The sequence below is a fragment of the Notolabrus celidotus genome, chromosome 21, assembly GCF_009762535.1.
Source record: "Notolabrus celidotus isolate fNotCel1 chromosome 21, fNotCel1.pri, whole genome shotgun sequence".
NCBI classification, from domain to species: domain Eukaryota; kingdom Metazoa; phylum Chordata; class Actinopteri; order Labriformes; family Labridae; genus Notolabrus; species Notolabrus celidotus.
This window is the reverse complement of record NC_048292.1, coordinates 4,820,927-4,952,973: the sequence shown is the minus strand read 5'-3', so window position 1 is coordinate 4,952,973 and position 132,047 is coordinate 4,820,927. Positions and strand designations below refer to the sequence as shown.

The following is a 132,047-nucleotide window of genomic DNA, read 5'->3' as shown; positions in this document are numbered from 1 at the left end:
CAGACATGGAAACAGAGGAAGTAAAACCCAGATTGGTTGGTGTACAGCTTGGCAGACCGGGCTTCATTTCAAGTAGCTGTAAGATCAGCAGCCTCCTGCATCATGTTAAGAGAGCACCAGTACAAGTATAAAAAGGAACCTTGCATTATTAGACACAAAGGCCTTATTGGATTGTTATATTTTTATATGCATTTTGTACAAAAACTCAACGGATTTCTACATTTTAAGAAAATTCAACTAATAAATTCACTCATGGACCGCCATTGTTCAAAATGTGACGTCAGGTACGCTATGGTTGCAATTCTTTCCCTGCATGAGTGAAGAGGACACTGATGAAGAAGTTACTCTCATGGGGATCAAAGTGAAAACATCATCGAGGTGAGGATGAGTGGAGTTAAAGCAACGGCATCTGTGCTGCTCCTCATGTCAGCTCAGAGAAAGAGGGACATTGAGAGTCGAGTACCTGGGTGATCTAATCACAAGTGGACAGCTCTAAGCACATCTGGATGATCATGCTTCTGCATACTCCTCACCTGTCACCTATCCATGTGTCCTCCTCAGCATAATATCTATAAGTAACCTCATTCATGAACATAGGTGTTTCATATCCATCTGTCCATCTGTTTTTCAAGCTCTGTCCCTGCACTGTCTCTGCGTAAACGCCCCCCTCCCTCCTCTCTCTGAGTTTGCATTGAGGAGCAGTACACATGCTGCATTCATGTGCTGTTGGACATGTTGGAAAAATGCATTTCCAAGTTGGAAAATGCACGTGAAGACCTGCTTAAGTCGGAACAACAACTCTGAAACTTGGGAAACAATTTGATGCCCAAAGTGACGTCACATTCATCATCAACATGCCGGAAAGACATTTCAGTCAGACAACTCACGTTTACTTAAGATAAAGTTTTATGCAGCATACCGTATTGTGTTTGGCGTATGGGCTCCGAACCTCATTGCTCCTTGTAGATTATTTAAATGCAGACATTAGGAGTAATGAGATAGGACTAACCCCCCTTGGAGCCCACAGGTGGATGCCGGGGAGGAGGTGGGTACGAAGTTTGCACACAGCACTGAGTAGGACAGCAGGAGCACTTGCAAAGCAGAGGCAGAGACAGGGAGACTTGCAGCTTAAATAGACCACCAATGAGAGGATGTTGAGATCAGCTGATAGGGAGGATGACGACGTGTCAGTATGAATGAGCGCAGCTCGAGTTGTCTGCCTGAACTAGCTTGCAGGCGACGCTCCATATTTTGAAATCATCCAAATTGAAAGCAAGTGAACACACCAACAGTCAGAAGAATGACTTCTCAACTGGGAAACTGGGACCATCCAAGGAGCACATGAATGCAGCAAGATACCAGCGTTTTAGCTCCACTTTCCTCCTCTCAGATTGTCTTCGTTTTGATCCAAACTGAGAGTAACTTCCTCAGTAGTGTCCTTGTTTTAAAAAAAAATCAACAGACATCAAACACAGGGAAAGATTTGGAAAGATGCATGAAGCAGCCATAGCGGAGGAACTACTTGACGTCACAGGGTGACTCACAAGTTAATTTTCTTGTCAAGTTTTCTCCAAATATAGAAATCTATTGTGAGGTTTTTTGGGGACAACATCTGATGTTGTCCTACAATGTCCTATAATGTGGGCTCCCTTCCAATATGTGTATCTGTAAATAACAGGACATGCCATGCAAAGCAGTTTAGGCTAACAGGCTAACCCCTCAAGCTTGTTAGCACGGTACAGCAAGTGATAGTAGTTTGTCCTTGACGTACAGTTCCTCTAAATGTACTTGGGACGAACGTTCAGATGTGTAATTGATCGCACAAGATTACAGACATGTGTGTAAGGGAATGATCACCGTTCGAGCAACACGGCAAACCCAGGAGGAGCTCTAATGGGATTGCGTGGCTGATCACGGATAAGGGTTGCCCCTATTCTCACCCAACTCAGCGGAGATTATCCCGCTGCATTCAAACCTTTGCCGTCATCACGAGAAATGAGCCCAATCCCATGCTGGCATGCTGAAAGGTCAAGAAGCGTGACACGGGCCAGCGTCCACAAAAACAGTGTGCCGAGACAGCGTGCAGACAAAATCCCCTCAGATTAAGCCTGACCCCCATAACGCTAATACCTGTTTGGTGTGCAGACAGTGTGTTGCTGTGAGTGTCATATTTGTCCTGAGGGCTTTAGTGGAAGACCCCAAACAACACGGCTTCCCTCCCTAAAAACTGAGATACATGATGGATCTAAGGGCCAAAGTTTCCACAAAGACTACCTTGACTACTCTTAGCTGACTTTGTAACATCTTGCAGTTTCTATTGATCAATCTAGCAGCAAGTATGAATGATGCTTCAGTCTTTTTTTTACTCCAACCATGACCAAACCCGAGTGCCTTGACAAATTACCAAGACTCAGACCAGTAAGCCTGTAGGCAAAAACATATGCATCACTACATGATTCCTCCACCTCCACTGGTCTGCATGTTGCACACATGCTGGATAGTCCATTAACACCCAAACCAGCCTAAGATTGATCAAAGCAGGGCTCCTTCAGACCACATTGGAAGAGTCCATTGGTGGTCAGTCATGAAGATGGACCTGAACTGTAACTGTAGGTCTTTCTAAGTGTTACAGAATGGGTTGCAGCATAGACAGCAACACAAAGGTGGGGAAGGACTCCTTGGTCCTTGTGAATGGACTGAACAACAGGTCAACCAGGTCGACCAAAGGAGGACGGGTTGTACATTTAGAAGTCAGCACACAAGGACCTTAGCCTGTTTTTAAGTGGGCCATGTCTGAAGCACTGTAAAGGCTTAGCACACCATGGGGTAATGACCTTAGGGAGATCCTGATTGGCCAAGAGAGGCTTAGGTGTCATCATGAGTGACAGGTTGGCACGCGGTGAATGAAAACTCTGGTCGTACAAATACGGGGTAGCGTGAGGTGGAGCCTCGTCATTCGGAGCTACGCTTGGTCACCAGTAGAGGAAAGACGTAGACGAGAGGGAACACACAGAGTTTAAGGTAAGCTGGAGAGACAGGGATAGTGTTAGTGTGAGATGTTTGTGCTCCAACTTTAATGACTGGGATTCATCATATGGAAGCACGGGTTGTATTTTGTTGTATTTGTCATATTTGTGCCGTACGCTGTTCCTCACAGCGGGGTCATGGAGCTTTGACCTCTGTACACTAAGAAAGCCGAGGCACATCTTTGAAAACAGGTGTTGCCGGCTTTGTCTTTGAAGCGCTCCGAGCTTGGCCTTCTCTGAATGAGTTCCAGACAAACTTGGAGTGCATCAAGAATTTAAATGAGCACCAGATGGCAGCTGAAAGGCATCAAGCAGAAACTTAAAGGATGGGCGGACAGAACAGAGCCTTGAACTGCTTTGAGCGTTTGTACTTGTCTTGTTTTTGTTTGGCTTACAATGTATGAGCTGCACGTGGCAAAGGGGGATGCACTCATTGACATGCTTGCAATGATGGTTAAGTAGCTGCCATGCAATGCAATAGCTTTCTATCAAGAGGAACTTAAGAGCACCGAGGCATGTGGACAGGATGTGTCCAACCTGTTGCACATGTAGGTACATGGTAACCCCACAGCTGCTCCAAGAAGAGGAGAGAATCCATTCTCCAAGTTAGTGTCAGTGCAAAGCTGGGTTGAAATGTTGCATGCTCACTGTTTACCTGCATGCTGGATTGTTTCAGCGGTACAAACCAAAGAGATGCAGCAGGCTAAGCCATGCATGTTGCAATCAAAGCCGGATGAGCAGTCTGCCATGCTAAGTCCTCAAGTCTAAGCTCGATGTTTGCACTAAGGCAATTAAAGTTGACCCAGCTCTGCATCCTGTTGTTGGAATTCTACCTGTTATTGGCAACCGGAAATAGCTGGTTCATTAGTGCAGGAGTCGGTAAAAAAAAAGACTTATGGGGGTCAGTTGGGCCTTACCAAGTCTTTTGTAAATCTACTGTCTGGGAGGAAATGACACAGGTCTCCTGAAAGGTAAGCTATTATTTGGGTCATCACTTCCAGTGTGGTCCTAATTCCCCTAAGTCCCCAATCCGTTGCAAATTCCAGCATCTTCACTGATCCTCTTTACTTTGGATGTCTGGAGCATTAGGATGTCTGTTTGCCCTATCCTTGTCTTATCCGTCTAACACTGTCTTTGTCTCTCTTTCCACCATAGGTTGGGCAGTAAGATGGAACTTCTCCTGAGCCTTCTCTGCATCCTGTGCCTGGTTAGTCCAGTTCTAGGCCAGGACATGCCTTATGAGGAATATATGGCCCAGATCCAAGCCTGCCCTAAAGAGTGCCGCTGCCCCCCAAACTTCCCTCGTGCTGTCTACTGTGACAACAAAGGCCTGAAGAGCATGCCCAAAATCCCCCCTCACACCTGGTACCTCTACCTGCAGAACAATCTTATTGAAGTGCTGTCAGCAGACTCACTGAGTAATGCCACACAGCTGCGTTGGTTGAACATAAACCGCAACAACATCACCGATGCTGGAGTGGAAAAAGGTGCTCTCAGTGCCATGCCTCACCTGGTGCATCTCTACATGGATGACAACCTCTTGTCCTCTGTGCCATCCCCCCTGCCAGCCAGCCTTGAGCATCTACGCCTCTCACGCAATCGTATCTCCAAGATCCCCGCTGGTGTCTTCAACGGTCTGGATAAGCTGCACCTCTTGGACCTCCAGGGGAACAAGCTGATGGATGATGATGTAACGGAGGTGAGCCTGAAGGGTCTAAACAACCTAGTACAGATCAACCTTGCCAAGAACCAGCTGAGCAGCATGCCTCTTGGCTTACCTTCCACCACCACCCAGCTTTTTCTTGATGGCAACAACATCGAGAAGATCCCAGCGGGGTACTTCAAGGGTTTGCCGAAAGTGGCGTTTCTGAGGCTCAACCACAACAAGCTGGGCAGCGGTGGGGTCCCAAAGAATGTGTTCAACGTCTCCAGTATTTTGGACTTGCAGCTGTCACACAACCAGCTGACTGAGGTCCCCCTCATTCCAACAGGCCTTGAGCACCTTCACCTTGACCACAACAGGATTGAAAGTAAGTCTGGGACACTTTCCTCATCACTGTGATTCATCTGAGCCGTAGATACAGACAGTACCCACATAGCAAAATTAGTCTGATAAGTCTGGGTCAGATCTGGCGTCAAGCCGGCACTACTGGCTGACTGCTGGCATGGCAAGTGGTATGTCAACCGGATGTGGACCAGGTCTGGCAATGATGGCATTGTATATATGATGGCTTGCCACACCTGGCCCGATTGGGGCTTGGTTTATGTGGCCCAGATCTGTCCATGCCGCATCTGGGCCGATTAAGATTGAGGTTGTGATTAAGCTGGCCCATGTGTGGGCCGTCTCTGGCGAACTATATCTGGGCCACTTGAGGGTCGTCATTCTTGGGGTATGTTGGCCGAGTCTAAGTGTATTCTGGGCCAGAACCGGGCCAGACCAATTTTGCTATGTGGGTACAGTGTTCTTCACCAAGTGGCATCAACATATCTTGTAACATCATCCCTCTTTGTGCATTTCCAGGTGTCAGTGGCTCCAACGTCTGTCCTGTGGATGTGGAAGCTGTGGACGACTCAGTCAACGAAAGCATGCCTCGATTGCGCTACCTCAGACTGGATGGCAACGCAATCAAGCCACCAATCCCCCGGGACGTCATCCTGTGCTTCCGCCTCCTGAGGTCCATCGTCATCTAAAAAGGACTCATCCGCATATTTCTGCCTCATCGTAGTTTCCGTCACACTTGTGAATTAATGCAACAAAACTGGTTTTTGCATGTTCAGCCAATATTTGAAAGCTGTTGGCATCAACTTGTTTACTGTTACGCTCTCGGGAAAAGTAAACATCCAAATCTGCAGTTAAACTTTCAGTGGATTTCTGAAAAAAAATCTGAAGGAAAGTGGTTGAATTAGCTTCATTTAGGCGGCAATCTGTTGACCGCTAGTTGTGCCTTAAGTTGGTGTAAGCATCTGCATGACAATGACAATGTGAGTCTAAGTTAGCATGGTAATGGTTTGATGTATAAGAGGACAGCATGTGTTAATGGCGTGTGGAGCTCTCTGCACTCACTGTGAGAAGGAGGGGAAGCTTATGAATGTACATGCAAAGTTACTAACTTTTTTTATTGTTCTGGGGGAAGATTTGCTTTATATTTGTAGACTTGAAGCCAAATCATTGGTCTTATATTCGGGGTTGGGATTCTTATTTACTTTATTACAGGTAAACATAAATATATATACTGTAGGTAATTTATTTTATTTAATATTTGAGAAATTTAGGTAATAACTTGGGAGTCCTGTCAAACTTCATGGCCAATATCACTTAATCTTTTGTGCACAAAAAGACATGCAACAATTATTTTTTAACTATTCCAGCAGACTTTTTGATCCTGGTCTTTACTTTTCTGAATAAACTGAGCAAGAGATTTCATTTTTACTGTCTTCAATTTTAATAAAATGTCTGAAATGTTTTAAACATGAGCTCTCCTGTGTCATTTTTATATCTTCATTGTGCTTACATCTGTGGCTTCCATGATCCCAATCATTTGTTTGTACCTTTAAAGGTGCAATGTGTAGTATTTAAAGGTGCAGAGTGAAATATTTAAAGGTACAGTGTGTAGTATTTAAAGGTACAGTGTGTAGTATTTAAAGGTGCAGTATGCAGTATTTAAAGGTACAGTGTGTAGTATTTAAAGGTACAGTATGCAGTATTTAAAGGTAGTGTGTAGTATTTAAAGGTAGTATGTAGTATTTAAAGGTAGTGTGTAGTATTTAAAGGTAGTATGTAGTATTTAAAGGTGCAGTGTGTTGCATTTAAAGGTGCAGTATGCAGTATTTAAAGGTACAGTGTGTAGTATTTAAAGGTGCAGCATGTAGTATTTAAAGGTAGTGTGTAGTATTTAAAGGTAGTATGTAGTATTTAAAGGTGCAGTGTGTTGCATTTAAAAAGACAGCATATTATATTGAAATGTGCACTGTCGTATTTAAAGAGACAGTGTGTAGAATTTAAAGGTGAAGTGTGTATTTTTTAAAGGAACGGTGTGTAGTAATTCAATATACATTGCATAGTTTTTAAAGGTACAGTATGCAGTATTTAAAGGTACAGTGTGAAGTATTCAAAAGTAAAATGTGTATTTAATGGTACAGTGTTTATTATTTAAAGATACAGTGTAGTATTTAAAGGTAGTGTGAAGTATTTAAAGTAACAGTGTGTAATATTTAAAGGTACAGTGCACAATATTTAAAGATACAGTGTGTAGTATTTAGAGATACAGTGTGAAGTATTTAAAGGTACAGTGTAAAATATTTAAAGGTACAGTGTGTAGTTTTTAAAGGTACAGTTCACAATATTTAAAGCTGCAGTATGTAGTAATTAAAGTTACAGTGTTTAATATTTAATGGTACAGTGTGTAGAATTTAAAGGTGCAGAGTGTAGTATTTAAAGGTCGATGTGAAATATTTAAAGGTACAGTGTGTAGTATTTAAAGGTACAGTGTGAAGTATTTAAAGGTACAGTGTAAAATATTTAAAGGTACAGTGTGTAGTATTTAAAGGTACAGTGTGTAGTATTTAAAGGTACAGTGTGTAGTATTTAAAGGTACAGTGGGAAGTATTTAAAGTTACAGTGTGTAGTATTTAAAGGTACAGTGTAAAATATTTAAAGGTACAGTGTGTAGTATTTAAAGGTACAGTGTGTAGTATTTAAAGGTACAGTGTGTAGTATTTAAAGGAACAGTGTGTAGTATTTAAAGGTACAGTGTGAAGTATTTAAAGGTACAGTGTAAAATATTTAAAGGTACAGTGTGTAGTTTTTAAAGGTACAGTGTGTAGTAATTAAAGTTACAGTGTGTAATATTTAAAGGTACAGTGTGTAGAATGTAAATGTGCAGAGTGTAGTATTTAAAGGTACAGTGTGTAGTATTTAAAGGTACAGTGTGAAGTATTTAAAGGTACAGTGTGAAGTATTTAAAGGTACAGTGTGTAGTATTTAAAGTTACAGTGTGTAATATTTAAAGGTACAGTGTGTAGAATGTAAATGTGCAGAGTGTAGTATTTAAAGGTACAGTGTGAAATATTTAAAGGTACAGTGTGTAGAATTTAAAGGTAGAATTTGTGGGATGATTCTGATTCAGCTGTGGGATTTTATGTGAACAGGTGGTTTCTTCACATTGTAATGCCTTCAGGTGAAACAAGATCCCTCCACCTGAGGGCACCTGGAGTCACAAAACTCCTGTAAACCATCAGATAAGTAGTTCTGCTACACATGCACCTGTTGCTCTTTACAGCTCTGTTGTGACTTCAGACAGCTGATGTAGCAAGTTAGCATCTGTGTTGCTTTGTGGCTTTAAATAAATATTCATACAGGATTGACATAATGCAAATGATTTCAAATCAATGAAGATTCTTTGCTTTATGCACGCCTTAAACTTCAGACTACATTTCAAACACAATCTGTGTTAACAGCTTGCATGAAATGTCCCCCTCACTGCCAAAGACGCATCAACAGAGTGCTCCTTTTGTGACTTACTGCACACCCTCTCATATACTGTGGGCATCAATTTGATGGCGAGATATTTGGGGAAACTTTTCATTCAATTCTTTCCCTTTTGAGAATTTCTGGCTGCAGAAAAGCTCCGAATATGAATACCAGCTTATACAGCAGGTGCAGAGGGATGTCTGGCAATCCCAAAATGTCCTTTTCCCCTCACTCATCAGAAGGTCTAGAGTTACCGTGGGAGTGAGAGCAGAAGAGGTGGGTGGTTGAGTCTAAATCATGGCCAAATAAAGCTGACAGAGGAAGATTTGCTAATGACATCCTGTATGTGTGTGTGCGTGTGTGTGTGTGTGCATGTACCTAGATCAGCTCATGCTCTATAGGCAGACTGTTAAGGTATTGCACGAGTGAACTGAGATCTGCAGGTACGGCAGAATGTGTAGCGAGCGAAGCTGCAGAGAAAAAGCAGCTTAACCAAAAGTGAGGCAGAGGCCTTCCTCCGTGCAGGGACTTCCTCTCAGCACCATGCTAACAGGGGCTCCTCACAGAGCTCCCATTGTGTACGAGGGCCCCGTGAATCCCCCCCATACATGAAAGCAACACATGCCAGAGTTTCACCTCAGGAAAAGGGAGACAAATATTTCAGTCTGATTGAGCTTAGAAAAATAAAGGAAACTCTTGTAAGGGATAAAAAAGGTATTTTGCCATTGGGGGGCCTTTGCTCTCTCTTTCTCTCTGTGTGTCTGACTTGTGTGTGTGTGTGTGTGTGTGTGTGTGTGTGTGTGTGTGTGTGTGTGTGTGTGTGTGTGTCAGTGTGTGCAATGTTTGAGATGGTCGTGCATGTGGGTGCGGGGTGGGTGCACACAGAGTGACCAAAAGCAATCTGCTCGGGTCCAATCAGTCTCAGTGCCTAGCTTCACACATAAGCGGCAGGGCACTCAGGTCTGCCAGACCTACACATACACACACATTCACACTTTGTCACATCCACACACACCTTTAGCACACGCACACACACAAACACACACACACACACACTGACACATACATACCCTCCCTCTTCAAGGCACCCTGCGCGACCTCTCACCATTGGCCAAGTCCCGGAGCCCTCAGCATCTCCATCACGGCTGAAGGGACCATTCGGGAAAGCAGGAGACAGAGGTAAGCGTTCTTGGTTCTGTCTTTCATGCCGGCTCAGCGGCTCTCAGGTGCGGGGGGGATTAGACAGGCATGGTGGCACAGTGTGCCCCTCCAGAAACACTGCTATTCAGGGTTTCAACAACAGCCACTTAGCTAATTGGATGCAGGTGAAGCTGTTTTGGTTTTTTTACTCTTGGGTTTGATTTGGGAGACTGAGATGAGGGTGTCTTTGTTGTCTTTGGCAGAGTTAGCAGTTGTGATATGATGGCTGGCAGGTTTTAAGACCGAGGCGCTCTGATTCAGGTGTGAATGTTCAACAGGTTGAGTTTTTTTGATGATGGATTTGATGGAAGTTTGGACTTTAAATCTTTGGAACTGTTTGTTTTCATGCAAAACTTCACTTTCTGTCATAATTTGTGCATTTCATGAATAATCTACGCCCCAAATTTCAGAGAATGTCATTAAATTCTTATTTGTTTTGATATTTTATGCACAAATGTAAGTGCATAGGAGTTTTTGGTACTTGTGTGAAGTGTTTAGTCAAGATTGTAATGCATGTTTTGAGATTTAAAAGTTTGAGTGAACAGTAAAGGGACGTTTGTAAAGTTTGTTCATTGCGTGAGTGAAAAAATGAGAATCACTGAATATCAGGAATGCCCAACGCTGACCCAAGCACAACAGAGGCTACACTTATACATGCTTACACAGTTTCCACACACTGTCCACTGTGACGGCCTGCATAAAAGCAGACCTCTGTCTTCAGTGAAGTCCTTCTTTCAGTGAACCTGTGCCGGATTTCACATCTGCATGGCAGTGAGTGTTTTTTTCTACGTGGACGTTGATCAGTCCGCTCACCTTTTCTTAGTAAGTTGGACTCAATTCATGTTGGACACAAAGTTAAAGGGACTGATTTGCACGAAAGCGCCATCCCTCTGATATCAACAAAGATTTGATTCATGGCTTGTTTTTGTTTTATATCTGTCCTCATCCCAAAAATAGCAGCAGAGGTTTGGCAGCTCTCTCTCCCTGAAAGATAGGTGTGTTAAGACAGAGCGTGCATCTGTGGGAGGTTGTGTCCTTCCGAGTGTGTGTGTGTGTGAATGTGTACCTGTGTACGTGCGCGCTCAATGAAGCTTTTCCTTGCAGTCGTAACTCACTGCCATGCTGTCCACAAACCTCGGAGGAATTTAGAGTTTGAGTGCTGAGACAGGCAGCGACGGGCCTCATAAAGGCGCTCTGTAAAAGGGCGAGGGGTCGAGTTAGCTCAGAAACCTGTCTCTCTCTCTCTCTCTCTCTCTCTCTCTCTCTCTCTCTCTCTCTCTCTCTCTCTCTCTCTCTCTCTCCCACTCACTCTCTCCGTCTAACCCTGGGGGCCAACATCTTGTCCACGTCTCTTCCCGTCTCGCTCTTTTTCTTCTCCTCTTCCCTCCCCTCGCTCTCCGTTTCTCTGCCCCGGCCTGGAGGACTCTCTTCACAGTCGTCTGCCTTTTGCTCAGGCTTGACATCATCCATCTCAGGCCTGCTGAGGTGCAGCTACACCTGCTCACGCTTGTGCTTGAAAATTCCCCTCAGACGGATGATTGATTCTTCAGCCGACTGTCTGTTGTGCCGGCTAATTAAGCAGTGATTAACATATGCTAATCGTATCAGCACTTCCCTTCAGAGAGACTCGCCCATATGAACTTTTTCAACCTTGTTGAGCTTGATCTGTTCCTCCGAGGATATCAGACAGATTATAAAAAGCACTATGTGGGTCAGAAGGCTTGCACTCAATGAACATGATGCAAGCTAATTTCACATTCAGGTAGAGAAGGACTCATTTCAAGCTCATCACTGAGAGTTTCACTTCATTCTTGCCTTTTTGGTCCAAACTTCAGCTCAAACTGTCCCACACAAATCCTGCTTTAAGTAGATTTCTAAGAATTTCTAAACCCCGCAGATTGATTTTTAAAAAAGAAAGAACTTCCCATACTTCCTTATCAGATCAACTCTGACTTCTGACTTCTGACCTCTGGCACGGCACAGGCGAGCACCGACAAGAGCCAAGATGGCTGCTCCCTGAAGCAGTGACACTCTGGCTTTAAGAAGGCGAAAAAGAGGCCCTGGTATCTGGATCCCTGGAGCTGTCTGCACCTCAGTAATTAATATACTGACCTCAACATTTCGAACCCAAAGTCAAGACCTGTTTCTGTTCTGTACTCAGGACGACATGTGCAGCCTATATCATGACACGCTTACTGAAGTGTGCCAACGTGGAACTGATAGATAACTTCACTGACACAAGTTTGTCTTAACATTTGTATTTCAAAAAGGTCAGTTTAGTCTTTTGACGGTCACAGGGCACAAGTGGTTCCAAATTAGGCTGCAGGCATACATGCATATACTGTCAACTACGCGTACACGAAAGCATGATGGCGGCCATGCATCCCCAGTGTGGGTTTGGTGCATCAGCTGTGCACGTCTTCAGGAATCAATGTGATATGGACGCAAGGTGCAGTATTTATATAACCAGCAGGGGCAGTGTCGAGGCAGAGAGGAAAACACAAAGCTTTGAAGACAAGCCTATATGTACTCTTTCTGTTTGGCTTGATTTAGTGGCCTTACGTACCTCCTACGTTGTCGGCCACTTGCGCCTTGATCTTGAGAGTCGCCATGTCTGCTGTGTACATCCCACACATCCAATAGGTGCATACAGCTTGAGCTCAATGGTGTGCCCTCTGGATGCATCCTCCAATGACAGCAGTAGTGCATAGTCATGTGTATTTACACTTCACTTATGACACGGCTGGATTTGCACACGAATGTAATGCAACACAGCAGGTATATCTCAGGCCTTTAACATCTTGTGAGCATTTTCCATTGAAAAAAACATTTAAAAAAAAGGTTTAATGCCGCTGATTTAATGTCCATGTATAGACAAGATTTGACCAGGAAATCACAAGATTTTGAAGTTGCATCTCGTTTATTAAGGCTAAAATGGTGTACTGCAAGGCATCCCACTCACCTGCAAAATATACTAAAGACCAGAGCTTGACTGGATCTCACAACGTGAGACATAAAAAGCTAAATGACTCACCACTGTCACACTCCCGCCAGGAATCAGTCCACTGTGTCGGCATCCAGGAGTCTGTCTTCCTTCGTGTTTGGAGCTTCACAGTCTCAGGGCGTGAGAAAGTAAAAAATATATGTATATAAAAAAAAGTAATACACGTTGAAATTACGTCGTCAAACAGACCAGATCTCAACTACTGCTTGAAATGACTTTGTAGTACTGCCGTCAAATTGATCATCTCTGTCCTCCTTTCTCTCCTTCAAATCAACAAATCAACAATATTAAAAGTCAAAGATGTGTTTTCAGACGCTCTGATGTCGTATCCTCCTTGTAGCTGGTTGAACTAAAGTCTCTTGGGTTAAAGTTAGGTGTGGTTATGTCATACGAGAAATCACTTTGCAGCTACTTCACTGTCATGTAACTCATGTTAGCATAATCTCTTGCAAAGTTGGACAACATGTGATTTCATATGATTGCAGTGGATATCAGTGGCAGTTGTTTAGTTTTGTTTGCAGGTGTTCGTACGCATCGCTCTGTATTTGGTTGTTGTGTGAGGACAGTTTGGGAAGTGAAGCTTTGTGACAATATAGCACTGCTAGCTAACGCCACACAGCCATCATTTATCACTGTAATCTCATTATAAAGAGCAAACAGAGGCATCTAAGCTAACTTTGCATTTGTATTCAAACTGCTAACAATGATACCATTAGGAAATAAGTTTTGATACTAAGTTTGATTGTCATTGGTGCTGTTGTTGTTGTTAGGCAATATGTAATTTGCCATAATTACTGCCTTGGGTATCAGTTTTATGAAGCTAGGTTGGCAGATTTTCAAGCAGATTTTCATTGCAGCTAAGACCTTTGTGTTTGATATTAAATATGCATGTTAACTATTCTGTCCATATCTCTAGAGGCTTAAATGTTCATGCAATGTTCTGTGCTGCATTTTCAATCGTTAAAGCTCCTGTGAGTAACTTTGGCTCTGTGTTGATTTTGGCGCCCCCTGTGGACAAAGCAGCAGGTGGTTCCAGACATTAAAATTAACTTCATATAAACAGCATTTCTACGTGTTAACGGTCTTGTTTGCTTTTTAAGACACATCAGTGTTAATCTCAGTCTGTTTAACTCCTAACAGGAGCTTTAACCTTGTTGAACCGTCTTCCCTCTTTGACTTTACGTCTCTCTGCTCACGTCAAGGTGGACTATGAGGATGCTCGCGCGGCTTGTCTTTGGACTCTTTGTCCTCAAAGCGGTGGTGGCCGGCCCCAGATTCTCCAGACAAGCTGACACGGACTCATACGACAGCGCCAACTATGATGTGGAAATAGATCTCTTAGAGAACCAGGAGAACTACGACTACGAAGAAGGGCTGACCGAAGATCCTCCGGTAAGAAACTGTATCAGTAAATCCAGTTCCCATGCTTTTGATTTCTCTCCTTTGAAAACTTGTGGAGACAGAAGAGTTACATAATCCTCTTTTTTAAAATGTGCAGCTTTCTTGGCTGCAGAGCGGCGATGGTGTAATATTGGTGATACTGACTGGTTTTGAGCTGAGGTCAGCAGGTTCACTGAGCAGACAGGCTTCCCACTGATACAAACTGCAGCCATTTGGAAAGTACACAAACAGCTCTATGTACCGGTGAGAGCCAAAATATTCAAACTTTTATACCTCGGCATGCTTCCACATGCGCTCCACGAAGAAGAATCTCACCAGGCTGAAGTCTTCTGCATCTGGAGCAGCTTTTATGCGTGTAATCGAGCAATATTTATGCAGAAATGTATTGGAAAAGCTGATAAAAGAGTAACTTTTAACAGCTATCATTTTCCACACTGGAGGGAATAATCCTGAAGCATTGATGGTATAACTCTCAGTGTAACTTGCTCTTACTTGTCACAGGAAATGTGTGCAACCAAACAAAGCACCTGCTGCAATGCATAAAAGGGTAGCTTAAATAAAAAAAAAACTCAATTCAAGGTTAAAATTTCTTAAAACTAGTGAAATGATCTGTCCATGCAGTGAGTTAATTTTACTTGATAAGAAATCATAACCCTTCTGTTATGTTGTGGGTCGAATTGACCCTTTTTAAAGTCTATTTTAGGCAATATTTGCCTTCCAAACCAGCTAAATGTAGCATAAAAATCTGGGCAGCATGTGACAGAAGAGGTGTCGTGTTCATTTATCAACATCACTTCGTAAAAAAATGTTTTTCCAAAATAGAAAAATAAAATAAACACAAATCTAAGTCATGTAAAACTATTGCATTTATATTTAGGGCTTTCCAATGTACATTAAAAAAAGTTTTAACATACATTTTAATGTAAAATGAGTGAGTTATAATAATAATAATAATAACACATTTTATTTATATAGCGCTTTTCAAAAACTCAAAGACACTGTACAATTGTTAAAACCAATACAAGCAAAAAAAACAAATAACACAGATCAAACAAAACAACACAACAGTACAATCACAAATGAAAAGCTAACTTAAAAAGGTGAGTTTTTAAAAGAGATTTGAAAGCTGGCGGGTCAGAGCAGTTTTGTATATGGGAGGGGAGTGAGTTCCAGAGGGTGGGGGCGGCTACTGAGAAGGCTCTGTCCCCCCAGGTTTGGTGCTTGGTTCTGTGAGGTGGGGACAGGAGGTTGGCGTGTGAGGAACGCAGGTTATGGGAAGGAGTGTGATGGTGGAGGACGTCAGTGAGGTAGGAAGGGGCCTGGTGGTGGAGGGCTTTGTGGGTGAGGAGGAGGATATCCTCATTATCCTCGTTGAACCATGATCTGTGAGAGTTAAAGAACACCAATGGACTAAATATTGATTTAAATGGTTAGTAATGGAGTTAAAAAAGTAGATTTGAAGAAATGTTTTGAGGATTTTTCAGGGTTCTGACACTTTTGGATAATTGAATATGCCCCGGGTCAAATTGACCCTGGAACATTATTGCTGTTCCAGAGAAACGAACATAACAGGAGTGTTAAATCAAGAAATAAGCACGCACTTAAAAGTGTTAAAAAGGGGTCGAAATAAGCTCCCGCAGTCACATGCCGAAGTGTCCTTGAGCAAGACACTGAACCCTGAATTGCTCCCTCTGTTCTTCAGAGGTGTGTGAATGTGAACGAATGAGATTAGCTAACACTGATGGTCCTTCACTACATAGCAGCCTCTACCATCAGTGAGTGAATGGGTGTGAATGGGTGAATGTGACAAGTAGTGTAAAAGTGCTTTGAGTGGTCAGACAGACTAGAAAAGCGCTATATAAGTACAAGTCCATTTACCATTTACCAATTAAGTAGACTGTTTTTTAGCTCAAGCTACTTGAAAACAAACTTGTGTGAATTTTTTCTAACATGCCGGTCCAGAAGATATTAAGATTACGAGTTTTTGCCCAAATAAGGACATGACTTACTTGACTCCCGGTCGGGAACGCATAGCTGTTGGCTAAGAGGCTCAAACTCCTCCCCTTTACGTCACACTCTGCCTGGTTGAGTTCTGCATTTCCAATATGGCTGCCTCCATTGATTGGCTTCAAGACAGCGCTCAGGAACAGATGGGTGACGACACAGACACTACGTCCATATTTTATACAGTCTATGGTTATTCTTAAATCAAGCAACTTGAAGTTGTTACTCAATCTTAAAGCAAGTTTTAGCTTATTTTAACAGTCTTTCACTCAATTTAAAGCTGCTGTGAGGAACTTTTGGTTTGTATCGATTCTGGCGCCCCCTTGTGGACAACATGATACCTCTTATCTCTTATCATGTACATGCAAAATTAGTATCTCCAGACAATAATCTCATCCTGTTGTGTTTGACATACAAATGTATCACATGGTGTGATTATTTGCCATGAAAATAGACATAACAGGGTGTTTCAAAAGCAAGATGTCAATCATCTGATCTGACATCTTCCCCCTCATAGCGGTGTCAGGCATTAAAAATGACAACAGAGAAGCTATCAGTGTTGTTGTGAATGGTCTTGTTTGCTTTTGAGGGTCCTAAAGAGGCATCAGTATCAGTTTCAGTCTGTTTCTCAACCACTTAAAAACTCCTCATAGTGCCTTTAAGACTCCCTGACTAATTGGGACAAAAAAGACATGTTCATAATCAATTAAGATTCAACCACACAAAGATTAAAAACAAGTAAAGAACTCTAAAAACAAGGTCATTCATTTAACATGTCTCAATCTAAGAATTTAAATCTTGGCAAGTGTTGAATTATCTGCAGTGTGAGACCTTGTGCTTTTATTTTTGACCCATATTCTCTCAGATTTTAAAGATGATAGGAGAACAGAGGCAGGAAAGGTTTTAAAACCGGATGATGGATCCCAGAAGTTCCCTTTGGATCCGCTCGAGTTGAGTGTGATGTGGCAAGCCCACTGGGCATGCTGGGATTGCGAGCTTTAGCCACATTTCATGTTCCTGTTTATACCGCTTTGTTACTCGGAAATTGGGCCGAGCAATGTCAAGATGGCACGAGGCGAGGAGTCCACATCGGGTTTACAGCCGGCCTCTCTGAGCCAGCGACTGAACTCAAACCTGATGTGGACTGAACTCGCACCGCTGCTCTCAGAATCAGCTGCAGGTTCTGCAGATCAGACGAGATGTAGTGGAAGAAAGTAAATTAATTCTGTCATGGTGAAAAGTAACACCACAGCTTTCTGCTGGAGTTTGAAACGACTGGAGTACAACACATGCATAACACATGGCATTGCTCAGTGTGGGAAGATTGTAATGTGTTGCAGGGGAAAGGCTTTGATGAAGTCTCTCTGTTAACATGCCTGGATGTGACGCAGCACATTGCATAAGAAGAGGAGAAACAGCACAATAAGAGCCCCTCCAATCTTCCTCATCCTTATAAAAACACAAAGCCTCGCCTCATTAACACGTTCTGAGTCGAGACACAGCATTTTGTTCCGTTGACGGCACATTCAGAGGTGTCAGGCAGACCGGTTGCTTTGGATTAAATGGGTTCTACTCACACACACACACACACATCAGATGTCAGGAGAGAAATGAAGCGGTGATGAAGTACAGGCCTCGAAAAAAAAATGCTGACTCTTCACTTTCCACATCCATCTGTTTATGTTTCTCCTCGTTCTCCTCGGGGCTTGTTTCTTTTGAGTGAAGTCGAGTTATTCAAGAAAATAGAAGACAGTGTGTTGCATCAGAAAGTCTGCTTTAATCAGAGATTCATTTAGTATCCTCAGAGCGGCTGAACGATCAGTCTCCTGTCATTTTGAATGGAATAACATCTTTAATGACGGCTGGTTGCTTTAAATAACTGCAGATTGAGATTTGCATTTTAACTCTTTTTGTATGAAGTATTAAAAAGTATTTACAGATGTTATCCAGCTGTTGAGACTCTGTTAAAGGTTTTGAACTCTTACAGAGAAGCTTAATCCAACAACTAGCATCACAGTGGTGTCTGTTTGTATTGAATTGTTAAAGTTAAAGGCACAGTAAGGAGTTTTTATGTTGTGTTGAATCTGCTGACACCTTTGGACAAAATTGTTTGGGTTTCTCTAGGATGAAGACTACATTTCCCATGAGCACTATCACCCGATGTCACAGCATTAGCTTAGTCAACGAAGATGTATTGGTTGAACGTTACCCGGCATGGCCGAAGTGTCAAGATGTGAGCTCCAGTGTCCCATAAATATCTGATTCACATAAATATGCACATGGTTTATCTCTTTAGGCCTCAAAGAGGAGCAGTGATGCATTCACACGTCGGCATAAACATTAAAATTCCATTCATAGACATTAAGCTCTTTTAGCTAGAAACACCCTTGTTGCAACCGTCTCCTTTGTAGAATCTTCAGATTTAAAGAAATAGTTTGGTGTTTGTAGTGAAAGGTTTGTCTTTATGACATGAGGAAACTGATACAACCTTTATATGAAGCTACAAAAGTAGGTTGTTAGCTTAGCCTTACAAAAGGAAACAGGAAACAGTTAGCCGTGCATGCAGTACTGCTGTCGCCACAAGGTTTGGCCTCTATGGTGCAATTTTAAGTAACTAAAAAATTCACATTTACACAGGAGACTAACTCAAAGAGCAGTGATGCATTCACACGCCAGCATAAACATTAAATTCTGTTCTTAGATATTTAGCTCTTTTAGCTAGCAACACCCTGTTTGCAACCGTCTCCTTTGTGGAATCTTCAGATTTAAAGAAATAGTTTGGTGTTTGTAGTGAAAGGTTTGCTTTCATGACATGAGGAAACTGATACAACCTTTATATGAAGCTACAAAAGTAGGTTGTTAGCTTAGCCTTACAAAGGGAAACAGGAAACAGCTAGCCGTGCATGCAGTACTGCTGTCGCCACAAGGTTTGGCCTCTATGGTGCTATTTTAAGTAACTAAAAAATTCATATTTACACAGGAGACTAACTCAAAGAGCAGGGAAGCATTCACACACTGGTGTAAACATTAAATTCTGTTCTTAAACATTTAGCTCTTTTAGCTAGCAATGTTTGCAACCGTCTCCTTTGTGGAATCTTCAGATTTAAAGAAATAGTTTGGTGTTTGTAGTGAAAGGTTTGTTTTCATGACATGAGGAAACTGATACAACCTTTATATGAAGCTACAAAAGTAGGTTGTTAGCTTAGCCTTACAAAGGGAAACAGGAAACAGCAAGCCGTGCATGCAGTACTGCTGTCGCCACAAGGTTTGGCCTCTATGGTGCAATTTTAAGTAACTAAACAATTCATATTTACACAGGAGACTAACTCAAAGAGCAGGGAAGCATTCACACGCCGGCATAAACATTAAATTCTGTTCTTAAACATTTAGCTCTTTTAGCTAGCAACACCCTGGTTGCACCCGTCTCCTTTGTAGAATCTTCAGATGTAAAGAAATAGTTTTGTGTTTGAGGAGAGAGGTCTGTTTTCAACTGATACAACCTTTATATGAAGCTATATAAGTAGGTTGTTAGCTTAGCTTTACAGAGAGAAACAGCTAGCCCTATTTATGTTGTCCTAAAGGCGTGCCATTGCCACAAGGTTAGGTCTCTATGGAGCACTTTTAAATAGCTAAACAAGTCATGTAGTGGCCATTTGACTTTGTCAACTTTAAAAAAACTCAAACTCAAATCAAAAACCGGCCACGGGGCAAGGCGAGAGTGGATCATAAGTCATGTTTACACAACAGACTAACTCTCTAAGGGAGTTTGCATGTACCTTAAATGTTATGCTTCTCCTCAAAACTAAACAAAGTGCATTCTGTTGGATTTCACTCTTGGCTTTAGATTCTCAAATTATGACTAAGCATTACAAGTAACTTGATAATGCTCATTTTTGCCGTCCTAATGCTACATTTGTTTGGATGCACTGAGTTAACCAGTGCAATGTTTTTAAAAGCAAGCATCTGTTATAGAACCTTGAGTCCTCTATACCTTAAACTCCCTGCTCCTTGCTGAATGCATCCACTGATATATATGCTACACACTACAGCTGCAACATAACATCCAGCTTGATGCTAACGCTCCCCGTCTCTCCCTGTGCATTCTGTGTTCCCATGCCGTCTCCAGAGGCTTCTTTTTTTTCAGTATTCCTGGTTGCCAGCCTTTCACCTCTTCTCTCCCCCGGGTGTATATGTTTGCTTAGGGGAAAGGGGAAATGAAGGGGAGAGCTGCAGTGAGCTAACTCTGTGCAAGACTTTTCAATGGCCTACCTTGTTGTATCTCAAGCTGTGTCTCTGCCAGGCTTTAAAATGTGACTTTCAGTGCTGGGTGCCTCTTCACTGCTGGATTCACTGCCTCTGCATGACTTTAGTTAAGATATATTTCTTGTTAGCTATCACCTAAAGGTTGCACATAGTTTGGCTTGATTGATTGGACTGATTCACCTTCAGTTTTGTTCTCTGTGTGCTGACTGATATCTGATCAGTTTGGTTAAAAGCAGCTAAAAAAGACTGAAATGTGGATCTGTGCAGCTACCATGTGTGTCTTGGTTCCACAAGGACCATTCCCATCTTGCAGGGTTTAGTGTGCTGGGTTGGGCGTGACAGAGAGAGTCAGGTATTACCTGTGCGGGTGTGTGGGGGTTCACTGCCCTCGTCTGGTGGAACGGTGAACTGCAGGTTAAATCAAACACTAAAGCATCAGAGAGCAGCTAAATCACTCTGTTTATAAGTGGGTAGGATATGTTGAAATAAGAGACATGTGCATGGTTTTGCGCTTTCAAGTTTTGGCCCTTGAGTTTATCTAAATGTACCTTTAACTGAGCTCAGCTGGATTCCCAAATTTCAAGCTTCTTTTGATTGAAGAATAGCTTGAAAAAAAAAACATAATTTAACATTAGAGATTAAGATTATATTCAAATTGATTCCTCCTGTCTGAATCCACATAAAGAGTGAAGTGATAAAGAGAGGTGATTTCACTTTGGGACATTATTGGCATATGAATCTAGAAAGTGTCCTCTATGCATTCAACTACTGCTCTTTAAAATCTGTCTCTTTAGTCCTAACGTGTTGCTGCCATCTTGTGGTGGAAACCTGTAGATGCTGATGTTGTGATCTAAGTCAGTGATTCTCAGCCTTGGGGTCCGGGGCTTGCTTCTTGAGGTTACCAGATGGTTGTGGATTTAAAAAATACTTTGTATTTACATATTTTTGACTGGTGAATGCTTTATTTACCAGAGAGAGTATTTGTTTTCATGGAGCTGCAGGTGATGGCTCTGGCTTGCAAACAAGCTGTGCTGCAGCTACTCAGAGTGTAAAGCAATGAACACCTCTGATATTACTATTGGGGGTTGTGACTTGAAAAGGTTGAGAACCACAGCTTTAAGTGGAGTAAGATAAGTGCTGTTGCTGCCTTTATTCACTTGTTGGCATGTGCATCGTGCAGCCAGTATAGGCAAACCATTGGTATTACTTTCTAAATGCATGCTGATTTTAAAAAATACTTCAGTGTGTCACACAAACAAAGATCCTCTGCATCCCTATGCTCCTCCACAAATTTTCCATTAGGCTGTATGAGTTACCGTAACTCTATTTACTTTTGGTTACAAGTGAGCATCATGTTGACCCCAAGAAAGGATGCAAGCGTCACATAGTGCACTATGGGTAATGTAGGAGGACAGGAAAGGGTACTGGCAGCTGGTAAGAAGTCCTAGCCTGCTCACATTAGCTCTTGGCATCCTAGTTCTTGTTCTACTTCAGATTTGTTTTTTGTTCTTTGTTTTAATCTACAGCAAGATTTGGGTTAATCTGACACAAGTTTTTGGAGAATTAATCTGCAGGACGTTCACCGGTTCCAATTAACACTGTCACATCGATTAGAGGAGACAGAACATGTTTGGGGGTGCCAGTTTAGCTCAGTTGGTGGAGCAGGCGCCCCATGTACAGAGGCCAGAGAGTCCTTGTTGCATTGCTGGTAGGATCGACTCCTGACCCCGGCATGATTTGGTGCATGTCACTGCCATTTCTTTCTCCACATTTCCTGTCTCTCTCTCAAGCTGTCCTATCAAAATAAAAGCAAAAAGTACTCAAGATGTCAAAGAAGTTGTTTTCCCAAAAGCCGGATCTTTGACTCACTGCTGCTGTCTTTCCCTCAGATAGAGATTGGAACACTGGCCCCACCCGACCAAAGCTACGAAGTACAACCGGCCTCAATGGAAGAAGAAGAACAGCCCGAAGAAGAGGAGGAGGAGGAGGAGGAGGAACAGGAGGAAGAGATGCCCTTAATAACCCAGCTGGTCCCTCAGGGTTCAGGAGGGTCCGGGGTCCTCATGGGCCCTGACACACAGAAAGGTCTGAGAAAGCACTTGATCTTCACTCCCATAGAAATCACACGTATCTGAAGTTCACTCGGTGTTCAGAGAGGGCGTTTGCTCGTCCTTGGGTCTGTGGCATTTCAGATTTACTAACGTACTCGCTGAACTCCTCATTGTCATCTTCTCCACGTGCATGTCATCCATTTAACTTGCTGTTTATGGTTAAATGTGTCCTTTACAATCATTCTGTGTTCATCTGTCACCCTGATCATCACTGTGAGCTCCACCCTGATCAATGATCCACGTCTGTGTCACTGTCTGTTTATTAATACCTAATCTTGTCTCTAACAAGAGGTGGAGCTGCGTCTGACGCCTATTGACATCCTTCATGTCTCCGGTGATTTCGGGGGCTCTGTAGGGTCCGGGACCTCGGGAGCTTCTGGGGTCTCTGGGTCGGGAGGTTCAGGAGACTCACTGGTCTCTGGCAACTCTGAGGGTTCTGGTGACATTGTGCTGATCTCAGGAGCCTCAGAGGAGCTTATTAGCTCAGGGGGATCTGGGGAATTCTTGGTAGGCGGGGATCTCTTGATATCTGGGGATGCCTCAGGGTCAGGGGCGGCCTCTGGAGGGGTTCCCATTGAACTCCCCCTGGGCTCTGGAGGGTCTGGGGACCAGTCTGGTTCTGGGTTCTCCGGAGATCTCTCGATCTCAGGGACTTCTGGAAGCTCTGGGGTTTCCGGGTCTGGTGAGTCCGGGGACTCAGGGATAACATTTATATCCGGAGGTCAGTACTTATGGCAACTCTTGTTCTTGATTCCTGTACGAATAACCTGCTAAACTCTGTGATTCATGTTGATTACGTGTCTTAAATTCCATTTAACGTTGTTAAATGTCGACTTTCTGCTTCATTCATTGTTCTGTGTTTGTCTAACCTCATGTATCTTTGAAATGTGAGTGTGATTGATTGATTAATGGGTTGATTGGTTGTCCATCCCACCCCCTCATCCATCGTAACCTCGCGCCTCCTAACCCCGACCCTTGGCTCTAACAAGAGGAGGAGCTGCCCCTCATTCCCGGCACTGTACCCAGCGAGGCATCCGGTGCTTCCGGGGAGTTCTCGGGAGCTTCAGGAACCTCAGGGGCCTCTGGTGATTTCTCTGGAGACTCAGGGGCTTCTGGGACTTCTGGTGCCTCTGGTTCTGGAGATGAGCCTGAGGTAACGCTGATCCCTGACGTTAAAGGTCAGTATTTAATTGGGAGCTGTGCGTGACAGATCATGGGCAGGGGAAAAAAGGAAAGTGGATGCCTCGATCTCCTTAGAGTAAAACAAAAAAGGTGAAGACTTTGAGCAAGGTGCCAGTGCTGATGCTGGGTCAGGAACCCAGTGAGTCTTTGTTTATCCATCCCTGTCCACATGTACGTGGATAGTTTTGACACTTCAGTTTTTTCTCTGCATTCTGGTCTTACATCTACATGTGCTTTCAAAAAAGTAGAGATCTTTGAAAACTGTTTTGTCCTGTGGACAGTAGAAACTAAAGTTTTGGGAATTGCTGACGTACCTGCGCATGGCAGTGGTTGTTTATGTATTGCCCATGTGCAAAGATGGCGGCTACCACTTTGTTTATGTCTGCTAGGTACTGTTCGGTTTAATTGCATGCTTAGAAAGAAACCTTGCTATCAGTCATACTTACACAGTGAAGCAAGGACGTATAAATATATCACACTGTATAGTTTTTATTAATAATAATGATAATAATAATAATACATTTTATTTATAACGCACTTTCCATTCAAAGAAATCTCAAAGTGCTACAGGCACACAGTAAACTCTAAAAATTAAAAAGAGTACTTAAATGAATTAAAAAGCCTCTTTAAAGAAGAAGGTCTTTCAGTGTTTTTTAAAAGCATCCATGGTCTGTGGGGTCCTGAGGTGGCTGGGCAGGGACTTCCACAGACATGGTACAGCAGCACAGAAGGCCCGGTCTCCGAAGGTCCGGAGCTTGGTTCTGGTACACAGCTCACTGTTTACAACTACCACTCACTCAAGAAGACGCCATGCGCACAACGTTCCTCTACAGTGTTTGATGTGAAAGACTGAATACATGTCCTCACCACCTACTGGCCTGGCGTGCTTATGCAGGTGTTTTCAACTGTTTCTACGTTGTTGTGTGGACAGAGTAAATATTCATAACCCATCTGGTAGGGATGATATTTTTGCTGAGAACGGAGAGAGATATCAGTTTTTAGTGTGGCCTAAATTTTCCAGCTGTCTACTTGGGCATCGTCTCTTCTCTGCCTTCACATTGCTGCCTTCTCATTCGGAGATGGTGATTCTCCACAGCTAGTCCACATCCCTGGGTTACTGTTTGTTTGGACCATGAGAAAAAGATACATAGATGTTAACCTTGCATGTAACCGCTTGAAGTACTCCGACAAGACTCCCAGTCCAGAAGGCCTTTCCCACATTAAGACTTCAGACTATTTGGTACCTTTTTTGAGTCTGTTGTTTGTAGTTGAACCTCTGGAAGAAACTAAATGTGTCTCAATAAGAAACAGTCTTGTAAACACAAGTTTGGATAGTGTATGAATCATTTGCAGGACTGGAGCTGGCAGGAACATGAATGGAACTTTGCAAGATTGATTTCGGGAGCTGGCCCAAGCACTGGCACCTTGTCTGTAGAGAATACACTCAGAATCACCCGAGCAAGACTTCAGGAACTACTTGCGGAACTGTGTTAGCCTAGCCTTATCCCTCAGAACTTAACCTTCCAGGACCAGAACCATTTCCCTCAAAAGCATTTTGTTTGTGACCACTCAGCAGATCACCTTCTGTTCATCATTAATTGCTTCCACACCTGTTTAACACTTCTAATGCACTGTATGTGACTTACCACAGAGGCAAACAGTGGACTGCTGTTTGCCAGACTTCCTGTTCCATGTCTGTGCCGATCTAACCTGTTTCTTTAACACCTAATCTTGTCTCTAACAAGAGGAGGGGCTGCTCCCGACCACACCAGAAACCCCTCAGGAGGGTGCTGGTGGTGTAGCAGGGTCAGGGAGCTCTGGGATGCCAGAGCCCGGTGAGCCTGACGAGCCCGATGAGCCTGTGATTGACAGGAAAGGTCAGTATCCGACGACACGGGAACTGAACTTCAAAAAATCATGATAGAAAGGCCTGATGTTTGCTAAAGTTTGGAACCTTCAGGTGCACTTTAGATTTACAAGAGATGCTAACAATTAGGGCAGACAAAAAAAGGGCTTTTGGGAAGGGTTAAACCCAAGAACGCGGTCTTGTTCATGGACGTAGAACTGGTAGCTAGCTTCAACATCCAGTCACAGACTTTGCATGGCAGGATTTAGCAAACACTTCCTAAATGTTCGTCACATGAACTCCTGGTTAGTTAGTTAAATAACGACCAAATAGTAGATTCAGATTGTGTCACATCAGTGTCAGCCATCTTTGTTTTTCAAGGGGGGCAGACCCAGTTATCCCAAAGGTTACAAAGAGATCAGTTAGGAGACGGTTCCCGAGCTACAACTGTCTGTTCCTTGCTCAAAATGAGACATAGGCCATATCTTACCGTGCGCACATTCATGCATTTCATGCAAACTGGCTCAACCAACACTTGTTATAAAGGCAACTACTTTTTGGCAGGAAATCCGTCTAATCTGAATGGAACAGAGACATCCTCAGGACAGATAAATCATGAGTTTGCAGAGTCACCTTGTTCCCACGCTTATAAATCTCACCTTGAATCCTTGTTTGATTGCCTTTTCCACAATCTGTGACCTCCTGAGGTTCTTAGAGTTGATTCTGCTGATAACCACCTCTCTCTTAAGTCCATTTAACACACCATTCCCTCCCTCCCTTCTTCTTCTTCTTCTTCCACCTCTCCTTTTCTATCCGCGACCTCAGGTATGCCCACTTGCTTGCTGTGCACGTGCCTTGGTGGTTCGGTCTACTGTGACGACTTGAAGCTGGATAGTGTGCCACCTCTCCCCAAAGACACCACTCACTTCTACGCCCGCTACAACAGAATCACCAAGATCAACAAGTCCGACTTCGCCTCCATGAGTACGTAATCCTGAGTGTGTGAAACATATGAATGTTGGAGCTGGCGCAGATGTCCGTTCTGACAGAGCTGATTGTTTCTCTTTCTGCAGACAAGCTGAAGAAGATCGACCTCACCGCCAACGAGATAAAGAGCGTGGATGACCGGGCGTTTATGGGCCTGCCTGAGCTGGAGGAGCTGGTGATCCGGGAGAATCATATCTCACAGCTGCCTACTCTCCCAGAGACCATGACCCTCATCGATGCCAGCCAAAACGACGTTAGCACCAAGGGGATCCACAAAGAGGCGTTCAAAGTGCGTAAACCCAGCAGTTTTTCAGTAACTGTCACTCTTACAAAAGCTGATATACATGTTGTGTTTGTATTTTCTTGTAATAGTGACATCTACAGGCCTGGTTTAATACTTTTCTCCACATTGTTTGCAGGATATGACCAGCCTGCTGTACCTGTACCTAACAGACAACAACATTGACTACATCCCCGTGCCTCTACCAGACAGCCTGCGATCTCTACACCTACAAGTACGTCCTCTTGTCTTCAACAGTGAAGTTACTCCTTGTAGATCTGTGCTGAAACTGGTCTCGGGTGCTTTTATTTACTTCGTCAAACTGAAGCAGGTGGAGCGTCTGTTTGCATCAAAAATATAAGCGTGTACATTTTGGCAACAAAAGCAAACTGTAAATATACAGATGACGCCTCTAGTGTCCAACACAGGGAAGTGCGTTTTTATAAGCATGGATGGGAACCTGATAGAAACTACCTGCTGCAATGGGGGAGGGGATAATTTTGATATGACATCAGCAGCCTGATCAGGAAGTGATTAAAGACACCTGAGTGGAGGACTGTGTGACTGCAAGGCCTTTATGTCGTTAGTGCAAATACATTGTATACTGAAGGACCAACATTAATCACCTTTTGGCTTTTGTTAGACTGCTTGAATATAAAAATACTGCTCTGTAAGTCATACAAGAAATTGGCATTTTTTTATGATGCAATGGCACATCTTGTTTCCAGGCAGTGTGTCTCATTCCACATTTTTATATCAAGCCCTCACTAACACTGCACTCCTGACGGTGTTAAAGTTTAAGGGTTCACTGCTGAGGCTTTAGGATGGACTACACAAGTAGTGTGCTAGGTCACTGAAAACTGAGATTTTCAAATACTTTGTCCATGAATGTTTGAAAAACACAGTGTGTTCGTGTGGAGAGCAAAAGCAAACGTTTTGAGAGACGCTGACGTCGTTAGCTCAATTTTTGCATAGCAGTAGTTGCTTATATGTATTGCATGTGTGCAAAGTTGGCAGGCCACCTGAGTACGTTTTCTCATGCTTGGTTTAATGCATGATTACAGGGACAACCAGACGCTCTTTGTCAGTGTGTCGCTGTGAATATATCTGGTGCAAAAGTTTTAGAGTGCGTGTGTTGGGCGCGGATTTCACCTGATGGCTAAATTGCGCCCCACTCTCTCCCTGTCTCCAGCACCATCCACTGTCCTCCCCACTATAATAAAGGGGCAAAAAGCCCAAAATAATCTAACTTAAAAAAAATAAAAAAGTGTGAGTGTTTTAAGACATTTCTGCGTTGTTATCAAGCGGCAAACTCCGGTCTCAAATGATGAAGCCAATGCGGAAGTGCTATAAACTGCAATACATCGAAAATCCGCTTGAGGCTGGCTGCAGAAACACCGGAAACCACATAGATATGAATGGGAAAAAGACGATCTTTGCAGCATTAATAAACATGTTTACAGCCTGGTTCAAAAAACGGCTTGGTCCTACAACGCTAATCTCTCTAATGGCACACACTGTACGGGGGGTGAATTTTTTTCTAACGTGGCGGTTAAGAAGATATTAAGATTATGAGTTTTGCCCAAATAAGGACATGACTGACGTGACTCCCGGACGGGAACACACAGCCATTGGCTAAGAGGCTCACGCTACGTCACACTCTGCCTAGTTGAGTTCCGCATTACCAATATGGCTGCTGCCGTCGATTTGCTTCAAAACAGCTCTCAGGAACAGATGGGTGACGTCACGGATACTACGTCCATATTTTATACAGTCTACGGTTGTTATCATAGACTGTAAATAAAAATGGACAGCGTTGCTCCACCTCTTCCCGTTGTACAGTTCTGAAGCCAAAAAATCCCTCTCCTGGGCGCCGCCATTGTGCAGCCAGAGCCTGTGAAGCCTTTGTAATAAGCTCCGCCCTACAGCGTGACGTCACAAGACGCTGTGTTTCCTTTGAAGTTTCACTCTACGGCGGCTGTGAATCAAAGGAAACAGGAAGTAAAACCCCGTTTTTTAAAGGTGACATATCATGCAAAATGGACTTTTTAATGGTTTTTTACCTGAAATATGTTTCCCTGGCATGTCTACAAACCCCCCGAGAATGAAAAAAATCCATTCTGCCCCTGTTTTGATTTCTCCACCTTTCTGTAAATGTGTGTGAAACGAGCCGTTTCAGACTTCAGTGTTTTTGTTACGTAACAACAATATCCGGTCTGTCACGGAGTCAGAGCTCGGAGCTTGTTCAGCCCATAGACTGTATAAAATAATACTGAATCCCCCCTCCGTTTTTCATTACCTGCACAAATGTGTGCTAACAAGGAGCTTAGGAGGGAGGCATGCTAGTTGTAGGCTGTCTTAATAAACACAAAGGTCGGTTTTACTCCCCACGTCTGCAGATTTGAAGATCTAGTGGATGATTTTTATTTATCATGGATAGTTAGCATAGCCACATAGCTATATGTTCGTAGCTGTGCACCAAGACACACGTCTACATACTGATAAATAAAACAACAAGAAACACTAAATCTATGACCAATCGTTCATAAAGGTCCTGCTGCAGGCGCCTCTCCGTCAGGATCAGATTCAGAGGGTTGAAGTAACGTGATCTCTGAGCAGCCGTGTATATTCAGCCAACATGTAAACATTAGATCAACGTGCTGGAGAGCCGAGGCACATCCACTTCCGGAGGGGGCGTGGTCAGAGGGAAAACAGAGTGTTCTGATGAGGAATGAAGAAGAGGACTTTTCAGACCAAAATCTGATTTCAAAGTGTTTTTTTGAGCATAAACTTTAAAGACATGTTTTGGGGACCTCTTAGACCAATATATATTGATGAAAAAAGCGTGATATGTCACCTTTAAATTCTAATAACTAACGAAAAAGAAACTTTTTTAAAAAAAAGAAGCCTTGAACACAAAACAGTCAAATACTAACTACATATCACCACAGCATACGGATGTGAGAAACATTCGTACGACGTGTATTTATTTTTTAAAGTTTGACTGCTCCCCCATTCAAATGAATAAGGAGAGACAGATTTTTTGACCTGTACTGCAGCCGGCCACCAGGGGGCAGTCACACTGCTGAAAGCCTCACCACCAGGGCCGTATCTGGCATGCTTGGTTGTTATACGGACAGGACTTTCTTTTTAAACTGAGGAAAACCTTTAAAAATACCCATTTACGTGTGGACTAGATCTGAGACTGTGCTCTATAATATCCCTTCATGCTGTTGCTTTGCAGAGAAACTACAGGCTCTCTTAACTGAACAGCTCTTAAAACCAAATGTAAATAAATAAAGACACATTTTCTTTATCGTCTCTCTTGGATTAATTCCAGTTTTTGTACATAAAAAGTCACAGACCAGATATTCAGTCATTAAAACTAGAGCTGCATGATGTGGGGAAATAACAGAGCGACATCAGACAAACTAAAACAAACCTGATGAGTTAGATAACGTGTATAAGCTGAATCCCTGCTGACCCAGCTGAATCCCTCACTGATGAATGCCTCACTCTCCCTCTCTGCTCTGCCACTTGGATCATGAGATTTGTCTGTCATGCTCTCTGTGTTTCATTGCAGCGTAACAACATTCAAATGATGCACGAGGACACGTTCTGCAACCTGAAAGATTTCAACTACATCAGAAACGCACTGGAGGACATCCGTCTGGACGGCAACCCCATCAACCTCAGCAGGACCCCGCAGGCGTACGTCTGCCTGCCCCGCATACCCATCGGGGCTCTCATCTAACCACACAGACACATACCACACACAATTTGTACATATTTAAACACACACACACAGAACACACACAGAACACACACACACACACACACATAATTCATGGCTTCTCAAAGTGTCAGTTAATCACGACTTTGTTGATCAAACTGTCACGTGTGCTGCTGATTCAGACGGATCAGTAAATCTGTGACACACCTACAATATGGGTAAACAACCATTGATAACTAGTTCCCTCACCTGTTAAGACTCACACACACACACACATTCAAACACACACTCACACACACGTATACACTAGAACTTTCTAAAGAGCCAGACAGCCTGATAAAGAGGGATCAACACGAGGCATTCGGAGACGACGTTTATTAAAACCTCTCACGTGTACGTTTCCGTCTGTCTGTTCACGACTGGAAAATAAAGAACATCCAGTAAAAATGTTTGAAAATGTTTTTCTTTTGTAAAAATAATAATATTAATGACAAATCTAACTTTGTTTGGAAATGTATACTAGCATAAACTTATTGAAGCTGGAGGCGGATTAAGTATCTAATGCAATAAAGACGCATTTAAACACATTCACTTGTTGTAAAGTCTGTACTGTAATATAAAAAATATAGATTCTGAAGGAAAGATATTTTTTACATGAACTGCAATATTTGGTAGATTTCACAAAGTGATGTTTTGAAGGTACACGGTGGGCTGAATAAGACTTTGATGTGTGGAGGAGCTGGTGGAGCGAGGACTTGGGAGGGGGGGTTGCTGATTTTTGTGGGTGGGGGTAAAGATTAATGCTAACAGCTTGCTATTGTGTGCTCTGTATGGAATAACCACAAGTGAATAAAGTTGTTTTGAAGACCTCTCTGAACAAGGAGTGGATCTTTGTTTTCATTAACTGAAGGAACGTGTAGTTTATCTGGAGTTACAGTGCTTCAGACCAGAGAGGTGCTTTACTGTGTTTCAACCAGAAGATGGCGCCATAATCTACCATACCCTGCATTTCTTCATCATTCTTTCCACCTCTTTTAAGGCGTTTTTCAACCGGTGGACCCAGGGTCTAAATTTAGTTCAGTAGATAATCTCCCCCCTAAAAAGCCCCTGCTTTAGAGGGGTAGTACTTTTCAAAGGACTTTCAGGGGGCAGGGTCTGCAATGCTGAGCGTGTCTGATTGGTAGATTAACCTGCAGTGTTTTCATTCCACCCGCCGTCCACAATAACACACATCTGTGATTCACTTGATTTCTCTTTCTTTCATTAGTTTGTATTTGTTCTATCTTTTTTGTATGTGTGTGTACTTTTCAAAAGAAGAAGCTGAGTTTTTTCTGCTTTTGGAGCAAAATTTCAAATTTGAGGAAAATGTATTTTTTCGACAGGGACCGGGTCAACTTTTTTGTCAAATTTTTTTGGTCAAATTTTATTTTTTCAGAAAAAAAAAAAAATTCAAATTCTTTGTCTAACTTTATTTTTCAAATTCTTTTTTTTTTCCAAAAAATTTTTTGCAAATTTTTTTTTTTAATTTCAAAAATTTCAATTTTTTTTGTCAAAACATTTCTTTGTCAAAAGTTTTTTTTTTCAAAACATTTTTTTTTGACAATTTGTTTGTTTCAAAATTTTCCAAAAACCATTCAGTCATTGTTCTATCTTTTTTGTATGTGTGTGTACTTTTCAAAAGAAGAAGCTGTGATTCTCTTGATTTAGCAGCTTGTAACAGTAGTCTTCTCTCATCCCACCGTGAATGTGTCTCTCCTCCCGGTGTTCCGGTTTTAAAAGTGACCCTGTAAACTGGAGACCTTCAGCTGAACGTGTCAGTGTTTGTGGAGTTTACACAGCTGTTGAAACACAGAGGGAGTTCCTGGGAATGCAAACTAGTTTAGTTTTTATTAAGATTTCAAAATATCCTCATCAGATATTTAATGATCGTCTAAAGACGTTTATGAGGGATGCATCCGGCTGAGAGTCTCCAGTTAACAGTTTTCCATGTTTTCATACACAGGCGCAAAATTTTCACTTTTTTTCAAGTTTAGTCTGTTTTTGGAGCACAATTTCAAATTTGAGGAAAATTTATTTTTTCGACAGGCTCCGGGTCAACTTTTTTGTGAATTTTTTTTTGGTCAAATTTTATTTTTTCAAAAAAAAAAATTCAAAAATTTTGTCAAACTTTATTTTTCAAATTCTTTTTTTTTTTCAAAAACATTTAAAAAAAAATTTTTTTTTTTCAAAAAATTCAATTTTTTTTGTCAAAAAAAAAAATTTCGCCAATTTTTTTGTCAATTTTTTTTTTAATTTTTGGGAATTTTTTTGTTTCAAATTTTTCCAAAAAGCATTCAGTCATTGTTTTTTCCATCTGTGATTCACTTAATTTCTCTTTCTTTCATTAGTTTTTATTTGTTCTACCTTTTTTTTGCTTATCTCCTCTCACGTGTTGATTCAGTGAATCCATCTGTGATGAAATATAGCACCATCTAAAACAGACCAGCTGAGTCTCTTCCTGCTAACAGGCTAATTGTTGTGTTGCTCATAATGATACCTGCCTGTCCGTCTGCTTCTATGGTGTCATCTGTGATGAATGGCATTTGTCTTTGTTTTACTGCCCTCTACTGGTCTGGTGGTGTAGTGCATTTACTTTTTTGTTTCTCCTCCATACGTCACTGGCCTGATTTGCAAAATCTACACAGACAACAATGGGGGGCACAGGAACCTTTTAGTTCAGGGAAAAGTAGTTCTGGGGGCGAAAAGATCCCTGGAACTTTAGATGATGAACTTCAGTCATGCTGTGTTGCACCAATAATAAATAATGAGCGCTTCATTTGATCACATTTGGTGCTGGATATCTTGTGTGTGTGTGTTTTTAAATCAGGGTTCTAAACACAGCTTTATTACACGGATGTGCAGAGTACTTTGGACCTCTCTGTTCAATCCAGGTAAGAAACTTTGGAGCAGGTATCTTGTGATTCATGTGCATAAACACTAAATAGACTGCATTGCCAGAAAAGTCCAGCTAACACACGTAGATCAACTTCATCCTTGTTTATCTCTGAGATGCAGCGAAGTCAGAAACGGTTTCTTCAGTGTGGATTTATGTGATAAACGATAACATAAACAGAAACTTCTACAATCAAAAATTTTCAATGAGTTTTTCAAACAAGTCCAGGAACCTCTCCCTCCTCTCCGTGTCATCTGAGTCCTTCGTTTTACTCCTGTCCTCCGTCACCTCCTCCGTCACCGTCCTTTCTTTGGTCGCAAAAAGTCTCTCCAGTCTCGCTTTCTCCCTCTCCAGACACATCCTGTCCCTTCTCACCTCGTCTCTGTCCCTCTCCACCATCGACCTCTCCCTCTCTAGCACCGCCTTCTCCCGCTCTATCGTCGCCCTCTCTCTCTCCAGCGAGGCTCGGTCTCGGTCCACCGCCGCAATCTCCCGATCCAGCACCGTCCTCTCCCTCTGCAGCACCATCCTCTCCCTCACCATCACCTGCTTCTCCCTCTCCATCACCAGCCTCTCGCTGTCCATCATGTCCCTCTCGTTGTCCACCTCTTGCATGATGCGGTCTAACTCCTGGCTTTCCTCTGGCTCCGCCTCCTCCACCTCCCCGTCCTCGTCTCCGTTCAGGGAAACCTCGATCTCCGGCCCGCTCGTTAAAGAGCTCACAGTGGAGTTAATCATCATGGATAACTTCTTCCTCTTGGGTTTGGTGGGTAAGAAATCCCCGTTGTATCTGTCCGATGTGTTGACCGTGAGGATGGGGGCGTTGCCTTCCAGACGGCCCATCATGGCGTCGTCCATCAGCTGGAAGTTGGGCCAATTTTCAGGGAACACTTTGAATCCTTCTGGAGGACTCTTCAGCTCCTGAGGAAACAAAGCAGAACACAAATCTGTGTTAACCTCTTGATTCACAACTGAACAGAAACATGTTTAAGACTCACAGTGTCCAGTTTTCTGCGTTCTTATTGAGAAAAATAAGCATGTGAACGCGGTCAGATGTCAGCTGGGAGCGCAACCGGGTCATAATCAGTCCAGCGGCAGAGACAAAAAGCGCTCGTGGAGACCTGTCACTCAGCCACAGCCCCCAGCTGAGCGTCTCTGCTGTGAGCAACACCTTCAGTCAGCTGATTCACATCCAAACATGCTTTAAACTTAAAACACCTCCCTGATAGTTGAACCAAATATGAGACCACATGATGTTTGTTCCATGTGACAGAACATCAACAAAAATGTGTTCGGGTAAGTTCTTAACAATCAATTAATTGATAAAATAAATTTTAAAAAGTACCTTATATTTCTTTTTCATGTTCTCCCACTTTTTGGATGCTTGAACGTGGGTCATCTTGTGGTGCAGGTTCATGTGTTTGAGGATGGCCCTGAAAAATAATCAGAGCAGAAGCAAATATATTGATTTATCATTACTTGTTTTGACATTATATTATTATTCAAAGTCTTTGTTGAGCAATCAGCTTCTCAAAGATAACAATACCAAACACTGCCACTAGAGGAGCCCTTATGTGTACAGTAGAAAATAGTACATATAATAAAACACATTATGAGGAAGTTATTGAATTTATATAACCTGCTAAAGCAAACTGTGATGATTTATGAGTTTAGAGACATAACAAAAATGATAGAAACAAATCTGTCTTAGTTTAAAGAGTTAAAAAATAGACTGTTTTACTCATAAATCAATCAATCAAGCTATATTTATTTATTTACATAAGCTTTATATCATACAGATCAAATGCAGCCCAAAGTGCTTTACAGTGATTGAACACAAGAAAGATGCAGAAATAAAATAATGGCAAGACATATTAAAAAAAAATAAAAAAAGTTTTTTAAAATCTAGACTAATGCACACCGACAACAATAAAATATGTGTGATTAAAATTAGTTTAAGTGTCAAATTAATATTAAGAATATACATTTTTAAAATAAATAAATTTTGAAGGTTAAGGATAAGAGTTGAAAATAAAATTAAGGCTAAAAATTGTCAATAAAACTGAGTAGATAAATTAAAATAAATAAATAAATAAAATAATGAAGCAACATTTAAATCAGTATGTCAGTAAAAAGTAAGTAATAAAGTTGTAAAACCCCTACATAAAAGCCAGACTGAATTTTTAGTTCATGTTATCATCACACAGTCATGTTTCTAAGAGCTTTAATTTGCTCGCGTACCTCCAGGCTCCCATGGAGGCATTTCTTCTTCCAGAGAACAGGAATTTATTGGAAATCCTCAGCTTCACAAAGTCGTCTACTTCTTTAGCACTCACTGAAAAAGGAGAAAAAGAGGAACATAATTAATTAAATTACCTCCTTTAGACAAAAACTCTTATTTTATAAACATTTAATGATGGTTAGTAGTATTATTATCATTTAGGTTATAACTTCTATTTTATTTTAAAGAATGTTTTGAATACTTTTAACCATTTAACTTGGGTTTAAGTGCTAAATTTGAGTCAAATAAAGCGGATTGTCTGGTAGGTGTTACGGATTAACGGGTGACCTTGTTATCTGGCGACATATCGTGCAGCAGATGTTACAAACAACGTGGATACAGAGCAATTTGCAGGACACGTTTCAACACATACACCTTTAAATTAATATATGATGTGAATCTTTTCATTTTACTTCACATTAGCACTTTCTAAGAGAGCTGCTTATCCTCTTATCGTTTTAAACAACCCGTGCACGCCAAACAGACTCATCCTGCTATAAGTCGCCGGTTAACTGGGTCACACGTCACACCATAACACCCGCTTACATTAACACTTTATGTTTGTTATCTCGTGATGTGTTTGTGCTCTGTAAGGTAAACATAACCCATAAATATAAACTATATCCCCAGAGGAAGTCAGTTAAAGCATATCAGTTAACTTTGTGTGTTTGTTAATGCAGCGTGTATTGTTGAGCACCTTCATTAAGCCCTCTTGCTAGGCGCCATCACAGTGTGTGTGTTAGCTTGCCTGATTAAAGCATTACGTGTTGTATTTACTCACTTTTATAGGTGAAGTCCGAGGGGCTGAGCTGATCATATGTGGTGTTCGTGTAAGCATGATCCCTAAAGTCCATCTTTTATCCTCTTTTTACTCCGTTCTTCGTTTTAGGCTTTTTAATAAGTGCCCTTCGTAGGATAAGACTGCTAGACGCTTCCTTCCTCAAACGGCCCCTAACTTCTTCTTCTGCTGTTTATGATGGCGCGCGTTACCGCCACCTGTTGACGAGGAGGTGGAAATGGTAGAAGTAGCTCACCACTGCCACCTAGCGTTGTGGAGGTTTATTACACTATTGAACAATAAACAGATTTACGGGAAAATCTGTATCTAATCCGGAAATACTGAGATTAAATGTGTGATAAAGTATGTTTATGTGTAAATTTAGCTTTACAATAATTATTTGTTATGATTGTAATTCATTCTTGAACGTATTTATTGCTCAATTTGATTCGTATGTGACCTTAAATAGAATATTAATAATAATAATACTAATAAAAAAATAAAATAAACAAGAATAATAATAATAAAATAAAGAAAATAATAATAGTCAGTATAGTACCAATAAATAATAATAATTATAACAATAATAATACAAATAATAAAAAAACCATTAAAAAAAATAGTAAAAAGTGTAATACTTATAAATAATAAAAAATAATAATAATCAAGAAATAATAATAATAAAAAAGATTAAAAGATAAACAAATAATAGTCAGTATAATACTAAAGAATAATACTATTTATAATAATAATAATAATGATAATAATAATAATAATAAGGATACATTTATTTGTAAAGCACATTCAATAACAAATGTTAACAAAGTGCATTGCAGAATTCTGAAGATAAAATAAACCTTTCACAGACAGAGAGGTCAGGTGTAAGAATTCTAACTATGCAGAAACAAAATACAACTTAAAAGATTAACCAGAATAAACGCAAATTAAAAAGAATAAAGTGGTGAGACATTAGGCTAATAAAATACATAAATAAATGAATAAATAAAAATAGATTAGATAGATACATTTCAAATTATTTAAAAAAAAGCATTAAAGGAAAATAAAATACTCCACTCCCTAATTACTGTAGTTATAACCCCATTGAATTCATTGCAATCTAATTAATGTGTGCAGCTTTGTTGCTTTAGAGCACTTCAGCAGGATCAGCCTCCTGTAGTTGTTCTAGGTGTGGTTGTCCTACTTTAACAGAGTAAAAACGAAAGTATTGCAAACAACAGGATGGCGTCAGCATACCGTGAGTACCCTCTCTTTATTATACTCATATATATGAGCTAAAGGTTTTAATACAATATCATCTTTAAGATTTTATTTTATAAAGACAAGCGACCATATGTGGCTTCTGTTAGTGTCCGTGTATGAAGCTCCCCATGTGTATGAAGGACATTTGAGTGTAAGTAGGTCTTGTCATCAAAAGGGCCTGCAGCTATGGAAGGATTGTTTTAAGTTTGTTATATGATCTGTGCACATTATATTAGTTCAGAGATGTATCGTTTAGAAATATTAAACACAGCTTGAAGTTAAAATTGACGTTTCATAGTTTCAGTTTCATTTCTTGGAAACTCTTCCAGCTGAGGATCGACTCTGAGCTGTGATTTAGACTCAAACTACAACTAACATTGTTCTTTGACTTGTGTTTTTTATTTAAACGGTGTTAAATGAGAAGTAGGTTTATTTTCTAATTGTATGGCACGGTCCTTGTCTAACGTGCTTCACATGGACTCAAACAGCATGTTCACCAATTCACCAGCAGAGGGCAGCAGATAAGAATAAAAGGTCCAAAGCTCAAAACAACAATTGTTTACATAGCATGTATGATATAATAGTGACCTTCAATTTGATTCAATGAATGTACTTAGGTTTTAATTTAGGTATTTATTCATGCTATGTGTGATTAAACTAAAATAACTACATTCAAAAATTTAAACACATTTGAAAGCATTGAAACAGTGACCCAACTTTTGGAAGAACCAAACAAAAGATATTTAGAGAGGTCATACAGTGCTTTTTTAATATTTTAATAAAAATGGGAAGTTAAAATGTTGGATGTCAATACTAAAAATGGGCAAAGTTTTAAATTGTGAGGTAAACCTGCTTGAGTTATCCCAGGATGACTGCAGGTCATGAGAAAACTGGATACACTCAAATTATGACATCCTCAATCCGTAAATCTCCTTAAAAGGGCATGGTAAACGTAACACCTTCCAGTGCTGGGGATTTTTTATTGTCCCTTCCCAAACTGTCTGGGTCAGAATTAGGGTCCCAAAAAAAATACAGCCATATTTCATAATTCATCATTTTAAGTAGAAAAACACTAGTTAACCTGACGACAACGACTTTGTAGCACGGCAACATTGAAGGAGGCTTCTTGAGAGTTGGTTCTGGAACTCTGGGGGGTTTTGGAGAGTTAGGTTCTGAAATGCTTGGGGGATAGGGCCTCTGGAGAGTTGGGTTCCGGAATGCTTCGGGGATTCTGGAGAGTTGGGTTCCAGAAAGCTGAGCTGAGGGTGTGGGGCTTCTGGAGGTGTTAGGTTCCGGAATGCTGGGGGGGTTGGGTATTGGGAGAGTTAAGTTCTAAAATGCTGGGGTGGGGTGGGGGGGTTGTTTCTGGAAAGCTGGGTTCCGAAATATTTGGAGGTGTGGCTTCTGGAGAGTGGGGTTCCGGAATGCAGGTGGGGTTCTGGAGGGTTGGGTTCAGAAATGCTGAGGGGGGTGGGGCTTCTGGAGAGTTAGATTCTGAAATGCTGCGGGTGGGGGGTCTTCTGGAGAGCTGGGTTCCGAAATATTTGGGGGTGTGGCATCTGGAGAATGGGGTTCCTGAATGCTGGTGGGGTTCTGGAGAGTTAGGTTCCGGAATGCTGGTGGGGTTCTGGAGAGTTAGGTTCTGGCATGCTGGTGGGGTTCTGGAGAGTTAGATTCTGAAATGCTGGGGGTGGGGGTTCTTCTGGAGAGCTGGGTTCCAAAATATTTGGGGGTGTGGCTTCTGGAGAGTTGGGTTCTGGAATGCTTGGGCGACCTTAAAGAGACAGTAGCTGAAATGAAGTGTTTCAGACAGAGGCTGAAATGAGTGTTTTTAAAGACAGGATCTGAGATCAGTAAAGAGTGTTTGAGCTGTAAATCATGTACAGATGCAACACAGCTATCAAAGTTACAAAAAAATGACTTCAAAAATTCCTGCAGGGTTATTTCTGTTTATTAACATGATGGATATAAAGTGCAACATTCAACCAAGGCTGTTAAAGCAGCTTGAATAAAACGCCCTGACACTTTGGACTTATAGTGACATTTAAGGTTGTATAAAGGAGTGAATTTAAAGGAAACTGAATATCTTGTTGAATTTGAATCACTGTTTGTTATACATAAGTGTTCACATCAGTTTGTCTTTTTATTTCTGACTCTGTACCACTTTCAGAAGACTCAGGAGAGGAGAGCGGCCCCTCTGAGAGCGAGTCTGACCAGAGTCATGAGTCGAGTAGTGACGCAAACTCAGACGAGGACTCGGGCAGTCAGGTTTGTTTCAGGACAGAGAAAACATCGTCTTTATAATCTCATGTAAAAGTCATGAGAAGTGAGAAGTGATCAGTTATTATCTCAAACTCTGTCTGTATATTTTCAATTCCAGACGAGTGGGAGAGAGCCGTGCAAGTACTACAACAGCGGTTCCTGCCGGGACGGTAACAGGTGCCGTTATTTACACGTCTGCAAGTACGCACTTAGAGGGAACTGTCGCTTCGGGGCCAGCTGTAAACTGAACCACCAAAGAGAAGGGAGGCCATCGTCTGGAGCAGGAAACAGAGCTCCAAACCAATCAACAGCTCCAGGTGAGGAAAAGAAAGGCGAACACTCAACACTGTTCTTCATCAGTGCTGGGAGCGAAACAGAAAACCAAAACAACGGTTAAAAGAGGCTGAAAAATCATTTTCTTAATGCAAACTCAGAAATCTAACCTTTGTTGTTGTTTGTATCCAGCGGCGAAGCTCACTGACGGTCGATTCTACCAGTGGCAGCTGAACGCCGGAAACAACTGGCTGGATATCGATAATGATTACGTTATCGAGGCCCAGTACTCGCTGCCCCACACCAAAAGCATTAAAATCTACAACACCCCCTATGGGTAAGAGCTGGAATTACACCCTTTCTGATGGTTGTAAATGGATCATTGTTCATTTCTCACTTTCTTTCTGTCTCTACAGGGCGGTGAGTATCGACTTTAAAAGGCTGAAAGTGTACGGAAAGAGTCTGAGAGTGAGACGATTGGATGATGGGAACACTGAGTGGAACTGGTACTGCACCTTGCGTCGTAAGTGGATCAAGTATGGAGACAAGGTAGATCCTTTTTTATGTGGGTTAAAATCCTCTGAAGTACTTCCTTTATCTGAGATTTTAAATCTGACATAACTCCATTCATTTGTATGTTTTGATCCAGGATTCAAAGGGGAACGTCGGTCCTGTGAAGAGCGCCGACATAGAGAGGAAGTTCCAGACTAACCCAAGGGGCTCTCACTCCTTCAGCGTCGGAGCTGAGACGCTTGAGATCAGATTCAAAGGTGAGGCATCCCCCCGTTCAAACGCTCAGCTCCACCTGTGAAGATCTCTGAGTCTCTTATGTTTTGTGACAGATATGCGACAGGTGAGTCAAAAGGGGAAGAGGAGAGTTACACGCCGGCCAGTGTTTCGACAGCAGGCAGCAGCAGCAGGGTGAGTTTGGATTCTTAAAAACAAGTCCCTGCTGAGTCAGGTTACATTTTGAGATGATCCTGAGGAGATAAATCAACATGTAAGAAAATGTACTTTTAATAATAATAAGTGGCGATGAACGGGCCCTCGCACACCTGCAGCTGCCGCCGTCTGATACATGTTCCCACATGATGCGAAAGCAACTTCTGAGAGCATATACTGGCTTAAGTGGTGCAAATGTTCCAAGTTTTTGGCAGATTGCCAAGAAAACCTCCAAACTTTACAGTAAGCCACAAGCACAATTTTAGTCTGAACAGAATTCCTTTAATCATTTTTATATTTTCACATTAAAATCTGTATGTGTGTTGATGCACTGCCTGAAAGTCAGCATCGCCTGTTCTGGCCACCGCCTGATGCTTCTTGAAGATTTGGGTATTTGAAAGTCCGAAAACAATTTTTTTTTGGTTTATGTTGAGACTTTTGTTTTAATTTGAATGCAAAGTTATCTGGAGAATTGTTTTGGCGGTTTGATGTTAGTGTTTGGAAGGTTGTTTTTACTGTCCTGGTCAATAGAATGTGAAATACATGTAACGTGTAACAATGAGCGTTGTTCTTAGTGTTACTTTGAAAACTGTAGGGGGCGCTAGTGAGCACATTTTTTTTACTTTTTTTGGGAAACCCATAAAATGTCGCACTTTTTCCCAGCACTGACGAGTGTGTTGGATGAGGTGACATTACGTGCATTTTTAAGTCACAAAATTGAATTTTCCGACGTTTTTTTTTCATGCCCCGCCCCAAACTCTGACACGCCCACAACTTACATCTAAACGGAATCCTTTACTTTGTATTAATCGTCAATGGGTTTACTATAGCATGTGCCTAGTTTGGACTAGGGATGACCACAATTAATCGATTATCGATTAATTGATTGTTAAGAAATTACTCAAAACACACATTTTTGTTATCAATTTTACGTCACGTGGAACAAACATCATGTGGTCTCATATTACACTCATCTATCAGGGAGGTGTTTTAAGTTTAAAGCATGTTTCGATGTGAATCAGCTGTTAAAGGTGTTGCGCACAGCGGAGACGCTCAGCTGGGGGCTGCGGCTGCGCGTCAGGTCTCCACGTGGGCTTTTAAAAAGAGGATCAATACAAAACTGCTGCCAACAACGACACGGACACAAAGGTTGACAGCTTTAAACAGGATATTTCACACCTTTGGATACGAAGGCAACAGACAGGTGGGAAATTGTGGTACGCTACGTTTGCAGACCAGCAACATCAGAGCCGTCTGAGGTTTTCTCCAGCGGGACTGATTCTGACCCGGTTGCGCTCCCGGCTGACACCTGACTGAATACACATGATTATTTTTCTCAGTAAGAATGAGTAGACAGAAAACTGGACACTGTGAGTCTGAAGTACTTTTCTGTTAGTAGTCTCAGCCTTCACTTTATAAGATTATGTCCGCGGAGAATATTTTGATGAGCCTGATCGTTGATATTCTGCGTGTCAAACGTGTGCCCGTATTCAATCCCGTCAGTTATTTGCATTTTGTTGCTGTAGAAAATAAAATTTAGGGGGAAAACAACCTATTTGGCATTGTTTTTGACGTAAGAATAATAATGTTTTTTCTTATCAATTAATCGATAATTGATCGTTAACATTTCCAAAAATCGATCATGGAAAATACTTAAAATGTACATCCCTAGTTTGGACTGAATCGGAGAAAAGCTCTAGGAGAGATGAGCAAAAGTATGAACCCTTGCACAGATCCATTTTGGCCCATTTTTTCATGTTCAAAGCTAGGTGGCGCTCTTCCTGTTGAGTTTTGAATATGGGTGCCACTGACTTTTTTGTGCGTCCTGATGCCATAAATATGTGTAAGATTTTTCATGCATGTAACTCAAAAAAATTGATGCGTAGGGTGTTATTTTTACCTCTAGGGGGCGCTACTGAGAATTTTTTTGCGAGACCTATAATAACTTGCAATTTTCACCAGACCCGATGAGTGTGCAAAAATACTCGCGCTTTCATTGACGTTCAGGGGTGCAAAACTGCAATCTCCTATACTAATAACCCTTAGGGTTACAATAGGGCCTTCGCCATCAGCGGTGCTCGGGCCCTAATAATACATTTTATTTAGAAGCGCCTTTCGAAGCACTCTGGTGGGAGTGAGTTCCAGTGTTGGGGAGCAGAGCGACTGAAAGCTCTGCTCCCCATGGTGCTGAGACGGGCAGGGGGCACAGAGAGGTGGAGGGAGGAGGAAGACCTGAGGGAGCGAGAGGGGGTGACAATGTGGAGGAGATCAGACAGATACGAGGGGGGAGAGGTTGTGGATGGCCTTGAATGTGTAAAGGAGGATTTCGAAATTGATTCTGAGTTTGACCGGTAGCCAGTGGAGCTGCTGGAGGACAGGGGTGATATGGTGAAAGGAGGGGGTTCTGGGCTGCAAAGTTTTGGACCAGCTGAAGTTTATGGAGGGATTTGTGAGGGACACCGAAGAGGAGTGAATTACAATAATCGATATGGGAGGTGACGAGACTGTGGACCAGGATAGCAGTGGTGTGAGGGGTGAGAGAGGGGCGGAGACGGTTGATGTTGTGGAGATGGAAATATGCAGACCGGGTTATGTTATTGATGTGAGAGTTGAAAGAAAGTGAGCTGTCGAGGATGACACCCAGACTCTTTACCTGGGGGGAGGGGGACACTGTTGAACTGTCTATGGAGAGGGAGAAACTGTCGGCTTTGGATAAGGTGGATTTGGTGCCTATAAGGAGGAGTTCTGTTTTATTGCTGTTGAGTTGAAGGAAGTTGGAGGTGAACCAGGACTTGATCTCAGAGAGGCAGAGGGTGAGGGAGGAGGGTGGGAGAGTGGAGTCGGGCTTACTGGAAAGGTAGAGCTGGGTGTCATCCGCGAAGCAGTGGAAGTGTATGCAGAATTTGCGGAAGATATTGCCGAGTGGGAGAAGGTAGATGATGAAGAGGAGGGGCCCCAGGACAGAGCCCTGGGGCACACCTGAAGTGACTGGGGGAGGGTTGAGAAGTGAAGGATTTGAGTTGGATGAACTGAGCACGGCCTGTGAGGTAGGAGTGAAACCAGTGCAAGGGGGTGTCAGTGATGCCTACGGAGGAGAGTCTATTGAGGAGGATGGGGTGAGAAATGGTGTCGAAGGCCGCACTCAGATCGAGGAGGATGAGGATGGAGATAAGGCGGGGACGGAAACCGGACTGGAATTGTTGTTATTGGTTTCTCACGGATAATGTAGCTCCAATGTTCTGATATAAGGAAGTTCCTTTTAATGTTACATAAACGTGTTGTTGTTTTTCAGAGTGCTGAGAGCGACCCCCGCTCTGCAGACTTTCTCTCTGGGCACCACACCTCAGTGGCAGTTTAAGGGAGACAAAGGAAACTGGCACATTTTCAAACACCGGGTGAGTTGAGTTAACATTTACACACCTTTAACACGTCAAAGGATAACATTTGATAATTTGGATTTCCTCGTTTTGTCAGCGGGCCACGTCAACGGAGTGCTCAGTCTCCAGCGAGGACATCGAGAGGAAGTACCAGCAGAACCCCAACGACAGCATGACCTTCCAAGTGAGCGGACACACCTACAAGCTGGACTTCAAAGGTGGGGGTTATTTTTCAAATGCTTTGATGGAGACCAAAGAATGATGCTGGTGATAGTTGGTGATTTGTGCTGTAGCATGTGGACACATTTAACATTTCAGAATGTTTGACTTCCCTGCTGTATGCTTAAAAAGTTTCCCCATGTTACTCAAGAGTACAAAGATGAGTCTGGCACTGAGGAAGATTTTTAAGACTTTTTTTAGCCTAGTTTTGGAAAAAGACTTGAAAAGAGGGGAAACTGTTAGACTCGCTTTGTTCATAACAAACAAAATCTGCCTCCTAGCAACTCTTACACTCGCAAAAACAGCTATTCTGTCGTCTATTTTAAACAAATCAGAAGTAAAATATGAAGAGTTAAAGTATGTTGTGGTTTCATTTGAATTTAAATCCCTTTTTTTAAAAATTGCATCTTATTTTGTCCCTATCGGCACACCGTAGTTAAGCTGCCGCAGCGTCTTCCTGCTTCCTGCTGCTTCCATGATGGAAATAACGACACCACTGCACTTCTGAGCTTCACATTTCACTTTATAAACACCCAGACGGTTCAGCTGACAGTTCAAAGTAATCTGCACTTTGTGTCAGACTTTATTAAAATGCAATGAAGTTCTGATGTCAGCGAGGAACCACATCACAAAAGCTGACAGAGCGATATTTAGGAGAGAGAGAAATCAGAGTAAACCTGAGGATGAGACTCTCTGAAGCTGTCTCCTCCTCTGAGTCATGATGTCAGACCTCACTGGTGCAGCTTTTATTAGGTAATACATCCAAAAGTCAAGATCATGAAGAACATTTCATTACATTCATTTAATTCACAAATCAAGACGCTGGGAAGAAGTGACTTACTTTGTTAATATGGACTTAAACTGTCTGAAATGCAGAATAATGGAATTTTTAAGGTGTGATTAAAAGTGAGATTAACTACAGAAGCTCAGTGATTGATCGCAATTCAAACCATTAATCAATTAAGAGCCCTAGACCGTATTTTTGCAGTCTTATGGTGAGCTATAATCAACATATTTGGCGTACAGAGAGGGGCATCCATCTGTTTATCTTACTGATCACTCATAATAAATGAATGAATGGGAAGTGCAAGTTTAACCCTATCCCAGTGTGTCAGTTCCCCAGCAGTCTAAGCCTATAGCAGCATAACTAAGAGCTGGTCCAAGCCTGATCCAGCTCTAACTATAAGCTTTATCAAACAGGAAAGTTTGAAGCCTACTCTTAAAAGTAGAGAGGGTGTCTGCCTCCCGGACCCTGACTGGTAGATGATTCCAAAGGAGAGGTGCCTGATAACTGAAGGTTCTACCTCCCATACTACTTTGACTCTCCTGTTATCCTCAAGTTTTACTGAGCTGTGCATTCTTCTATATGTCAGCTCCACCCTATGTTGTGTGAATCATCAATGTCTTCACAGGACAATATTTCCCACCCCACAGTACAGCGCTCAGGAACAGATGGGTGACGTCACGGATACTACGTCCATATTTTATACAGTCTATGGGTTTATCACTCAGTGTGATTATTTGCCGAAAAAGAGTGTTTCCAAAGCCAAATGTTAACCATGGGGTCTGACACCTACCCCCTCTGAGTGGTTTAAAGGGGACATATCACGCTTCTTTCATCAACATATATTGGTCTAAGAGGTCCCCAAAACATGTCTTTAAAGTTTATGCTCAAAAAAACACTTTGAAATCAGATTTTGGTCTGCCTGAAAAACCCTCTTCTTCATTCCTCATCAGAACACTCTGTTTTCCCTCTGACCACGCCCCCTCAGGAAGTGGATGTGCCTCGGCTCTCCAGCACGTTGATCTAATGTTTACATGTTGGCTGAATATACACGGCTGCTCAGAGATCACGTTACTTCAACCCTCTGAATCTGATCCAGAATCTGATCCTGACGGAGAGGCGCCTGCAGCAGGACCTTTCTGAAGGATTGGTCACAGATTTAGTGTTTCTTGTTGTTTTATTTATCAGTATGTCGACGTGTGTCTTGGTACACAGCTACAACATGTAGCTATGTGGCTATGCTAACTAGCGCTAGCACTTATCCATGATAAATAAAAATCATCCACTAGATCTTCAAATCTGCAGACGTGGGGAGTAAAACCGATCTCTGCCAGAAAGGCAGCAGGACCTTTTCTGAAGGATTGGTCACAGATTTAGTGTTTCTTGTTGTTTTACTTGTCAGTATGTCGACGTGTGTCTTGGTACACAGCTACAGCTATGAACATGTAGCTATGTAGCTATGCTAACTAGCGCTAGCACTTATCCATGACAAATAAAAATCATCCACTAGATCTTCAAATCTGCAGACGTGGGGAGTAAAACCGACCTTTGTGTTTATTAAGACAGCCTACAACTAGCATGCCTCCCTCCTAAGCTCCTTGTTAGCACACATGTGTGCAGGTAATGAAAAACGGAGGAGGGGTTCAGTATTATTTTATACAGTCTATGGGCTGAACAAGCTCCGAGCTCTGACTCCGTGACAGACCGGATATTGTTGTTACGTAACAAAAACACGGAAGTCTGAAACGGCTCGTTTCACACACATTTACAGAAAGGTGGAGAAATCAAAACAGGGGCAGAATGGATTTTTTTCATTCTCGGGGGGTTTGTAGACATGCCAGGGAAACATATTTCAGGTAGAGAACCATTAAAAAGTCAATTTTGCATGTTATGTCACCTTTAAGGCATTAAAAATGACAACAGAGAAGGTATCAGTGTTGTTGTTTATGGTTTTGTTTGCTTTTGAAGGTCATAAAGAGGCATCAGTGTTGGTTTCAGTCTGTTTTTCAGCTGGTGAAAAACTCCTCATAGTGCCTTTAAACTGATGTGTTTGTTTGTTGTATTTTCTCTCCTCAGCGATGACCCAAACAAACGTCACGACCAACAAATCCCGCCGGGTCCAACGTGTGATGGTTTGAGCGTCACGAAGGATTTGAAGAAGAAGAAAGTGTTCGTCCACTGTGGAACACTGAATCACATTTATCCAGGGTGCTGTTTTTTTGGACTCCATTACTCTTTTTATAGGAAACATGATTCTCTGTTTACATTAGAGAGATATTTAGTAAAAGTTGAATTTATAAAGAGTTGTTTTAATTACTGAGCTGCCAAAGCCTTGAAGTTAAGCCATACCTTAAAACTGCCTCGCAAACTGTGAATGCGCTCTAGAAACAATCACTTCCAGCTTCATGTCTTCACAGAGGGATCAGTTATCAATCAATCAATCAATCAATCTTTATTTGTATAGCGCCAAATCACAACAAACGTTATCTCAAGACGCTTTTACAAACATAGGAGGTCTAGACCACTCTATGTCAAATTATGAACAGAGACCCAACTTCAAGACAGGGTAAGACTCAGTCTGACCCCACCTTAATCCATCATGAGCATTGCACATCGCAGTATTTAGCTATGTGTTTTGACATTAGACCAAACAATCCTTACGCTCCCTCTTCTTAAGAATGCACTAATTGATTCCAAATCTAACGCTGATTTCTGCCATATTTAACATCATGCTGCCGTTACACAGACCCACTGTGCATCACTTGGTTACACAACGCTCAAAAAGGTTTTATTTAAACTCTGATTGTCGACTTAAAGTTCTTCACTTCATTTCAGATTTTGCACATACTCAGGTCTGAAAGTTTATTCTGCTTTATACTTATTAGCTTGTAAAGAATCAGAGTATTTTGGGCTATGAAGAAAATGAAGTAACCAAAGATGGAGATTTGATATCATATCATGTCTGTTTTTTAACTGAAGCAATAAAACACTCAGGATTTTTGTGAATCTTGTTTTTTTGTCTTTGCTGTTTCCATTTTTTTGCACCAGGCTGTAAACATGTTTATTTTTACCATAAAGATCTGTTTTGAATGTGTTTGTATATGGCTTCCATTACTTCTGGAGCCAGCCTCAAGTGGACGCTTTAGGACAGGGGTGTCAAACATGCGGCCTGCGGGCCAAAACCGGCCCGCCAGAGGTTCCAATCCGGCCCGCGGAATAACTTTGCAAAATGAAAGGCTTACATAGAAGACATTAAGACTGCAATTTTTCAATAAAAGTAACTGCGATTTCAGATTTGTCCTCTAGGGGTCGCATTAAATTATATTGTTGACGGAGCGCACCTGAAAGGCGCTTTTTTTTTCCTGGGACTTTTTTCTTAAAGTGAGGAAATAGATTAGGCTACTTGCTGTTTGCATAATCCGGTTGAGATTCATAAAGACTTTTTAGAGCTTCTATAAGATGATCCACTGAATAGTCAACTTTACCTTCTTCATTATTATAATCTATCTTTTCTTTTGCAGTAAACATTACATTCGGTGTCAGGTGAATGGGTAACCTGTGTGTTGGTGTGTTGGCAGCAGGTTTCAGGGCTTAAAGAGTAAAATATTCGGCCCACTATGAGACTCATCATGGCAGAAAATACAAGAGTTTTGTGGAAACATAGTTCATTAAATGTGAACATTTTCAGAATGTGCTTGTACTTTTATGCACTAAAACAAAGGGAAAATTTAGAGTTGTCATTATTTATAGGTTGTTACGTTGTGACTTTACTGGTCCGGCCCACTTTAGATCAACTTGGGCTGTATGTGGCCCCTGAACTGAAATGAGTTTGACACCCCTGCTTTAGGAACTGCAGTTTTAAGCACATATTCATATTTAAAGACCAGACGTTACCACTTGGTCAGTGAGGATGTGAGGAGCACTCAGTTGGCTTCAGTTTGGTGAGGTAATCATCACAGAGCAGGGTCAGGTGTGTCAGGTGTGTGTGTGTCTGATTGGCCCGGATTTGGAGCAGGTGTTGAAGTTTATAATAATAATAATAATAATACCTAAGTTTTATATAGCGCTTTTCAATAACTCAATTAAATACAATAAAGACATATAAGACAAGCAGACAACAAGGGAAGATGTGGAATAATTAATGTGTGGGGAATGCCTGTTTGAAAAGGTAAGTTTTTAACTGTTTCTTAAATGAATGAGGTGAGTCAGAAGCACGGATGTGTGGGGGGAGAGTGTTCCAGAGGGTGGGGGCGGCTATGGCAAAGGCCCGGTCCCCCAAGGTACGGTGCTTGGATTTAGTAATGGGAGTGAGGAGGTTGGAGTCAGAGGATCGGAGGCGCACTGGAGAAGGTCAGTGAGGTATGGGGGGGCCTGGAGCTCAGGGTCTACTCCTGAGCTCCAGTTCTCTGTGCTGACTCATTAGCTCACCTTCAGAGGTAGTGAGAGGTTGCTCTTGTGTTCTGAGTGTGTGTCTGCATAAACACCACATTCTTCTTCTTTTCTTTAAGGAGCCGGTTTGTTATTATTTCATCTTTCCCTCTCCTAATCGTTCACCATTTTTAGTGGTTACTCCTTTGGGATAACTTTTACAACCCCTTGGTCTGATATTGGGTCCCACATTCCCCTGATCCTGACTTTGGGTGTCTGGACGCAACATTAGATTCCTCTGAGCTGCCGTAGACGTCCTCCTGCTGTGGACGATCTGGACTCCAGCTGATACGGACGTGCTGGACTCCAGCGGCAACAGCTTCTACTACTCGTCTCATCACTATCACTTCTCTCTCTTACTCCCCTCTATCTGTCTTTCCAGACCCAACTCGGTTGAGGCATGATGGCTGTCTAACATGAGTCTGGTCCTGCTGGAGGTTTCTGCCTGTTAAAGGGAAGTTTTTCCTCACCACTGTAACTAGCCAAATACTGTGAGGTGCAATGCTCATGATGGATTAAGGTGGGGTCAGACTGAGTCTTACCCTGTCTTGAAGTTGGGTCTCTGTTCATAATTTGACATAGAGTGGTCTAGACCTCCTATGTTTGTAAAAGCGTCTTGAGATAACGTTTGTTGTGATTTGGCGCTATACAAATAAAGATTGATTGATTGATTGATTGATTGATTGATTGATTGATTGATTGATTGATTGATTGATTGATTGATTGATGGGCCCCCCTTCAAATCAGATCGGCCACCAACCAAACCTCGGCTCACCGTCTCTGGATTAAAAATATACAAACATTTTTTCTCTGCAATTTTTACTAGAAATTGTAACTTTGGACATTAATATTTTTTCAGTCCTTAAAAAAATAAGCATAGAAGATTAACGTCTTTCCTTCCTGTGTTTTAAAGATATACACAGGACTATAAAATCTGTGTACTTTAATGTGAATGTTAAATACCTTCTTAAGACAAACTTTTATCGCAGAGCCTTTCCTGATTTTACCTGCTTTATTTTATTTTACTTTATTTTAACCATTTAAAAAATATATATCTTACAATAATTGTATTCCTTTAAAGTTATTTTAAGAATTGTATGTCTCTTAAAATAAATTGTATTTCTATGTCTTGCCTTGTGTGATTTTACGACCTGCTCGATTTATATTGCTGCACATGTAAAGCACTTTAAAAAAAAAAGTGCTCTATGTCCAAAATGTCTTGTTAATACTGGTATTTTGTCATTCTCATTATTTGTGCATTATTTTGTTATTGTTATTTTTTCTTTATTGTCTGATACAGTATTTTTCTTCTCTGTTTGTTGATTTGTCTATTTGTCTGTTTGTTTTTTATTATTTTTCATGCCAGTCAAAGTCACACATTTTATCGTGATTATTTTTTTTTTCACTCTTCGGCTCGGCACTATTTTGTCCTGTATGTTGTTTATATGTGTTGTTAAAAATTCAAAATCCAATAAACTTGAGTCATAAAAAAAAAGTGCTCTATAAATAAAATCATTATTATAATCATTATTATTATAATCATTATTTATTTTTTGTGATCAGATTTTTACTTTATCAATATTTGTATACAGGTTAAAAGTAATATATTGATCAAAACAAGAAGCAACAGCATGCTTGTGGAAAGATAACCTTATACAAATAGGTAAGGGGAGAAAACAACAACAACAATATGATCATAATAATAAAAAATAAAAATAATAATAATAATTAAAATAAAAATAAAAATGAAAATAATAATGATAAAGAAATTGAACCTGATCAGTTGCCAGAACTATTATTATTATTATTATTATTATTATTATTATTATTATTATTATGATTATTATGATTATTATCATTATAATAATAATAACAATAATTATTATTATTATTATTATTATTATCATTATTATTATTATTATTATTATTATTATTTATTTATTTATTTATTTTATTTTTTCTTTTAGTGGTTCAAGTATGATATTTGGATACATAAATGATGAATAAATATTTATTGTGTGTGTGTGTGTGTGTGTGTGTGTGTGTGTACAGTGTATAAATAACCTGCCACCTCTGCATGAGTCAGAGAGCCAGGCCACCCCACCCAGAGAGTCCTGATCCGCCCCTGTGTGTTCTATACTCTGGGAGCTCCTGTTTCTGGTCTCTGTATCTGAGAAACGAAAGTGAAAGAGTGACATAAGAAGTGAAGGGTTCACCTTTCTGTGTCAGCTGAAGTCCCGCTGATTTAACGGAACTAAACTAAACTTTTATTAACATGATTAATCGACTTTAATCGATTTAAAAGTCCTTTTAAAGACTGACTTTGTCTTCTCGAGTTTCAGCGTGTTTCCCTCACTGCACAGTGAGTATGAGAATTTACATAAAGGCTCACTTTAACCTTTACAATATAAAATATAAAGTTTAAGTTTGTTTTTGTGTTTTTAAGGAAATGGCTCAGTTGGAGGGATATGTTGAGGGGATTGAAGGTCAGTATGAAAACACGAGCACATATTTAATTGTGTTTTTGTGTCAGAAAAACAGGTTCTGTTGTTTACTTGTTTACATGCTGGACTCAATCTGATGATAACAACTCACTAAGAGTAATATTACCTGTAGCCTAAATATAAGATCTAAATGTATAACCAAAGAATTATATCAATTAAAAGTAGGAACAAGTTTGACATGGATGCTTTTGTCTGTTACACAACAGAGGTGATCTTTCCTCTCACTTTGACTTCCTGTTTGTTCTTCCATGTTGAGTTTTATAAACTTTAAAACCTCCAGGAAAAGACTGTGATCTCAGGTCAGGATCAGGGGTGGAGGAACAAACTATCCTTTATTTAAAGCTGCTGTGAGGTTTTATTTTTAGCTTGTTATGAAACACTGAAATCAGTGCTGATGTCTCTTTATGACCTCCATAAGCAAATAGTCTGATTCACCTGCAGCAGCATGTTGTGTGTCAGATGGTGAACAGCATAATGTATAACATCTTTATTTATTTATTTATCTATTTTGCAGGTTCACATAACTTTATTTAATTCATTTATTTTGCATATTTTAAATTACTTTATTTATGTTTATTGGTTTATTTATTTTACAGATAAACATTATTTTATTTTATTATTTTGAAGGTTCAGATTACTTTTATATATTTATTATGCAAGCTTCAAATCATTTTTATTTATTTTGCAGATGAACATTACTTTATTTTATTTATTTTTCTTATTATTTTTGCAGGTTCAGATTACTTTATTTATTTATTTATTTTGCAGGCTTCACATTACTTTACTTTTAATTAATTTAGTCTTTAATATTTTTATTTATGTATATTTATTTTTTATATTTCTGACAGATTCATTTGGAGTTGCATTTTAGAAATTAAAAAAAAAGGAATTTTGTTGCCTGAAACTTCTCCTTCCACATGTGCAAAAGGAGATATGTGATGAAACATAACTTGTCAAAAGCAACACAGCCTCAAAGTTCTTAACAGGAGCTTTGAGTAAACTAACAGACTGTCTAAAACAGGGGTGTCCAAACTTTTTTCAAAGAGGGCCACATATGATGTTGTCAGAATACCTCCGGGCCAGTGGCTCCTACTGAGACTTAGGAATCCCAAAAGTTATATATGAAATATTTATTTAATAACAATCATTTTAAATTTTGTCTCAATAAATCAGTAACTAGGAAGTCGTCAGTTCTCCACAAGCCATGTACACATGAGCAAACGTTATCTTCTTCTGGAGGATCAGGGGTCTGGCAATGTGGGAAAAATATTGTCTCATTATTTTCCTATGGCAGGATCATGATCTGGATTTCATCACACTTCTTTTTTATGTGGTTTTTAAGACTTTTCTGACCAGCAGACAACATTTTAAGAACAAAAGAATTATTTTGCTGAGTTCTGAACATTTTTGATGTACCAAATTTTGCCTTTTCTGCACAATTTCATAATTTGATCTTGTCCGGTGTCCTCTTTTGTGTCTTCTGAAGTTTTAGTGTTCATCAAGAACATTTTCACATCATGATAAAAACATTAATTTGAAAACCTGTCAACTTTAAGAGTTCTTGTGTTTCTTCTTTATTGCCGTCTTGCAGAATTCCCAGAGCTTTGGCTTTAGACAAGTAGTCCATATGAAGCTTTTTGAGATGTTTCTGGATTGACTTTAGTTTTGTTTGTAGAAAGAAACTGTGATTAATTTCTTTACTATAAATAACACAATTGAAGATGGAAGCTTGGGGCCATAATTACATGGACTTTGGGCCACAATTGGCCCCCGGGCCATACTTTGGACACCCCTGGTCTAAAACATGATCGTGGTCTTGATAAAGTCACTCATTGGTTTCAGGAGAGGAATCCTGCATAATAGTAATCTTTCTTTGTATAGCACTCTTCCTAACAGGGTTACAAAGTGCTTCAAAAACAGGAAAGAAACTAAAAGGTGACCGCAAAAAGAAATGACAGAAAGGAAGATAAAAATGTTAAGACCGCCAACTAATAAAAAACAAAAAATTGGAAGACTAAAAACAACAAAAGATAAAATATTAAAACAATTAAAGAACAGAAATATAAAAGAATAAAAACTGTGCTGTGTATATACCTCCTCACGGCGGTTCCAAGCATTGAAAATTTCAAAATAAAAGTTGTCAGTCTTTTTGATGTTAGTCTTGTTTGCTTTGTAGCTCATAAAGAAACATCAGTGTGTTTCATATCCAGATACAAACTCCTCACAGGAGCTTTAAACGCTCAATAATTATGATTTTAGCTCTACTCTAATATTCTATCAGGTTCAGAAACATGTCAGACATCATGAGCTCCTGTGTTTATTTTATAAGCAGTCATTCTGGGTGAATAACATCTTCACTTCATCTACATAGACTCAATTAAACAGCTTCACATCTAGCCTTTACTCTAAAATCTACAAACTTTAACATGGTTTACAATCTGTCAGATCAAATGTCTTAAAGGGAAACAATAAGATGAGTAATATGATCTTATATTTCTTCTTCTCAGCCTATGACAAACATTACGAGTGGCAGCTATTTGCTGACAACCAGTGGCTGAAAATCGACCACGACCATGTGATCGAGAGACACTACTGCCAACCTGGAGCTAAAGGAATCACCATCAACACCAGGCAGGGGTCAGTGATCGTATTAACCCTCACCTGAAACTTTTCCACCTGAGTTTTAATTTCCTTCTGTTCGTTTGTCATCTCTAAAAGTGAATTCTGAAAGTTTGTGTCCCCACAGGAAAGTCAATATCGACTTTGATAAGCTGCAGACGCTGAACCCCGCTGTGAAGGTGCAGCGGCTGAGCTTCCTCCATGAGGGTCAGAGTGAGGACATAGGCTGGTACTTCAGAGATGACACGCTGTGGCGTGAATATGGATCTCAGGTGAGGAGAATCAGGAGCATCAAGTCATTTAAGAGTCTGAGTTTCACAGTCTGAAGGTCTTCTCTCCTCCTCCTCCTCCTCCTCCTCAGAGCTCCAATGCGATGGCGTCCTCCATCATGAGCCGAGATGTGGAGCGTCAGTTCACTCTGAACTGTCGGGGAACCTTCAACTTCACCGTGGGATCGACGAGCTACTCCCTCGACTTCTCCTGTATGGGAGACTTGTGTTATTTGATGTGCTTGGTTTTAAAAATGTCTTCATGTTCCTTGGTTTAACTTTTGTGTTCTCTCTGCAGCCATGACTCAAACAAACTGCACCACAGGCCTGAAGAGGAAGGTTCGCAGACGTCCTAAATTCAACTTTAGAGGGTAAAACTCTTCTTTCCTGCGTCCCCTGAAGTTTTCTTCTTTTCCTCTTGAGATCAAATCTGAGTCAAAACAATAAACAAGGAGAATCAAATCATTGTTCTGATCCTTCTCCTGCAGCCTGACCTCCCCCTCCATCTCCACCTCTGTGGCCAACAGTCTGTCTTTATCAAAGCTAAACCTCTCTGGTGGGAGCTACAAGTGGGAGTTTACGACAGACGATGGAAGCTGGGCAGAATACCAAGAGCATGTAAGTAATTCAAGCTTGATTTAGAAGTTACTTTAAAAAAAACTACCAAAGTTTAATGTCTGATATATTACTGAACATTTTAATATTTATTACAGATATTTAATGTCTGTTATACGTCGGCAGCATCCTGTTATCAATTTGAAATTACATTAACAATGATTAACTGTGATGCCCAAAAAAACATTTCAAGGCTCGTCATCAAATGTTTAAATATTTTATCAAACTAAGAAAATTTCACATAATGTAAAAATATTTCATGACGCACCAAAGCATTTCATAAAACATGAAAATATTTGAGTGTAACGCAAAACAAAAAAAAACCAAAATGTTAGCTGAAATGCTAAAAAAATCACAAAAATAATATTGAAAATATTTCATATATTAAAATGTGTTCATTAATTGTATTAATGAATTTAGTAATTTTATTAAAAATGTTTATTTTTATTTCTTAATTTTATGCATTTATTGGAACAAAATAAAAACAAAATTAAAAATAGCAATTCTATTAAGAATGTGTTTATTAATTTTATTAATTAATTGTATTAATTTATTGTAACAAATAAAAACACAATTAAAAATTTCAATTTTATTAAGAATGTGTTTATTAAATTTATTAATTTTATGAATTTATGGGAACACAAATGTTTGCTAAATAACCCTACATTTTCCATTTTTTTCCACTTTTGTTTGTGAAATTGTTTTTGTTTGCTCAAAGATTTTATTTGTCCAGTGAAATATGCTTATTTTTTTAGCTTAATTTTGCAAATTTTTTAATTGTTTGTAAAAACTTTTTGGTTTTGTGAAATATTTTTTAAATTCAGTGAAAAGTTTCATGAAATATTTTTAAGATTTGTGTTTTGCTTTTTATGATTCAGGAAATATTTTTAAATATTTAATCCATTAATTATTTTTTCCTGTTTTGTAATTTATTTATTCATTTATTCATTTTGGTGATTCATTGACATTTTTTTGGCGTTTCATGAATACATTTTTGCAGTCATTAAATATTTGTGCATTTGACCTTCAGGGCCACCATATGTCATTTTGTGTTCCTGTTAATCTGGACTGACTCCTGCTCCTTGTGTGTTCAGATCTGTGCGTTCGGCAGCTCAGACTTAGAGACGCAGTACCAGAAGAATCCTCAGGGCCAGCTTCAGTTCAGGATCAACGGTTTCAACTACACTCTGGATCTTCAAAGTAACACACCGCTCATCGAAGGCTTATGAACAAGATGAAGTGTTTTTCTCTTGAAGGAGACAGCGGTTTAAATCTGTGTGTGTTTATCATAGATATGTGTCAAACCAACCACAACACCGGGAAGATAAGAGCCGTGAGGAGGACTGGGAACAATGGGAGTCAACAGAACAGGTGAGGAGGAAGATCTCGACACAGGCTGATCCTTCAGTGAGAGGTGAAGGACACACTGAAACAAACACTCTTCTTCTTTCAGTTCTTCACCACGGTGGCAGTTTCTAGACATTGGTGGAGTATGGAGAGACTACACTAAAGTAAGACACAGCGCTCTCTCCTCTTTGTGGTTTACACATCAGCGTTTGATGGCAGTAAATCCTGAAACCAGAGTCTTCAGACATCCTCGCTGATCTTTGAGGAATAGCAGATTGAGCGAGGACACAGAGAACAAGGTCTCATCATTTTGTGTGATTGCTCTCCTTGTGATGTAGGGTCCTCGTCAGAGCAGCGTCTCCAGTCAGGATATCGAACTCCAGTACCAACAAAACCCGGCGGGCACCATGGCGTTCACCGCCACTCGATTCAACTACGTGCTGAACTTCCTTGGTGAGCTGGTCACATTAAACAGCTGAATTTCCTCTTTTCAACCAGTAAAGGTTTTAATCTGTGGGGGATTATTCTCTTCATCAGAAGTCTGGATTGACTTTGAATGTGTCTCTTGCAGCAATGAGTCAGACAAACCTGACCACGAACACCTCCAGACAAGTGCAAAGGCTGAACCAGTGACCGTGGGAGAAGAAGAATGATGTGGTGATGTCGTTCACAAGCTGCCATTCTGATTGGACGACTTCTCTGATTGGATGCTTTAATTTATTTTGAACTTTTACTCAGGGTGTCATTACACTTTGACCTTCAGAAAGCCCTTCCCTGTTTGTTGTGAGTGAACTTAGTTTTCAAATGTTTAAAGTTTAAAGTGTCATCCAGTGTCAACATGTTTACCTGGTCGGTCACTCAGTAATAAGGGTTGGTAAGGACGAGGTAGAGTTTAGTTTACATATTTTACATATCAAATCTGTTTACAGGACTCAGGGTTGTCTATTCATTCAAGAACTTATAAGAATAAAGTCATATAAATCTCACTGAGACTCAAACAGGAGAAGGTTAGGACCACTGAAAAACAAGGTTCTATTTAAAGGTGACATATCATGCAAAATGGACTTTTTAATGGTTCTCTACCTGAAATATGTGTCCCTGTCTACAAACCCCCCAAGAATGAAAAAAATCCATTCTGCCCCTGTTCTGATTTCTCCACCTTTCTGTAAATGTGTGTGAAACGAGCCGTTTCAGACTTCCGTGTTTTTGTTACGTAACAACAATATCCGGTCTGTCACGGAGTCAGAGCTTGGAGCTTGTTCAGCCCATAGACTGTATAAAATACAACTTAACCCCTCCTCCGTTTTTCATTACCTGCACACATGTGTGCTAACAAGGAGCTTAGGAGGGAGACATGCTAGTTGTAGGCTGTCTTAATAAACACAAAGGTCGGTTTTACTCCCCACGTCTGCAGATTTGAAGATCTAGTGGATGATTTTTATTTATCATGGATAAGTGCTAGTGCTAGTTAGCATAGCTACATAGCTACATGTTCGTAGCTGTGTACCAAGACACACGTCGACATACTGATAAATAAAACAACAAGAAACACTAAATCTGTGACCAATCCTTCAGAAAGGTCCTGCTGCAGGCGCCTCTCCGTCAGGATCAGATTCTGGATCAGATTCAGAGGGCTGAAGTAACGTGATCTCTGAGCAGCCGTGTATATTCAGCCAACATGTAAACATTAGATCAACGTGCTGGAGGGCCGAGGCCACATCCACTTCCTGAGGGGGCGTGGTCAGAGGGAAACAGAGTGTTCTGATGAGGACTGAAGAAGAGGGGTTTACAGGCAGACCAAAATCTGATTTCAAAGTGTTTTTTTGAGCACAAACTTTAAATACATGTTTTGGGGACCTCTTAGACCAATATATATTGATGAAAAAGATGTTAATCTCAGAATTCTGACTTAAATCTCAAAATTCTGATTTTAATCTCAGAATTCTAACTTTATTCTCAGCCCCCAAAAAATTGTTCATCATTTTTTTTTCAGTTGCCCTAATCCTCTTCTGTTAATTTAACTTTTGAAGTTTACCTTCATGTTTTTATCCAGCACTGCCTTGAGTAATGAAAACTGCCATGTCATCATTTCACTCATTAAACATTAAACCAGCCTTCAGCGTGTCATCCGATGTCATCTTTTAAATCAGTCGTACGAATAAGAACCAAACACTGACGTCCTTAGATTGTGTACTTTTTTTTTATATATGTACAGATTTCATTGAACCACCTCAGAGACCAGCACCTTCACACAGAAAACAAAGGGCCACACTACACATGTAGGACAGCAGCGGTGTACAAACAACCTTTTGAGAGGAATCAGATTCAGTCTCTGCTTTGGAGTTCCACCTGGATATGTGACACACCATCCAATCAGGACGTCCGACTCCACGTACTCTCAGAAACAGAAACCTGGACTTGAACAGAAGTCTTACTCACAAGCGAGTAACACCTCCGCCCCGAGGCTGGAAGGAGAAAGGAACATTGACTCATACAGACGATACACTAAAGCATGTTAACAACAATCATAGTCAGCAACACATCATCATGGCCAAGGTGCGTCTAAAAAAAAAAACAACCTTCAAGAATGTGAGATTTAAAATGAGTACACATCAACGTTAAGAAAAGCTGACCTAAGTCACTGAAGGTCGATGATGGAGATGAAAGTAAGGACACAACTGATGTGCACCCTCAACTGTTAAGGATTATTGCACATGACTCATCTAAGGCCTCTTTCGCCGTCATCACGAGGACGTCGTAATCTCACGGCCCTCCGAGTGATCCGCTTTTAAAATAACTCAATATTTACACTTCGTAATGACATGAACCAGCACGGCGCCTCCTCCTCTGACGGCTGGAGAGTGCAGAAATCAAACATGTGTTGAACATCTTCTTCTCTGTACTCGTCAGAGCGAACGAGAGCGTGAGCTGTGATTGGTCGCTTCAATCAAATGGAAATGTATTTGAAAGTTCAGGTCGATTCCAGTTACACGAGACAAAGCTAACTCAAAGGGTCAAATATTAATACTTGTGTAACAGGTGAGAGCTTTCTGTCCAGTTTGACACGTGGACCCACGTAAGGCACGTCAGCCTAAAACAGCGCAAGTGGTCCTCGTTCTTCGTTTTGCAATCTTCCGGTCCGAAGCTTTTCTGCAGACTGATTTTTGCAGAGGTGAAATGGTTGCTGGGAAAAAAAAACATAGCTGTCCCTTTTTCTGCAAGCTTGCTTTTATGTTTGCAAAAACAAAACACTTTGAAGTCTAAGAAGATAAAAAAGAAAGATCAAAGAGGAGGGAAGAGAGCAGGGAGGGAGCGCAGAGTTTAGCAGATTCTTGTCCCCGAAAATGGAGGGTTTTTGGGGGGATGGGACCTATTTTCTGAATATTAAGATGGGACCTACATTCTATTCGACCTTTATTCTGAATAGTACTTTGAGACCTATATTCCGAATATTACTGTGGGACCTATATTCTCGATTTCAGGTTGGAACCTATATTCTGAATATTACTGTGGAACCTATATTCTAGATTTTACGGGGGGACCTAAATTCTGAATAGTACGTTGAGACCTATATTCCAGATTTTACAGTGGGACCTCTGTTCCAGATTTTACGGTGAGACCTATATTCTGAATATTACTGTGGGACCTATATTCTAGATTTTAAGGTGGGACCTATATTCTAGATTTTAGGGTGGGACCTATATTCTAGATTTTAGGGTGGAACCTATATTACAGATTTTACAGTGGGACCTATGTTCCAGATTTTACAGTGGGACCTATATTCCAGATTTTACAGTGGGACCTATATTCCAGATTTTACAGTGGGACCTATATTCTAGATTTTACAGGGGGACTTATATTCCAGATTTTACAGTGGGACCTATGTTCCAGATTTTACAGTGGGACCTATATTCCAGATTTTACAGGGGGACTTATATTCCAGATTTTACAGTGGGACCTATGTTCCAGATTTTACAGTGGGACCTATATTCCAGATTTTACAGGGGGACTTATATTCCAGATTTTACAGGGGGACTTATATTCCAGATTTTACAGTGGGACCTATATTCCAGATTTTACAGGGGGACTTATATTCCAGATTTTACAGGGGGACCTATGTTCCAGATTTTACAGTGGGACCTATATTCCAGATTTTACAGGGGGACCTATATTCCAGATTTTACAGGGGGACTTATATTCCAGATTTTACAGTGGGACTTATATTCCAGATTTTACAGTGGGACCTATATTCTAGATTTTAGGGTGGAACCTATATTCCAGATTTTACAGTGGAACCTATATTCCAGGTTTTACAGTGGGACCTATGTTCCAGATTTTACAGTGGGACCTATATTCCAGATTTTACAGGGGGACTTATATTCCAGATTTTACAGTGGGACCTATGTTCCAGATTTTACAGTGGGACCTATGTTCCAGATTTAACAGTGGGACCTATGTTCCAGATTTTACGGGAGGACCTATATTCCGAATATTTTTTTGCTTTTCTGCAGACTGATTTTTGCAGAGGTGAGATGGTTGCTGGGAAAAAAAAGACAACAACATAGCTTTCCCTTTTCTCTGCAAGCTTGCTCTGATGTTTGCAAAAACAAAACGCTTTGAAGTCTAAGAAGATAAAAAAGAAAGAGATCAAAGAGGACAAAAAGGAGGGAGGGAGCGCAGAGTTTAGCCAATTCTTGTCCCCGAAAATGGAGGGTTTTTTTAGGGGGCTACTTGGTCATCCCTTTAAAAAAAAAGCACACCTGCGAGGCAGGATACCGTCTCAGGTTTCTCCACAGAGGAGCCTCTTGGATACAGAGGAGCCTCCTGGATGCAGATCAGCCACCTGCAGGCCTGTCAGTGCTACACTTCAAGCTACCTCCCACTGGGGCTCGTATTTTTAGTGCTTTAGCGGCTGATCACGTTAGACATGCTGCAGATCCTAAAATAAATCAGGAGCAAAGGAAGGTAGAGAAGCCTGAAATGAAGCCACTTTTCTCATCTTTTTTTTCTGCCAACTCTGATGTTCTGATCCGCTCAATCTTTCAATATTTGAACATCAAACTTTGGGAGGTTTTTTTGGGATTAATTTGGAACCCCGGCGTTTGATCTTCCGAGAATGTCGAGTACAAAAACAGTAGGAAACCCCCAGCATTTAAAGAACACAGCATAAGAAGAAGACGACGCTCCAACCCCCGACCGTTCGTCCATGTGGTCAAGTAGAAATGGAATTCAGGTGCAGGAAATGTTCCCACGTCAAACTTCAAACCAGGTCGGATTTAAAAAACAGACAGCTCCACCCCTGAAAGGATTCAAATCGTCACATTCAAACAGTGTCCAGGCCGCCGTGTCCAAATGTTTTATAAGAATATACTCGACCCGGCGTCTTTCACAGATTCACATTTAGCCGAACAAGTCCTTCAGGTCGTTGTTGACGGACGCACTTTGTTTAATTCCACTTTGGTTCATGCTGGGCGCTGCTGACGGCTGGGAAAAGTTCTGCGGGCTGAAAAAGGGGTTCGCTTGCATCCCGAACCCGCTTTGCATCCCTCCCATGCCGACCGCCGCCCCCTGCATCTGAGTCTGAGCATTCTGGGCTGATCCAAACTGACCGAGCCAAGGGGTGTTGGGGCCGGGCGCGGGCTTTGGTCCCATCTGGTTAAGGGTGACTTTGGGCTGGCTGGGTGAAAAAAGACTGTCTAAGGCAGACAAATCAGGGGCTTTGTTTGACTGCCCGATGGGTCCTTGATTCTGTGTGAGGGCTCCAAAGTTTGGAGTGCTGGTGGTGGTGGCCATGCCGCCATAGAGGCCGGGGCCTTGGGGCCGCATGCCCATCCCCATGCCTCCCGACTGGAAGCCCATGGGGGTTGGGTTGAAGCCATTGGAGACTGGGGCTCCCATTGTGCCCATCATGGGGCTGGAGGAGGGGTAGGCAGTGATGGTGGTGCCCTGGATTGGGGCAGGTCGTGGCGTGTTGGCCATCGACAGGCTGTTCAGAGACGTCATGTTGTTGAGAAGGCTGCTTGTCAGATCCTTAGTCTGCAACGTGAAATAAACAGACATGTAAACATTACAGACAAACAGAGGGAGAAATACAGAGTGCAGAGATGTGCTGTGAGATTCAGTGAAATGGTGTTGTGCCATCTTAGGCTGAGCTCAGCTATCACATGGGTCACAGGTGGGGTGGTGATAACAGATGATACTAGGGCTGCAGAGACACTTTCCTGAACGTGATGGAAGTCTTCACAGGAACACAGTTCAACCATTTTCCCCTCTTTTATACACTGGTAGGGCCTTTATTCTGAATATAACAGTGGGTCCTTTATCCTAGATATAACAGTGGGACCTATATTCTAAATAATACAGTGGGACCTATATTATGAACATTATGGTGGGACCTATATTATGGATATTACAGTGGGACCTATATTATGGATATTATGGTGGGACCTATATTATGGATATTACAGTGGGACCTATATTCTAGATATTATGGTGGGACCTATATTCTAAATTTTACAGTGGGTCCTATATATTCTGGATATTAAGATGGGACCTATATTCTAGATTTTACGATGGGACCTATATATTCTGGATATATAGGTGTGACCTATATTCCAGATTTCAGGGTGGGACCTATATTCTGGATATTATGGGGGGACCTATAATATGAATATTGCAGTGGGACCTATATTCTGGATATTACGGTGGGACCTATATTCTAGATTTTAAGGTGGGACCTTTATTGTAGCTTTCAGTGGGACCTATATTTTAGTTTTACTGTGGGACCAATATTCTGAATTTTACAGTGGGTCCTATACACTTGATATTAAGATGGGACCTATATTCTAGATTTTACGATGGGACCTATATATTCTGGATATATAGGTGTGACCTATATTCCAGATTTCAGGGTGGGACCTATATTCTGGATATTAGGGGGGACCTATAATATGAATATTGCAGTGGGACCTATATTCTAGATTTTAATGTGGGACCTATATTTTAGTTTTACTGTGGGACCAATATTCTGAATTTTACAGTGGGTCCTATACACTGGATATTAAGATGGGACCTATATTTTAGATTTTACGATGGGACCTAAATTGTAGCTTTCAGTGGGACCTATATATTCTGGATATTACAGTGGGACCTATTTTCTAGATCTTGCGGCGGTGGGGCCTATATTTTAGTTTAACTGTTGGACCTATATTATGGATCTTACAGTAGGACCTATATTCTAGTTTTTACGTTGAGACTAATATTCTGAATATTACGGTGTGACCCATATTCTTGATATTTTAGAGGCACCTATATTCTGGATATTACACAGTGACTTATATTGTAGATTTTACAGTACTTATGGTAGTATGTGAAAAGAAGCTCTGGTGCTGCTGCTGACTGGGATTAACACCAGTTTCCTGTTCTTCAATTTTAAGCACACATTTTAATTTAGGATTTATAGGATTCTTTTAAAATCAGGGAGGTAGGGCTCTGAGTCAGGAGCAAAAAAACATCCTCATAAGAAACATGGAAGGATAAAAAAAGGAAATTTAAAAGCATAATTTTAGAGATGTCCTCAAAATCTGTCACACATCTTCACTTCAGTGACATTTTAAGGCCTGTTTCCAGGATGATTCAGGAAAGAACACGATGAATGTGATCAGATTTATCATCAGCAGCCTTAAGTGAGTGTGTTTCTGTCACAGCTGTCTTCAGGCGTTACCTGTGAGTTGTTAGAGTTGGCTGGTTTGATCGCCTGTGGTGCTAAAGGCTGCTGGCTCCTCAGTTTGGCCGCCTGCTCCTGCTCCTTCGCCAATCGCTGTTTCTCTTCTAGAGTCAGAGACATCTAAGAGAAGGAGAGGGAGAGAGAGAGAGAGTAAGTGAACTGGACTCTGTGTTAAGGAGACGAAGGTGAAGAGTTGTGTGAATGAGGTGTGACGTCCGTACTCTGTTAGGCTGCGGGGCCGACGATGATGCCGCTCCATTCTCCTTCCCGTTAGCTCCACTGCTGCCGAAGATATCATCAATCTGGAAACAAGGGGAGACCTAATGAGATCACAGCTCTACAGATCGAGTGCGGACATGTTTACAGGTGTTTCTGTTCACATCACACCTGGTTTCCACTGCTGGGTGGGCTCTTCGCCTCCTCTGACTGCTGCCCTGTGGTGGAGATACTGGCCATACTCCTAAAACAAGAAACAGACGGAACACAATCAGAGAGCAGAAAAATGCAAAGACGCCTTTATGTGAGCATCCAATCACCATCTTCATGTGCTTGGCATCAGCTGCTCACTCATTAATATTTCACATTTAATCAGGAGGAATAAAAGAAGGCTGCAGTGACGGGTGAATTAAATAGTGATGGGCACCTCTGTTGTTCCTGCATGGCGTGCAGCTGCTCCAGTTTGGTTTTATGCTCCGTCTCCATGCGGCTCAGCATGTCCCGAATCACCACCATGAAGGAGTTAAACTGGAAGTAAACAGATCAAAGTGAACTTTCAGAAACAGGTGTCATGTTTTAAAGGTCTGAGTGGAGTTTGCAGTACCTGGTTCAGGTTCAGGTTGTTGTCTATGCTCAAAGAGACCAGGTGGGGAAGGCTCTTGCTGGCCAGGTGCTCTTTGGGGATGCCCAGCTTCTTGTGACTGAAGGTGCACTTATAGATTCCTTAAAGGAAAGGCAGAAAAAACAATGATCTCATGAAGTAACAAGAGGATGCTGAACCTCAGAAAGAAGAGGAGAGCTTTCAAATGTTGTCCGTACCTAAAATCCCCATGAGGACTGCAGGTTCTCTGGAGGGGATCTGCTGCAGGAAGGGCAGGATCTCATCAATGACATACCACTTGTCTAAATACTCCAAGATCTTCCCCAAACACACCAGAGAGTTCACTCGAACCTACAGAGGACGAAAGGAAGATACATTAGGTGCATTCGAACAAGAGTTCCGGGGTCTTTTAGCCCCTAGAACTACTTTACCCTGAACTAAAAGGTTCCTGTGCCCCCATTGCTGTCTGCGTTTCGACCACGGGCTGAAGTCCCAAGTAGATTGTGCAAATCAGGCCCGTGACGTATGGAGAAAAAAAGAAGTAAATGCACTACACCACCAGACCAGTAGAGGGCAGTAAAACAAAGAGGAATGCCATTCATCACAGATGACGCCATAGAAGCGAAGATAAGCGAAAAAGAGATAGAACAAATAAAAACTAATGAAAGAAAGAGAAATCAAGTGAATCACAGATGGAAAAAACAATGACTGTGAATGTTTTTTGGAAAAATTGACAACCAAAAATTTGAAATTTTTTTTTTTTTAAATTGCGGAAAAAAAAAATTGGACAAAAAAAATTTTAAATTTTTGAAAAAAAAAAAAATATATCGAAAAAAAAATGTTTTGATTAAAAAAAAAAAGAATTTGAAAAATAAAGTTTGACAAAAAATTTGAATTTTTTTTTTTGAAAAATAAAATTTGACCAAAATATTTTGACAAAAAAGTTGACCTGGAAACTGTCGAAAAAATTAATTTCCTCAAATTTGAAATTGAGCAGAAAAAACTTGACAAAAAGTGAAAATTTTGCGCCTGTGTATGAAAACATGGAAAAAGCAATGAATGAATCAACACGTGAGTAGCAAAGACGTTTCAACACGGCTTTAAAATCCTTTTGAACTCAAAAAGCCGTGGCAGAGATCGGCCGGTGTTATGGTTTAAACAGCGACCCTGTTAACTGGAGACTCTCAGCCGGATGCATCCCTCATAAACGTCTTTAGACGATCATTAAATATCTGATGAGGATATTTTGAAATCTTAATAAAAACTAAACTAGTTTGCATTCCCAGGAACTCCCTCTGTGTTTCAACAGCTGTGTAAACTCCACAAACACTGACACGTTCAGCTGAAGGTCTCCAGTTTTAAGGGTCACTTTTAAACCGTAACACCGGGAGAGACGCATTCACGGTGGGCTGAGAGAAGACTACTGTTACAAGCTGCTAAATCAAGAGAATCACAGCTTCTTCTTTTGAAAAGTACACACACATACAAAACAGATAGAACAAATAAAAACTAATGAAAGAGAGAAATCAAGTGAATCACAGATGGAAAAAAACAATGACTGTGAATGGTTTTTGGAAAAATTTGACAAAAAAAAAATTGAAAAAAAAAATTTTTTTTTTAAAGATTTGAAAAAAAAAAATTGAAAAAAAAATTTTTGAAAAAAAAATGTGACCAAAAAAAATTTTCACAAAAAAAAATTGAAAGAATTTTTTTAATTTTTTTTTTTTTCTTCAAAATTAAAATTTTGAAGAAAAAATCTGAAACAAAATGAAAAAAAATTGGGCAAAAAAGTTGACCCGGAGAATCACAGCTTCTTCTTTTGAAAAGTACACACACATACAAAAAAGATAGAACAAATAAAAACTAATGAAAGAAAGAGAAATCAAGAGAATCACAGATGTGTGTGATGTTATTGTGGTCGGCGGGTGGAATGAAAACACTGCGGGTAATCTACCAATCAGACACGTTCAGCATTGCAGGCCCTGCCCCCGAAAGTCCCGGGACCTTTTGAAAAGTACTACCCCCCTAGCAGGGGCTTTTTAGGGGGGAGATTATCTACCCCTGAACTAAATTTAGACCCTGGATCCACCGGTTGAAACGCACGTAGTTCTTGGATAAAGTTCCTCCGGTCGAAAAACGCCTCATGAGGAGATGAGGTTGAGGCTAAGAGAAGATGACTGATGGGACTTACAGCGAGCGATGTGGTCTGCAGGCAGGCTGATTTGATCCGAGGGATGAGCGAGTTCTTCATGGAGGGGTAGTCGATCAGGTTTGCGAACGTGGGGATGATATTCAGGCACAGCTCCTGCTCAGACACAGATAAGACGTTACAGAATCTGACATTTTGATGCTCATCCATCAAGGCAGAACTGAAAACAGAACAAGGAGTGAAGCAGGGAGGGAATAATGCACCTGGATCTGTACTGAAGGGGCCTCCAGAGCTCTGTACACCATCGGCAGGACACAGCTCTTAATGTCCTCCGCTGGCGTCTTGGTCAGCAGCAGGTCCATCTTCTGCAGGAATATCAGCAGGATCTGCACGGCGCAGAGACACAGTCAGCACAACAAGAGTCAGAGCGAGACGAGTCAACGTTAGCTGCCACAGATGAGTGAGTAGAGTCAGTAAATGAAGTGAAAATCGCCCGCTGTGGCTTCAGGTTAGCTTTTATTAAACACAACACGATGCACAAGCTAGCTAGCTGTTACGTTAGCAGAGACCACTCACCATGTTACTAGCCTGAAGGAGCATGGAGAGAAAAATACAGAGAAGACAAGTCTCGATGACAAAATCCCAAACAGAGCATGCTCTGTTACAGTAAGTCAGAGTTCAGTGATTCACCTCAAACACCAAGAATCATGCAAAAGTTCAAAAGAAGAAAGTCTCTTTTTTATGCTTTTTGAAAAGGCAGAGAACTTGCTAGCTCGCACAAACTACAACTCCCAAGAACCAAACTACATGCATTTGGACACCGTGCAAAGTGGTGTTTGTGTTTCTACCTGAATGGGCTCCTGCTGCTTGAAGACAGGCGTGAGGTCAGGGAGGATGAGACGGATGTACTCCTCTTTGGTGCACTCCTCTGCGATCAGCAGCACGTTGGGGAGCACGAAGGGAACCATGTCAGGGTTCACGAACTCAGAGGTCAGCGCTGGCAGGATCCGATACACCACCACTCTCTGAGGAAAGGAAACAGTGTCACAGCTTAAAGTCATCCTCTCTGGGATTGATCCAGGAGGTCCAAAAAAAAGATATAGAGAACATAAAAGGAATAGGAAACAGATCTTCAAAATGTCAGATTTTTAAGGGCCTGTGTCCATTAACACAGTTTTTTTGCACAGTGCCTCTTTTCTACACAAACTCAGCATCCTCAGGGGGAAACACGCTTAGCATCAGCTGTTTTTGCAGCACTCACACCATTAAGCTGAAGATGTTTCTAATTCTGGAGCACTGCTACATCCATCAGTGTCACTTCCTTCTTACCCACCAATCAGAATCAAAAAGGGGGCGTGGCTTCCAATATCAACTCTGTCAACAAATATGGTAGAGGAGAAACTAACAGGGTTTATCCCACGCACCTAACTAGTTTTAATGGTACAATTTCCAGGTCTAAGGCTAGTGCTAATGCTTCAACACAAGAACTTCCTATGTTTTAAGTGACCTATATTCTAGATTTTAAGCCAGTGGAACCTATGCTCTAGATTTTCAGTGTGACCTATATTCTGGATATTATGATGGGACCTATATTCTAGATTTCACAATAGGCCATTTTTTCTAGATTTCATAATAGGACCTATATTCTGGATATTACAGTGGGAGCTATGCTTTGAATATTACAATGGGACCTATAATCTAAATTTCATAATAGGACCTATATTCTGGTTATTACAGTGGGACCTGTATTCTAGATTTTCAGTGTGACCTATATTCTGGATTTCACAATGAGACCTAGACTCTGGTTATTTCAGTGGGACCTATACTCTGGACATTACGTTGGGACCTATATTCTAGATTTCACAATGGGCCCTATATTCTGAATAGGACCTATATTCTCAATATTATGTTGGGACCTATATTCTAGATTTCACAATTGGCCCTTTATCCTAGATATCATAATGTTCTTTGGACATTTTCTTTAAAAAATAGAGGTCAAATTTAGCACACAGAGCAGTTTGAATCAGACGGAACAGTCACAACAAAGGGAAGCAGAGGTGCTGTGAGTCAGACAAAAGTTAGTCCTGGTGAGAAATGCTCTGAACGTGAGGTTGTAGTGAGCCGCAAGAACAAAAAACGCCTTGAGTGGACACAGGCCCTTACTCTGCTGTAACCTGCTAAGCTTGCATTTCTTACCTATATTAAAACCCATCTGATACAATGTGAGTGCTGAGTTACCTTAGGTAGTTTGGGCAGGACTTTAGGGAGGCCTTTGTAGAACTGGGACTTCTGGAGGTTGTCTCTCTGGAAAAGGGAGTCAAAGTACTGCAGGGTCACAGCACCGACGTCGTCAAAAAACGGGATCTGTGTGATACACGATGCAGGGAGAGAAGTGATCACATGTTGCTCACAAACACACAACCTCTTCATGTATCTTCATGCTTAAAGTAACAAAGCAAACCTTGGTCATCTGGTCTGCGTCTGGTCGCACGTTGGGTGTGACACTGAGCAGCATTTTCACATGCTCTCGTACTTCTTCTGGGAGCTTGTTCAACACTGCTGGACTCATGGTGCTCAGCTGGAATTAGGAAACAGAGAGAGAATGAACAAAAAGAAGAGAAACCAGCATTTCATCTGTCATAGTGACTCACACTTGAGGCAGACATACTGTATGATTAAAGTGACATCTTAAATTCCTCCATATGTGGGACCGTTATGATTTTATTACAGATTTATGATCCTTTGAGTCACTCACTGCTCCTCCTCTCACCTGGTCCAGCTGCCGACTGAAGCTCTTAAATATGTCGTGCTTGTTGACTTGGAAAACAGGCTTGCCCTCATTGAACACGGCGTGTATAACCACACCCAAGGAGTACATGTCGGAGGCGGAGTCACAGCTGACGGACAGGATGTATTCGGGGGCCAGGTACTCGGGGTTAGGGAGGCAGAGTGGAGGGAGGTTGGGCTCCCACTCTTTACACGTGTATTTAGGCTGAAAACAGGAGAACAGAGAGGTGTGACAACACTGCTAGATACTGTTTCAGTGGAGCTCAGCCTGAGAGACTGCACTGAGGGAAGAAATCACACCTCAGCGTCTGAGGGGTTAGTGGAGGAGATGCTGTAGTCGAAGCCCATGATCTTCCAGGCTCCGCTCTTGTTCAGGATGATGTTCTCTGTGCATAAGTTACCGTGGACCATTTTAACCCCGCTGTGGAGGAAGGACAAACCCTCTGAGATCTGAGGAGACAAAGAGTGACAACGTGAGAGAGCGCATTTCTGCAAACAGTCAAGCCTGGTTAAATTAATCATGCATATTTTTATAGTGTGTCTCATCTGTAGTGCAACCTCCCTCCACTAGCTGGAGCTATATCCCTGGTTAACATCTTCTGCCATAATGCTATAAAGCTCTACTACCTGGATGTAATCAAGCACAGGTGACAGATATTAATTTTTTTGTGCATTCTTTGCAACGACACTCTCGTCTGAACATGCCGATTTTTGAATTCCTTCGTTTCAAGAACTGATGTTTGAGGGAAGATAGAAATAGTGATCTATGTTGTTGACAGAGTTGATTGACACTACAAGGTAACTGCAGACACAAACTGACGTGTGACTCACTGAACTGAGCTGGTTCAACTGGATTTCAGAAGAAATAGTGTACAGTGTGAATGTGTGTTGGACATCCAGATGTAGGCTGTGTGGTAGACGAACCTGTGAGACGGCCCAGATTAAGTGAGCTCAAAAAACTGTGTCCTGATTATGAGTACAAAGGTAGAGGAGTTATGACGGTAAAACATTACAGATTCTACTGTACCTAAAGTTAATGTCCTATTGCAGGTGTTTTAGCAAAATAAAGGAAATCAAACTTCCCCTTTCTCAGCATCTCAAAGTTGTTTTCCTCCTGCTGCTTTAAGAGAGGGTATCATGCTTTCTCATATTTAAAATTTAGATAGAAAGTAAGAATGTTGGAGGTCCATACTAAATGTGAAAAAAATAATACCCCCTCTTTAAAACAGTATAAGATTGATAATTTGATGGATTCCAAATTTGATCTGCAACAACAAAATGCTTGTTTAAACTTTAAGAGTCAGAGTGGCTTTACTGTATTTGTTTCAGACGCTAAAATAAGAATAGTGTCCGATACTAGCGTGCAACTAGCTTGAAAATACTACTGCACTTCTATTTTTCACATGCTGGTTTTTAACTATGTCATTTATTCATTTACTGTAGGCTTTTAGGTTATGCATTTATTTATTTTATTTATCAATAAGGTCTATTTTTTTATTAGCTTGCTATTTATCTTGTCCGCAGCTGGACTGGAGGAACATTTTTTGTTCCTTCCTGTTTTTAACATGATTGAATGACAATAAAGTGAACCTTGAACCTTGATTTTCTTTGACTCTCATTATGATGGACTGATTTAAGGAGGTCTGAAAAATAAGGCTTTTAAAAATGTCAGCCAGTAATCCAGCATGTACAGTAAAAAAAAGTGACAATTTGAGGACCAAATTATTAATATATGATAAGAAATATGATCCTTAGTTGTAAGCCTGTTGGTTGTTGCATTCTCAATTTTCAAAGCAGGATATTTACACCCCTGTTACTCCTCGTCTGCAGCGTGTGTGATGCATGGAGGCATGATCGGTCTGCCTCTGACCCTCCCTCAAAGACACTAATAGAGGCAAAATATGGTTGTGATGTGTAGCATTTACAAGCCATGACTTTTCTGTAATGTAATGCAATCTGTAATCACACACTAGAGCACCAATATTACACTGTTTCAAGGTGCAATATGTAAGTGCAAAGACGTAGTGATGGGAGAACTTACAACCTCTCTGCACTCACCTGTAGCAGGCCGTACTTGGTCTCCACGTCGTACAGTTTGTACTCCTTGATGTCGTTGGGTATCGGGCTGGGTAAGTTCTCCCACTGGCCCAGCACGTTCGACAGACTGGCGAACACCGGCTCCGTGCAGAACGCCAAGCAGTCTCTGAGGGCCGAGCAACAGAAATAACATCAGAGTGGTCTGAAGAGACTCGTTTTTAAAGGTTGAGACGCAGAGACAATAAACAAGATGAAGAGAGAGAAAGAAGAGAGGGAATAAAGACAGCCTGAATATTATTTCACCCTCAGGAGGGGTTCTTTTGTTATTCAGGGACCGGTCTACAAAGTGTCTTGATCCTGACAAGCCATCACTCACACACACACACACACACACACACACACACACACACACACACACACTCAGGAAGATAAATACATGTATGATGCAATGTTGTCCATCGAAAGTCAGGCCCCTCTTTCAGCCGTGACTCACTCATTTAGTCCTTGAAGTGCATGCTTGTTTGACAGCGTGTGTGTGTGTGTGTGTGTGTGTGTGTGTGTGTGTGTGTGTGTGTGTGTGTGTGTGTGTGTGTGTGTGTGTGTGAATATGTGTGTGTGTGTGTGTGTGTGTTACTCACCGTGACTCCTCAAGAGGATGCTGCACAGTCAGGAGACGAGGGTGACGCAGCCTCGTCAGCTGCTGCACGCCTTTCTTCAGAGAGTCGACGATTTGGTCCTTCTCAAATTTCGGGTACTTATCAACCGTCTTCTTGTCGAACACAAACACCGCCACTTCCTGTTTCATCAAACACGAGTCAGCATTATGAAGCATCTGTCAGGTCAGATCTAAACTATGAACGAGAGCTGAGAAGGAACATGAGATCAAACCTGTTTGGTGGACTTCTTGGTGCCGTTGTAGATCCTCCAACACAAGCCAGGACCCCCGCTGGCGATGTGACGTCCGACCTCGAACTCCCGCGTCACCGGGTTGCCCATGACCGCGCTGGTGACATCCGCTGTCACCTTTGTGACGGTGCTTTTCAGCTTGTTCAGCATAGACTCCATGTTCAGGCCTGAGCTGCAGCTGGAGAGAGAAACAGGTGTAATGTGTGTAAAACATCCAAATAACAACAGATCCTGCAGAGACAGCTGCAGCCTGACCCGCTCTCACAAACTCAAAGCATCCAGCGTTCCAGCAGAGGTGCTCGCTCATACACCTGCTGGAGATTTACACATCAAAGTGCCAACCTGCGTCCTGCATGCGAGACAAACACCCAAAAGAAGAGCTCCCCGTCCACAGAGATATGAGACGTGTGGAGAAAACTGAACCACAACAGTCTGCCCTTTTAAAAGAAAAACCTCACGGTGACTTGAAACATGTTAGGCAACAGGAAGTCAAACAAAGGAACATGGCTGACAGTGACAGAGGCAGATTATTTCTGTGTGAGCGGTTTGTTCAGGGTTGTTTGTTTGCTTTAAGTCGCCTTCATCTTCTTCTTCTGTCTGGAGAAGCTAACGTCTGCACACTGAGGCACACACAGTACAAATTGCATTATTAATATCCCATCATTACCAATTCTGCTAAAGAGAATCTTGTATTATATGATGATATATAAATTATAGTAAAGCACAGATTCTCCCTCAAGCTCTATCACTGACATGGACTCTGCCAAAGCAGTAACTCAAGCTGAAGAGACAACGCTGAAGTTGGCATCTTCCTCTCAGCCTGTTAGGGTGGAGGATACCGAAACAAGGTCCTGATCCAAAACCACTTTACCTAGACTTGTTGAATCAGGACTAGATTATTCTAGAGAGGCTATTGTTGTTATTAATCATTGTTCAATCTGATTGTGTCAGTGTTGCAGTGTTTATAGAAGTGTGTCTGTTTATCTCATTTAATTTAATTTTTTTTATATTCTATATAGTATTTTATATCTTTTACCAATGTTTTAACTTTAATTATCATTATTATTATTATTATTATTATTATTATTATTATTGTTAATTTTTTCATTTATAATTTATATTATAATTATCATTATTATTTTTATGTACATTATTTTAGCTACTATCCCTCTATCTTTGAAGCTTTATAAAATGAATGTATTATTATTATTATTATTATTATTATTATAATCATATTCTATTTGTATTTGCTTCATTTATTATTTATTTTATTATTATCATATGATTTTAATTTACTTTATTTTAACTGCAGTTCAATTTCTTGAGTTTCTGAAAAGTGCCTAAAAAAATAAGTATATTATTATTGCTATTATTATTATTATTATTATTTATTATTATGATTATTATTATTATTATATCTTATTTGTATGTTTTTCATTTATTATTCTTGAATTATTATTATCGTTATCATAATATTTTTTAGACTCTATTTTAACTGCTGTTCAATGTCTTTACGTTTCTGAAGTGCCTAAAAAATAAGCATATTAATATTATTATTTTATTTGTTGTATCTTTTATTTGTATTTTTAATATTAATTAATATTATTATTATTATTATTATTACATTTTATAAGACTTTATTTTAACTGCTGTCCAATGTCTTTGATGCTCAAAAAATAAGTATATTGTTGTTATTTTGTATTATTATCATTATCATCATCATCATTATTATTAATATTATTTTTATCATCATCATTATTATTCATTTCATTCACCTCAGTCTTCTTCCTTTAGTACAGTATCCCCCCCTGCTTGAGTGTATGCAAAACTCAGTTTCAGTGTATTACATCACAACATACCTGTGTCCCTGTTAATCATTACACTTCAGTAGAAAGGAGGGTTTATCCAAAAATGCATCCCAATCAAAAACACAGAGCCTCAATTATTAACAATATTTCTATATCACCTCTGACATGAAGCTGTTTAAGGCTTGTAGCTGCAGCAGGGTTTGAGGACGCTTTACTCACAGAGTAATAACAATGTTAACTTGTCAGTCCATTCATCTGACACAGAACAGGATCTGTCAACATCAGCTACAGGCTCTCTGTCATCCAGAGCAGCTCAGGTAAACACTCACCTGCACAAAGCCTGATAGCACAGCTGCTAACCGGCTAACTCAGGCGTCATAACATGTCCCTACACACGTTATAACCACCAGCTGTCTGACTTTGTGTTATAAATCTGTAATCATAAGGTGAAGATGAGTTATAACGTGAGGAAGGAGCATGAACATGAATGTAGTGAAGCGTCATGTCTGCCTGTCTGAGGAGTAGCTGTGTGTTAGCTGAGTGGATGGTCTTGTTGAGCCTGTAGGGACACTTCAGAGCTCACACACCGGTCTGACACCACAGGTAGCTATCATCACCTCCTTACCTGATCCTTACTTTAACACCTGATCCCCCTCTGGAGCTCTAAGAGGCTGACATCATCGAAAAGACTTTAATACAAACAGCTCCCGGTGGCTAACTACACAAGCTAACTAGCAACAATGCGCAAACAGACTGTGACGTTCCTGTCTTTAAAGTCCCAATAAGAGTCCAAATACTCCTGAATCCACAAACAGCTACTGACCTGGGTGTGAAAGAGGCTCTCCGTGTTATTCTGTGGGTGTAAGCAGACTCTCAGCTGTCCCCGCTGTCAGTGATGGCTGTGAGACTCAGCCCCCATGTCTTCCAGTAGATCCGAGATGAGCTGAGGAGGACGCTGCTGAACTGGAGACCTACTTCCGGGTTGGTTCATGAGTCAGGTGCGTCGACGTCATCAGATTTTCCTTTTCTTTTTTTAAAAATTCAAATATTGTGAAATCAGTGTTTGTGCAAACACAACATCAACTCTGGATTCACTGTTAGCACAGATAAAGAGAAGTTATTTTAAATTTGTGGCGAATAAAAAGTAATGGATAAATTATACTTAATTCTTATGTTTCAATATGTTTATTAAGGAAAACAAGATCTCCACAAAGCACCCACATACACATTCAATTTTCATATAACAGTACATTTCAAAGGCCTGATCTAACAAACTACAGTGCAGAACAGTATAAGGGCCACTGGAAGAGAAATCAAAATTAAGGTCATTTTTTTTATTATTTTTTTTTTATTATTCCGAGGAAAAAAAATAAGGTCAACATTTATTATTATTATTATTATTATTATTATTATTATTATTATTATTATTATTATGAGAAAAAAGTCAGAATTCTGACTTAAATCTCAGAATTCTGACTTTAATCTCAGAATTCTCTCTTTAATCTCAGAATTCTGACTTTAATCTCAGAATTCTGACTTTAATCTCAGAATTCTCACCTTAATCTCAGAATTCTGACTTTAATCTCAGAATTCTGACTTTAATCTCAGAATTCTAACTTTAATCCCAGAATTCTGACTTTAATCTCAGAATTCTAACTGTAATCCCAGAAATCTGACTTTAATCTCAGAATCCTGACTTTAATCTCAGAATCCTGAATTTAATCTCAGAATTCTCACTTTAATCTCAGAATTCTCACTTTAATCTCAGAATTCTCACTTTAATCTCAGAATCCCGAATTTAATCTCAGAATCCCGAATTTAATCTCAGAATCCTGACTTTAATCTCAGAATTCTCACTTTAATCTCAGAATTCTAATCTCAGAATCCTGACTGTAATCTCAGAATCCTGACTTTGATCTCAGAATTCTGACTTTAATCTCAGAATTTTCACCTTAATCTCAGAATGCTGACTTTAATCTCAGAATGCTGACTTTTTTCTCATAATAATAATAATAAAAAAAAAATTGACCTTTATTTTTTTTTTAATTTCTCTTGTGGCCCTAATCCTCTTGTGTACTACAGTATCACTGATTCTGATTATTCATTCCTTATCATCAGGCAAAACTATCTTCATCAGAGCATCAAGTTAACAGTAGAACAATTGCTGCTCATGCAGTCAGTCACATCAGTCATTATGTTATTCATCGCTCTGGAGGGTTTTCTTTTTAAAGTAGAGACAGTTGTGACGGACCTGAGGTCAGCAGGCAGTTTGTTCCAGAGAGAAGGACCACAGTAACTAAAGGCCCCTTCCCCAGACTTTGATCTGACTCTGGGTACGGTGAAGTCTTCCACCTGCTGACCTAAGGATCAGGGTCGGGTTATAATGCCATTCATTAAATTATTTCTACGTCTTGTTTAAAAAAAAAGTCAGATAATGTATTCTGGTCTCATGTGTAGAGATGTTCACATTCACAAAAGACAAACACTTGATCTAGCTTCAGAGAACTTTTTATTAGATTTGTTATTCCAGTAGAAAACATGGCGGCATGTCTCAGCATCCTAAAGTGCATTCTCACATGATTCCAGTATGTAAAGAACAAAAGATGCTGACTCACAGATTGGACAGTAGATTACCCTTACATAATCATCCAGCATTGAAACTTCAATTAGTATCCTAAAGTAAAGTTAAATTAAGTCCTCAAACTGAACTTCAAGTAAAATCATAAAAGGTTAAAATATTGGCACTAAAAGAAAACTTCAACCATTGATTAAAATACAAAACATATGTTAACCTGAATTGTGGTTAGACTCAAACATGACGGTACTCTTTCTGCTTTCACTTCATGTTGACCAAAAACATGTAATAAACTGTGTTAACTCTTCTTCAGCTACATTAGTGTTGACCAGTGTTTCTCTTTCACCGGGCGAACGCAAGAAAACATGAAACTACATTTCTTTCTCTTCATTAGTAGAAATATTAAAGCCTGATCGAAGTGCACGGCATCATTAAAAAAATAAAACTTCCATGTCTGAATTCTCTCATCATAAATTAAAGAAGGCTTCATCCAAACACAGTACCCACACCGTAAAGACGTACCTCCAGTATCCACAAGCTGCTCACTTGTCAGTAACATCTTTCTTTATGGCTGTTTTTAATTTTTGGTGTTTTTAAAATAAACACACACTCCCTCTCTCAGTGTTAAAGCCTCATTTTAAAGATTATTTATCTTATTAATATAAAATCAGTGTTAAAAATGTGTTTCCTCACTAACACTAATGCTAACTGATCCTCACGTCTAAAGCTTCTGCAGCTCAAAGGCAGCCTGTTTCAGGCACTTAGTATCATAAACGAGCTGATAATTCATTAAAAGTGCAAAAACACGCACATTTCTAACTGAGCCTGAACAAACAAACAAACAAACAAACAAACAAACAGTTCATCTTACAATGTGTCACCACATTATGTTTGTAGGATGGATAATTCTCTCTGTGCTGCAGGACAATACAAAGAACGATCAATTCAAAAATATAATCCACCTCCTGCAGCCTCTTATAAAGCACTGTGTTTCCTATTTATTATTACCCAGCTGGGTTAAATGCTTGACTCTGATTGGTCGATACTCGATAGCAGTAGTGCGTTATTTCTTGTAACTTTGATCTACTCCCCCTGATTGTAAGCTTCAGAAGGTGCTGGAGAAGTGTTGGAGGAAGACGACAGGATGATGTTTCTCAAACTCCTTGAGCAGCCTCTTCCTCTCCTTCACAGATAAGGTGGTGCTGGACGAGATGTCGTGGAGGAGCTGTTTGAGGCTGTCCAGGGTGGCTGCCTCTCGCTGGTCCTCGTACTCGCGTGGCGTCACCTGCTGGCAGAACGTGAACGCTGCAACACATAGGGAGAGAGAGAAGGGAGGTTAATGAGGTGAGTGGAGGGGGAGTGCTCCACCGCTGTCATTGATCTGTTGATGGTTCAGAGACAGAATCCTTTACCCTGGAGTTCATTGCTCACAATGCAACAAAATAAACTGGTATATTTTGTTGCATATCTGTGCACAAATTAAATTAAAAGCTCAATTTCAAGCACAAGTTATGGTCACTTGTTAAACCTTGCAAGTTGTATACATTGTGTCATGAAGGAAAGTTTGATTCAGGGGGAAAAATGCATTTGGCATTGTTTTAGACATGGAAAATGTTTACAGGTTTTTTTTTTATGATTAATCGATAGTTGATCGTTAACATTTCCAAAGATCAATCATGGAAAATACGTGAAATTTCCATCCCTAGTGTTATTCATGCAAAGTTTGAGGGGTTCTGCATTGCATGGCGTGTTGATCCCATAATGATGTAATGTGTTGTATGTCAGCCAGAGTGTGCACTTACTGGCAATTGAGTCTGGGTCTTTCCCCTGCCGCATGGTCCTGAGCGTCCCTCTTACAGCTTCAGTGAGGGATGCAGGAGTCTGAATGTATAACAGGGGGAAGAAGAAGAAAGAAAAGTAAGAGGTGGGTCAAACTTTTTGGACTGAGAAACTCAGGTGATGTGACACTCATGTTAGTGATACCTGAAATAAACAGTTAAAGTGTACCTTGAAGATCTGGGTGCAGTTTTCCATGAGGAACAGCATCAGGGTTTCACTCTGGGGTCGAGTCAGCTCAGGATTCTGGACGATCGCTTTCTGAAAGGAGCGGCAGACTAGAGCTCTGTTGTCGATCTGAAGCAGGCAGACAGAAGAGAAGGATCAAACACACTGACGACAAAGGAAAGCAAACTTTAATTTTAAAGAATAGAAGAGTATTCTGTGTTCTTGTCTGTTGTAAAGAAAGGATTCGATAAGTCGTACTTGTTTCTGAAGTCGACAACCATCTGGATGAGCTGCTGTGGCCATAAAAGCCAGCAGCCTCCTGAGTTCATCCCTCACGCTCGTCTCCAGCAGTCGAAAACACAACTGAGATGCTTTGATGGCGTCCTGCTCCTTCCCTTTTTCTGGACAGAAAGAAAACAAAAGGAATTAAAACCTTCATTCAGAGACAAAAGCTGCAAACTTGATGCCTGATGAAGACTCACCAAGTAAGTTCAGGATAGCAGCGTGTATGTCCATGTGGTGTCCTGAGAGGAGAGGGGTCTTCTCCTGCCCGCTGTAGTATTTGGCGATGGTGTCAAAGAGCACTCTCTTCTGGTGGTCCATCTGCTCGGTCTGGTCGTCCTCTGAGAAGATGCTGCCACCTTGCTGGCTGAGCTGCTCCCCTGCAACCACGATGAGCTGGTCGGGGAAGAGCTCCAAGCAGTCTGCTGCAGCCGACAGCCAGCCATCCAACCTGTACACAGAGGATCACAGATCAGAACATAACATCAAATCTGCAAAGTCTGCTAATCACAGGATGAGTGTGATTACGAAGTGTAACAATGAGCACTGACTGAGGTAGATTCAGAGCGTCAGGCAGCTCTCTCTCCAGACATGTGTTAGAGAAAACCAAGTCCTGGGTGGCCAGAGGAGCTCTGAAGGCCTGAGGCTGGACTCTGGCAGGAGACGTCAGGATGCAGTCCAGCATGGGCAGGTCGACGATCTGCAGCAGCTGCAGCAACGTCTGCTGCTTCCAGACCTCGTCTACCACTGAGGAGAGAGAACAAACAAAGGGACCATGCAGCATGAACTTTCATTTCCTGGATTGATGATCTTGCATGAAGGGAATCCTCTTCACTCACATATACTCAAAGTTAGCTTGGGCTCACCTGCTTTGGATAAGAAGGCAGAGGTTGAAGGGGTTGTGTTCACAGATGGAGGCATGGAAGGCTGCAGGTTGATGGTCCTCAGCAGTCGCTCGACTCTCCTGTCTGACGGTCCGACAGCAAGCGGGTTGGAGATCATCCTCAGCTCCTTCAGCCTGGGAATGAGTTCACAAATGATTATCACTCAGCTGTAATTCTGCATTTGAAGACCTCTCAATGACAGATAGAAGTCTCTTTTATATATCAGATCTTTTATTTTGCAGCCAGACTTTAATCTGGCCTGTCAGACGATCAAAAACTAACCTGACACTCTTCTTCCTCTTCAGCTCCGGCCCTCCTGGTGACACGTTCTCCGTGTCACTATTGCACTCCCTCAAGGCGCTAGGTAACGCTTTGTATTCCAGAAACCGGTACAGACTGCAGCTACTGTCCTCGAAGGCCGCCTCCTTGTCTCTCCGAAACAGCTTGGTCCCCACAGGTTCGAACACTTTGGCCTCCATCAGCGCCTGGCAGAGTCTGGCAGCTTTAAGGCGCGACACCTCGCTCGTGCAGAACACCACGTTCTGCATCAGGTAGCTGAGGACGGCGTCCACCGCATCCGAGCCGGTGAAGCACTCGGCGTGAACGCGGAGATGCTTTCTGTAGCGGCGCACCTCCACCTGGGTCTGCAGGGCCTGGATGATGTTGTGCCACAGCTGGGTGGCACCGAAGGGTCCAGAGAAACCTGTAAGGACGGAGACGCAGGGTTTGAAGACAACGGATCAAAACAGGATGACTGAACTGGATCTGAAAAAATGAAGGTGAGAGCATTACACATTAATAACTGTACGTATGACATCTCCATCATTTCATTGAACACCTGTAGAACTAACATAACATGCTGATTTACTGAAGCAGCATGTCATGACACTTACACCACTCTATTATTTCTGTTATAGCTCTTTAAGACTTCATAGCAGCTGCATTATAAAAGGTACAATCTGTACTTTTTTTGTATTAACAACCAGCACTTACTTTAATAACGTTCAATAACACAGTAATAAGTAGATCAACCTTGATTAAAGTAGAGCAGAGCAACTTATAGTCCCATTCCACAGTCCTTCCATTATTACCTACTTTTTCTTGTGTACCTGAAGCAGTCTGGAACTTTTCTCTCAAAGTTTTAAGGAAAGGAGAAAATACATTTGGTCACATTTGTAACTGACTGATTTTACACTGCTGTATTTAAGGAAAGAGAATTATGAACTACTGAAAAATAGTTTTTTGAGGTTAGGCTATTAATTAAAAAAAATAATTAAATTTGACATGAAAATTTTTTTTGGACTTCAAAGTAAATTTTCTGAGATTAAAGTAAAAATCCAAGAAAAAAAATCTGAATCCTGAGAAAAAATTCAAACTTATACATTTTTCCCTCAGAATTCTGACTTTGTTCTGAGAGGTCAAAGTTAGAGTTCTGAGATCAAAGTCAGAGTTCTGGAATCAAAGTCAGAGTTCTGAGATTAAAATGTCAGAGTCCTGGAATCAAAGTCAGAGTTCTGGAATCTGGGTCAGAATTCTGGAATCAAAGTCAGAATTCTGGAATCAAAGTCTGAATTTTGGAATCAAAGTCACAGTTTTGGAATCAAAGTCACAGTTCTGGAATCAAAGTCACAGTTCTGGAATCAAAGTCACAGTTCTGGAATCTGGGTCAGAATTCTGGAATCAAAGTCTGAATTTTGGAATCAAAGTCACAGTTATGGAATCAACGTCACAGTTCTGGAATCAAAGTCACAGGTCTGGAATCAAAGTCAGAGTTCTGAGATTAAAATGTCAGAGTTCTGAGATTAAAATGTCAGAGTCCTGGAATCAAAGTCAGATTTCAGGAATCAGTCTGAATTCTGGAATCAAAGTCACAGTTCTGGAATCTGGGTCAGAATTCTGGAATCAAAGTCTGAATTTTGGAATCAAAGTCACAGTTCTGGAATCAACGTCACAGTTCTGGAATCAAAGTCAGAGTTCTGGAATCTGGGTCAGAATTCTGGAATCAAAGTCTGAATTTTGGAATCAAAGTCACAGTTCTGGAATCAAAGTCACAGTTCTGGAATCTGGGTCAGAATTCTGGAATCAAAGTCTGAATTTTGGAATCAAAGTCACAGTTCTGGAATCAAAGTCAGAGTTCTGAGATTAAAATGTCAGAGATCTAGAATAAAGTCAGAGTTCTGAATAGAACAGAACAGAATAGAATAGAATCTTTATTGTCATTGTTGTGAAACAATGAAAAAGCAGTTTAGCACCACTTCAAAATAGCAGCAAAGTCAGATTTCTGGAGTCAAAGTCAGAGTTCTGGAATCAAAGTCAGAGTTCTGAATAGAACAGAACAGAATAGAATAGAATCTTTATTGTCATTGTTGTGAAACAATGAAAAAGCAGTTTAGCACCACTTCAAAATAGCAGCAAAGCCAGAATTCTGAGATCAAAGTCAGATTTCTGGAGTCAAAGTCAGAATTCTGAGATCAAAATCAGAGTTCTGAATAGAATAGAATAGAAAAGAATAGAATAGATCTGTATTGTCATTGCTGTTAAACAATGAAAAAGCTGTTTCGCAGCTCTTCAAAACAGCATCAAAGTCAGAATTCTGGAATCTAAGTCAGAGCTCAGACTTTGATCTCGGAATACTCAGAAACTGGTTTAACATTTAAAAATGAATATTCTGTGTCTCTAATCTTCTTCTATCATTCTTCATTGTATCGCTACTTGCCTCTATGTGTAAATACACATCCCTTAAACATTTCCCAAAGCCTCAGGATCCTACATGACATGTTTACTGTCCCTAAAACTCGTTTGAACGTTTGAACAACATTACTTCATACAGCCGTTCGGTTCAAAGCCCGAGCCTGACTCAGACGTTATAACACGTAAACACATCGTTCTCTCTGTGTGAGGCCGTCTTTATATATAAAGGTAGATTATATATACTTATCATATACTCAGAGATATACTCCAGGTCTTACCATGCTGTATATTGTCCCGAAAGCTTCTTGTTTGGCTGTTTAACCTCCTGAATCTCGGAGTCAAATCAACCGCCATCACAAGCCCGAGTGGATGACGTCAGCCTCTTCTTCTTCTTCGTCTTAACTTGAGCAATTCGCATGCGCACTAGAGCCCCCAGCGGCAATACGAGGTACTGCAGTGGATTTAATCACAACATGAGCTGCTGGGGGAACACATTGAGCTTGTATGCAGTTATTAATGAATAATGAATGAGTGAATAAATAACAGCAATGAAAGAACAATAATGAACTCATTACACTTAAATACAATGAACTCAGTTTCATAAAGCTGGCATGGTTTAGTGTTTTATTAAGGTTTAGATGGTGTGTTGCAACCAAAATATGAGACGCTGGGGAGTTAGCTTTTAATATTTTAACATTATACTGATACTTTTATTATTATTATGTTATGAGTTTACTGGTCCGGCCCACTTGAGATCAAATTGGGATGTATGTGGCCCCTGAACTGAAATGAGTTTGGCACCCCTGGTCTAATGGGTGATTGTGAGGCTGTATAACCTAAGGCGGTGTGTTCATCTCATCTGGATGTGCATGATCAATGTAAATCTGTCAGGCAGGAGGATTTATGTCCACACGAGTGCTGTACTGTGCTGCTTTAATTGATGGGGCTGGGATGCAGTCAGAGACACCTTCCTCCCTCATTACCAAGATTATCACTCTTTGAATCACCCATCATCATTTCTATGTCTTCTGTCTTCCTTCCAAACGTGGGGTAAATATCCTCCTCAGGTCAGTTCCTCAGACCCACCACAGCGCTGTGCCAGTGCTCTCTCCTCTCTCGCAGGCTGACTAATGGCTTTGGCAGAGAACGGGTTGCTAGGAGACACCTCCTCCCTGCCCTGTGGATGTCTGGGTTGCCTATTGTAAGAGTGTGTGATTGTGTGTGTGTGTGTACCCCAGTATAAAAGAGCGAGTCCGTTTCAATCTGAACTCAGCGTCACAAAAATGGCCTTGACTGATTTGCTGGCACTTTACTGTAGAAGCACTCTTTGTGTCAGAGTGAATATTGTGTTGGTACACCGCAGATTTGTTAAAATATCAACATCACATTTACATTATAACAACCAGTACTTATTTAAATAATGTTCAATAACGCAGTAATAAGTACAGAGAGTAAAGCAGAGCAACTTATTGTCTCATCCTGCAGTCCTTCCATTATTACCAAAATTTCCTTAGTACCTAAAGCAGTCTAATATATTTTTCTCTCTATGTTTTTTTTGCAAAGGAGAAAGTACACTTGTGCACGTTTGTAATTGACTGATTTTATACTGCTGTATAAAAACAGTTTTTGGAAGTAAGGCCATAAAATAAAAATTCAAAAAATCTGACATATAAAAAACATCATACTTCAAAGTCATAATTCTGAGATTAAAGCTGCTGTTGGTAGTCACAGAGTAAACATCTGTTCAGAGAGAGGGACTTTGAATGTCAACACTATCCCTCCCAACCAGATTTCCTCTTAGCCCCCCAACACAGATCAGCGTGTGCAGTCATGATAGTGCCGGACTCATAACCAATCGGAGGACGTAGTAGGGGCCGCCCCTTAACCAATCAGGACAGAGGATTGGAGATTAGCTATGACTGGTCCGTCATAACGGGAACGAGGGGAATAATAACATTGCTTGAAACAAAGGCATTGGAAAACGCAGAGATTTCACAACAGTCTCTAATTACTCCACTTACAGATGAGTACAGATGGGTATTATGACATTTTCTCCAAACCCAGCAGAAAAAAAGTAACATTTTTTACACCATTCCTACCAACAGCAGCTTTAAAGTCAAAATTCAAAGAAAAAAAAATCTGTATCTTTGAAAAAAAGTCAAAATTATAACTTTTTTCCTCAGAATTCTGACTTTGTTCTTAGAAATCTAAGAAGAAAGAGTCAGAATTCTGGAATCAAAGTCAGAATTCTAGAATCTAAGTCAGAATTCTGGAATCTAAGTCTGAGTTCTTAGATCAAAATCAGAATTCAGACTTTGATCCCAGAATACTCAGAAAATGAAGTGGCCTAATTCACATAGGGAACTGTTGTGCTCAGTAAGGTCGAGCTGCAAACAATCAACCTTTCTTCATTCAGTTGCAAGCAAGACAGAAGTTTGAAAGACTGTCAGACATTATCATCTACATCAGTCCTGCAAGAAGTCTCATCACATTGCAGAAATGAATTTAAAACTTGTTAATGGAATGTTTTCAGTACAAAAGAGTGCATGAAAGTATGATATGAGAGAGTAATTTTGATGCACCAATAAATCAACTTCATCCCACCAAAGTCAACACGTCACTGTCTGCCTCCCTGATCATTCAAAGGTCTCCTGTAATTCCCATTTCGTCCACCAGATGTCCTCACTCTCCCCTCTCTTCTCCTAAACCACACACCTGCTTCTAATCAGCCACCCAGTCACCTGGCATCCTCCATGACACCTTCTCACCTGTCTTCACTTCCCTAATCACTCTCACTCCATGTACAGTCCTGTTATAAAGCTGACAGTTAAATAACACCTCCACCCTTAAAATGAGAGAAGAAGAAGAATCACACCCGCCTGGTTCCTCTGTTTTGTGGATGTATATCTTTATTTTTTGGAGTTTTTTGGGGGGATCCTGGATCTAATTGCCTGCCGTCCAGCCTGGTTCTTCATCTACTGTACTAAACATGCCAGTAAGTCACCTGCTCACATTTTCTTTCACTAGTATGCTGTATATATCTGCACTGAGCTCCTACCTTTCCACCTAATACCAGCAGTATGTGAACTATATTTCCTACCTCCTCCTGCGCGGGTCTTGTTTGCAGTCTTTCTGCCTTGCTGCAAGTCATTCATGTTTTCTATTGGATTGCACTGACATAACTGTAACCATCTGCATTTGGGTCCTAGATTTGGCCTTGGTACGGCAGTATGAAAACTACACTTCTTACCCCCTCCTAACCTGTCTCTTGGAACCAGTGTTCTGTGTTCTGACCTTACCCGCTATCTTGGACCATCTGCATTTGGGTCCTACATTTGGCCTTGGTACAGCAGTATGTAAACTACACTTCTTACCTCCTCCTAACCTGTCTCTTGGAACCAGTGTTCTGTGTTCTGACCTTAACCGCTATCTTGGACCATCTGCATTAGGGTCCTGCGTTCAATCCAAATCACACTCAATGTTAAAATTTGAGGCTACTTCCTGCAAGCAAACTAAATAATCTTAGTTTGCTAGATCAGGGCACTAAAAGGAGAAGGGTTGACAGTAGCTATCCTGTAATTTGCAGACACCCATCCCTTATTTTGGATAATGTAGCGATGTAAATTTCTCGCTGTGTTGCTGATTTTAAAGGGTTTCTCAGCTGAAGCTGAATCAACCGTGTAGTTCCTCATCATCATACCCTCTCACACTTCTCTGGAAACATTCTCCTTCCTGTTGAGTGTTTGTTGATCCTTGTGTGACCCTGTATTTGTGTTTGTGTGCTCATTAACGGCTTCAGTTTGCAGTAAGCATGGCCTGATGGTTCGATGTTTACTTGCTCAAAGCGTGCACATGGAGGGTAGGAGGAGATGCATGCGTGTGGGATGATGTTGTTGTCATATGTGTGACCTCCTGAGTCATATAGGAGTAGGAAGTAAAGTTGGAAAGCGTTCTCCTGTTAAGCATGTTGGTATTTTGAAGTTCATTTGGGGCTTTTATGTCTGTATTAAAACAGGACGGAGTTGGGAAGAACAAGTGGCATTGGGCTGCAAGTTGGAATCGAACCCCATGCTCTGTGCATGACGTGCACCTCTTAACCACTCCGCCAAACTGGCGCCTCCACATTTCTATTTCTGTGTGCATTTCAAATGACGTCAAACCACATATTAGAGACAAGATAAAGTGTTAATATTTAAGCATGGCCTGAGGTACGGTCACGTTCATTTCCATAATATTCCCTCTGAAGCACCTTATCTTGATTGAACTGACGGCAGCTGGAGCTTATTTATTTATTTGTTTGTTGTTTTGTTCGTCGGATGAGACGCAGCAGAGACTGTGATGAAATATATTTGTGGTGTGGAGGTCTCGGCTCATAAAAGCACCGCTATCAGACACACAATTCATAACAGAGATTAAATCACATTCTCACGCTCACAGCAACGAAACGCTGATGACACCCTGTAGACGTCGCTCCCTTCACCTGCAGCAACACTGGAGAAATGTGTCATTTATTTAACAGGAGAGCAGCGTTCAGACGGTGAGACTTCATGACCAGGTTTTAAAAGCAACCTGTCTGAAGGCTCATAGAAGACTTCATGCATCATGCATCTTTCATCTAATGAAGATATTTACCTTTCTTTGATAACAACTGGACTAACACTCAATATTGATCCATAGACTATACCACACCGCTCATGTGAGGAGTTTTTAGCTTTTTATGGAGCAGACTGAAATTGATACAGATGCTCCTTCATGACCTACCAAAGCAAACCAGACCATTAGCAACAAGATACACTGTTTCTGTGTCCTTATTTTTGATGCCTGAATCCACTGCTACAGGGTTGGTGTCTGTCATAGTGATCAGATTTAAGCTGCCCAAACAGATTTTTTAATTTACATTAATTTACAGCAGATTGTAAATGAGTAATACATTAGACTGTTAAGATTTTTTATGTGTTAAAAACAAACCTTAAACATGTGCAAGACCAAAATCAGCAAAGAAATGAGAGGTAGTGCTCCACAGAAGAGGTTATGGGAAACCATAAAAGAATATTTTTTGAAGGTCAGGCCAGCAAAGAAAAAATAATTTACTTTTCCCTGTTTTTGTTTGTTTGTTTGTTTTAAATTCTGACCGAATAGTTAGAACTCTCACTTCTCAAAATTCTGAGGTTAAATTCAGAATTCTGAGAAAAAGTCAGAATTCTGAATTTATCCTCAGAATTCTAGAATTCTGATTTCAAAGACAAAGTGTCAGATTATTCTAGAATTATAGAATTCTGTGTCTTTGAAGTCAGAGTTCTAGGATGCTTACTTCAAAGACACATTTTTAAAATGAAAGTCAGACCCTTGAAAAAAAGAGAATATTTTACTGGCCTTTTTGCCTTTTGTTTTATAGGACAGCTGAAGAGAGACCGGAAATGTGGGGAGTAGAGAGCGGGGGAAGACGTGCAGGAGATGGTCGACCGGCCGGGAATTGAACCGGCGACCCCTGCGACGAGGAGCCTCTGTATGTGGGGCACTTAGACCGCTAGGCCACTAGCGCCCCAACTGGCATTTTTAAAGTTTCATTTTTCAGTGGACTTAATCCTCTTCTGTACTGCTTTGCTTTACATTAATTTACAGCAGATTGTAAATGAGTAATACATTAGACTGTTAAGATTTTTTATGTGTTAAAAACAAACCTTAAACATGTGCAAGACCAAAATCAGCAAAGAAATGAGAGGTAGTGCTCCACAGAAGAGGATATGGGAAACCATAACAGAATATTTTTTGAAGGTAAGGCCAGCAAAGAAAAAATAATTTACTTTTTCCTGTTTTTGTTTGTTTGTTTGTTTGTTTGTTTGTTTGTTTGTTTGTTTTAAATTCTGACAGAAAAGTTAGAACTCTCACTTTCTTCTCAAAATTCTGAGGTTAAATTCAGATTTCTGAGAAAAAGTCAGAATTCTGAATTTATCCTCAAAATTGTAGAATTCTGATTTCAAAGTGTCAGATTATTCTAGATTCTGTGTCTTTGAAATCAGAATTACAGAATTCTGACTTCAAAGACAAAGTGTCAGATTATTCTAGACTTATAAAATTCTAGGTCTTTGAAGTCAGAGTTCTAGGATGCTTACTTCAAAGACACATTTTTAAAATGAAAGTCAGACCCTTGAAAATAAGAGAATATTTTACTGGCGTTTTTGCCTTTTGTTTTATAGGACAGCTGAAGAGAGACCGGAAATGTGGGGAGTAGAGAGTGGGGGAAGACGTGCAGGAGATGGTCGACCGGCCGGGAATTGAATTGGCGACCCCTGCGACGAGGAGCCTCTGTATGTGGGGCGCTTAGACCGCTAGGCCACTAGCGCCCCAACTGGCATTTTTAAAGTTTCATTTTTCAGTGGACCTAATCCTCTTCTGTACTGCTTTGCTTTAAATTAATTTACAGCAGATTGTAAATGAGTAATACATTAGACTGGATTTTTTATGTGTTAAAAACAAACCTTAAACATGTGCAAGACCAAAATCAGCAAAGAAATGAGAGGTAGTGCTCCACAGAAGAGGATATGGGAAACCATAACAGAATATTTTTTGAAGGTCAGGCCAGCAAAGGAAAAATAATTTACTTTTTCCTGTTTTTGTTTGTTTGTTTGTTTTAAATTCTGACAGAAAAGCTAGAACTCTCACTTTCTTCTCAAAATTCTGAGGTTAAATTCAGAATTCTGAATTTATCCTCAAAATTGTAGAATTCTGATTTCAAAGTGTCAGATTATTCTAGATTCTGTGTCTTTGAAATCAGAATTCTAGAATTCTGACTTCAAAGACAAAGTGTCAGATTATTCTAGAATTATAGAATTCTGTGTCTTTGAAGTCAGAGTTCTAGGATGCTTACTTCAAAGACACATTTTTAAAATGAAAGTCAGACCCTTGAAAAAAAGAGAATATTTTACTGGCCTCTTTTTTTATTTTAATTTTTTAAGTTATATTTTTTGCCTTTTTGCCTTTGAATTTATAGGACAGCTGAAGAGAGACAGGAAATGTGGGGAGTAGAGAGTGGGGGAAGACGTGCAGGAGATGGTCGACCGGCCGGAAATGGAACTGGCTACCCCTGTGACGAGGACTGTAGCCTCTGTACGTGGGGCGCTTAGACCGCTAGACCGCAAGGCCACCAGCGCCCCAACTGGCGTTTTTAAAGTTTTATTTTTCAGTGGACCTAATCCTCTTCTGTACTGCTTTGCCTACCAAACTGACACTAAATCTGAGTTCCTGACAGGAGCTAAACCTAAAGCATATTCCAGTGCACTGTCATTATTTTTTTTTAAATGAATCTTTGTATTGAAAAAGGAAATTATGGCTTGTTTTATTTTTTTTAATCAAATATTTGGGATGCACAGTATTCTGTTATTATAGTCACTCACTATACATGTCTTTGCTTTTGTGTTCCCAGTCTGGATCTGTCACTGTAAATTTAACATATTTCTCAATAAAAATATTTCAGAAAATAAATAAAAAATGATAAATATTTGTAAGACTCCAAACTCAAACCAAACACCTCTCTCAGGTTGGTGATAAGGATTTCTGAATCTGATAGCTGACACAAGAAAGTACATTGAGGGGAAAAAGGGAGAGAGCCTTCCCTCTTGCCAGGCTCTATTGATTCTCCTCCAGTCCTTCCTGTGAGGACGGCCGGACCAGAAAGTTGTCATGAATAAATCATGGAGCAGCAAAGCATGAAAGAAAAATGTAAATGAGGAAGTGATTGTGTAAAAGTGAGCAGATAGCCAAAGATCGACCGACGTCTGTTGTTTCTCAGCTGCATGCATCAGTGACTTAAAGCAACACATACGGTTTATCAAAGACGACTGTGGCAGTTTTATCCTTCTTAAGATAATACCACCTGTTCACGTCTGATTGAGCAGAGTCACCTTTCTATGTTTCAGTATCAGTCCTGGTTGCCGATTGAAGCAGTCCTGAAATGCATGGTTTAAGATGATGTTCAACAGGCTGCACCAGACATGACTACACTGGTGGAGTATCGGCATTCAGCCTGGCCACTGGAGCTGACCTTTGCTTCTCCATACGTTATTCTGCTGTTAATGAGGAGGAGGTTGATTTTATCTCACTCCCAGGGCTGTGCGATTTAAATTGGCGAGCTGCAGATGTTGCTTTTGTCGGCCTTGTCTGAGCTTTTGATGGCGCTCCTTCAAAGATCTCTTTTCAACAGAACGTAATAAGACGAAAAACGAAATGCTTAGGTGTCAAAGAATGGTTTCTACCAATTATACGCTCGGATGTTTGGAAACATTGGAGATACGTCAGCTTAATGTCTCACCCCTGACAATAAAACACAGTATTGAGCTTTGTTTACAGCTCTTTCATCATTGCCAAAGATCATCCAATCATACATGCAGTCTGGCCACAGTGGGACTCTGTTGAACACAGAGGTTGTAAATTCCCTGAATTGAGCCCGACCCCGATCAAACGCCACCGTGGGTCGATGGATTCTGACCTTCCATGATTAAGTGGGAAATATCCGGGGTTTTAAAATGCATTTAGCTTTCTTTTTCTGCTGCGCTGCTGCTGCATGCACTCGAGGGAGAGGACTGCTGTTTCGACCTTCAGCCTTATGACTTTGAAGACCATGTTGTCCTGAGGATTCAGCGCTTGGACCTCCAATTTAAAACTGTAAATCCATCATTGAGACATTTGGATTTGCGGTATTCCCTGTGGAGATGGGGAATGGCGTTGAAACCTGTTGTCTTGGAGACTTGAGATGGCAGCCAGTTGTTCAATGGTAGCACTCTGGTGTGTAATTATTTCTTCCTTTTTTAGTGTTTTAGCTTTAAGACAGGAAGTTCAGCTGATTGAATCTATCACTCAGTAAAATCCTATCGTCTTTAGGCTAACGTTAGCTAAACTAATTCTGTATCTATCTCTCTGACACAGACTTCATACTCTTATTTATGTGACCTTCTACCAAATATTAGTAACTCTATGGTAATGTATGTTTTTGTAAACCCTCAAATCAGTCATTTAAAACTAATAAATCCACTGTTGTTAGCAACTTTAGCCTTTTGTAGGCCTTTAATGAAGCTGCATCATCACTACCAGTTTGTAACACATCACTGAAACTCCACTTCCTGTTTTAGGCCAGGGGTCCCCAAAGTGTGGGTAGGGACCCCTTGGAGGGTCATGAGACACAAATGGGGGGTCTTGAGATGTCTTCCAGAACATTTTTTTTTTTAAGTTGTCAAAAAATAGTACATTTTACCCATTATAGTAAAAAATATCAACAAAAATAGTAGCTAAACTTGAAATAAAACCTTGAAAATTGAAAATGTTATGAGTTTTCAGCCTTTCTTTTTGCCAGACTCCTGACTCCTAAGTTTAGGGTTAGTGAACAGTTAATTATCAAAAGCATCAGTAGCAGTAGGTGAACTCATAACGGCACAGGATACACAGACACATGCTCATACAGATAGGGTCATTTTCTGCAGACCAGCTAAATGAAGCCACATTAAATCACTTTAAGGGACAGTGGGGGTCTAGAGTCTTTGGCGACTATATTTTGGGGGTCTCGGGCTGAAAAGTTTGGGAATCCCTGATCTAGGCAACGAATAGTCTTTATTTAGTTACAACCATAGACTGTATAATAAATGGACGTAGCATCCGTGACGTCACCCATCTGTTCCTGAGCGCTGTTCTGAAGCCAATTGTCGGCGGGAGCCATATTGGAAATTTGGAACACAACCAAACTTCATCCAAGCTAGTGTGAGGTGAAGAGGTGGGCCTTTAGCCTTTTCGCCAAATCACCTATGTCCTTATTTGGGCAAAACTCGTAAGTTTAATATCTTCTAAAATACTGTCTAATAAAAATGTTTCCCCCGTACAGTGTGTGCCGAGAGAGAAATTAGCTACTCAGACCTAAACCATTTTTTGAATCAGGCTGTAAACATGTTTATTATTGCTGCAAATATCATCTTTTTGAATGGGTGTGTATGTGGTTTCCAGTGTTTTTGCACCCAGCCTCAAGTGGACACTCAAGGAACTGCAGTTTTTAGCACTTCTGCATGGGCTTCATATTTTAAGACCAGAGGTTGCCGCTTGGTTATGACTCAAATTCAATTTAGATATTTAAAAAGACTGGTTACTTTACGTTAAATAGCTGACAACTACATGACATTAATCATTCACCTCAGTAGCGAGGTTACATCAGAGGCAAAGTATCAAAGGGAAAGCAATGACCATGAATCTGGGTGGTGAAAGTGTTCCTGGTTGGAGTAACGGTGAAACACCAGCCGTAACTGTCATCCTTCCCTTAATTGCATCTCTCCTCTGAGTTGTTGCGCCCATTGGGATTTGGGCTTTTCCTAACTTCCTCCTTCTCACTGTACCCACAGCCTCCATAATAAGATTTACTTTGGCGAGGTGTGACTTTTTAACAGGTTTTAAATCACACTGTTGTCTCTACGTGACTGCAAGCAGCAGCTCAAAGCTGATCTCCCTCACTGAATCAAACCCAGGAATTCTTCCGTGGAGCCGCGCCAGCCCGGATGGCAGGCGGGGACGCTGGGGTTTAGACTGGGAAGTGACTGATAGCGCCGAGTCAGAGGCAGTAATCTAAACCCTGGGTATCTGTCAGATTCTTGGCTCTGACAGTGAAGAAGAGCTCTGGAGGTGGCTGGGGACAGAAGCACGGTTGTTGGCCAGACGGCTGCAGCGTATGATGAGGATTGGGGAACAAAGAATGGAGGAATAAACTCTCTGCCTCTGCCTGTATGCACCTGCTTTGTTGGTCAATTTTGAAATCTACAACATGATCCTTTAATTGTCAGTTAGCATGACTTTATAGCCGCTCAGTTAGAATAAGTTGCATTGGAAAATAAGACTGATTTGAGGGTGTCTCTGTGGTTAAATTGTGCATTTCGTTTGTTGCTCTTTTTGCACCATCAGTGGACTTCTGCAAACCTGCTAGCTATCAGTACAGTAGCTGAGCTGTCTGCAGTCCTGTGCAAAACAAACATCAATAAGCGCTGACTGTCCTGTTTGCTCGCTGCCACTGCTGATCACCCTCTGCAGTGAAACCTCTTGATCACATGTCGGCAGCACTTTTGCATGCATGCATGTTCTGAGTCACACGTTGAACATGTCTCCTCTCATTCATGCCTCAAGGCTTTATCTAATTAGCCTTTCTGTTATATTCCAAACTTTCCCTCCTCTCCACGAGACTTCATCAGCCTGCCTGGGCGCGTCATTTACACTTCCACTGAGAACACTAAATATAGAGAGTCCAGTGATTCTGCTGCTGCTGCTGCTGCTGGAGGAGGGATGTGGGCTTAAAGTCCATTGGAGGAGAATGGACGTTCCTTAGCAGCGGATTCGAGGAATGCTTTGTGGCGGTAAGGATGAGTCATAATTATCAGCTTGTTAAATAATTCAGCGTTCATTCAGAGCTCGGTCTGTTTTCCCTCTCTTTCTCTTGTCTCTGAAGCTTTCACCCGGCTCACGGAGGATTTTGTTGTGCTGACCAAGCATCATTTCGAATACTGAAAACCACCGTCCTTTAGAAACGCCGTTAGACTCAGCAGAACGTCTTACCTTTTATAAAACTGGTTTAATCCAAATCAGAAATATCACAAGTGAGTTCTTTCTCCATGAGTTCATTCCTATTCTTTGGGACTCTGGGTTTTCATTGGATGAGGTTCAGCTTGGTCATTCTTTTTCCCAAATTTGCAGAATCTCTTCAAATCATAGAATTTTTTCCACAACAGCTATTTTGCTTTCCCCCCTCAGCGTTGGCCTCATTCCCAACACCTGTGGTTCACTATTTAGAGACTCACTTTTGGGCGCCAGCTCTTGATAGGGGAGGTGGTTAAAGATCAGCATTGGGGAGTTTTCCATCCATCCATTTTCTTCATCTTATCTGAGGCCCAGTCCTTGTGGCAGCAGGCTAAGCAAGTTGCCCTCTCTCCAGCTCCTCCTGGGGGTTCATGATGCATTCCATGGCCAGATGGGATATATAATCCCTCCAGTGAGTTCTGGGTCAACCTTTGGGTCTGCTCCCTGTTGGAAGTGCCATGAAAACCTCCAAATAAAGGCGCCAAGAAGGCATCCTTATCAGATGCCCGAACGACCTTGCAGCTCCTTTCAATGTGAGAGAGTTGCAGATCTACTCCAAGCTCTGTTTCCAAGCTCTACTTAGTCCAGCCACCCTTCAGAGGAAACTCTCAGTCTGCTTTCACAATCTCATTCTTTCATTCACAACCCAAAGCTCATGACCACAGGTGAGGGTTGGATCGTGGATTCATCAGTAAATGAGGAGCCGTGCCTTCAGGCTCAACTCCCTCATCACCACACGTACCGGGGAGGAGGGGTTGGTGTGAACCTAGGAGCTGTGTTGTTGGGGTATTAGCCCCTGGCTAAGGCAAAGTGGTCCTAGGGGAGGAGTCAGACCAAGAGCGATTAAAACAGAAATAAATTACTCCACGAATCTGAATTTTTGGAGTGGAGCTACCTCGCTTGGAATAGAGAGACTGGAGCTGGTGGCGAGGCTCGTATACACTGGGAAAAAATGACATGGAGCCAACACCTTGTAGGCCTACACCTGATAGGGACAGGCATAGGGGTTGCTGCATTGCCAGCAGCCTTTATTGTTGATCCCCCAGCAGCGTGGACTGGTTTTATTGGGGAGTACGTGAAAAGACGGCACCAGCTAATGTTGCATAACTGTCATTAAGCATTGCATTGAAAGCTTGAGACCAAATTGGAGCATCTGAGCTAACTTTGTATGCTAACTGCTAACTTTGATGATACAAAATACAGACTGTAGGGAGAGAAACAGTCTGAATCAAATATTGAAAGTCCGCTCCAAGATTACTGGAGTCCAGTTCAAGGACTTGAGCTCCCTCTGGAAGAAACATGTGGTCCAGAAAGCCAGAGGAAGAAAAGATCCGCCTGGCCACATTCTCTCCTCTGACTTTCCTCTTATGCCCTCTGGGTGGCGCTATCATACTCAAACTCAATTATCCCTTCAGCTATCAGCCTGCTAAATGCTGAGAGGTAAACTGGAACTGATTTGTGGCTTATGCTAAATTTGGAGTCTCAGGTGTGTCTTATTTCTTAATGCATCTTTGACATTGTATTTATTGTATCTAATGTATTTATTGCTGATCCTAAGTGCTGCTGTGATTTTTTTGCATTTGTTTGTTTTTGTTCCCTAATTATTTGGATTGTTTCAATAAGGCAGGGTAAAGTGTAAACTGAATTGCCCTTCAGGGATTAATAAAGTCGTCTGAACTGAACTGAGAAGAATCATTTAAATTGTGATTGGCCAAGCCCACAGTCAAATCAGTCCAAACACCAACAGGCTGATTATTTAACTCATATTTTCCAATAGTTATTCACATTTTGTCACTCAGATTTTACTGGCTGCTTCAATAGACTCCAAACTCTATCCAAATTTCCTGAGGCTTCTGAATAGTCTTCATCAATGAGAGGCGCCTGATTTCAGAGGTTCCTCATCAAACACAGCCCCTCCAGCTGATCTCTCTCTGGTCCAGTCACTCTGCTTTCACCTCCTTTTCTTCTGTTTCATATCAAACATATTCTCCTTCCAGGTTTCAACCCTTCAAATCACAGCATCAACTGCAACCACTTCTCTCGTTCCGTTAATAAGGCCCAGACATCCCCCGCAGTATCATTTCCAATGCGTCAAAACCTCCCAGTGGTCCCTGAGGAAGACGTCCAAGCTTCTTCCTTCACACCAGCCTGAATAACCAGTCTAGCACTGGTGAGATTTGCTGGTTTCCAGTCTCCCCGGACCCAATGTGTATCCTGCTCTTGCTACCGCTTGAATTATTTATGTCTGCAGCCTATCTGGCCTCTCAGCAGGCCCAAGACACTTTGCCTTTTGAAACCGAGAGTACACAGCGTTCAGGGGGAGAAAATGCATTGTTCAGAAGATGTTGAGGACAGGGCTGCTCGGGCACTTTTATATGTTGAAAAAGTAATCCCCTGTCACTGTAGAGAAACAATCACAGGCTGTTAAAGCAGACCAGGAAGACTTAACAGCAATCATGCTGCTTTAAGAGACAACAAGTGGAGTCTCATGGACGTTGCATGGATTTCACTTGCACATAAACAATAAAATCTACTCGCGGTTGCTCATTTTATACGATGCTCCAGTGGGTCAGTATTCATTCCCTTACTTCATATTCCCATGATAAGCTGGACAGGTGGTCAATCACTCCTCTGGATCATACGAATCAATGCAGGGGGAGTACAAAGCCCTTTGACATTGGCCTCATAAAACCTTTATGGGGACGCCATCAATCACAGCACGCCTGTGAGGGAAGGACCTTGAGGGGAGGCCCTGCCGTGCCAAGGGACCGGACTATCTTGTTTATCACAGATAACAAGATTCATTGCATACGGACGATGTCAGAGATGTTGCAACAGGATGGCTGTCTGTTTTTTGTTAAATGTATCTTTGTTTTGCTTCTTTGTGGTTAGCTTTGAGTCTTTTTTGTAGCTTTGTATTTCACTGTTGTCTTTTTGGAGTCGTTCTGAGTCTCTTTGTAGTCTGTGGCTGTTTCAAGTCTGTTTGTTTTTTGTGTATCTTTGTTGTTTTCTGCCTCTTTAGCTGTCTTGAGTCTCTTTGTGGTTGTACTTAGTATTTTTGTGGTTGTTTCAGGTCCATTTGAGTTGTTTTCCATATATTGGTGGTTTCTTATCTCCTTGCAGTTGTGTTGTTTGGACTGATACTCTATGTAGTTGTGTTTATTTTGAGTCATTTTTAACATTTTGTTAATCTTTCTCATTTTTGAGAAATCGTTGTATTGTATTTACCTCATTTGTGGTTGGTTTCAGCCTTTTTGTGTTATTTTGTATATAATTGCTGTTGTTCTGAGCCTCTTTGTTGTCATGTTTGGAAAATAGGTCTGCATTATTTTAGTTTCTCTTCACTTGTTATGTTTATTGTTGTAGCTGTTTTGAGAATCTTTGTTCTTGTTTTGTGTATCTTTGTTTCTTTTGCCTCTTTGTGGCTAGTTTTCTGTCTGTTGGGTAAATTTTTGTATCTTTGTAATCACTTTGTGTATCAGATATTTTTGTCTGTGCCTCTTTGAGGTTGTTTTGAGTCGCTCTGCATTGAATTAAAATGTTTTGTGCACCTGCTTAGTCATTTTGTGTCTCTAACTTTTAAGGTCTCTCTGAAGTTTTCATGTTTATATTAGTTGTCGTTATTTTGAGTCTCTTTTGGTTGTTTTGTGTGTTGTTTTTTTTTTTTGTGTGGTCCCTTTTATGCATCTTTTTTTGTGCTTCTTTGTAGTTATAAGATGTATGTTGTGAATCTTATCTCAGTTTGTTTGCCTTTTAAAATTGTTGTGTTTTCGGGACGCCGTTGGCCCCATATGCAGAGGCTATAGTCCTTGTTGCAGTGGTCGCAGGCTCATCTCGTAAGCATGTGGCCAAGGGTCCCTCTCACCTCATGGATCCCGTGGCCTCCGCTGTTCAATTAACCAGTCATACTCTGGTTAAAGGAAACGCCCAGAAAACTGTATATATAAAATGTTTGATTTGCCCTTTCCTGAACAGTGACGTCATGGGAAGCTATGGCATAGGGTATGACTTTTAAATACCAAGATACAGTACCTGGTCAAACCTTTGACACTACCTGTTTTTTACTCTGAAGGCCTGGGGTGAGAGTCTTATTGCTGCTGACAAACTGCCCTTTAAAGAGACTTTTTAAAGGCACTGTTCTTTCTGTCTCTGTCCCTTTAAGAGGAGAAAGAGAACATGTTTTGAAATATAGACTTTAAGGAAGTCTTCTCAAATCTAAACTTTAAAATGCCTTCTTGTGTTGTAGTCAAGACCACATTAACCCAGACCAAGACATGTCCGAGACCAGAGTGCACAAAGACCAAGACAAGAACAAGACATTTAGGGACCAGGACAGAGTCAAGACCAAGACCAAGGCAGGGCGAGACCGAGACAAGACCAAGACCATATATATCAATGAAAAATCATCATGAGAGTGAACAAAATAAAAGACTTGTGTTTATTTTATTTAAGTTTACTTTGAAAACTATTGACAGCAACAAACAAGGTTTGGTTTTGTCTTTGTTGTCTTCTTTTGACTCCTTAAGTTTAGTTTTTTCTCTTATCACAGTCATGACAGGGACACAGAGAGCATCAGGTCTTGATATAAAATACGGAGTCCGCCAAGTCCGAGACCGAGACAAGACAGAGTAAAAATGCTTTCGATTCCAAGACGAGACTGAGACCTGAAATAAGGGGCCTTGAGACCAAGACCACTCTTGAGTACTACAACACTCATACCTTCACCAAATTAAAAACTGTTACACAGAACAGATATTGCATGCCGCAACACGTATCCCCCCGGTGTAGACATTTTTTTTACTGCTTCCATCAGTGACATTAATATTTTTCTGTGGCTGCAGAATTAGCCCAGAGATCTGAGCTTTGCCCCGCCACGGAGAGCTGAAGCAAGCTGTAGCTTTGGGGCCCGGCAGCACAGAGTCGATGTTCCAGTGGCTGCTAAAGTGCTCTGCAGAGGGACATCGTGAGGCCACATTAAGAGCATGTGAACACTGAATTTTATCAAGCATCTCTGGATGTGTTACAGCAACATTTTGAGCTCTGAGACAGACAATAAAACAACAATAAAGAGCAAAAATTGTACCATTATAGTTCCACTGCATGCATTAAAAGGCATAAGCTGGAGCGAATGAAGCACTTTAAGGACACACAGACACACACGCTTACACACACTGCTTGAAACTTCACATTTGGCTGATTTTTGTGATTTAACATACTTTTAAAACAGGAGAATTTATCTGTAGCTTCTATTTCCATACGGTTGGAGTGAGTCCTGCAGATTCAGAGGGACACTTGCTGCAAGATCTGTATGTGTGACCTGAGAGTGACTCATGCTCTGCAATCAACACTTCTGCTCCGTGGCTCTCATGTTTGTGTGGATGCCATCTGTGTCTTTACACCTCTGACGCGCTCATTTTGCAAAAACCTCTGACTTTGCTGTGAGAATGAGACTCAACCTGCTGAAACCTTTTGAACGTGTGTGGTCATTATGCACGCCGCTCTTTCATTTGCTGTGTAAATATTGGTCATTCAAGGGGCCGGTGGTGGTGGTATGCCTCTGTGGGAGGATGCTCCACACGCAGGAAGTGTGTATACATGTGCATGTGAGCATTAGTGTGGCTGCAGGGGAGGGGGAGGGGAGAGGAGAGGAAGGGAGGGCTTATGTACCTGTGCGTGTGTGTGTGCGTCAGGAGTCCAGGACGTGTGAGGCATGAGAAAGGAGATCGGGTAACCTGTTTCTGCGGCAGCATCCCTCCGCTCGCAGGCCCCGGCTTCATTAGCAGCTGTCTGTCAGATCAACCCCTTACACCGCTGGATGGTTGCCTGGCAACTGGGACCATGCTCGGCCAATCAGGGCCGGATGCAACAGGAGTTCTCTCCTTGACACATAAAAGAGAAAGGCCGAGTTCTCCTCCAATTCAATTGATTTTGCTTGAGTGTCATTCAATACAAGGGCAGAGAAGACGCAGAGAACCCATTTAATCGGAGCCCGTGATTGGTCCAACAGAGTCCCGCTCATAATGAGGGTTTTATCAACCATGGGATGTTTCCTAGGCGACATCCTTTAGATGGATTCAGTTCACTATAAGCATTTAACAGTTTGTGAATAAAGGAACCTGCTGGAACGTGAAGAGCTGAGACTTCAATCTTACTTCTTTGCTTCTTAAAACATAAAAGTGAGTGAGGCTTATTTATAAAGCACCTCACAGGGACAGACGTCAAAGAATCAAATGAATCAAAGATGATCCAGCTGATTTTAGTCTGGAGTCCCCCTTCAAACAAGTCAGCAAAGTCCTGGTTTCCTGATGGATTTAATTCAAGCCAAGAAGCAAGAAACTGAGGTGTTTTATTTGCTTCTGATTTTAATTTTAAACCACATTTTTGTTTTATCACCAAAACGGCTTTTTATCATTTAAAGAACATTTCTAGAGTGAGGCAGTTTCTCTCTGTGGGCAACACAGAGAGACTAATGCATGCTTTTATAACCAGCAGGCTGGACTACTGGAATGCTCTCCTTTCTGGTCTTCCAAAGAACACAATTAACAAACTGCAATTAATACAAAATGCAGCAGCAAGAGTTTTAACAGAGACCAGAAGGAGAGCACACATTACGCCTATTTCAAAATCTTTACATCTGGCTGCCTGTTGCTTTTTACTGTTGATTTTAAAATTCTGTCACTAGTAATTTAAGGCACTACATGGCCTCGCACTTATTTTAATCACACATATTTTATTGTTGTCGATATGCATTAGTCTTTATTTAAAAATTATTTTTAATATATATATATATATATACACTATATTACCAAAAGTATTCGCTCCCCCATCCAAATGATCAGAATCAGGTGTCCTAATCACTTGGCCTGGCCACAGGTGTATAAAATCAAGCACCTAGGCATGCAGACTGTTTTTACAAACATTTGTGAAAGAATGGGCCGCTCTCAGGAGCTCAGTGAATTCCAGCGTGGAACTGTCATAGGATGCCACCTGTGCAACAAATCCAGTCGTGAAATTTCCTCGTTCCTAAATATTCCACAGTCAACTGTCAGCTTTATTATAAGAACATGGAAGAGTTTGGGAACAACAGCAACTCAGCCATGAAGTGGTAGGCCATGTAAACTGACGGAGAGGGGTCAGCGGATGCTGAGGCGCATAGTGCAAAGAGGTCGCCGACTTTCTGCACAGTCAGTTGCTACAGAGCTCCAAACTTCATGTGGCCTTCAGATTAGCCCAAGTACAGTACGCAGAGAGCTTCATGGAATGGGTTTCCATGGCCGAGCAGCTGCATCCAAGCCATACATCACCAAGTGCAATGCAAAGCATCGGATGCAGTGGTGTAAAGCACGCCGCCACTGGACCATAGAGCAGTGGAGACGCGTTCTCTGGAGTGATGAATCACGCTTTTCCATCTGGCAATCTGATGGACGAGTCTGGGTTTGGAGGTTGCCAGGAGAACGGTACATTTCGGACTGCATTGTGCCAAGTGTGAAATTTGGTGGAGGAGGAATTATGGTGTGGGGTTGTTTTTCAGGAGCTGGGCTTGGCCCCTTAGTTCCAGTGAAAGGAACTTTGAATGCCTCAGGATACCAAACCATTTTGGACAATTCCATGCTCCCAACCTTGTGGGAACAGTTTGGAGCGGGCCCCTTCCTCTTCCAACATGACTGTGCACCAGTGCACACAGCAAGGTCCATAAAGACATGGATGACAGAGTCTGGTGTGGATGAACTTGACTGGCCTGCACAGAGTCCTGACCTGAACCTGATAGAACACCTTTGGGATGAATTAGAGCGGAGACTGAGAGCCAGGCCTTCTCGACCAACATCAGTGTGTGACCTCACCAATGCGCTTTTGGAAGAATGGTCAAAAATTGGAATGGGATGGCACTTAAGTTCATATGTGAGTCAAGGCAGGTGAGCGAATAATTTTGGTAATATAGTGTATATATGTCTTGCCATTTATTTCTTTCTGCTTCTTTCTTGTTTTCAATCGCTGTAAAGCACTTTGGGTTGCATCTGATTTGTATTAAAGGTGCTCTATAAATAAAAGTTGATTGATTGATTGATGGTGTTAGGGATGTTAGGAGTGATTCTACTTCTTCTGATCCACTCAAAGGTTGATCTGTAATGTCCTGATTTGAAACAGTAAATATTTAACATCCATCCATCTATCCATTATCTTTAAACGCTTAACCTGTTTGGGGGTCACAGGAGGACTGGAGCCTATCCCATTTGTCACTGGGCGAGAGGCAAGATTGAAAGGTTGCCAGCCTATTACAGAGCTAACATGTAGAGATAGACAACCATTCATGCAAACACTCACACCTTTAGAGTCACCAATCAACCTGTTGAGCATGTTTGTATGTCTTTTGGGATCTTTATTTATATAGCGCCAAATCACAAAAAACATTATTTGAAGACTCTTTCCAAACAGAGCAGGTCTAGACCGTACTCTATGTTCTATTATTAACAAAGACCCAACATCATGACAGGATCAGATCCGGTCCCATCTTACAGACAGGACTCAGTCTGATCTCATCTTAATCCACCATGAGCAGAGCACTTTGCAGCATTTAGCAAGTTACAGTGGCAAGGACAAACTTCCTTTAACAGGCAGAAACCTCCAGCAGGACCAGACTCATGTTAGACACACATCTGCTGAGACCGAGTGATGAGAAAGCCCTGTCTCCTTTAGTTTAAGTCTGGTCTGAGGAACCAGCAAGTCCTGCTCAAAGGACCTGATGATTCCTGTTGTGTGAAATACTTGATCCTGATTGGTCAACACCCCAAAACAATGGTGATTAACTCTTAACAGCAAAGGTGACACAAGGATGCTCTGATCACACGATATATTGAATCAATCTGCAGAAAGGAGTCCAGCACATTTCTCCTCTTAAAACGTAATTGTCCTTTAAGTAAGCTTAAAAATATTGACACACACTTCTCCAAGCTATTGTTCCCCTACTCACAAGGATTTTGCAGTTTTGGGGCGTTTTCTCAACAAATCTGTGAGACACAACCCCGCTGTGCTCAACAGCTGCAAATCCCACCCCTGCTCTTCACACCACATGGATGTGAGACATGCACATCCCCCCCCCCCCTCCTCTCCATCAGTGATGTGATGCACAGCGGCAGAAGCAAAGCAGAGCAGACGGCCAAACCTCCCTGCAGTCATCATGTGGGACTCGTGGTAATAAAGAAGCCACTGGCTCCTGATGATGATGCACCTGTAGATAAGACGAACATTAGAGGATCTGTCCCCGCGCTCTGCAGACCATCTCTAACCACCGCCACCGACTAATGGGCCAGGTGGAGGAACACGGGTGATGCATCATTGTTCTGAGGAGCAGAATTATGACACATTGCTCCCTTTTGTTACAGTTTCAGGCTTTCTAAACCTTGCTCTTCATCGATCTAACTTATTCTCTCCATCGCCGTCTTGTGTCCTCTCTGTCCTGCAGCAGGGTGACATTGGGTCTATAGATTCCAGCGGTGCTACATGACACATTACGATTACAGTGGAGCACATCCAATCACTTATACATCGTCATCCCACTCCCCTCCTTCAGTCAGCTCTCAGTTTGCCTCTCCATTACCTCTGTCTAATTCAAGGATCAGATCAGCCTGAGAAGAACATGACCTGAGACGGAGCCCCCGTCCTGAGTCTCCCTCTGCCAGGTTTTTAATACATCCTCCCACACCAGCCTAATAGACCCTTTTAGGTCCGACGTCACGATGACATCACGGTATGAGCCGCAGGCAAAATGAACAAACCTGGAGTGACACACGGATCATCACTACCGGGTGGAAGGTGTCACAGAAGTCCTAAAATGTCATCTTGAGCCAGAATAGAGGGAGTAAGAGAAACGTAGGAAAACTCAAATTCTGCCGTGCATCATCAAAAAGGAAGATAACTGAGGTTGAGCATGATAAGACGACAGGACTGGACACAGGCGATCATCAGAACAGCTTGCATGTGTGTATACACTTCATACACCTGTTTACTGTTGTATGGATGGATTGCATCATGTTAAATAAGGGCCAGGGTAAATGTTCGTCCATTCCACTTTTTAGCGGTCTTGTCAATCCTCCATCCACTGAGCGTACAGGTCGACCAGTCTGCTCCTGTTCGTCTTCTTAAAGGAACTTATTCCAGTACAGGACAGGAAGTGACCTCATATGTCAGAGAGACCTACTGTACCTTCAGCCATTGTCGGAAACAAGCCATAAACAACTTACCTGCTGGTCCTGGTTAATGTTTCTAGAGCAGGGACCCCAAAAATAGCTATGCCAGAGACCAGCGACGCCCACTGTCCCTCTAGGTGGTTCAATGCTCCTCACTGCTGTGGAATACACCAATAGGCAAATCCAATAATGGACAAAATATGACCAAAAAAAGGGCTAAGGTACTTAAGCTAGCTGGTAGAAAATTAGTCCACCTACAATAACAGTCAAAAGCTTGGAAACACCTTCTCATTCAAGGGTTTGTATTTATTTTAATTATTGTAAACACTGTAGATTAATACCAAAGACATCAAAACTATGAAAGAACATATATGGAATTATTTAATTCACTAAAAAGTGTTAAACAAAGCAGAATATGTTTTATATTTTAGATTCTGTAAAGTAGCCCCATTTTTCCTTCATGACAGCTTTGCACACTCTTGATATTCTCTCAGTCTGCTTCATGAAGTGGTCTCCTGGAATGGTTTCTAATGAACATGAGCCTTGTCAAGAGTTCATTTGTAGAATGACTTGCCTTCTTAATGTGTTTGAGGCCATCAGTTGTGTTGTTCAGAGGTAGGGTTAGCACACAATGGAGAGCCCTATTTGACTACTGTTGTAATCCAGATTATGGCAAAACCAGATTATTTCATAGTTTTGATGTCTTCAGTGTTAATCTACAATGTTGAAAATAATTAATATAAATAAAAACCATTGAATGAGAAGGTGTGTCCAAACTTTTGACTGGTAGTGTGTATGCACATGTTACTGTTTCCTAAATGTTCCTGCTGACACTGATAAGGTCATTAATCGGGCGTAGTCACCTTAAAGGTTTTGTGGCAACAAAGAAAAGTAAAAAAGCAGATAAAACCTTCATTCGGTGCATTTTTTATTTACAATTTAAACACTACTTTCATTTATATTTTCATAATTATGGATAAAAAATGCAATTTAAATTGTTTTAGTTTTTTGGAAGGCATTTCGAGATCCCCCTATCAGTGTTTCATGACCTCCCCACTTTGGGAACCACTAAGCCCTGCCCACCAAAAAAACATCATATATTTTACAAACACTAAAAGTTTCCATACACGAAAAGCCACCTCCAACATTCATCACATACATCGGTCCCAACATGCACACTCCTGAATTTCCATTAAATATATATATATATTATTGTGGTGTCATCTTCATACAGTCGCAGCCTTAACACAGATTAGAAATATAACTGTCTGATGACCAATACGACTTAAATTAAATTAGTACTAACATGTAGACACAAAGCAGTAATTATATTTAACTCAACAGCTTCTGTCTAAGGACACTTAGAGCTGACTATACACAGAAGAGGACTAAACCTCAGCATTGAGCCTGTTAGGAGATGAAGGATTACAGCCTGCTTAAAGCACTGACACATATGTGGGGCTCTACATGTGTTTGGATCTGCATATATTTCAGTATTTCCCAAACTATTTACCTTACATTTAATTGGACTTGAGCAAAGTTTAAATTCAGAAGAATCATCTGAATTCTCACTTTTTTAAAGATTATTTAAAGCGACAGTAGCGCCCTCCTCTTCTCTGAGATACAGTCATCGCCAGTACGGTTCACGGCCTCTTCTTTAGGCTGTTTGAGATATGAACAGTAACTTCATCGCATCACCACAATGTATCAACAGCGAAAGCCCAGCAGCATTAAAAATAGATAAGAGTTTGAGCAGAAATGTGGTGGCGTATGAGACAGTAATTGCTCCAGGCGAACACTACATCACGCCAGGGGTTGCTGTCGTCTCAAAGCTCGACTGATCTGTGCTGCAGTTCAGGGCAGCGCTATCTCTCTTAACACCCAGAGCTCCCTCCGTCTCCCTCTCCCTGCCGCCCCTGCTGCAAAAAGTCAATTGGATTTCAAATTGCAAAGAAGCACACTCGATTAATACTTAATGGGTACAGTGGCAGCGCTTGTCTTTCTGCATGTGAGACGTATGATGAGAGAGACATACGTGGCCTTTGAGCTTCGACACCGACCCCATGACGCCTGTCTTCGCCGCGGTGCCTGAGCTGAATTTTCTGATGCAATCATTTCCATGCTGTCGCTCTTTGGTGGATTATCTTTTTGTCTTGTGAATGTGAGAGACATCATTTTAACTTCAGGAGGGAAAAAGAGTCTTTGGCTGGATGAGAGGATGCTTAAGTGGCCGGAGATTGTTACAGTTCAATTTTCAACAGTTTAACAGCAACATAAAAAAGTGATAAAGGAAAAGTAATCACCCCTTTAATACAACTTCATTCAGACACTAGAATATCTGCATTTCTTTGGTCCTCTTCCTGTCTTTTGCTTGTAATCTGGAGTAAAAGTGCTTCAAATTTAACAGGTGTAAACATGTGGATATGTTTAGCATGTTAGCTAGCTTACATGTTGAACTCGTATAAAGAATATGGTAAACAAAGCTGCCAGGAACATACTTTCTTTAAAAGACCAAACTCCTGCAAAACATGTAAGTTTATATTACTTTACAGCATTTGCATTACGAGCTAATTAGGCGACTCATATGAGCCAGAATTGCTATAACTGACACACATTTTCTTGTCTTTGCATCTTTGAAGGGACCTAATTTTTGGGGGTGTTCTTTTTGGACTTTTGAACCCTCTAGTTTATCAATTTATGTGAGGATTCTTTCTGGCTCACACTTCCTTGTTTTTTAAATTCCTTTACAACATTTGCATTACAAAGAAATGTACGACTCATATGAGCCAGAATTGCTATAACTGACACACACTTTCTTGTCTTTGTATCGTTGAAGGGACCTAGTTTTTGGGGGTGTTCTTTTTGGACCCTTGGACCCTCTAGTTTATCAATTTATGTGAGGATTCTTTCTGACTCACACTTCCTTGTTTTTTAAATTCCTTTACAACATTTGCATTACAAGCCAATTAACAACTCATAGGAGCCAGAGTTGTAATAACTGGCACACACTTTCTTGTTTTTGTATCTTGGAGGGGACCTAATTTTTGGGGGTGTTCTTTTTGGACTTTTGGACCCTCTAGTTTATCAATTTATGTGATGATTCTTTCTCACTCACTCTTCTTGGTTAATCTTTGCCTTTGTTGATTTAGACCAACACACATGAACATGGTTTTCTATCACAACAGGGACGTTAGCTTAAACGTTCCTATTGTTGTGGGTCCTTCCCTGACACTCTGGTTTTCTTCCCATTATTGAGACTTCTGATGACATACATATCATGTTTACCCTAACTTGTGGGGACTCTTTCTTACACACACACTGGTTTACCTGTTCTCATGGAGACTTTAACTAACACACACGTACAGGGTTATCTATCATTATAGGGACATTAACTTTAATAATTGGGGTTCCTATTGTCTTGAGGACTTAGGATGTATACAGTTTTTTACATACACACAGCATCATGTTTATCTATCTTTGTGGGGACTTTAACTCACAATTTCTGGTTTCCCCATCTTTGTGGGGACTTCCTTTACACTCAGTGTCTGGTTGACCTATCTTAGTGGGGACTGTTCATTACCAATACTCTCTGGTCTACCTGTCCATGTAGAGACTTTAAACTGACACCTGTAAACATTGTTCTCTATCATTATGTGTACATGTGGCCCCAAAAAAGGGGCTCTTTACTGTCACACTCTGGTGTCCCTGTTGTTGTTGAGAGTCACACAAAGTCATGTTTATCCATCCAAGTGGGGACATTTACTCAAACACTCTGATTTTCCTTTGTTGACCTATTTAAGTGGGGACTTTTACTGACACACACTTTTTGGTTTACCTGTCCTTGTGGAGACTCAAACTCATTTGATATTACGTTTAATATCTTTGAAAATACCAAGTTATAAAAAATTCACCCTGCACAGTGTGTGCCGAGAGAGAAATTTGCTACTCAGACCCAAACCAGGCTGTAAACATGTTCATCAACATTGATCATCTTTTTGAATGGGTGTGTATGTGTTTTCCCGTGTTTCTGCAGCCAGCCTCTAGTGGACGCTCCATGAACTGCAGTTTTTGGCACTTCCTCATGGGCTTCATATTTTAAGACCGGAGGTTGCCGCTTGGTTGGGACTTAGACTCAACACACTGTGATGTCCTTTCTGGTTTACCAACCCAAGTGGGGACTTCATTGATACACACTTCTTTAATTTACCATCTTTACAAGGACTCTGACACAGTGAGGAACATATTTATCAAAGTCAAGTGTTCTGTTTTCAATTTAAAAGACATGAATAGAGCAAGGTGACTAAAGTATTAATGGGGTACATCTTAGGTCATTGAACACTTATAGTGAGTCATCTGCTGCTTCACAGGATGAGGTGGTTTCTGACTAAACAAACTCACATTCACACTCCTCACTCCCCCAGAGGAGCAGCATTATGTCTCATGTGGATTAGGTTTTTGATGAGGACATACATTGTGCAGAGTTAACGTCAGGAGGGTGGAAGGTAGAGGTAGAAAAGGAAACATAAAGACTGTTCGAGAAGGAAAACATCCCATCAGTCTGAGTAAAATATGTGAGCTGTATCGACAGGCATTGTGTAACTCTGCTGTTTCCTGACCGAGGTGTCGCATCAGTTAGCTCAGGCAGCCAGCCCTCTGTCTGGATTTGTTACTTTCACTCCCTCCTGTTTTCTGGTTCTTTGTGAAGAGGGAAAGTGCAGAGCTGCCACCGTTTGGAATGTATAGCTGTGGGTTCAATTTCTTTTCTTGCTTGCTTGTATTTTTTTCCAGAGTTCTCAAACACATCATGCACACGCCAAATAAACTGGGAAGACAAGCACCACCAGTAGGATGCAGCACATGTTCAGTGTATTATTAAAGGTGTTTTTCGACCCGAGGAACTTTACCCTGGAACTATGTGTGTTTTGACCGATGGACCCAGGGTCTAAATTTAATTCAGGGGTAGATAATCTACCCCCTAAAAAGCCCCTGCTAAGGGGGGTAGTACTTTTTAAAGGTCCTGGACCTGAACGTGTCTGGTTGGTAGATTAACCGCAGTGTTTTTATTCCGCCCGCCGTCCACAATAACATCACACACATCTGTGATTGACTTGATTTAGCAGCTTGTAACAGTAGTCTTCTCTTAGCCCACCGTGAATGCGTCTCTCCCGGTGTTACATTTTTAAAAGTGACCCTGTAAACTGGAGACCTTCAGCTGAACGTGTCAGTGTTTGTGGCGTTTACACAGCTGTTGAAACACAGAGGGAGTTCCTGGGAATGCAAGCTAGTTTAGTTTTTATTAAGATTTCAAAATATCCTCATCAGATATTTAATGATCGTCTAAAGACGTTTATGAGGGATGCATCCGGCTGAGAGTCTCCAGTTAACGGGGTCACTGTTTAAACCAAAACACCGGTCGATCTCTGCCACGGCTTTTTGAGTTCAAAAGGATTTTAAAGCCGTGTTGAAACGTCTTTGCTACTCGCGCTTATCTCCTCTCACGTGTTGATTCAGTGAATCCATCTGTGATGAAATATAGCACCATCTAAAACGGCGCCAGCTGAGTCTCTTCATGCTAACAGGCTAACTGTTGTGTTGCTCATAATGATACCTGCATGTCCGTCTGCTTCTATGGCGTCATCTGTGATGAATGGCATTTGTCTTTGTTTTACTGCCCTCTACTGGTCTGGTGGTGTAGTGCGTTTACTTTTTTTTTTCCTGGCCTGATTTGTACAATCTACCTGGGACTTCAGCCCGCGGTTGAAACCTAGACAACAATGGGGGCACAGGAACCTTTTAGTTCAGGGTAAAGTAGTTCTGGGGGCTAAAAGACCCTGGAACTCTTGGTCGAAATGCACCTTTAGTGGTGTGGTTCCTGCCAGCAAACAAACTCTCAATGAACCAAGACTGAATTCAAAAGGCCGAGCATACCGCTGTGAGAGACATAACTTCATTCTGACCCCGACATAATGAGTGTTTGTCGTAAATATTAAAAGGCCATCAGTGGGAGTGTTAAATGTGAACATGGTCATAACTATGCTCCCTCCTGTTTACATTATTGGTAAATGCCAATGAGATTCATGATGTAACCCTTCAAGAATATGTTCCCAGTGTAATAACTGCTGTGGTGTGAGGGTGAAGAGGAATTTCCCCAATGAGATTAATAGAATCTACCATTTAGATTTCTCCCTGGACGCTGATAAACATGAATTTGTTGGAATAAAAGTCTTAAAGGTTTCAGTATTTACATATCAAAATGAAAAAGTGAAATGTGTTTGTGTTATTATTTAACTCAACACCTGAGTTTTTGACAGTCGAACATTCACACAGCTCCCAAAGGAGCGTCTTAACGCTTAAAGCAACTTGTTTTTTTCATACTCAAGCAGTTGTACTACCAAAGACCTGTAAACAAACTTTGATATGTAAAACTAGAGGATATCCCCTGTTACAATAAACTGTGACAAACAACTGGAGGAAAAGCTTTCAACATCCACTTCTTAAGGAAACATCTCAAAGATTTAAACAGACTCTCTGCAAACACAAGGGCACGGAAATATATTTACATCATTTTATTTGGAAAACAGACTCTGAAAATCAAAAAGTGGAATTTTTTAAGAGCAATAGCACTTCATTTGTATTTTTTGGTTCCAGTTTTTTCACATGTTGAGTTTACATTAATAGAATCCTGGTATATGCCATCATGTGTGACATCACCAGGCTTCAGTGTAACATGCATGAAACTGAATTCCAGTTTATAATTCATAAAATACACATTAATGCAGACCATAGACTGTATGAACATGGATGTAGTCTCACTGACCTCAATCATTGGTTTCTGAAGCAAAATTGGGTTGATTAGGGTTAGGGTTAGGGTTACGATAAGGTTAGGGTTACGATTAGGGTTAGGGTTGTGATTAGGGTTAGGGTTAGGGTTAGGGTTGTGATTAGGGTTAGGGTTGTGATTAGGGTTAGGGTTAGGGTTGTGATTAGGGTTAGGGTTGTGATTAGGGTTAGGATTAGGGTTAGGGTTGTGATTAGGGTTAGGGTTAGGGTTGTGATTAGGGTTAGGGTTAGGGTTGTGATTAGGATTAGGGTTAGGGTTGTGATTAGGGTTAGGGTTGTGATTAGGGTTAGGGTTGTGATTAGGGTTAGGGTTGTGATTAGGGTTAGGGTTGTGATTGGGGTTAGGGTTGTGATTAGGGTTAGGGTTAGGGTTGTGGTTAGGGTTAGGGTTAGGGTTGTGATTAGGGTTGGGGTTGTGATTAGGGTTAGGGTTAGGGTTGTGATTAGGGTTAGGGTTAGGGTTGTGATTAGGGTTAGGGTTGTGATTAGGGTTAGGGTTGTGATTAGGGTTAGGGTTGTGATTAGGGTTAGGGTTGTGATTAGGGTTAGGATTAGGGTTAGGGTTGTGATTAGGGTTAGGGTTAGGGTTGTGATTAGGGTTAGGGTTAGGGTTGTGATTAGGATTAGGGTTAGGGTTAGGGTTGTGATTAGGGTTAGGGTTGTGATTAGGGTTAGGGTTGTGATTAGGGTTAGGGTTGTGATTAGGGTTAGGGTTGTGATTGGGGTTAGGGTTGTGATTAGGGTTAGGGTTAGGGTTAGGGTTGTGGTTAGGGTTAGGGTTAGGGTTGTGATTAGGGTTAGGGTTGTGATTAGGGTTAGGGTTAGGGTTGTGATTAGGGTTAGGGTTGTGATTAGGGTTAGGGTTAGGGTTGTGATTAGGGTTAGGGTTGTGATTGGGGTTAGGGTTGTAATTAGGGTTAGGGTTAGGGTTGTGGTTAGGGTTAGGGTTAGGGTTGTGATTAGGGTTAGGGTTGTGATTAGGGTTAGGGTTAGGGTTGTGATTAGGGTTAGGGTTGTGATTAGGGTTAGGGTTAGGGTTGTGGTTAGGGTTAGGGTTGTGATTAGGGTTAGGGTTAGGGTTGTGATTAGGGTTAGGGTTGTGATTAGGGTTAGGGTTAGGGTTGTGATTAGGGTTAGGGTTGTGATTAGGGTTAGGATTAGGATTAGGGTTAGGGTTGTGATTAGGGTTAGGGTTAGGGTTAGGGTTGTGGTTAGGGTTAGGGTTGTGATTAGGGTTAGGGTTGTGATTAGGGTTAGGGTTGTGATTAGGGTTAGGGTTAGGATTAGGGTTAGGGTTGTGATTAGGGTTAGGGTTAGGGTTAGGGTTGTGATTAGGGTTAGGGTTAGGGTTGTGATTAGGGTTAGGGTTAGGGTTGTGATTAGGGTTAGGATTAGGGTTAGGGTTGTGATTAGGGTTAGGGTTAGGGTTGTGATTAGGGTTAGGGTTGTGATTAGGGTTAGGGTTAGGATTAGGGTTAGGGTTGTGATTAGGGTTAGGGTTGTGATTAGGGTTAGGGTTAGGGTTAGGGTTTTGATTAGGGTTAGGGTTAGGGTTAGGGTTGTGATTAGGGTTAGGGTTGTGATTAGGGTTGTGGTTAGGGTTAGGGTTGTGATTAGGGTTAGGGTTGTGATTAGGGTTAGGGTTAGGGTTAGGGTTGTGATTAGGGTTAGGGTTAGGGTTAGAACCAGAACTAAATTTAAGCAAACAGAACCAGAACCAAACTCATGCAAACAGAACCAGAACCAAATTCAAGCAAACAGAACCAGAACCAAACTCCTGCAAACAGAACCAGAACCAGAACCAAACTCAAGCAAACAGAACCAGAACCAAACTCAAGCAAACAGAACCAGAACCGAACCAGAACCGAACCAGAACCGAACCAGAACCGAACCAGAACCGAACCGAACCAGAACCGAACCAGAACCAAACCGAACCAGAACCCGAACCAGAACCGAACCAGAACCAAACCGAACCAGAACCGAACCAGAACTCAAGCAAACCGAACCAGAACCAGAACCAAACAGAACCAGAACCAAACGCAAGCAAACAGAACCAGAACCGAACCAGAACCGAACCAGAACCAGAACCAGAACCAGAACCGAACCAGAACCAGAACCAGAACCAAACAGAACCAGAACCGAACCAGAACTCAAGCAAACCGAACCAGAACCAGAATCAAACAGAATCAGAACCAAACTCAACAAAAAGAACCAGAACCAACTCAAGCAAACAGAACCAGCATGGCCGCCATGCTGTCCAATCAGAACAAAGTTCTGCTGTGAGCAGAGCTGGGGCTGAGCACTGTGAGAGCTAAGCAGCGAAAGGAAAAAACTTCTGATTCACTATAAAGCATCGGCTCCCAGAGGTGAGTTTTTAATAGGGATTTGGATGTTAAAGGGTCAGAGCAGTTTTGGATATGAGTGGGGAGTGAGTTCCAGAGGGTGGGGGCGGTTATGGAGAAGGCTCTGTCCCCCCAGGTTTGGTGCTTGGTTCTGTGAGGTGGGGACAGGAGGTTGGCATGTGAGGAACGCAGGTTACAGGAAGGAGAGTGATGGTGGATGGGGAGCCAGTGAGGATGTTGGAGGACGGGGGTGATGTGGTCACAGGAGCGGGTGCAGGTGAGGAGGCGTGCAGCAGAGTTCTGAATGTATTGCAGTTTATGGGATGCGACTTTGGCTGTTATTAAAACCGCTAGTATGCTTTTGAAGTGAAGGTGAAGACTTGAGAACAAATTTGTAATAGCTTGTTCTTCTTCTTGCTTTCTTATACCACACTGTACAAGTCAAATGATGGTATTCATGCTGAAAGGGATTTCTAATTTGCATAAGCACCTGTTCACTATACGTTCACCCTCACATTTACACCAGCAAATTGTTTTTGGCCATAATAAAACGTCCTCCTCCAGCAGTTAGGAGGTGTTATCATTCAGCTCCGTCTCCCAGCCTCAAACAGAGAGTATTAACAGTGTTTAACAGGGTGAACTGTCCTGTGTTTCAGACTGACAGAGAGAACAGATGTGTGTTAAGGTGCAATAACATTGCTTTCTCGAGGGGTGGGCCTGACAGATAAAAAGATTTACAGGAGTCCTGATACCTGTAATCCCTCTCAGTTCAGCTCCTCTAATGCATCTCACACCCGGCCTGAGCTCATCTCCGTTATCAGAGTATCAAGCAGCTAGAGGTTGGCAGCCGGCTTCATTTATGATTCCAGCAAGGCTTTAAAAAACAGAGGTTCAAGAAAGTCATAAAGATAGCAGACCTCTGGCTGCTCTGTCTTTGTGCCGGCTCGGGCAGATGTATGTCGGTGTGTTTTTCAGAAGGGGGTAAAATCAAGGGAGGCTTTTTTTATCATCTGGGACAGTCGAGGCTGATATGATGGATTTTGAAAAAACAAGTTAACAGATGTGGAAAATGTCGGCCTTGATAAGACAGACTATCTTTGATCTTGTGTGAGACAACCTGGAGAGGCAGGGCGCTCTGCCAGGCGGCACTCCTCTGTCTCTCTGAGCTCATGTGGACGTCTGTTTACATTCACGTTCATTCATTAATACTAACCAGCTCACAGAGTCCCCTCCATCATCCTGAGCAAACATTCACATCAGCATATCTGAGGCCTGGTGAGCGAGTGTGTGTGTCTTTTTAATTGGCCGTGAGGAGCTAAACTGCTTAGCCTTTTGAGATCACTGAGATTTTGATGTGAGATTTGCATGCGCTCACCCCTGCGCATGAAAAGAGGGCTGTTTGCATGACTAAAGGGGGGAGGGTGACTCGCCTAATGACATTCACACATTTAACGTGTCAAGCTATGAGGAGGAGGATTAGGTTTGAGCTCTGTCACAGGTCTCTTTTTCTTTTTATAGTTGGCTTTTTATAGCTTCCTCTTGATTCCTTTATCGCTTTGATCATTGCCTTTTAAGTGGCGCCTGTTTTAGCATCGTTTCTACTGACAGCTCAGAGAAAAGATCCATCATGCAAATCCCTGCTTTGCCTGTGCATGTGTCTCTGATACCAACCAGGTTAAATATGTGAGGTTTTCAGCTTTCAGCTATACACCACATTCACAAGATGGACACATTCAGCTCATATCACGCTCACAGTGGGAAGCTAAAATGTTGCTTTAAAGGCACTTTAAGGTGATTTAGGTTGTGAGCTGTCTTCATATCAAGAAAGTGACAAACTATCTTAAAGGCACTGTAAGGAAGCTTCATGTTGTGTTGATTCTGGCGCCCCCTCTGGATGACATTGGTAGTGTTTTTTTGCAGGATGAAGACTGCGTTCCCATGAGCTTCTTTTTAATCCTACTTTTCTTCGTTCAACACTTTTATCAGGATGCAGAGTGATGAGGTTATGTGTTGATTTGTAGCTAGGTCAAATTGTAAACTGTATGTTACCCGTCCCAGCCCCGGGGTTATGATGTAAGCTCTGATGTCCCAATAAATGTCTGAATGAAGTCCTCAAAGATTATGATGTCAAAAGAAAATGATCTAGAGAAAGTAACTCATCCTGCTTGATGACTTGCTTCTCACTACCATACTTTACCAGCAGATCTCTAAACAGAGACACTTCAGGGGGACGGACTATTATCGACTCAGCTTAAGTCACTGAAAATCTGACCCTGAGGGGGCATTGTCTGCCTTGCGGTTTAAGTGTACGCCACATATTCAGAGGCTATAGTCGTGGATGTGACTCCGAGCCTGGGCTATTTGCTGCATGTCTTCCCCCTCTCTCTGCTCCCCACATTTCCTGTCTCTCTTCGGCTGTCCTATCAAATAAAGGCAAAAATCCGACCCTGAGCACTAGCACTAAAATTCAGTATAAGAAAGGATCACTTATAATGGACTTGTACTGACAGATACTACTGTACTCAGTCTTTCTGAGCACTCAAAGCTCTGTTGCACGACTCGTCACATTCACCCATTCACACCCATTCACTCACTGATGGTAGAGGCTGCTAAAGTAAGGGACCATCAGTATTAGCTAATCTCATCCATACACATTCACATACAGCTGAACAACAATGGGAGCAATTTGGGGTTTAGTGTCTTGCCCAAGGACACGTGGGGAGTTGGGATAGAAACCACCAACCTTCCAATTGATAGGCGACCACCTCGACCCACTGAGCCACAGCTGCCCAATTCTAATCTAATAATCTCATTTTACTCTGTAGGTCATGAGGAGGCATCCGTTCCAGAGTGAGACTATTTCAATGTCAGTCTAAAACTCCTTACTGTGCCTTTAATTTCACTGTTTCAATGTTGCATAGATGAGCTCCATTATTATTATTTTGAATCAGACTGTAAACATGTTTAATTTGCAGTAGTCATGATAATTTTAACATGGAACTCCTGGAGGTTATCTTTGCTTTTGCAGCAAACCTCTAGTGGACACTTGAGGAACTGCAGTTTTTTTACTTACTGTAATGTGTCAGTAGCTAATAGGTTGATTCCTTTGGTTTCACTACCTGCTGTCACTTCAGGTTAATAAAAATCAAATCAGATAGACTGAGATTATCAATCAATCTTTATTTACAAAGCGCCAAATCACAACAAATGTTATCCTCAGACTCTTTCCAAACAGTGCTGGTCTAGACCGTACTCTATGTTCTATTATTAACAGAGACCCAACATCAAGACAGGATAAGATCCAGTCCCATCTTACAGACAGGACTCAGTCTGATCTCATCTTAATCCACCATGAGCAGAGCACTTTGCAGCATTTAGCTAGTTACAGTGGCAAGGACAAACTTCCTTTAACAGGCAGAAACCTCCAGCTGGACCAGACTCATGTTAGACACACATCTGCTGAGACCGAGTGAAGAGAAAGCCCTGTCTCCTTTAGCTTTAGTCTGGTCTGAGGAACCAACAAGACCGTTTCAGAAGACCTGATGAGTCCTGCTGGTGTTATATTAAATACTTGATCCTTATTGGTCAAAATCCCAAAACAATGGTGATTGACTCTTAACAGCAAAGGTGAAACAAGGACGCTCTGATCACATGACTTATTGAATCAATCCGCAGAAAGGAGTCCAGCACATTTCCCCTCTGCCCCTCTGTTAAAGGACAAACTTCCTTTAACAGGCAGAAACCTCCAGCAGGACCAGACTCCTGTTAGACACACATCTGCTGCACCGATTGCAGAGGTGAAATGTTATTCCTCAGCGCGACTTATCAGATTGATGTGAACTTCAACCTCGAATACAACCGTACAACATCCTGAGCATGACGACAGAGAAAAATGGCCGCCCTGAGAATATTTTAAATCCAAACATGGCCGCATTACAACCATTCATATGCAGAGGCTTGTACTGACCCCTCCAGGGAAATTAATATGGAACGACAGGAGTGATATGAAGCTGTTGTAGTAGAGCAGGTACACTGTGGGTCAGTGGAGTGGGAGGTATGGTATAGGAGCTGCATTATAAACAGCCTATTTTGAGGAGGTTGTCATCATAAAGCCAACCAGACGCTCTGTTTCAGACTCAGCAGAATTCAACAACAGTCATGAATCGTATAAAATATTACCTGCTGCTTTCAGAACCAAGCTGCGGGTGTGTCTGCGTGTTTTCATGCAGGCTTTATAACCTACAAGCACGTTCTTTTTTCACATGAGAGGACAGTCGGTGCCTCACTCAGACACTCAGCGCTGTGTTTGTTTTGCTAATTTATCAGACGAGAGGAGGAGAACAGACGTGGGGAGCAAAGCGAGCTGGGGCTGAAACAGAGAGGAGAGGCATCTGAGAGCTTTTTTCCCAGGTGGGGCTCGGTCCTCACTAAAGAGAAAAAATGACAGGAAACACCAAACCAGAGCATACTGCGAGTTAATGAAGTGTTCTGGCTGATAACAGGCGGTTGGAAGGTAACTCTAACAGATGGGATTACGGCGGAAAGGGACTGTAGTTCGTATATCTTTGATGACATGATTAAAACGGCTAATTTAATCTTTCAGAGTCACAAAACAGAACAGTTGGGAGCAGCGCTTTGTTGTGAAATTGTCATCATGCCCTCCCTGTTAGGCTGCAGTGCTGAGCGGCACATACACAAAGCATACAGGATTCAGCACCATGGACAGCGACCGCAACTGCTGCTCTGATGACAGGAGGCCGCGCTGTTTCAGCTGCTGAGGGACAGACAGGTGTGTTCAGGAGGGGGAGAGAGGGTGACTGAACCACAGCAATGTCTTAACTCTCAGTTTGATGACAGAAACGTTTTTATTTAATGCAAAAAATCCAAACAATACAAGACTGAGTGTCACACAAATCAACTTTTCTGTGATTTCTACACTTTTTCATTATGCCTGGCGCTTGATTCTCACTCTTAACTTCTATATTTTTGTAGTTTAAAGACTTTAATCTCCCACAGAGAGTCTGTTTGTAGTCCCTGGGATGTACCTTTTGATTACTTACATACGTTTTATGATTAAAACTGTGTGTTTTAGAGTTATTAAAGAGAGTCCTGCACAAGGCCACGAAAGAGACAGCTGCATGGTAATAATAATAATAATACATTATATTTATAAAAGCACTTTAAAAGTTTCTCTAAGACTCTTTACACAAAATAAATTATACAATAGATATGTAAAGGTTGTAATTAGAGTAGATAAATAAAAACCTGGGTAAAAAAAAGGACAGAGACATTGTTTAAAATCAATTATACGTTGAAAGCCTTTCTAAATAAGTCGGTTTTGAATGTGGTGAGTGAGGGAGAGAGTCTGAGGTGTTGGGGGAGAGAGTTCCAGAGGGTGGGGGCAGCGACAGAGAAGGCCCTGTCCCCCCCAGGTTCGGTCAAGGCAAAGTTTAGAAACTTATAGACCTAAATCTTACCATTACAGGTTTACAAATCAGCTTCAGGCCCACAACTATGCTTAAAGTAATATGTAAGGGATAGTGTGTAGTTAGCTGGGAGTTATGCAAAGTACAGGGTGAGATTAAACCCTGATGGGAATAAGCTGACATTAAGAATTGATCTAAAGATGATTTTTTAGTATACAGCTAAAATAATAGACCCTCAGTTTTGATGGTTGGTAGCACTTACTTTGCAGCAGTATTCTTATCAGCTTCCTTGCAGATCGAATTAACATTAAACTGAACATTTTAATTCATGGTAAAGTCACCACATTCACATTTTTCTGTTATCAGTCTAAACAGATGGAGGGAATAACAGCAGCACCTGCATAAAGTCCTCTTCCTGTAACTTTAAAAGTTTGTCAGTGTTTTCTTTCCTCTTCCTAAGCTCATCCTTTGTGTCTGTTTCCTTCAATTTGCACGTCTCTCTCACTCAACTCCTTGTGTGTTTTGACATTCTTCTCCAATTTCTGCACTGTTTCACCACCTCTTGTCTCCTTTTCTTTTTTTAGTGCTCTCCCAATAAATTGAGACTATTATAATAAACCTCCTCCATGGGGCACTGGTGTCATTTGCTGCTTGCAGCCCTTCACCACATGTCACTCCCCGCTCTCTCTCCCAGCCTCCTGCTCTATCCACAGTCCCTGATTTGATTTGATCGGTGTGTGTGATCAGGTTGTTCCTGATGTTGCCTTTGCTATTCAGAATTAACAACCATTATCAAAGGGTTTTGACCAATCAGAGTGAAGCACCTAACATCAACAAAGCTGGCATATTGTTGGCTTTTTTTTTGCTACGTGTCTGAAGTTCCAGTTTTTGTTGCGTCTTTCTATCTGGCAAAAACATCAAAATACCCAAACACACTCAGTCAATAAATGAACCGGAAACAGAATACTAGATATACAACACTTCCTCTTAACAGTAGTTTAAAATGTGTTCCCAAAAACTACAAGAAGCTTTGTTCTCCAAAAGTCCAGGTCCTACAAATCTGCTGTTTCTTCCTCCAGTGATGTTGGATGTTGTTCTGCATGTTAATTCCCAACACACCGACGCCACTCACACTGCCTTTGAAAGCAGTTGATTTCATATCTTCACGGGACAGGCCAGGAAATGCTCCATCATTTAAAAAGGTCTTCCCTGACAGATCTGAAACCCTTCCAACAAATGTCATGAAAATTGGGCTTCCAGTTTCTTTTCCCAATGCCAATCCTCCCCAGACCTTCCCAGTCTTGGCAGGAGTAATCTTTCTTAGTTAACTGATGGTTAAAATGAGTTATTTCAATAACTAACAGCAGTCCCTTCTTTACACTCAGATCTGACTGTGGCCAGAGAAGGTTGTTTCTGATTGGTGAGTCTGTATCAGATGTGCTGGTGAATGAATCCAACATTTCCACCTGTCTGAAGCAGCAGACCCATAATTTCATCACTTACTGTTGATCTCAAACTTCCTGGAGAGACACACAGAACCCAGTCTGCTCCTGAAACATTCACGTCCCAGAAAAAGATCAGCCGTCTACGTTAGAAAATTCCCTCTCAGTGACGAGATCAACTCATCAACACTTGAGACTTCAACGTCTCATTGCCAGTATGGAGAAACAACTCCGTCTGGTGAGTCGGAGCTTCTGTGTGAGAGTGTAATAATGAGTCATTGTGTCAGTTATCGTCTCTGCTGAACGTCTCCTCAGCCTTCTCCACAACAAACAAACAGATTAACGGTAATCTGAGAAACGCTCTTCCTCCATTAAGGGAAATATTGTCTTTAGAGCCTCCGTCAGCTGTTGTTTCTCACCGAGGGTGGTGAAGGTGCGCGCTGACGAATCAGTGTGGATTTCACAGCTGTTGTTTTCAGAGATATTTATTAATGAAAGTGTGAGTGTGAAGTCCTTCTCAATCGTTTCTCTGCTCTCTGTAGCAGACCAGCACAATCCAAGACCTGCAAACACAGGGACAAGAGGAGACAGTGGACCTTTTGTTTAAAGAAGAAGAAGAAGAGGATGAAGAGGAGGGCAAGGAAGAAGGAAAGATGTTGAGATGAAGACAAAGAGGAGGAAGTGGAAAATTAAGTTGAAGAAGAAATTGGGAAAGAAGATGTTGACCATGAAGAGAAAGATAAAGAAAACAACAAAACATAAAGAGAGGAAGACAAAGATGAAGAAGACACATGGAGGCAAGGCAAGAGGTAGATGATAAAGAAGAAGAATAACAAAGGGGAAGAGGATGAAGAAGAAAACAAAGACGATGAAGAAGAAGGAAGTTAAAAGAGAAGACAACAAAGAGGAAGATTGAAAGAGAGAAAGAAGACGAAGACAAAAAGGAAGAAGAAGATAGATTGAAGAAAGATGAGAAGAAGTTGAAAATGGAGGAGAAGAAGAAATTGGGAAAGAAGAAGATGACGATGATGAACACAAAGAGAGAGGAAGACAAAGATGAAGAAGAAGACACGTGGAGGCAAGGCAAGAGGAAAATGATAAAGAAGAAGAAGAACAAAGAAGAGGATGAAAAAGAAAACAAAGATGATGATAAGAAAGAAATTAAAAGAGAAGACAACAAAGAGGAGGATGAAAGAGAGAAAGAAGATGAAAACATAGAGGAGGAGGAAGAAGAAGATAGATTGAAGGAAGATGAGAAGAAGTTGGAAAATGGAGGAGGAAAGAAGAAGATGAAAACAAAAAAGAAAGGATAAAGAAAAAGACAAAGAAGAAGAAGACACACATGGAGGCAAAGCAAGAGGAAGATGAGAAAGAAGGAAACAAAGAGGAAGAGGATGAGAAAGAAAACAAAGACGATCATTGAGAAGAAGAAGATGAAGAGAATTAGGTTAAAGGTGAAGAAAACCAGGAGGAAGACGAAAGAGAAGAAGACAAAGACACAGAGGAAGAAGAAGAAGAAGAAGAAAACAAAGAGGATGAAGTAGAGGAAGAAGAAAACGAAAACAAAGAGGAACAGGAAGAAGAAAAAAAGCAGGACAAGGAAGTGATGAGGGTTAGGAAGAAAACAGAGAGGAAGAGGATGAAAAAGAAAACAAAAGTGATGAAGAAGGAGGTTAAACGAAAAGAAAACAAAGAGGTAGATTGAAAGAAAAAAAAGACGAAGACAGAGAGGAAGAAGAAGATAGATTGAAGGAAGATGAGAAGATGTTGAAAATGGAGTAGAGAAGAAATTGGGAAAGAAAAAGATGAAGAAAACAAAAAAAGAAGGGACGAAGAAGAAGACAAAGAAGTAGATGAAGAAGAAGAAGAAGACACATATGGTGGCAAGGCAAGAGGAAGATGAGAAAGAAGAAGAAAACAAAGAGGATGATGATGAAAAAGAAGACGGAGAGAAGGAGGTAAAAGAAGAAGAAAACAAAGACATAAAGGAAGAAGAAGAAGAGGAAGAGGAAAACAAAGAGGATGAAGTAGAGGAAGAAGAAGATGAAAAAAAGGAGGACAAGGAAGTGGAAGATGTGGATGAAGAAGTAAAAGAGGATGAGGAAGATATAGAAGATGAAAAATAAGAGGATGAGACAATGAGGTAAAAGAAGAAGAATAGGAAGAAGAAGACAAATAATTTGTTAGACTCAAGATCTTCAAGGAACACGTTGGGGAACAATCCTGTGCCCGTAAGATATTTTCTTGCAGGAAGATGACGAGAGAGAAATGCGTTGATGATTCTTGACTCCTGAAAACAGGACGAGTGTTCTGTTTGATTACGATATAAAAATGATGAAGAGCCCTGCTTCAGCTTTCAGCACCATCCATCACTCTGACATGTGAGCGGAGGGGAATTCTCTCGTTTCCAAAGTAAATCAGGAGAAACACGACTCTTAATGCAGCTCAACTCTCCCCATCACAACGTTTGGATCCTGGCATGGACCAAGTGAGGGAGAGGACAGGTGAGCTCAGGCTGCTTCACTGACCCTCAGAAAAACAGTGTTCTAATGAATGGTGAGCTTATTGGTCCATAAATACAAACAATAACTGAACATTATTGAAAACTGCAATTAATTTAACATTTTACATTAATTTAACATTGTCTATGATTGTTTTGAATGATTAGAAAATATTAACATGTGTTTGTATTATTTTTCCTATGTAATTCTAATTCTCAAAACACAATTGTTTTTGTGTATTTTCAGCAGATCCATAAATGCATCCAGTAATTTAACATTTTTCCTTAATTTAACATTTTCTATGATAGTTTTAAATGATTAGAATTATCTTTATTATCTCTACAGGGTAATTCTAATGTTCAGAACAGGTTTGTTTTTGTGTATTTTCAACATATCCGTAAATGCACCCAATAATTTAACATTTTAAATTAATTTAATATTTTACATGATTAGTTTTGAAAGATTAGAATTATCTTAAGTATCTAAAAAATGGAATTCTAAAATTCACACGTTTGTTTTTGTGTATTTTCAACAGATCCATAGATGCATCTAGTAATTTAACATTTTTCATTAATTAATTATTTCTCTGATTGCTTTGAATGATGAGAAAACTCTTACAACTTTCTTTACAATACAATTCCTGTGTTCAAAAAATATTTTTTAACATTTTATTTAAAAAAGATGGCCAGTAAACAACAAAAAAGATAGTAATTTAAAATGTAATGTGTATTTTCAGCAGATCCATAAACACATCCAGTAATTTAACATTTTTCATTAATTTATTATTTCTCTGATTGTTTTGAATGATTAAAAAATATTAACATGCGTTTGTATTACTTTTCCTCTGTAATTCTAGTGCTCAAAACACGTTTGTTTTTGTGTTTTTAACAGATCCATAAACGCATCCAGTAATTTAACATTTTTAACATTTTTCATGAATTTATTATTTCTCCAATTGCTTTGAATGATTAGAAGACATGAACAACTTTCTTTACAAAGCAATTCCTGTGTTCAAAACATATTTTTTAACATTTTATTTAAAAAAAGATAGCAAATAAACAACAAAAAAGATAGTTATTTAACATTTTTCATTAATTTAACATTTTCTATGATTGTTTTAAATGATTAGAATTATCTTTAAAATGTAAATCTAATATTCAAAACACGTTTGTTTTGTGTATTTTCAACAGATCTGTAGCTGCATCCAGCAATTTAACATTTTTAACATTTTTTAATCAATTTATTATTTCTCTGGTTGCTTTAAATGATTAGAGGACATTAACAACTTTCTTTACAAAGCAATTCCTGTGTTCAAAACATATTTTTTTTTACATTTTATTTAGAAAAGATAACCAGTAAACAGCAAAAAAGATAGTCATTCAACATTTTTCCTTAATTTAACATTTTCTATGATAGTTCAAAATTATTAGAATTATCTTTAAAATGTAAATCTAATGTTCCAAACACGTTTGTTTTGTGTATTTTCAACAGATCCGTAAACACATCCAGTAATTTAATCTCTGATTAATTTGAATTATTAGAAAACAATTACAGGTTTCTTTACAATGTAATTCCTGTCTTCAAAACATATTTTTTTAACATTTTATTTCAAAAGACATCCAATAAACAAACAAAAAAATAGAAAATAATGTTATTTACAAGCACAGATTTTCTTGGAAGTGTACTTGTGATACAAATATTATCCATTAAAACCTATGGGCACTATATAATACTGATAATTAACCAAACTTTGTATCAAAAATACATTTATTTACCTATATTCAAAGATTCAAAGATTCAAAGATTCAAAGGTTTTTATTGTCAATTTTCACTGTATATACGAGACATACAGGAAAAACGAGATGCGTGTTAAACATCTAAAATTTAAATATAAAATACAATAAAATACAGTTTTATAAATATCAATTAATAGTCAGACATTTATAATTGAACAAATACAGAGAAGCTACTTCTAATTACATTTAATGTAGGAAATTAATCTTAAGTCAAGTTATTATTATTATATTATTATTATTATTATTATTATTGTTATTATTATATTATTATTGTTGTTAATATTATTATTATTACACATACTGAGGCTGCAGAGAATTGCACAGCTGCAACTTTAAGACTCTGCACGCCTCCCCTCCGTCAGCTCCAACAATGGTCTTTTCCAGCTCCGCTTATCGCAGCAGAATTTGTAACGTGCCATAATTTCCTCACCGGTGTGTGTGCGCGAGCCAGAGCGTCTGTATGTGTGTGTGTGAGTGTGAGAGAGTGTGTGTTTGTGTAAGCCCCGGAAATCAGATGTCATTACCCGACGCGGCTAATTTGGCGATTATTCCCATCAGTCTTTGGCTCGTGGACAATGCGCGTGGAAGGGACCAGCCGCACCTTCCCTATCGGATCCGTTTTTGCGCTTCTTTGCCCTGAAGAAGAAGAAGAAGAAGCCTCCTAGGATTGTCCGCTTCATGGTTGCCACAGCTCGAGACTGCAGTTGTCATTGATCCGCTGCCAGCCTCTCATAGTGAAGGAATACATTGTGAGTATGCACACACTGTTGCCTCTGGGTTTTTTTTTTGCGTTGACCTACATTGCCCTCCTTTCCTGCATCCTCAAGGTGATTTTCTGCCCTCCTCGCTTCCTCAACTCTGGACTCCTGGGCTTCACATATTTGGAGGAGGAGGAGGAGGAGGAGGGGATGGATGCATGGTGTATGTAAGATTCCGTGTGTGTGGTTGACATTGTGGGTGCTCTGCAGGAGGAGAGAGGAGGAAAAAAAAAAAAACACACAGTGCTGGCTTGGGCTGTCACAGAGGAGAGAGTTAAAGGGGGGGCGGGATGCAGACTGAGAGGCTGGCATGATGTAATGCACTTGAGACAATAGCCAAGGATTCTCCCCAATTATCATTTCAGAGCTATGAGGAGGTGTATACAGCCACAGCCACAGCCGCAGTCTATGTGTGTGTGTAAGGTGTGTGTGTGTGTGTGTGTGTGTGGCTAATATCAGTAAAATGAGGAGCTGTCATAGCAGGAACAGCTGCCCCTCCTATAAACAGTATTATTAGCGGCTATTATAGAGAAGCAAGCAGGGGGAGAGCATGAAAGCCTCTCTGTCATCCTCCTGTATCCACACACACACATTCACACACACACACACTGCTCATGCTGCATGTGAATGGATGAATGAAAAAGACTCACACACATACATGTGCCGGCTCCATTCAGAGCTGGGAGGTTAATGGCTGCAGGGAAAGCGAGGTGCTCTACCTCTGAGCTTAGATATTAAAAAGCAACATTTGCAACCGTGGCATTCAAGGAAAACTAGCAACACATGCATTTGATAGGATGGCCTGAGTGCACCTTATTTTAATACCTAATATTTGGCTTTTCAAATACACTCCACTGCCTAATATGTCTGGTGTGAAGAGCAATTACCTCAAGGCGCCATGCAGTAGGGTGGCTACCTGTGGCAGCGGCTTTTATGTGGCATATAGTCACGGTTTAAGGACAGCTCTTGGGTCACACACTTTCCATGTGCAGGATGAATGAATGAATGAAAAACACTCAGAGGAGAGAACATATTTTAGCCTTCAGTCTGAGCTGGAGGGTCATTGCTGTCGGCAGAGCTGTGATCTTCAAATAAAAGCAGCCTTAGGGGTGAAGAAACATGGCTACACATGGGTTGGATTTTATTTTGCATGAGTATTACCTTGCATTAGTTCCCTTTTTAATGCTTAATCTTTCAATGTATGACTTTTTCATGATGCATCTCAACCAAGCCTCATAATGTCTGTAGTGTGCAGACCAGGTACCTTGAGGTGTCGTGCAGCTGTGGGGCTCCTGTAGCTTTTTTTTTTAAAGTTATATATTTTGTGGCATTTTTGCCTTTTAATGGATAGAACAGCTGAAGAGAGACAGGAAATGTGGGGAGTAGAGAGCGGGGGAGGACATGCAGTAAATGGTCGAGGCTGGAATCGAACTTGCCACCTCTGCAACAAGGGCTATAGCCTCTGTATATGGGGCACGCGCTTAGACTGCTTCCTGTGGCTTTTTTGGCATAAAGCTAGGGCTTCAAGGAGTCTCTTACTGGCTGCACAAGTCCATGCTGTAGATGAGTTTATACATGTATGTGGTGCATACAAAACACAGACATGTTCTCGCTTAATTCACGACCAGGAGCTCAGTTGCTGCAGGAAAAGCTCTGAGCAGAAGCCTAGCCTAGCTGCAACAACCAGTGTTAAAAAATAAAGCTAATACTGAAGTGCAAAAACTGCAGTTCATTGAGTGTCCACTTGAGGCTGTGTGCAAAAGCCAAGGAATCCCATTGACTAAAAACATGGAGTCTCAGTGATGTCACCCACTGGTTTCTGGAGAGTCAAACGATGGTGGTCGCCATATTGGAAATGCTGACTCAACCTAACTTTCAGTCAGCGCAGGGCAGACACAGAGGCAAAACTTTGTTCTCCTGGCAAGAGCTGGAACGCTCCTGCCTGTCAGTCCAGCCTCAAGTGGACACTCAAGGAACTGCATGGGATTCTTTCATAATGCATCTTTTTTTATTTCACTGAGGCTAATTGACTCATAAATTTGCATAACTCGGTGCATGGCTGAGTTGACAAAGGAAGGCACATTGTAGCGGTTTGCATAGAGGCTGAGAGTCCGTCTCAGCTCCACCTCTGTCTGTTTGTAGGTTGATGTGAAGCTAGGTGGAGTCCACACTCCCAATATGTGACTTGCTATTGTTGTATTTATCAAACCGTCTCTTCAGAAACCAATGAACGACGTCACAGAGACGACGTCTATGCATGCAACCGTGACAGTAAAGGGACATTTCAACATTTGGATTGTTTTTTTTAATATTTTGGTTATAGTGATAGCTTACAATTGACACATTGAATAATTGTGAAAAGGTGCACATGCATTTCTCTGGCTTGAACCACTGCATAGAGGTTAAGGGTTGCAGGTAAAGCCCGGATCTTTCTTTGATATTCAAATTATAAACTAATATTTGCAACCATCACAGTAAAGGCACAGGACACTGACATCCCATAATACCTCAAAGTCATGCAAATACACCCCACATTCATGTCTGGTTTGAAGACCGCTACTGGGCTTCAAACATTACATGTCTGGATGAATGAGTTAAAAGATGCTTATGAATTTGTGCCACCTTCATTTATAGCCACTCATAGTCATTGTACTCATCTGACCTTGAACGCATCACAATGTAGCTTTTTTTGGTTAGCTAACTAGCTTTCATCCTGCTGGTTTCCACATAGATTTGGGTGTTTGGGTGGCCTAGGTTCTACATTTTGGTTTCATTCACTGCACAGAGCTGATGTGCTTTGCCATGGAGGTTGTGTCCCCCCAGCAAGAAATAATTTTGCAACATAAATCGCAGTTTGCCTCCTCCTCTTGTGATTTGGTAGAGTAGAGCCAAACTTTTGACCGCCTTGCACGTTCAGCCGTCCTCTCAAGCAACCGACCCAAAAAGATCTTCTTTGTGGAGTTTATTCAGTTTTATTGAAAAGCTTTATTGGACAGTGGTTGAATGTTTGTGCACCAGTGAGAGGACGCAGAATTGAGGAGCTCAAATGCTACAGCAGGATTTGAAAAATTTGAATTGAGTCCTTAATAAGACCAGGTTTTGATCCCCATCCCTAACCTCAGCCATGCAAACACACCCCTGATCTGCCTAATATGTCTGGTGTGCAGGGCGGTTACCTTCAGGTGTCATGCAGCGGGGGTCTACCTGTAGCAGGAGCTTTAATGTGCAGAATCTGTAAGTTGAAGGGCATCTTTCAGACGCTGGTTTTCACTGTGCCTGAAAAAATAACAGAAAAGGTAAAATCCAGTTGTTGGTGGCAGACGGCACAGTTCAAATCCGCTCCAACCTGAGCTTTATTGCCTCTTTGTTCACCTCAATCCTCGCGCTTATTCAATCTCAATCGATTGATGGTTTGCATGACCTTGCTGCAGGGGATTGTGGGCGACGTTCGAGGCAACACGCCGTCCCTTCATGCTTTCATGTGCATGCAGACTTACTCTCACTGGAACACGTACGCACTAGAGGATGCATGCAGAACCTCACACCCGTGCATCCTCCTCCCTCGCACAGATGCTTACACACAGGTGGAGGTACAGCACACTCAGACAGATGGACACACACACACACACTTGATGCACAGCCTCCTCTTCCTTTCCGGCCTCCCTAATGGCAGCATGCTGGGTGTAACTCGACACCCTCGCCTTCCTCCTCATCCCGGCTCTGCTTCATTCAGGTTTTTACTGCTCAGTGTGAGTGTGCACGTGAGGATGTTACTCACTGCACAACACAAGTAACTCGATTGTTTCAGAGCTAGAATTAACAGAAGCTTGTTTTCATTCACATGCTGCTGTATGCGGTTATTTTACACTTCCTCCCTTCTTCTTCAGCTTATCACATGCTTATTAACCCTTTCAAAATAAAACCTCTCAGAAAACTGATTATACTGAACACACCAATTAAATTGAGTCATTGGCATCATTAAGGATGCTGGTCCCTATCTATGTCAGTCTGATGTGGTGCTACCAGAGTTGTGGATCTTTCCTAAATATGACACTGATAAGATAATTCAGAGTAAACCTCAGCCTTAAAACCAAGACGCTGAAACACAACATCTAATTAATTTGATTGGCAAGATGAGTCTGGGTTCAGAGTATATCTATCATCTGTAAACGGTGACTTTTTGTAGGTTACTTCTAGTTGTTGAGTTAAAAATGTATCTCAGGTGTGCTAAAAGTTCCTGAATACCTGGTTTAAACAGCTAAAACCATCTGTATTTAATAATACTAATAATAATAATATTACTTTTTATTTATAAAAGCGCTTTAAAAGATTCTCCAAGACACTTTACAAGAAAATAAATTATACAATAGAAGGAAAGCAAGGCAACAAAACAAAACATTTAACAAGTCACTGCTGTATTCATCATATACCACTGTCTTTCACCATGCTGTTCTCTTATTTAGCTTACTTTTTGCAGATTTTATCTAAACACTGTTGTATTCACCTGGTCAAAGCTATACTTAACGTAGCTATTGCTGTGTTTGGCTCCAGTGTTGTTTATTTAGCCTAGATTTAGCTGTGATTAGCTCACCACTGCAGTATTTAATCTAGCTAGAGCTGTACATTTAACCTGGTTATTGCCTTATTCAGCCTAGTTATTGCTGTGTTTGGCTAGCTACTGCTGTATTAAACCTATTGCTGTATCCAGTTGTTGTTCATGTATTAGCTTCAGTATTGCTTATGTAGCCTAGCTTTTGCTGTGATTAGCTAGCCACAGCTGCACTTAACCTGGCTGTTGTTGTTTTTTTTTAACTTAGCTGTCTGCTTTACTGCTGTATATAGCTTGTTATTGTTGTATTTAGCTTTTATTTTGATTTATTGCACATATAAAAGATCAAAACATTGAACATTGCTGTTCAATAACACGAGCCAAGGTATAACAGGTAAATTCAATAATAAAAATAACCACTAGCATGTAATGTGCAAGAGGAGCAAAAAAAAAAAACATAACAGGCTTGTCGAGTGGCCCTTCAAAGAAAACAATCAACATAAAGATGTAGACAGAATAGAATATCTACATGCAAATAAAAACAAAGAAAG

At 41.1% G+C, this 132,047-nt stretch overlaps 8 protein-coding genes across 17 annotated transcripts in view; 5 read left to right on the top strand and 3 right to left on the bottom strand.

Annotated features, from left to right (window-relative positions):
• The window catches only part of kera (keratocan), a 7,822-nt gene extending 1,366 nt beyond the window's left edge, over nucleotides 1-6,456 (top strand). Inside the window, exons 2-3 of the mRNA XM_034673849.1 lie at nucleotides 4,182-5,056; nucleotides 5,548-6,456. Coding sequence (XP_034529740.1) covers nucleotides 4,182-5,056; nucleotides 5,548-5,717 — 1,045 coding nt within the window. The 3' untranslated portion in view covers nucleotides 5,718-6,456. The remainder of the gene's footprint in view (nucleotides 1-4,181; nucleotides 5,057-5,547) is intronic.
• A 4,035-nt stretch (nucleotides 6,457-10,491) lies between these two features.
• Nucleotides 10,492-31,094, top strand: epyc (epiphycan). Of its 4 annotated transcripts, none has more exons than XM_034673053.1 (10): nucleotides 10,492-10,518; nucleotides 13,903-14,092; nucleotides 22,258-22,453; nucleotides 22,769-23,200; nucleotides 23,469-23,657; nucleotides 25,407-25,538; nucleotides 26,333-26,491; nucleotides 26,581-26,783; nucleotides 26,914-27,009; nucleotides 30,358-31,094. In XM_034673053.1, exons 2-10 carry the CDS (start codon nucleotides 13,910-13,912, stop codon nucleotides 30,526-30,528), a joined length of 1,761 nt encoding a protein of 586 aa, XP_034528944.1. In that variant the 5' UTR covers nucleotides 10,492-10,518; nucleotides 13,903-13,909; the 3' UTR covers nucleotides 30,529-31,094. The 4 variants fall into 4 exon arrangements, with proteins under 4 accessions (XP_034528944.1, XP_034528943.1, XP_034528946.1 ...); XM_034673052.1 differs by lacking the exon at nucleotides 10,492-10,518 and adding an exon at nucleotides 12,707-12,828; XM_034673055.1 differs by lacking the exons at nucleotides 10,492-10,518; nucleotides 13,903-14,092 and adding an exon at nucleotides 19,343-19,396.
• A 2,434-nt stretch (nucleotides 31,095-33,528) lies between these two features.
• si:dkeyp-38g8.5 (uncharacterized protein LOC568385 homolog) lies at nucleotides 33,529-36,694 on the bottom strand. 2 transcript variants are annotated; one of them, XM_034674134.1, is made up of 4 exons: nucleotides 36,502-36,694; nucleotides 35,681-35,774; nucleotides 34,785-34,872; nucleotides 33,529-34,360 (listed from the first exon to the last, which is right to left on the bottom strand). In XM_034674134.1, the coding sequence occupies exons 1-4, from the start codon at nucleotides 36,572-36,574 to the stop codon at nucleotides 33,632-33,634; spliced, it is 984 nt and encodes a 327-aa protein (XP_034530025.1). In that variant the 5' UTR covers nucleotides 36,575-36,694; the 3' UTR covers nucleotides 33,529-33,631. The 2 variants fall into 2 exon arrangements, with proteins under 2 accessions (XP_034530025.1, XP_034530026.1); XM_034674135.1 differs by lacking the exon at nucleotides 36,502-36,694 and adding an exon at nucleotides 36,418-36,472.
• Nucleotides 36,695-37,627: 933 nt separating this feature from the next.
• Nucleotides 37,628-48,042, top strand: si:ch211-244b2.4 (uncharacterized protein LOC541512 homolog). Its single transcript, XM_034673681.1, has 10 exons — nucleotides 37,628-37,753; nucleotides 39,929-40,026; nucleotides 40,139-40,337; nucleotides 40,486-40,630; nucleotides 40,710-40,842; nucleotides 40,943-41,063; nucleotides 41,136-41,214; nucleotides 44,528-44,630; nucleotides 44,710-44,830; nucleotides 47,692-48,042. The coding sequence occupies exons 1-10, from the start codon at nucleotides 37,738-37,740 to the stop codon at nucleotides 47,751-47,753; spliced, it is 1,077 nt and encodes a 358-aa protein (XP_034529572.1). The 5' UTR covers nucleotides 37,628-37,737; the 3' UTR covers nucleotides 47,754-48,042.
• A 4,150-nt stretch (nucleotides 48,043-52,192) lies between these two features.
• Nucleotides 52,193-58,383, top strand: si:ch211-244b2.3 (uncharacterized protein LOC557230 homolog). Its single transcript, XM_034673622.1, has 12 exons — nucleotides 52,193-52,405; nucleotides 52,490-52,529; nucleotides 55,055-55,184; nucleotides 55,294-55,438; nucleotides 55,528-55,648; nucleotides 55,734-55,806; nucleotides 55,924-56,053; nucleotides 57,145-57,250; nucleotides 57,343-57,421; nucleotides 57,504-57,561; nucleotides 57,736-57,850; nucleotides 57,969-58,383. Exons 2-12 carry the CDS (start codon nucleotides 52,493-52,495, stop codon nucleotides 58,028-58,030), a joined length of 1,056 nt encoding a protein of 351 aa, XP_034529513.1. The 5' UTR covers nucleotides 52,193-52,405; nucleotides 52,490-52,492; the 3' UTR covers nucleotides 58,031-58,383.
• A 1,195-nt stretch (nucleotides 58,384-59,578) lies between these two features.
• scyl2 (SCY1 like pseudokinase 2) lies at nucleotides 59,579-76,593 on the bottom strand. 4 transcript variants are annotated; one of them, XR_004629330.1, is made up of 19 exons: nucleotides 76,451-76,593; nucleotides 73,802-73,997; nucleotides 73,552-73,709; nucleotides 72,935-73,079; nucleotides 71,177-71,326; nucleotides 70,860-71,081; nucleotides 70,551-70,667; nucleotides 70,328-70,453; nucleotides 68,938-69,114; nucleotides 68,353-68,475; nucleotides 68,132-68,245; nucleotides 66,159-66,291; nucleotides 65,944-66,062; nucleotides 65,767-65,867; nucleotides 65,511-65,583; nucleotides 65,345-65,425; nucleotides 65,121-65,243; nucleotides 61,122-63,433; nucleotides 59,579-60,861 (listed from the first exon to the last, which is right to left on the bottom strand). XR_004629330.1 is itself a non-coding variant. In XM_034673621.1 (18 exons), the coding sequence occupies exons 2-18, from the start codon at nucleotides 73,976-73,978 to the stop codon at nucleotides 62,798-62,800; spliced, it is 2,775 nt and encodes a 924-aa protein (XP_034529512.1). In that variant the 5' UTR covers nucleotides 73,979-73,997; nucleotides 76,451-76,593; the 3' UTR covers nucleotides 59,579-62,797. The 4 variants fall into 4 exon arrangements, 1 of the variants encoding a protein (XP_034529512.1); XR_004629329.1 differs by lacking the exon at nucleotides 59,579-60,861 and having other exon boundaries at nucleotides 60,868-61,459; nucleotides 61,720-63,433; XR_004629331.1 differs by lacking the exon at nucleotides 59,579-60,861 and adding an exon at nucleotides 60,868-60,991 and having other exon boundaries at nucleotides 61,850-63,433.
• Nucleotides 76,594-78,117: 1,524 nt separating this feature from the next.
• depdc4 (DEP domain containing 4) lies at nucleotides 78,118-84,472 on the bottom strand. Its single transcript, XM_034673977.1, has 9 exons — nucleotides 84,342-84,472; nucleotides 81,655-82,075; nucleotides 81,355-81,506; nucleotides 81,040-81,235; nucleotides 80,689-80,939; nucleotides 80,465-80,607; nucleotides 80,210-80,335; nucleotides 80,005-80,083; nucleotides 78,118-79,507 (listed from the first exon to the last, which is right to left on the bottom strand). Exons 1-9 carry the CDS (start codon nucleotides 84,415-84,417, stop codon nucleotides 79,308-79,310), a joined length of 1,644 nt encoding a protein of 547 aa, XP_034529868.1. The 5' UTR covers nucleotides 84,418-84,472; the 3' UTR covers nucleotides 78,118-79,307.
• Nucleotides 84,473-126,562: 42,090 nt separating this feature from the next.
• The window catches only part of ppfia2 (PTPRF interacting protein alpha 2), a 291,948-nt gene continuing 286,463 nt past the window's right edge, over nucleotides 126,563-132,047 (top strand). The window contains exon 1 of one of the 3 annotated variants that reach the window (XM_034673355.1): nucleotides 126,563-126,938. The gene's annotated coding sequence lies outside the window, so the exon portion shown is untranslated. The remainder of the gene's footprint in view (nucleotides 126,939-132,047) is intronic. The other 2 variants (XM_034673353.1, XM_034673354.1) reach the window with 2 other exon arrangements.

Excerpts from the sequence above, each read along its gene's own strand:
- epyc (XM_034673052.1), top strand. The coding sequence starts at position 12,722 with ATGACTCACCACTGTCACACTCCCGCCAGGAATCAGTCCACTGTGTCG. Across the intron at positions 23,658-25,406 it reads GCTGATCCCTGACGTTAAAG|AGGAGGGGCTGCTCCCGACC; the intron begins GTCAGTATTTAA and ends GTCTCTAACAAG. Across the intron at positions 26,492-26,580 it reads GTCCGACTTCGCCTCCATGA|ACAAGCTGAAGAAGATCGAC; the intron begins GTACGTAATCCT and ends CTCTTTCTGCAG.
- si:dkeyp-38g8.5 (XM_034674134.1), bottom strand. The coding sequence starts at position 36,574 with ATGGACTTTAGGGATCATGCTTACACGAACACCACATATGATCAGCTC. Across the intron at positions 35,775-36,501 it reads CTCGGACTTCACCTATAAAA|TGAGTGCTAAAGAAGTAGAC; the intron begins GTGAGTAAATAC and ends CTCCTTTTTCAG. Across the intron at positions 34,873-35,680 it reads GCCTCCATGGGAGCCTGGAG|GGCCATCCTCAAACACATGA; the intron begins GTACGCGAGCAA and ends ATTATTTTTCAG.
- si:ch211-244b2.4 (XM_034673681.1), top strand. Across the intron at positions 40,631-40,709 it reads ATCTACAACACCCCCTATGG|GGCGGTGAGTATCGACTTTA; the intron begins GTAAGAGCTGGA and ends CTGTCTCTACAG. Across the intron at positions 40,843-40,942 it reads GGATCAAGTATGGAGACAAG|GATTCAAAGGGGAACGTCGG; the intron begins GTAGATCCTTTT and ends GTTTTGATCCAG.
- si:ch211-244b2.3 (XM_034673622.1), top strand. The coding sequence starts at position 52,493 with ATGGCTCAGTTGGAGGGATATGTTGAGGGGATTGAAG. Across the intron at positions 55,185-55,293 it reads ACCATCAACACCAGGCAGGG|GAAAGTCAATATCGACTTTG; the intron begins GTCAGTGATCGT and ends GTGTCCCCACAG. Across the intron at positions 55,439-55,527 it reads GGCGTGAATATGGATCTCAG|AGCTCCAATGCGATGGCGTC; the intron begins GTGAGGAGAATC and ends CCTCCTCCTCAG.
- scyl2 (XM_034673621.1), bottom strand. The coding sequence starts at position 73,978 with ATGGAGTCTATGCTGAACAAGCTGAAAAGCACCGTCACAAAGGTGACA. Across the intron at positions 71,082-71,176 it reads CTAACCCCTCAGACGCTGAG|CCTAAATACACGTGTAAAGA; the intron begins GTGTGATTTCTT and ends TCCTGTTTTCAG. Across the intron at positions 70,454-70,550 it reads ACGCAGACCAGATGACCAAG|ATCCCGTTTTTTGACGACGT; the intron begins GTTTGCTTTGTT and ends TGTATCACACAG.
- depdc4 (XM_034673977.1), bottom strand. The coding sequence starts at position 84,417 with ATGGCGGTTGATTTGACTCCGAGATTCAGGAGGTTAAACAGCCAAACA. Across the intron at positions 81,507-81,654 it reads AAGAGGAAGAAGAGTGTCAG|GCTGAAGGAGCTGAGGATGA; the intron begins GTTAGTTTTTGA and ends ACTCATTCCCAG. Across the intron at positions 80,608-80,688 it reads TGCTATCCTGAACTTACTTG|AAAAAGGGAAGGAGCAGGAC; the intron begins GTGAGTCTTCAT and ends CTTTCTGTCCAG.